Raw genomic sequence first — 130,796 nt, 5'->3', positions numbered from 1 at the left:
TGAGTTATTCTCCATCTTATTTTCTCCCCTCCCTGTCCTGCTGAGGAGGGGAGTGATAGAGCAGCTTGGTGGGCACCTGGCAGCCAGCCAAGGTCAACCCACTACAATCCTTTTTTGGCACCCAATGTGGGGCCCAAGTCAACAGCAGTTTTGTATTAAGCATGCTATAGCTGTAGTAGTTATTAAGTGGCAAGGTTCTGTGCAGGTCACGGAGTTTGCTGGCTGCACTGTTTGCCTCTTTATTTTGCTGAGATTGGGAACATGTTAATATAAACAATGGCTATGCACTTTGCCCTGGCATTGATGCCCTTACAGTGGTGGGGGAGCTATCTTGTGGAGAGGGTGAGGGAATACAGCTATTTTTTCGCATCCAAGATTGATGTGGGTGGTTTTATTATGCAGGCTCCTGAGGTCTTTGTTCACCCTTACATGAGCTGTTTACTACTACTAATTAACACAGTTGGCATATGGGTTGAGTTTATGGAATCTGGTGTCATCCTGGCATAAGAGGCAACAACCTTTGGGTGAGACAATACTGAAATGTGCCCTGAGGCAGCCGGTCCCTGACGGAAAACCAGCGGGAGACAGGCACCATCCGATGATGATCATCAAGTCTCGTTTATTGGCAATTAGCAAATATCTTTTATACCGTTCGTAAATTAGCTCATACCTATTTGCAAAAGCATAGCTCATCCTTGGCTGGGAGGTAGATGCCAACTCCTCCCATGCTTATCTCTTGTGTTCAGCCTTGCAATTAGCAGTTACTTGTTTCTCACACTCCTTTACCGGTCAACAACAGCTGGGCCCAAGGTCGCTCCGACCCTGAGCCTGTCCTTCTACTTCAATGCCCGCTTTCTGCTAGCCGTTCCCGGGCTAGAGTTTCCCACAGGTCCCTGGGTGGCAGGGTGTGTGGAAGGATTTGGGCAGGTGCCCAAGGTGGTTATCACCTCCCATAGACTGGGATTTTATACCTGAACAGGCAAGTAACCCTGGTAAACTGACACACCACCTGATAGAAGGGTGCTTTGCCTACTCCAATGAAAACCAGCATTTTCTAACACTGTACTGGGGCTTGGCCTGTGCCTACTGAGCCACAGTTCAGTACTATCAGAGGCCTGTGGTTAAGGCAGGGACCCAAACCACCTCTGAGAATGCCATGACTGAGACCAGGATACAAACTACATCTAAAAACACAGTAGTTGAGATAAGGGCCCAAACTACATCTGAGGACACGATAGTAGAAATAGGGAGCCAAACTGCATCTGGGGATACCATGGTTGAGATAAGGACCCAAACAACAACAACTACAGTAATTTCCCCAATAGTGAAAAAGAAAGAGTGGAAAAGGAGAACAATGAGTCCATATCATCAATTAGTAAGGGAGGGGGAAGAAGGGTTTGATCAGGAAGCCAGTCCTTCAGCAAAGAAACTGGAGGAAGGAGTGAGAAAAAACTGACAAAAGGCAGAAACTACCCAGTCCCTGACCTCATCAGAACTTTGAGACATGCAGAAAGATTACAGCTGCCAGCCAGGTGAGCAGATTGCTGCCTGGCTGCTCTGATGCTGGGATAATGGGGCCAACAGTCAGCAACTGGAAGGTAGGGAAGCCCAACAGCTGAAATCCCTTGCTAAGAACCAGGGAACTGAGCGAGGAATTGGAAAAGAGGCAGCAATTTGCAGTCTCTGGAAACAGTTCCTCTCAAGTTTGAGGGCAAGATATCCATTCAAGGAAGATCTTGTGAACTCCCCAGGGAAGTGGACTACCATGGATGAAGGCATCCAATACCCAAGAGATTTAGCAGTGCTGTAAGTCATCTACAGTGATCTAGACAATTACAAGGTCTCCAAAGATCCAGAGGATGTCCTGTGCACATGGGCCATGTGGAGGGAGGTGATTCAAAGTGCCCCAGTGTCATATTCTAACATCTTGGCAACAATGTACTGCCCAGATATGGCTACACCAACTGTGGAGAGAGTGTCTTCTTGGCGCCAAAACTTTGAAGAAAATCTCTGTCCCTTCTCTTGTGGTTTAGCCACAGCCAGCAACTAAGCACCACACACCCATGGCGGGATGGGGGAGAGAATCAGAAGAGTAAAAGTGAGAAAACTTGTGGGTTGAGATAAAGACAATTTAATAGGTAAAGCAAAACAGTAATAGTAATAAAAGGAAAAGCAAAAGCTGCATGTGCAAGCAAAACAAAATAAGGAATTCATTCACGACTTCCCATTGGCGGGCAGGTGTTCAGCCATCTCCAGGAAAGTAGGGCTCCATCATTCATAACGGTTACTTGGGAAGACACATGCCATCACTCTGAATGTCCTCCCACTTCCCTCTTCTTCCCCCAGATTTATATGCTGAGCATAATGTCGTATGATATGGAATATCCCTTTGGCCAGTTTGAATCAGCTGTCTCTGCTGTGCCCCCTCCCCTCCCAGTTTCTTGTGCCCCTAGCAGAGTATGGGAAGCTGGAAAAGTCCTTGACTTGTACAGGCACTGCTTAGGGACACAGCTGCTACTTAACAACAGCTAAAACATCAATGTGCCATCAGCTGTATTCTCTTACCAAATCCAAAACACAGCACTATAGCAGCTACAGTGAAGAAAATTATCTCTATCCCAGCCAAAACCAGCACACCTCCTCATCGCCTTGGCTGTCAGGGGTGCCCCAAGAAGTCAGTCCCCTCCTGCCCCAATCAGAGTGAAAGGGAGCCCCAGGCGCATGCCGTGTGGCACACTTTGGTTCTTCCTCCGTGACCAGGAGAAGGACATGAGGAAGTGGGATGGTGACACCACCTTTAAGCTGGAAGCCCATGTATACTGAACTGAGAGGGAAGACAGCTGTTAAGAAGGGGTCACCCAAGAAGGCTGTCAGCTTAGTTGATGTAGAGACACAAGAAGGCAACCAGTGACCTCCCAAACATAGAAGGACTGAGATCATCTCCCTTGATCCTGGTGAGGTGACTTCTGGTCTGGCACAGCAAGGGTCAGACAGTGAATACTCCAACCAGGAACAGCAATAGAGGGTCCTTGCCTTCAGCCAGGAGGAGGAAAGGGATGACCAGACATACTGGACTCTGTGGCTTCAATGGCCTGGCACATCAGACCCACAGAAGTATAAGGCTTCGGTAAACACTGGTGCACAGTGTAGGCTGGTGCCATCAGGGTATAGGGGCATAGAACCCATCTGAATCTCTGCAGTGACAGGGGATGCCAAGAATTGTCTGTATTGGAGGCTGAGGTGAGCTGAACAGTGGCAAAAGCACCCCACTGTGACTGTCCCAGAGGCCCCTTGTATCTTTGGCATAGACTACCTCACACAAAAGGGTATCGATAGGCTTTTGGTGTAGCCACTGTGAACACAGAGAAGATCAAACAGTTATCTATCTTGCCTGGCCTCTCGGAAGAGCCCTTCATTGTGGGATTGTTGTGAATTGAAGAACAGCAGGTGCCAATTGCTACCAGGACAGTCCACCGGCAGCAATATCTCATGACCCGAGACTCCCTGGCTCCCATCCATGAGATAATTCATCAATTGGAGAGCCAGGGAGTCATCAGCAACATTCACTCACCCTTTAATAGTCCCATATGGCCAGTGCAAAAGTCCGACAGAGGGTAGAGGTTATCATGACCTGAACAAAGTCATGCCACCACTGAGTTCTGCTGTACCAGACATGGCCAAGAAGGCCAATAGCATCCTGGCTTGCATCAGAAATAGTGTGGACAGCAGGAGTAGGGAAGTGATTTTCCCTTTGTATTCGGTGCTTGTGAAGCTGCACCTCAAACAGTGTGTTCAGTTTTGGGCCCCTCAATACAAGAAGGCCATTGAATTGCTGGAGCATGTCCAGAGAAGGGCAACAAAGCTGGTGAAGGGTCTAGAGAGCAAGTCTTATGAGGAGCAGCTGAGGGAACTGAGGTTGTTTAGTCAGTCTCTTTTCCCAAGTAACAAGTGATACAACGAGAGGAAACGGCCTCAAGTTGCACCAGGGGAGGTTTAGATTGGATATTAGGAAAAAATCTCTTCACCAAAAGGGTTGTCAAGCATTGGAACAGGCTGACCAGGGAAGTGGTTGAGTCACCATCCCTGGAGGTATTTAAAAGACGTATATACATGGTGCTTAGGGACATGGTTTAGTGGTGGACTTGGTAGTGCTAGGTTAACGGTTGGACCTGATCATCTCAAGGGTCTTTTCCAACCTAAATGATTCTATGATTCTATTCTGTGATACTATTTTGTTCTAATGTTAGTATCCATTATCATGTAGTACTCATTCTATGCTAGAGCTCCAGTATGAACTGTAGTCAAAAGCAGCCAAGTGGTATGCTACAACTGACATTGCCAATGTTTTTTTCAACTCCTTTGGCAGCAGAATGCAGGCCACAGTTTGCTTTCACTTGGGGGGTGTCCAATACACCTGGAATTGACTGCCCCACGGGTAGAAGCACAGCTCTACCATTTGTCATGGATTAATCCAAACTGCACTGGAAAAGGGCGTTGCGTTAATAGTAGGAGTCTGAGGAGTGGCTAGGGGGAGATCCTACTGTTGAGTCACGAGGTTCAGACAGGACCCCTTGCTTTCTAAACTCCTTCTCCGAGAGGAGTCTAGATGCAGCTAAGTCCAGTCTTAGAAAATAAACTGTTGACCAAGTCTGAGACTAAGGGTTGTAGAAGTAACCACTCAGAGTATTTGTTGTTAGTAACTAATTTGGCAGATGTCCAATTTAACATTATAAGGCCGGTCACGTTCAATGAGAACTATAACGGCTAGATTAATGAATAGTGCAATTTCTTAAAGCAAGAGGTACACAGGTTCTTTGGATTACCAGTCATAAATTTGCTGGTTATAAGACACACATAAATACCAACTATATGAGTAACACTGCTAGGCTACAAGTGTGCTAAACAACTATGAAGCGACTCTATGCATTGGAGATTTACAAGGCGACTCTAATACCTTAGAGATTTACGCAAAACAAATATGAAGCAACTCTAATATATTAGAGCTTTAAAGTGACTCTATATAAAGATTTCTAAGTTTTCCCGGGGAAACACTCAGTATACCAAGTGTTCAAATCTTACCCAAAGGCGTCCCGATGCGGGGGAGGAGAGGCTCAGCCCATCGACTGGTCCCAGAAGGCAGAGTGGTTTCTTCCCTAACACCCTCTTTCTCGTCACACATTGTATACTATTTTTTATCTTTCAGGTGGAGCTTGAGTGACTCTAGTCATACATACCTTTATTATGACTGGCATAAACTTTCCTCGCTTTGCTTTTAAAGGTGTAGACTAGAAAAATTGAAAGCGCATGCCCAGTGAGGGGTGGTAGGTAACTTTTGGGGTGGATGTGTGTTTTGGTATTATAATGATATTACAATTAGCAAAGTTCACCAAAAGGACAGCATTTTGTCAAAAGTATGACAGACTGTTGGCCCAGGGTGGCAAATATGCAGCGTACCAGCTCCATGGAACCGCGAGTTCCCATTTATCACAGAGCCTGTCCGTGGTGCCTCCACACCACTCCACCTTCTGGACAACTCCTCTTAGATCCAGTACACCAAGTTCTCCTGGCATTACCAACATCTATGGTTACTAGGGAACTTCCGTGGAATGGATTCCTCACATGTCAGCTGCGCTTCACCCTGAAAGATTCTTCAATCTTTGCATTCTGGCCAGTCCATGATCACCTCAAAGATTCCTGGGCAACTGGGGATTCCTACTCGAGCCTGCTGGGTGATCAGTGTGATGGACCAACTTACTCTGTGTATCATCAGTTACATGATGTGTAGAGGGGACATTTTCTTTGAACATCCAGCCCAGCACTGGCAGTCGGGGTGCCAGGAGCAGCTGTGCCTCAGTACCAACCACTTCTGAAGCAGCTCAAACCCCTTCATATGCTGCCAATATCTCTTTTTCAGTTGGAGTATAGTGGGCTTTGGACCCTCTGTATCACCGACTCCAAAACCCTAGGGGTTGACCCCAGGTCTCCCCTGGTGCTTTCTGCCAGAGGCTCCAGGTAGGGCCATTCTCCCCGGCTACGGTGTAGAGCACATTTTTTACATCTTGTCCTGCCCGGAATGGCCCAAGGGCTACTGTATGAACAATCTCCTGTTTAATTTGTTCAAAGGCTTGTTGCTCAGGGCCCCATTTGAAATCATTCTTTTTCTGGGTCACTTGATAGAGAGAGCTTACGATCAGACTGTAATTTGGAATATGCATTCTCCAAAAACCCACAACGCCCAAGAAAGCTTGTGTTTCCTTTTTGCTAGTTGGTGGAGACATGGCTGCTATTTTGTTGATCACATCCATTGGAATATGACGACGACCATCTTGCCATTTGATTCCTAAGATCTGGATTTCTCGTGCAGGTCCCTTCACCTTACTTTGTTTTATGGCAAAACCAGCTTTCAGAAGGATTTGGACTATTTTCTCTCCTTTCTCAAAAACTACTTCCGCTGTGTTGCCCCACACAATGATGTCATCAATGTATTGAAGGTGTTCTGGAGCTTCTCCCTGTTCCAGTACAGTCCGAATCAGTCCATGGCAAATGGTAGGACTGTGTTTCCACCCCTGGGGCAGTCGATTCCAGGTGTACTGGACACCCCTCCAAGTAAAAGCAAACTGTGGCCTGCACTCTGCTGCCAGAGGGATTGAGAAGAATGCATTAGCAATATCAGTTGTGGCATACCACTTGGCTGCCTTTGACTCCAGTTCATATTGAAGTTCTAGCATGTCTGGCACAGCAGCACTCAATGGTGGAGTGACTTTATTCAGGCCACAATAAACTACTGTCCATTAGACTTCCGAACTGGCCATATAGGACTGTTAAATGGTGGGAGAGATCTTGCTGATGACTCCTTGGCTCTCTTGTCAGCAAATCAGCTTATGGATGGGAATCAGGGAGTCTCAGTTGGTGTGATATTGCTGCACATGCACTGTTGTAGTAGTGACTGGTACCTGTTGTTCTTTGACACTTAACAACCCCACAACAGAAGGGTCCTTCGAGAGACCGGGCAAGGTAGACAGCTGTTTAATTCCCTCCATCTCCAAGGCAGCTACACCAAAAGCCCACCTGTACCCTTTTGGATCCCTGAAATATCCTCTCCTGAGGTAGTCTATGCCAAGGATGCACGGAGCCTCTGGGCCAGTCACAATGGGGTGCTTTTGCCACTCGTTCCCTGTTAGATTTACCTCAGCCTCCAACGCAGACAGCTCTTGGGATCCCCCTGGCATTCCAGCAATACTGATGGGTTCTGCCCCTTTGTAATCGGATGGCATTAGCATGCACTGTGCTCCGGTGTCCACTAAAGCCTTATATTGTTGTGGGGCTGATATGCCAGGCCATCTAATCCACACAGTCCAGTCAACCTGGTTGACCCTTTCCTCCACCTGGCCCTCTAATCCCTGTCATGGTGTTCACTACTCGCTTCTTGTAAATGCAAAGCAAAAGTCCCTTTATTAAGATCAGAAATCAAATCAGCACTTCTACTCTGTCTGGGGAACCGCTCACTGGAATCTGGAGCAGCAGCTTTCCTGGAAGAACCTCCCTGAGTGATTTTTCTTCCTTGCAGCTCACGTACCCGTGCCTCTAGGGTCGAGGTAGGCTTGCCATCCCACTTCCTCATGTCCTCTCCGTGGTCACGCAGGTAAAACCTTAGGGTGTCCGTTCTGTGTATCCTCTCTCTTGAGCAGAGGGGATGCTTTCTCCTAATGGCCGAGATACTGGTCCATACAGATAGGGAGTAGGACATAGCTTCTTTGAGTTGCTGGACCTCCCAGGACAGTTTCTCCACAGCCGAGACAAGGGAGGAAGAGATACTTTCTTTGTATTCCCAGGGGTGGCTAGCCACTTCATCCACCACTGGTGCCTCTTCATCTTTCCAGGTCACTATTTCCAAGGAGCTGGCATGCGATGATGGTGTGCTCCCTACAAACTTCCGCCACATAGGCCATGTGCACCTGACATCACCTGGATCTTTGGATAACTACTCGTTCTCCAGGTCACCATAAATCACCTCAAGCATGGCTAATTCCCTTAGATAATGGATATCTCTCTCCATGGTGGTCCACTAGCCTGGGTGATATATAACATCTTCCTTGAAGTGAGACCTTTCCTTCACGCGTGACAGGAGTCACCTCCAGAGGCTGAGGCCTTGTGTTCCTTTTCCAATTGCTTTGTCAACGCCCCCTTCCCCAGAAAGGGATCCCAGCTGCTTGGCTTCCCTACCTTCTAATTCCAGGCTACTGGCCCCATTATCCCAGCATCGGAGCAGCCAGGTGACAATGTGCTCACCTAGACGACAGCCAAAATCATTTTACATATCTTGCAGCTCACTCAAGGATAGGGTTCAAGGGGTTTCCTTCTCGTTTATGACTTCTTCCTTTCCTCGTGACAGCCCAGCGTTTTCATCATCTCTATCTAAATGAGCTGACTTCCGCTTCCAAGATTTCTTCTTGTGTATAGGGGCAACTGCTACCAGCACGGGTTGATTCTCTCATTCAGCTGCAGTGCCTGCCCTGAGTGGCCACAATGCTTATTGCTTTTTTTCCTTTGTCTTTTTAGATTCAGAGACCTTCTCTTCCCCTTGGGGGTACTGAATAGTATTAAACAGAGCTCAGTAGGCATGGGCCAGGCCCCAGCACATTGCAGTGATTTGTATCTCTCTGGAATTGCTAGGGTGACAACATACTTCCTCCAAATATTCTACTAATTTTTCAGGATTCTGCACTTGTTCAGGGGTGAAGGCCCAAAACACTGGAGGTGCCCGCCGTCTTAGGTATTTGCCCATACTATCCCACATACCCTGCCACTCATAACTATCGAGGCTTGGGGCAGATCTCTGGATGATATTCTTAAATTGCTTATTAACCTTAGACAGAACCAAAACAATATTCCCAAGAAATACCAATGGAAGTATTTTAACTATCCAAGGATGTTCAAGATACTGAAAAGTTACTGTAATGAAGGAGGAACCATCATAGAAGAAGGAAGCAAATGTGCTATCCTGTATTTCCTCCATAAAAAACATCTCAGAGGAAGAAGTACGATTTAAACAGGCCCCTAGGGAGCCTGAAAGCTTCTTCAATGCTGTACCTTTTCTAAAAATATACGTTTAATTTCGAAGTTACCTCCAGCGATTATTCCACAAAGGGCGATGCCCCTTAACATCTGCAATACATCGATGACATCGTTCTGTGGGGCAACAAGGTAGAAGTGTTTGAGAAGGGAAAAAGAGTAATTCAGATTCTTCTGAAAGCTGGTTTTGCCATAAAAAGAAGCAAGGTGAAGGGACCTGCACAGGAGATTCCGTTCTTTGGAATAAAATGGCAGGGTGTATGTCATTGTGTCCCTATGGATGTGATCAATAAGACAGCAACTATGTCTCCATCACCTAGCAAGAAGGAAACAGAAGCTTTCCTAGGCCTTGTGGGATTCTGGAGAATGCATATTCCAGGTTATAGTCAGCTTGTGAGCCCTCTCTGTCAAATAACCCAAAAGAAGAACTATTTTGAGTGTGGCCTTGAGCAACAACAAGCCTTTGAGCAGATCAAACAGGAAATGGCTCATGCAGTAGCTCTTGGGCCTGTCCGTACAGGACCATCTGTGCAAAATGTACTCTACGCTGCAGCTGGGGAGCAAGGTTTCACCTGGAGCCTCTGGCAAAAAACATCAGGAGAAACCTGAGGTCAACCTCTTGGGTTTTGGAGCTGGGGGTATTGAGGATCAGAAGCCCACTACACCCCAACTGAAAAGGAGATACTAGCAGCATATGGGGGGGGTGTTCAAGCTGCTTCAGAAGTTGTTGGTACAGAAGTATATCTCCTCTTCACACCACAATTGCCCATGGTACAGTGGCAAAGGAAACATCCCCCCTGTGCATAACGCAGCCAGCGCTACGAGTGCTAAACTCTCAAAATTGAAGTAGCTCAAGTGGACCTGGACTGGGAGCATAAGTGTGATCTATTTGTAGCTCGATGGGCCCACAAAACATCAGGACATCTAGGGAGAGATGCAACATACAGATGGGCTCATGATCAAGGGGTGGACCTAACCATGGAGGCCATCACACAGGTCACTCATGAATGTGAAACATGCGCTGCAATCAAGCAAGCCACATGAGTAAAGTCTCCCTGGAATAGAGGGCGGTGGCTGGGTTTTCGATATGGCAAGGCCTGGCAAATTGACTATATTGGACCACTGACACAAACATGCAAGCACTACATGCTCACCATGGTGGAAGCAACTACTGGGTGGCTAGAAACATACCCTGTGAATCATGTCACTGCCCAAAACACCAACTTAGGCCTTGAAAGGTAAATTCTGTGATGACATGATACCCCAGAAAGAATTGAATCAGATGATGGGACTAATTTTTGAAATAACCTCAAACTCCTGGGCTAAGAAATATGACAATGAGTGGGTGTATCACAGCCCCTATCACCCACAGGCCTCTGGAAAGATTGAAACATATATAATGGACTGTTACAGACTATGTTGAGAGTGCTGGGCAATGGGCATGGAAGCACTGGGATACAAATTTAGCAGAAGCCACTTGGCTGGTTAACACCAGAGGCTCTGCTAACTGTCCTGGTCCTGCCCAGACAAAACCCCTACATACTGTGGGAGGAGATAAGGTCCCCATAGTGCACATAGGGAAGTGGCTGGGGAAGGCAGTGAGGATTGCTACTCCCATGGGAAAAGACAAACTCATTTGTGGGACTGTCTTCGCTCAAGGACCTGGTGGGTAATGGGGAAGGATGGGGAGACCCACTTTGTGCCTCAAGGAGAGTTAACATTGGGGGAAAAAAAATCTGTGATGTGAGTTGTATCTTGTAGGAATATAGCAGGAACAACCTGAACCAGCAAAGAGTGAGCTTCACAAGGAACCGTGCGAGTGCAACGATGACCCAAATCAAGCCAGTGTTGGTGCCCAACAATCGAACATGCTGCTTCTCCTGTCCTGAGCACCCATCTTGACAGATGGGGCCCAAGTCATAGCCTGTTCTTATGAATGTCTGGAGGAGTGGAGGAGGCCCATGGAATGGGAGAATAATATCTATCTATTAAAGGACAGGGGATAGTAGTTAATGAGAATGTATAAATTTGTATGTTGGGTAAAAAGATGGTTTAAGTATGTAGTATAAATTGTAAGTGTTGGTAAGAAGGGATTTCATTAATGAGAATTAGATACAATGGGATGGTTAGAAGATGTATAAATGTATCAATACCTGACTCCGTGACTGGTGTCACTGGCAGAGTTTTGGGTTCTTTTGATCACAGGTCAGTCTACATGACACCAGGCCTGCTAGCAACCGATGGGGTACACCTTTCTCAAAGGGTTAAAAGGATCTTTGCACAAGAGTTAGCAGGTCTCATTGAAAGAGCTTTAAACTAGATTTGAAGGGGGAAGGGATAAAACCTGGCTCACTAGTGATAAGCCATGGGATGGCACACCAGTGTTTGAGGGATGGTGTGCTAGCCAGGTCCTTCAGTCTGCTCCACAATGATGTGCTGAGTGCACTGGAGCACACTTGAAATGTCCCTGTAGTAATGTGTGCAGTTTGAGGAATAAACAAGAGGAGCTAGAAGCTTTGGTCCAGTCCCAGAGCTACAACATCATTGGCATAGGCCAAACCTGGTGGGATGAGTCCTGTGACTGGGGTGCCATGACGGATGGTTATAGGCTCTTCAGGAGGGATAGGCAGGGCAGGTGAGGCAGAGGTATCGTGCTGTATGTAAGGGAGGGGCTGGATTGTATGGCACTTGCAGTTGGCAGTGACATGGTTGAGAGCCTCTGGGTAAGGATGAAGGGGGAAGCAAATAAAATGGATGTTGTTGTCAGAGTCTCCTATCAACCACTGTCATGGTTTCAGCTGGGATAGAGTTAATTTTCTTCACTCTAGCTGGTATAGTGCTGTGCTTTGAAATTAGCATGGAAAAAAACCTGTTGAGATAACACACAGATGTTTAGGCTGTTGCTGGGCAGCGCTGATACTAGTCAAGGACATGTCTAGCCTCCCATGCTCTGCTGGGTGCACAAGAAGCCGGGAGGGGAGGGGGCACAGCTAAGAGAGTGGATTCAAACTGACCAAAGGGATATTCCATATCATGTAACGTCATGCCCAGTATGCTACCTGGGAGGGGCTGGCCGGGGGAGGGGGGGGGCAATCGCGGCTCGGGGACGGGCAGCGTCGGTCGGCGGGTGGTGAGCGGTTGTATCGTTCGTGTTTCTGCGTTTTTGTTCCCTGTTTTCCCTTTCCTTCCTTTTCCCTTTTATTATATTAACCTTACTGTCATTATTATCATAATCATTTATCATCATCATTCTATTGTAGTTATTAAACTGTGCTTATCTCAACCCACAAGTTCTTTTGCTCGTCCGATTCTCTTCCCCATCCCACAGGGGTGGGGGGGGGAGTGAGCGAGCGGCTGCGTGGTGTTCAGTTGCCAGCTGAGGCTGAACCACGACAGTCTATTTTTGGCGCCCAACGTGGGGCGAGAAGGGTTTGAGATAATAACAGTTGCTGGTCACAGCATTGATTCATCTGCTCGCAGTATTAGTTTGTCCAGTCTTTACCATGCTGATTGTAAAGTACATGTTAAAACTTGCTGTTGGTTCTGTCAGTTGGCTGTGCTCTGCAGTGATTAGAGATATTTTGCCTAGGAGACTTGTTATTAAAACACTGGCCTTGACTGTTATCAGTTATTTAGGTTTTGCATGGAAGCCGTTACTGTACTACAGCTACCACCTCATGGAGGCAATTAGCAATTATACCTCCTCCTCTGAGGAGTTTTTTATGGAGGAAATACAGAATGGCACCGTAGCTACTATCTTATGTAATGTCTCCTCCCTCATTACAACAACTTCTCAGTATCTTGAACATCCTTGTGTAGTTAAGATACATCTGTTGATATTGCTTTGGCAAGTGGTATCAGATCTGTCTAAGGTTAGTAAGCAAGTTAAGAATATAATCCAGAGATCTGTCCCAAGGCTTGATAGCTATGCGTGGCAGGGTATGTGGGAAAGTATGGGCAAATGCCTAAGACGGTGGGCACCCCCTGTGGTGTGGGACTTCACCCCTGAACAAGTGCAGAATCCTGAAAAATTAGTAGAACATTTGGAGGAAATATGTTGTCACCCTGGCAATTCCAGAGACATACAGATCACTGCCATGTGCTGGGGTCTGGCTTATGCCTATCGAGCCCTATTTAACACTATTCAGTACCCCCAAGGGAAAGAGAAGGGAACTACTCTGACCCCCGTGACAAGTACCGCGGCCACCCAAACCCTCACGACAGACACTGCAGCTACTCCAACCCCAGCGACAAGCACTGCGGCCACCCAACCCGCCGCGACAGAGACTGCAGTTACTCCAACCCCGGTGACAAACACTGCGGCCACCCAACCCGCCGCGACAGAGACTGCAGCTACTCCAACCCCGGTGACAAGCACGGCGGCCACCCAACCTGCCGTGACAGAGAATCCAGCTACTCCAACCCCGGTGATGAGCACGGCGGCCACCCAACCCGTTGCGACAGATACTGCAGCTGCTCCAACCCCGGTGATGAGCACGGCGGCCACTCAAACCCCCACGACAGGCACTGCAGCTACACAAACCCCAGTGCCAAGCGTTGCAGCTGAACCAGAGGACCAACCTGTGCCAGTATCAGTCGCCCCTATATGCAAGAAGAAATCATGGAAGAGAAAGTCAACTCGTTTAGAAAGAGATTACGATGAACCAGGGCCATCACGAGAAGAGGAGGAGGAGGAGGAACCATGTGTACAAGAAACGGAAACTACCCGATCTCTATCCTTGAGTGAGTTGCGGGATATACGGAAAGATTTCGGGCGTCATTCAGGTGAGCACGTTATCACCTGGCTGCTCCGATGCTGGGATAATGGGGCCAGTAGTTTGGAATTAGAGGGGAAGGAAGCCAAACAACTGGGATCCCTCTCTAGGGAAGGGGGCATTGATAAAGCAATTGGAAAAGGAACACAAGCCCTCAGCCTCTGGAGGCGGCTCCTGGCCGCGGTGAGAGAGAGGTATCCCTTCAAAGAAGATATTGTATTTCGCCTAGGAAAATGGACGACCATGGAGAAAGGCATTCAGCATCTAAGGGAATTAGCCGTGCTTGAGGTGGTTTATGGTGACCTGGACGATCAACGGGCCTCCAAAGATCCAGATGAAGCTGAGTGCACACGACCCATGTGGCGGAAGTTTGTACGGAGCGCACCATCTTCGCATGCAAACTCATTGGCAGTGATGTCCTGGAAAGATGACGAGACACCAACGGTGGCAGAGGTGATTGATAGACTCCGGGAATATGAAGCGAATCTCTCTTCCTCGCTCGTCTCTGCTGTTGAGAAACTGTCCCGAGAGGTCCAACAACTCAAAGAAGATATGTCCTACTCCCCACCAGCACGGACCAGTATCTCAGCCATTAGGAGTAATCGTCCCTTGGCTCAAGAGAAGGGATACACACGACGGGGCACCCTATGGTTTTACCTGCGTGATCACGGAGAGGACATGAAGAAGTGGGATGGAAAACCTACCTCAGCCTTAGAGGCGCGGGTACGTGAGCTGCAAGGGAGAACAATTACTCAGGGGAGTTTCTCCAGGAGAGCTGCTGCCCCAGTTTCCCGTAAGCAATTCTCTAGACAGAGGAGCAGAAGTGCTGATGGCCTGACTGATCTTAACAGAGACACCCGTGATTCATATCTACCGGAAGTGAGTGATGAATACTATGATCAGGACTAGGGGGGCCCTGCCTCCAGCCAGGTGGAGGAAAGGGATAACCGGGTTTACTGGACTGTGTGGATCCGATGGCCTGGCACATCTGACCCACAGGAATATAGAGCTTTAGTGGACACCGGTGCACAGTGCACCTTAATGCCATCAAACTATATAGGGGCAGAACCCATCAGCATTGCTGGAGTGACAGGGGGATCCCAAGAGCTAACCGTATTGGAGGCCGAAGTGAGCCTAACTGGCAATGAGTGGCAGAAGCACCCCATTGTGACTGGCCCCGAGGCTCCGTGCATCCTTGGCATAGACTATCTCAGGAGAGGGTATTTCAAGGACCCAAAAGGTTACAAGTGGGCTTTTGGTGTAGCCGCCTTGGAGACGGCGGAAAATAAACAGCTGTCTACCTTGCCTGGCCTCTCGAAGGACCCTTCTGTTGTGGGGTTGCTGAAGGTCAAAGAACAACAGGTGCCGATCGCCACCACAACAGTGCACCGGCGGCAATATCGCACCAACAGAGACTCTCTGATCCCTATCCACGGGCTCATTCGTCGACTGGAGAGCCAAGGAGTCATCAGTAAAACCCACTCACCCTTTAACAGTCCCATATGGCCAGTTCGGAAGTCTAATGGAGAGTGGAGGCTAACGGTAGACTATCGTGGCCTGAATGAAGTCACTCCACCGTTGAGTGCTGCTGTGCCAGACATGCTAGAACTTCAATATGAACTGGAGTCCAAGGCAGCCAAGTGGTATGCCACAATCGATATCGCTAATGCATTCTTCTCAATCCCTCTGGCAGCAGAGTGCAGGCCACAGTTTGCTTTTACTTGGAGGGGTGTCCAGTACACCTGGAATCGACTGCCCCAGGGGTGGAAACACAGCCCTACCATTTGCCATGGACTGATCCATAATGCTTTGGAACAAGGTGGAGCTCCCGAACACCTACAATACATTGATGACATCATCGTGTGGGGCAATACAGCAGAAGAAGTTTTTGAGAAAGGGAAGGAAATAGTTCAAATCCTCCTGAAAGCTGGTTTCGCCATAAAACAAAGTAAAGTTAAGGGACCTGCACGAGAAATCCAGTTCTTGGGAATAAAATGGCAAGATGGTCGTCGTCAGATCCCCATGGATGTGATCAACAAAATAACAGCCATGTCTCCACCAACCAGCAAAAAGGAAACACAAGCTTTCTTGGGCGTTGTGGGTTTTTGGAGAATGCATATTCCACACTACAGCCTGATCGTAAGCCCTCTCCATCAAGTGACCCGGAAAAAGAATGATTTCAGATGGGGCCCTGAACAACAACAAGCCTTTGAACAGATTAAACGAGAAATAGTTCATGCAGCAGCTCTTGGGCCAGTCCGGGCAGGACAAGATATTAAAAATGTGCTCTACACCGCAGCTGGGGAGAATGGCCCTACCTGGAGCCTCTGGCAGAAAGCACATGGGGAGACCCGAGGTCGACCCCTAGGGTTTTGGAGTCGGGGATACAGAGGGTCCGAAGCCCGCTATACTCCAACTGAAAAAGAGATATTGGCAGCATATGAAGGGGTCCGAGCTGCTTCAGAAGTGGTTGGTACTGAAGCACAGTTGCTCCTGGCACCCCGACTGCCAGTGCTGGGCTGGATGTTCAAAGGAAATGTCCCCTCTACACACCATGCAACTGATGCTACGTGGAGTAAATGGGTTGCACCCAGCAGGCTCGAGTAGGAAACCCCAGTCGCCCAGGAATCTTGGAAGTGATTATGGACTGGCCAGAAGGCAAAGACTTTGGAATATCACCAGAGGAGGAGGTGACACGTGCTGAAGAAGCCCCACTGTATAACACACTGCCAGAAGATGAGAAGCAATATGCCCTGTTTACTGATGGGTCCTGTCGCCTTGTGGGAAAGCACCGGAGATGGAAGGCTGCTCTATGGAGTCCTACACGACAAGTAGCAGAACCTGCTGAAGGAGAAGGTGAATCGAGCCAGTTTGCAGAAGTAAAGGCCATCCAGCTGGCCTTAGACATCGCTGAACGGGAAAAGTGGCCAGTGCTCTATCTCTATACTGAGTCCTGGATGGTGGCAAATGCCCTGTGGGGCTGGCTGCAGCAGTGGAAGCAAAGCAACTGGCAGCGCAGAGGCAAACCCATCTGGGCTGCCACATTGTGGCAAGATATTGCTGCCCGGGTAGAGAACCTGGTTGTAAAGGTACGGCATGTGGATGCTCACGTCCCCAAGAGTCGGGCCACTGAAGAACATCGAAACAACCAGCAGGTAGATCAGGCTGCCAAGATTGAAGTGGCTGAGGTGGATCTGGACTGGCAGCATAAGGGTGAACTATTTCTAGCTCGGTGGGCCCATGACACCTCAGGCCATCAAGGGAGAGATGCAACATACAGGTGGGCTCGTGATCGAGGGGTGGACTTGACCATGGACGTTATTGCGCAGGTTATCCACGAATGTGAAACATGTGCTGCAATCAAGCAAGCGAAGCGGGTAAAGCCTCTGTGGTATGGGGGACGATGGCTGAAATATAAATATGGGGAGGCCTGGCAAATTGACTATATCACACTCCCACAGACCCGCCAAGGCAAGCGCCATGTTCTCACCATGGTAGAAGCAACCACCGGCTGGCTGGAAACATATCCTGTCCCCCACGCCACTGCCCGGAACACTATCCTGGGTCTCGAAAAACAAGTCCTGTGGCGACATGGCACCCCAGAGAGAATTGAGTCAGATAATGGGACTCATTTCCGAAATAACCTTATAGACACCTGGGCCAAAGAGCATGGCATTGAGTGGGTGTATCACATCCCCTATCACGCACCAGCCTCTGGGAAAATCGAAAGATACAATGGACTATTAAAGATGACACTGAGAGCAATGGGGGGTGGAACATTTAAACACTGGGATACACATTTAGCAAAAGCCACCTGGTTAGTCAACACAAGGGGATCTGCCAGGCGAGCTGGCCCTGCCCAATCAGAATCCTTACGTACTGTGGAAGGGGATAGAGTCCCTGTAGTGCACATAAAAAATATGCTGGGCAAGACAGTCTGGGTTATTCCTGCTTCCAGCAGAGGCAAACCCACTTGTGGGATTGCGTTTGCTCGAGGACCTGGGTGCACTTGGTGGGTGATGCGGGAGGATGGAGGAGTCCGGTGTGTACCCCAGGGGGATTTAATTTTGGGTGAAAACAGCCAATGAACTGAATAATATGCTGTTAATTGTAATATGATGTTGTATGTCATCGCTACTATGGTTGCATCAGTGGAATGTTATCATGGTGGGAATCTCCCAATTAATGATAATAGCAAATGAACTTTCAATGGAACCGAGCAAAGTGCAGCAGTGAGAGAACAAGAACTACCAGTGCAGCGGTGATGGAACAAGGACTGACATGCAACAATCTGACCCCACGCACACCGCCGCTCCAAAGGACCCTTACAAGAGATGAAATCCAAAGTCATGGACTAAATGAACTCAATGGACATTTCACAGGCATTCTACAGGGATGTTCCATAAACTAGTGGAATGATAAATGAAAATCTGTATATATATATATATATATATTGTTAAAGGATAAGAAGATGGATAAGGATTATTGAAGTTGTACTGAATAGTATGGGACCTGAGCATGATGTCAATGATATGGAATAAGGGGTGGATACTGTCATGGTTTCAGCTGGGATAGAGTTAATTTTCTTCACTCTAGCTGGTATAGTGCTGTGCTTTGAAATTAGCATGGAAAAAAACCTGTTGAGATAACACACAGATGTTTAGGCTGTTGCTGGGCAGCGCTGATACTAGTCAAGGACATGTCTAGCCTCCCATGCTCTGCTGGGTGCACAAGAAGCCGGGAGGGGAGGGGGCACAGCTAAGAGAGTGGATTCAAACTGACCAAAGGGATATTCCATATCATGTAACGTCATGCCCAGTATGCTACCTGGGAGGGGCTGGCCGGGGGAGGGGGGGGGCAATCGCGGCTCGGGGACGGGCAGCGTCGGTCGGCGGGTGGTGAGCGGTTGTATCGTTCGTGTTTCTGCGTTTTTGTTCCCTGTTTTCCCTTTCCTTCCTTTTCCCTTTTATTATATTAACCTTACTGTCATTATTATCATAATCATTTATCATCATCATTCTATTGTAGTTATTAAACTGTGCTTATCTCAACCCACAAGTTCTTTTGCTCGTCCGATTCTCTTCCCCATCCCACAGGGGTGGGGGGGGGAGTGAGCGAGCGGCTGCGTGGTGTTCAGTTGCCAGCTGAGGCTGAACCATGACAACCACCCAGCCAGGAGACACCACCGATGAATTATTCTATAAGGAATTAAGGGATCTCTCTAGATCAGCTGACCTTGTCCTTATGGGTGATTTTTAACTTCCCAGGTGTCAACTGGGAATATCATGTAGTGGAAGCAAACAGGTACAGGAAATTCCTGAAGCACATTGAAGATAATTCTTGGTGCAGGTACTAAGGCAGCTGACTAGGAAAGGTGTCCTACATTTGCTGTTTGTAAACAGAGAGGGATTCCTAAGCGAAGTGGTGATTAGTGGCTGTCCTGATCACAGTGACCATGAATCAGTTGAATTTCAAATCGTTGGTGATAGGAGAAAAACTGCCAGCAAAACTTTGAGCCTGGATATGGGGAGAGCAGACTTCAAGCTGCTGAAGGAGCTAGCTAGTAAGGTTCCCTGGGTATCTGCTTTTGAAGGTATTGGGGTCGATGAATGCTGGTCACTTTTAAAAAGCCATCTCTTAAGAGTGCAGGAGCAGGCAATTCCAAAGTGTCAGAAGTCAAGCAAATGGAGCAGAACTTAGGCAGAAAAGGAAAGTGTACGGACATTGGAAGCAAGGACAGGCAACATGGGAGGACTACAGAGATGCTGTTCGCCAATGTAGGGAGAAAATTCATGCAGCCACAGCTTGATTAGAGTCCAAACTGGTCAGCACTGTGAAGAACAACAAAAAGGGCTTTTTAAAATATGTTAACAGCAAAAGGAGGATCAGAGGTAACATTGGTCCGCATCATGGTTTAGCCCCAGTCAGCAAGTAAGCACCACACAGCCGCTCACTCAATCCCCACCAGTGGGACAGAGGAGAGAATCGGAAGAGTAAAAGGGAGGAAACTCGTGGGTTGAGATAAAGACAGTTTAATAGGTAAAGCAAAAGCCACACATGCAAGCAAAGCAAAACAAGGAGTTCATTCACTCTTTCCCATCGGCAGGCAGGTGTTCAGCTATCTCCAGGAAAGCAGGGCTCCATCACGCATAATGGTTACTTGGGAGGACAAAAACCCTAACTCCAAACATGCCCCCCTTCCGTCCTATTCCCCCAGCTTTATATGCTGAGCATGATGTCATATGGTCTGGAATATCCCTTTGGGCAGTTGGGGGTCAGCTGTCCCAGCCGTGTCCCCTCCCAGCTTCTTGTACACCTGGCAGAGCATGGGAAGCTGGAAAATGCCTTGACTAGTGTTAAGCACTTGTCATGGTTTTAGCTGGGATAGAGTTAATTTTCTTCACTCTAGCTGGTATAGTGCTGTGCTTTGAACTTAGCATGGAAAAAAATGTTGAGATAACACACAGATGTTTTGGCTGTTGCTGGGTAGCGCTTGTACTAGTCAAGGACATTTCTAGCTTCCCATGCTCTGCCGGGTGCACAAGAAGCCGGGAGGGGAGGGGGCACAGCTAAGAGAGCGGATTCAAACTGACCAAAGGGATATTCCATATCATGTAACGTCATGCCCAGTATGTTAACTGGGAGGAGCTGGCCGGTGGAGGGAGGCAGCAATCGCAGCTCGGGGATGGGCAGCGTCGGTTGGCGGGTGGTGAGCGGTTGTATCGTACATGTTTCTGTGGGTTTTTTGCCTTTTTTTTTTCTTTCCCTTCCTTTTCCATTTCATTATATTAACATTATTGTCATTATAATAATAATAATAATGATTATTAGTATTTTATTGTATTTATTAAACTGTGCTTATCTCAACCCACAAGTTCTTTTGCTCTTCTGATTCTCTTCCCCATCCCACAGGGGTGGGGGGAAGTGAGCGAGTGGCTGCGTGGTGTTTAGTTGCCAGCTGAGGCTGAACCACGACAGCACTACTTAGCAACAAGTAAAACATCTCCACATTATCAACACTGTTTTTAGCACAAATCCAAAACATAGCCCCATACTAGCTACTATGAAGAAAATTAACTCTATCCCAGCCAAAACCAGGACAGTCCATTACTTGATGAGGTTGGTCACCTCACAAATAGGGATATAGACAAAGCAGAGATGTTTTAATGCCTTCATCTTTGTCTTTAACACCAATGATGGCAGATCATCCAACCTGTGTTGGAAGATCGTGACTGGGGGAATGATGAATTCCCAGCTGACTGAACTTGTTCAAGACTTGCTGCTTCAGCTGGATGCATATAAGTCTATGGGGCTCAATGGGATTCATCCAAGGGTACTGAAAGATCTGGCTGATGTTATCATGAGACCTCTCTCCAATATCTTTCAACGGTCTTGGGAGTCTGAAGAGGTCCCCATCAACTGGAAGCTGACAAATGCTGTCCAATTTTCATGAAGGGTAAGAAGGAAGACCTGGTAATTACAGGGCTGTCAGTCTCACTTCAGTGCCTGGTAAAATTATGAAGAAAGTTATTCTTGGAGTTATTGAAAAAATACTTGAGAAACAATGCAGTCATTGGTCATAGCCAGCACAGGTTCATGAGAGGAAGGAAAAAAAATAATCCATATCCTTCTGAAGACCAGTTTTGCAATAACAGAAAGTAAGGTCAAGGGACCTGCAAAGGCGATCGAGTTCTTAGGAATAAAATGGCAAGATGGACGTCATCAGATCCCAATGGATGTGATCAACAAAATAGCAGCCATGTCTCCACCAACTAGCAAAAAAGAAACACAAGCTTTCTTGGGCATTGTGGGTTTTTGGAGAATGCATGTTCTAGATTATAGTCTTATTGTAAGCCCTCTCTATCAAGTGACCTGGAAGAAGAATGATTTCAAATGGGGCCCTGAACAATGACAAGCCTTTGAACAGATTAAACAGGAAATAGCTCATGCAGTAGCCCTTGGGCCAGCCCAGGCAGGCTAAGATATAAAAAATGTGCTCTACACTGCAGCCGGGGAGAATGGCCCTACCTGGAGCCTCTGGCAGAAAGCACCAGGAGAGAGCTGGGGTCGACCCCTAGGGTTTTGGAGTCGGTGATATAGAAGGTCCGAAGCCTGCTATACTCCAACTGAAAAAGAGATATTGGCAGTGTATGAAGGGGTTTGAGCTGCTCCTGGCACCCCAACTGCCGGTGCTGGGCTGGATGTTCAAAGGAAACGTCCCCTCTACACATATAGGATAAGGAACTTCATCCATGAAGACCACCAGAGACCACTAAGGAACCCCAAGGAGAGGAAGACATGCACAGAAGGATCTGAACTGGAGCCAAGAGGAGTGACTTAATGCCATTACGCAACCTATGCAGATTAGAATGAATATGTATTAGACAGAATATGTATGAATTTATTGTATAAATATAACGAAGGAGCTGGCCTCAGCGTGCTTGATTTGTGGAAAACCACTGAGCACCCAGGCTTGCGCAACCCTGAAATAAATAAGCAATGTCTCTCCTGAGTGTGTGATTATTGACTCATTGCACACTGGGCAACGAATCTGCTTTTTGGACAACAAAGCCACCATACTAGAATAAGCAGGATCAAAGCTGTGCATCTTTTCCTGCTATTGGCTATACTGAGTAACAGATTGGAGGTAGAGCATGGGAAGCTGGAAAGGTCCCTGACTACTACAGGCACTACAGTGAAGACAATTAACTCTATCCCAGCCAAAACCAGCACACTACATCACCTCCCTTGACCCAATTGTGAGCATACAGGTTAGGAGCTGTCTTTTGGTACCTGATGCAGAGAGGCCTGTTTCAGAATCTGTAGACTTATAATATAATTCAGGACAGCACACAGCCAGCCTGGTAGCCTACCAAAATGCAACAGCTCAGGCCACCAGGTGGCTTTAAGTTCATCTTTCAAGCATTTGGAATTTGTTGCATCAGTTCTCAAGTCTGACTGCTTCCTGTTAGAGTGAAAGGAGTTTGTACTCCTTTGCTTCCCAAGATGAAACCTCTGTAGTGCCTTGCTTAGTGCCACCTGAACCAGGTACCTCCCCACACCTCCTAAGGGGAGCTCAAGTTCTCTCATATTGATGCAAGCTCCATCAGCCTGACGTGGAGATGCTTCTCTGGAAATCAACAATCATACCAGTTGCTGAAAAAATTCTCTTCCACTTCAAGGCTGTATCTTTGACCTGGATAGGATAGGAAAGTAAATGAGCATTTGCCCTGCAAGTATGGAACATCGTTCCTCTATAGGAATCATGCTATTGCCAGGGGAATAAATAGCTACATACTAAGAGGACATCCAAGGAAGATGTATACAGAATGAAGCCTAAATATCAAGCATACTCTCAGGTATCTTTGTAGGGATTTAAGAAACACATGCCACTATAGATCCTGTAAGATCTCGCATCTCCATCAGATGATCAGATTTACACAAGAGAATGCAATGGAAGCAGGCTTTGGTAGGCACTGAACTTAGTAACAGAACAGTACACTCTATTGACCAACTGCTCAAAGGTATGAATTTTTCCTTAGTCTGTCTGAAGGTCTTTCCTAGATGGCAACACACAGAGATAGACACTGGAAGTTGCTTTCAAATCTCTGAGGAAGCGCAAACCTGAGACAGAAGAAAGTTTTCAATACACACCTATGCTTCACACAGCCAGACTGCCTCACAAATCATTGCCAGTGCCAGTCTAGCAAACGCGTTGCCAGCTACCTCTAGGGAAGGCTGAAGAGCGAGATCCAGGGAATGAAACAAACCTCATTCAATTTGCAGTAAAGCTCACTAATGACTATGAATAACAGCACGAGGAAAGCTAGTCAGCACATTTATCATTCTAATGAGCCAATAATTCTTGATGCACAACAGCAATAATCCTTAATCAGACCAAAAATTTCATGCAGTGGAGTAAACTGTCTCAACCACTGCCTATCAGCAAACAGACAACAGGGAAAAACAAAGATATCCTTGACTAAACTCTCCTTCCGGTTTCTAGCAGCCAGCAGTTTAAATGCATTTACTGAAGAACAGGCATTCTTTAAAGAAGAAACACTAAAGTTGAGGTCCCCATCATAAATAAAACAGATTTTATTTTTCCCCCTCCAGAGGCAATTGCATAGAACAAACCATAATTTCCTTCATACTTGATAACATTTCTTAAAGACTGGGATTACAAGCAGCAAAAGTCTTCAGAATCTTGATTAGGTCCAATATGCATCAATGGACAACTTTACTGTAACTAACACTTTTCAGGAAAGATATCTAGCTTCTCTTACCAGTTGAGAGAGAAAAAGGCCCTGTACAAGTCAGTGAGGAAGGCCTCTAGTCATTTTAGATGAGGCAAAGGAGCCCCAGATCCTTACCAGAAACAAAGGTATCCTCCATACCATCAGCATACACAGAGGGCACATCCCTCATCACCAGTAGATCAGAAAATCAGTGAGTGATTAATCAGTCATCTTCCCTTTTAAAAAAGGATGGGAAGGGGAACTAAGATGATGCAGTTCTGTGCCAATAGAGACAGGATTAAGAAGAGAAATGGCAGAAATTACTGCAAATCATACAGCAGTGCCATGTCTGCATGCAGCAATCAGTGACTACTGTAACTGAAGTCAAGCTCTCTGGGGCCCAGCACGGACAAACTATCTCCAGCAGACATTCTTTAATATCCAAAGCTTGCTAGAACCTATTAAAGGAATGGGCAAGCTTAGTCCAACAACTTAAAAGCCTTTAAGGTAGACTTCCTTGCTGGTGTTTAATATGCTCAAAGCAGAAAAACAAGAGAGGATGTATCCTGGGAATGGATCATGGTTCAGGTACGACAGAAGAGAAAGGCTGATAAACCACCAATTCCATAAATTTTACTTCCATAAATTTTATGGAAGTAAAATATGAAAAACAAACCTTGTTTCAAGTGATACTTCCCAGGAAAATAAAAAACTCAACCAAAAACAGAGTTCCTCCATGAGTGACTAAAGAGTTTCTTATTAAGGTGGCAGAAAAGAGGACCAATGCATTACTCAGCTTTGCCATTAAGTAAATATAACATAAGGCAATCAATTCCTCAGTGAAATCATCACAGCTTCCCCACTTCCACCTCTTACTGTGGTGAGGGGCAAACTGAAGTAACAGAGCAGGCAGATAACTATTTAAGCTAAGGGCTATGTGGACCTTTGACGCCAGTTTCTGAACTAGCATGAAAGGGTCAGAATGGACCACTGTATAGGACTAGAACTGAATCTACAAGTATCAGTTGGTTAAGGTTATGCATCTGCACATCATCAAATCACCGTATCAAACACAACAGACTTCAGAAACCCAAACACAGTGTAGTATGAGTACAGAGTAATTATGCTGGGTGTATAGAGCCAGAATGGACAATACAGCAGATACAAGAGAAGTAGCCACAAGAAGTCACACTCATAGAAAACAAGTTACAAAGGCTGTAAAGGCATTGTGTTCTACAAAGCAAAACCACTACTCAAGTCCTGTTACTTCCTTAGCTCGCTACTCATTGTGACCTGTGCTTGTTACCAGTTTCAGGATGTAAACTAGAGAAACAGAAGTACCAAGTACAACTATTATTTCTACTTTCTCTAAAGAAAATTTTCTCTATTACAACCTGTAAATTTCCCAAGTCTATACACTTAGTATAACACAATTCTTCTGTAATTATAGTATCTTCCTAAAGGGTTAGAGAGGTGACACTTGTCATTAAACTGAAGACAGAGTAAAAAAAAAAGTCTATGTCCCGCTTTGAGAAATACCAAGGCAAAAAAAGTTTTCATTTAGTAGTAAAAATAGTGTATTCACATACCACTAAGTAACTACGATAGGCAGAAGATCCTGTTGACAGGATATGACAACCAAAAAGAGAATGAACTACACCAGAGTGTCAAAGTTAGTAAAAAAAAAAACTGCAGGAGAGGAGAAAGAAAAAGGTAAGGCATACGAGTAGGAAATACTTCATTACCAATACAGAAGTTTTCTCTTTAAGAAATAAACATTTTTATCCTCTTAAATTTAGACAAGAAAATGGCATATTTCAAAAGAAAAAAAAAAGACCTCTTGAATAGAAACCTGTTTAAACTAAAAAAATGACCACAAGAAAAAACCCACACACCCAAAAAAACCCCACAAAACAAAACACACAAACACCTACCCACACACACACAGAAAAAAAACAGAAAAAAGCCCCACACACCACCTGTGGCCCAAAATTGTTAGATGCCACCTTACAAAAAAAGTCTTTTCCTAAAGAAGTTAAACATGGACAAAATCTCAGCTTTATAAATACTTTTGCTTTAGAGTTTTAAATTGCAAATTACTTACTATAAGAAGTAGCGCAATTCAAAAATATTTTGAAGGAGGAATGTCTATATATAAGCTATGTTATAAATGTATGTGACACCACCAAGAGCAGTTGTGCTTATGAATTAATGCTACATAGTTTGTACAACCCTGAGGAAAACATTTAAAGAACTAAAATGAACCAAATAAAACTATAAATAATATAATATTGTTTTTTAAATGTGTGATTATAAAGAAAAAGTTTGACACAAAGTAAGCAAAACAGGTACTTATTGCATAGATATACTTCTGCTGCTATAAAAGCAAGAACTCGTGATAAAAATTTTAATTCATTCTGAAATGCAGTCACTGCTGCTAGAGTACACTTAATATAAATGCAAACAAAACTTACTATATTTCAAAACAATACCTTTGATGCTATGCACTGAGACAATACTCTGTAAATCAGTTTATTTTCCATGTAGTGGACAAATCTAGTCAGCGTAATTATTTTTTTCTGCATGTAAATAGTAAAAGCAAAGTGCTTATTTTCCCACAAGAAATGTGTTCACTGTGAGAATACCGGGTCTTGCAATACTCCACATAAAGCTTTCAATTTAAAGGTTAGTTCTAGAAATTTGGAAATGAAACATCAGGGTTTTTTGCCATTAATAACAATGACTACACTACAAATGGCTAAAGAACAGTTATGTGTGGAAGAAGCAGAACAGTACAACAGCTCAATTAAGGAAAAGAGTTTTAGTGCACTTTGCCCATTTTAGCCAACATGCTACATTGCCCTTTTTGCGTACAAAGTGGACTCGAGGATTTCCATTATAAGAAAGAAATTACTTGGCAAGCAAAATGCTGTGTCAAGTTGCCCCTTTTTTTTTTCCAAATAGACTTGGACCTATTAAGACAGAAGCTTTACAAGACATTACACAATTATTTTTGTTTTTATTATTAAATGAGAAAGTCTAATTTGTTACACTGTCGCATTGCTAGTCAGAAATGCTGCAGTGATGAAGAAAGTCAATGTTGGGTCAACCCATGTCCTCATTCTACAACATTTGTTTGCAAAGAAATGATAGTAATGTTCAACACAACATTCCTTGCTTCAGAGAGAAGTCCCATCATTCTTCCTCTAATGGGGTATGTTACTACATAAATTAGAATATTTTTTTTGGACAATACATCCCCAAAATTTTATGACATCAAAACAAGCTTCTACAGATGTTACAGAAATTTTCACACATCATCATCATCTGATGTATCACTGCTGCTTGTCTCAGAAGTCTCATTCTCCAGAGCAGGTTTGAAAGTGCTGTTTTTCCAGGGGCTAAACTTAAAATCACAGATGAGGCCATTTTTCAAAATGCCATTTTTCCGAAGGCCATTTTTTTGTAACTGAAATGAGAAAGCAAGATGTATTCAGAGAAAGAAAAAGCTAAACACAACAATCTGTTGCATTTCAGCATTCTCTACATCATCTATGGGCTACATTAGATCCACTGCATGACCTATTTTATATATACACACAAAGGAAAATTCACTCAAGAGCCTTCACTTCTGGGCCAGCCACCTGCATCCAAGAGCCTCCAATTGTGCTAAACTAAGCTTCTGCAGTAAAGAAGAGCTTATCCTGTTCTCACCTACATCCTCAGACATCTTGCCCCAGTGATCCCTCCCACATGGTCTCTCCTGTGATGCAGTCCCTTTTTCCACAGTCTGCTGCAAATACCTGTGCTAAGGGCAGGGTCTGCAGTGAGGAAGGGGCCCAGGAAAAGAAGCAGCAGGGAGGAATGGGTATCCCAGTCTGTCTACCTGATGCAGTTGGAAAGTCAAAGACAGTGGAGAGAAGGAAACAACTTATTCTACAAGAAAGGAATTACTGCATTTCCACACATAGTGCAGAAGCTGGGCAATAAGCCAAGCATTTAAGAGTTTAATAATCCAAATGCTCTAATTAGCACCTGCATATAGCTACTTATGGAAATATCAAATGTTCAGATTTAACACTATGCAAGATTCTCCCTTCCAGCCCCTCCCTCACTGACTCCTATCAGGTATATAAAACACTCCTAATTTAAAAAAAAAGTTCAAGTCTAGATTGCCTTTTCAGACTTTGTTACTAATGAATTAAGTGTCCCTCAATTTCCAACAGAGAAAATTCAGATTTTGGAAAGCCAAGGAAGCTGCATAAAAACCTTGAAAGAAAATTCCCTTTCCTCAGGCTAAGCTGAGGAGCTGGAAAGCCTGTGCAATTCTACTACTAGCAATGCTGAAACTACTCAGAACCACTCCCCTACCCTTCCCTTGATATTTTGAGAATAGGCCTTACCTACAATAAGAGTTGGTCCCCTATCTTTTTAAAGCAACTTTCCTTCCGAAAGCACAAGGAGACAAGAGAGGGGAAAGAAAAAGGGTACTGAAATGGCAGCATCCCTAACCATCAAAATTATTCGAGATCCCCCTCAAAGATAGGCATTTAGGGTAGCCACCTACAAGTTCATAATGGAACGTTAACTTAGCATTACCTGTTCACTAATGACTTGGAATTCCCTCATCTCATCCTCTGTTAGTGGAGCACATGTTTCATCATTTTCACTGTCTTCCTGCCAGCCCATCTCCTTTAACAACCTTTAAAATAAAAAGGACAACATTAAAGAATATGCTACACACACTCAGACATTTCAAGCTCTGCCTATGTAGATGTGTAAAGATCTGTAATAAATGGATTAATCAGTCCATATTTTTTAAAAACAAATTCCTACATAAAAGTATGTTAAAAGCCTTACAAAATATAAAGCACAGAAGTTGAGAAGTTTTCAGGTCCTTCACAGATGACCCTGTTTTACCACTACATGTTTGATTTCAAAGGTTGCAAAAATTAAACAGTAATACTTTATCTATAGAACAAACTCTTAATTTCAAGCACATATCCACACCATCACTTGCACATACGAAGTATTACATTTCCTGCCATCAGGTTTCCCACACAAAATAGACCTTGCTCTCTGCCAATCCAGTGAACATAAGGACACAAAAGCTAAATTTCATATTATCTCACTTCAGGATCTTTATTACCAGCCTAAAAAAAGCTGACAGTTTTTAATATTCTACATGCATGCAGAGGTCTCAACCAAAGGGCTGGTACAGTACAAAGACACAGCATATCTGGGATGCCACAAGAAAAGGTGCTTGCCCAGAAATCCTATGTAAGCCATTCAAAGTCATTTGAATTGACAAATGAGAGTTAGATTTGACTCCTATCTTCTAGTAAAAAATATTCATCAGCAGCCTCTAGCGGCCAAAGATTTCTGTCTCCATAGATAACGGTGGGAAAAAAAGAAACAGAGCAGGGTGCATTTTACTTTTTATACTCGTGAGGGATAAGAGGTCATGAAAGTTTCCTCTGCAGGTACTACAAAAGGAAAAGTTCTCTAGTCCAATGTATATGTAGAATCTATCACTAAAAAAAAAAAAAAAAAACCCCACAAAAACCCCAAAACAAACAAAAAACCCAACCCTATCTAACTATCACTACATTTCTGTAGTTGCCAGAAACAATAATTTAACAGAGCTCATGACAAGCTCACCTCCAGACTGAGTTGTGATTTCCCAGCAGTATCATTCTCGATCTCTACCAGTTGCTACTGCAGTTACTATTATGAGATACTAGAATTGTTTCAATCCTTTTTTGAAGTTACTTTCTCCCTTTCCAGTGCACTGTCTTGTGATATCACTGACAGCATCAACTAATCAGCTACATAAATAATTTCTTTAACAATGAGGAAAAAATCACTGGAGCTTTACATAAGATGCAGCATTTAAAGTATTAATAATACAAACAGAAATTACATGCACTGTTTTTCCTAGACATGCAGACCAAAATCAGAGGGATGAAGTCACTATGTAGTTTGCTTTATTTCTTTATAAATACATCAAATCTTTAGTAAAGCAAGTTTAAGATATCAGTACACAAGTCTGGTAGAAACAAAGTATATTCCATGTTAAATTAGCACATGTCTAAAAGTTAGACTTTGACAGTACTCATTAAATATTTTATGTGTTCTCAGTTTTCAGATTCTGACTTCTGAACTAGTAAGAACTTAAGACATGCTCACTTACCACGAAGGGACACTCTTTATATTATAATAAGGTACATACCTATGCTCTGCCTCAAGTGAGCTTGAAAGAACATCTGCCTGAGGGAAAGTTGAAGATCGAATGATCTGTTGAGATGTAATTGGAGCATTGCCATTCTCTTGCGGAATTTCATTTTCAAAGTTTCGGTTCATATCTCTCTTATGAGGACTGTTGCTGTTATGCACATTAAAGGACTCATCATCCTGTTAAATATAATTATATATTACAAAGTTTAAAAGTAAATTCCATTCACAAGTAAACGTCAGTGATTCTGTTTAATTTAAACTGTTTAAATGAAGACGTTCTATACTACTTCAGGGGTAATTCTGTTCACACTTCTAGAGTTTGCAATACCCGGATACTACAGAAATCTTAAGTTTTGCCACTGATCAAGTAATATAGAAAGCAACTCCAATGCTCAACTCAAACTTTTTTCTACAAAGTTTCAAACATATCTTAAAATTCAAACTTCTTATTTCTATAAGTATGAAAGGCAGCTTAAATAAGTTATCTGTTGAACTTACAAACAAGGTTCCTAATTAAATATCAGAGCCATGCGTGTCAGGAGAATTTTGAAAGCAAGAGAGTTCTCAAGTTTGCTTAGTTTAAGGGACAGGTCAGGGCCAACTTACCTCAAATAGCAAATTTATCTGCCACAAGTTCAGAAAGATTGGATACTGCTCTTTAAATTCAGACAACAGCTTCCCCTACACACATGCACACATCACAGAGCTTCTCAGGCTGTTGTTACAGCAACTATAACTTACTAGCCATGAAATAAGAACTATGAAGAAATTTTATTTAGAAAGCAGACTGTTCAGGTTCACTCAATTATTAAAAGCTCTTTAATCCTATAAACCAGAGATGCTTCTTTTAATTCTACTCATTCAAGCAACTTGCAATTCTTATTTAGTAATGAGTCAAAGAACCTCAGAAGTCTTAACAACTGTAAAAACAGAGAGGAGAGTATGAACATTATTTAGCTAATATCCTTTTGACAACAAAATCCCTAAACTTGACATATAACAGCATTGTCCATAGCAGGAGGCAATCGCTCAATCAGCCAGTTCTGCACTTGTACAAAATCATACTTCAGAGTCCCCTTCCACTCAGTGTTGTCTGCCTCCAGAAATTTTAGAATGCTCAGCAAGAATTTCTTAAGAACAAAACCCCCAGTAAACATATATTCACCTGTTAAATCATATGCCTGAAGAATGCATCTCGTTATCAAAGAAAATTCATAAAGATATTAAACAATTTTAATACATTAGTGCAAAATAGCTTCTTCCAAGCGTGATTCAGCTGCTGATCACAATTTGCCTCATTATTTCAGAGGTGAAATCTATTACTGCAGGCCTTAAAATGCCATCAACAGGATCACGTTATAAAAGTCTGTTGTGCAGTTATCCCCCTATCCGCTCAAGTTGCACACCATGTCTTCTACTGATGATCATTAAAATGAACGTTGGAAGTAAGACAACTATTAGTTACATGAGTTAGCAGGCCTTGTTGAGAGGGCTTTAAACTAAATATGAAGGGGGAAGGGGATAAAACCAGGCTTGCTAGGAATGAGCCTAGGGGTGGCATGCCTGTGTTGGAAAAGAGATCAACAGATCAATTGAAGTGCGTTTATATCAATGCACGCAGCATGGGGAATAAACAGGAGGAGCTGGAAGCCATCGCATGCCAGGGAAACTATGATGTGGTCGCCATCACGGAAACATGGTGGGATGACTCGCACAACTGGAGCACTGCAATGGATGGCTACAAGCTCTTTAGAAGCGACAGGCAAGGAAGGAGAGGTGGAGGGGTAGCCTTGTATGTTAGAGACTCTTTTGACTGTCTAGAACTCAATGACAGTAATGATAAGGTTGAGTGCTTATGGGTAAGGATCAGGGGGAAGGCCAATAAGGCAGACATCCTGGTGGGAGTCTGTTATAGACCACCCAACCAGGATGAGGAGAGAGATGAAGTACTCTACAAACAGTTGGCTGAAGTCTCACAATCTCTAGCCCTAGTTCTCATGGGAGACTTCAACTTACCAGATATCTGCTGGAAATACAACACAGCAGAGAGAAAACAGTCTCGGAGGTCCCTGGAGTGTGTGGGAGATAACTTCCTGACACAACTGGTAAGCGAGCCAACCAGGGGAGGTGCCCTGCTGGACCTGCTGTTTACGAACAGAGAAGGCCTGGTGGGTGAGGTGGTGGTCAGAGGCTGTCTTGGGCTCAGCGACCATGACATGATAGAGTTTTCGATTCTTGGAGAAGGAAGAGGATCAGCAAAACCACTACCCTGAACTTCAGAAGGGCAGACTTTGGATTGTTAAGGAGTCTGGTTAACAGAGTCCCTTGGGAGGCAGTCCTGAAGGGCAAAGGAGTCCAGGAAGACTGGATGCTATTAAAGAAGGAAGTCTCAAAGGCGCAGGAGCAGGCCGTCCCCGTGTGCCATAAGTCGAGCAGGCAGGGGAGAAGACCGGCTTGGCTGAATAGGGAGCTTTGGCTGGAACTGAAGAAAAAAAGGAGAGCTTACTGCCTTTGGAAGAAGGGGCAGGTGACTCAGGAGGACTACAAGGATGTTGTGAGGTTATGCAGGGAAAAGATTAGGAAGGCGAAGGCCCAGCTGGAACTTAAACTAGCCGCCACCGTTAAAGATAACAAAAAATGTTTTTATAAATACATCAGTGACAAAAGCAGGGCCAGGGAAGATCTCCGTCCTTTGTTGAATGCGGAAGGTAACCTTGCCAGGAAAGATGAGGAGAAGGCTGAGGTACTTAATGCTTTCTTTGCCTCAGTCTTTAAAATCAGACTGGTCATCCTCAGGGTTGTCAGGCCCCTGTGCTGGGAAATGGAGATAGTATGCAGAATGAAGTCCCAGTTGTTGAAGAGGTGGCAGTCACCGACCTGCTCCTTCACCTGGATGTTCACAAGTCCATGGGGCTGGATGGGATCCACCCGAGGATACTGAGGGAGCTGGCAGAGGAGCTCGCCAAGCCACTGTCCATCATTTATCAGCAGTCCTGGTCAACCGGGGATGTCCCAGATGACTGGAAACTAGCAAATGTGACGCCCTTCTACAAGAAGGGTCGGAAGGAGGATGCGGGGAACTACATGCCTGTCAGCCTGACTTCGGTGCCAGGAAAGGTCATGGAGCAGATCATCTTGAATGCCATTATGCAGCACATGTGGGACAACCAGGGAATTGGGCTCAGCCAGCATGGGTTTATGAAAGGGAGGTCCTGCCTCACTAACCTGGTCTCCTTCTATGATAAGGTGACCTGCTTAGTGGATGAGGGGAAGGCTGTGGATGTTGTCTACTTGGACTTTAGTAAGGCCTTTGACACGGTCTCCCACAGCATTCTCCTGGAGAAGCTGGCTGCTCATGGCTTGGATGAGTGCATTCTGCACTGGGTTAAAAACTGGCTGGATGGCCGAGCCCGGAGAGTGGTGGTGAATGGAGTCAAATCCAGTTGGCGGCCAGTCACGAGTGGTGTTCCCCAGGGCTCAGTGTTGGGGCTGGTCCTGTTCAATATCTTCATTGATGATCTGGATGAGGGGATTGAGTGCACCCTCAGTAAGTTTGCAGATGACACCAAGCTGGGTGGAAGTGTCGATCTGATGGAGGGCAGGAAGGCCCTACAGAGGGACCTGGACAGGCTGGATCATTGGGCCAGAGCCAACGGTATGAGATTCAACAAGGCCAAGTGCCGGGTCCTGCACTTAGGTCACAACAACGCCATGCAACGCTACAGGCTTGGGGAGGAGTGGCTGGAGAGCTGCCTGGAGGAAAAGGACCTGGGGGTGTTGGTTGACAGCCAGCCAAACATGAGCCAGCATTGTGCTCAGGCGGCCAAGAAGGCCAATGGCATCCTGGCTTGTATCAGGAATAGTGTGGCCAGCAGGAGCAGGGAGGTGATTGTGCCCCTGTACTCGGCACTGGTGAGGCCGCACCTCAAATACTGTGTTCAGTTTTGGGCTCCTCACTACAAGAAGGACATTGAGGTGCTGGAGCGTGTCCAGAGAAGGGCAACAAAATTGGTGAAGGGTCTAGAGAACAAGTTTTATGAGGAGCAGCTGAGGGAATTGGAGTTGTTTAGTCTGGAGAAGAGGAGGCTGAGGGGAGAATTTATTGCTCTCTACAACTACCTGAAAGGAGGTTGTAGCGAGGCAGGGGTCGGTCTCTTCTCCCTAGTAACAAGCGACAGGACGAGAAGAAATGGCCTCAAGCTGCATCAGGGGAAGTTCAGGTTGGATATTAGGAAAAACTTCTTCACTGAAAGGGTTGTCAGGCATTGGAACAGGCTGCCCAGGGAGGTGGTGGAGTCTCCATCCCTGGAGGTATTTAAAAGAAGGGTAGATGTGGTGCTTGAGGGTATGGTTTAGCAGTGGACTTGGCAGTGACAGGTTAGCAGTTGGACTCGATGATCTTAAGGGTCTTTTCCAACCTTAACGATTCTATGATTCTATGATTTGTTTAACATCTTTTCACACCTGTTAGTGACACAGCAAGGGCAGGGAAGAGGATGCACGCACTTACCAACAAATACTCCAGGTTACATGTTACATACACCTGTCGAAGGACATTACAATTTTCACTACTAAAAACCTCACCTCCCCCACAAAACCACTGCTTCTGAAAATCAGCTGTGTACAACGGAACAACAAAAGGCATTTGACATAAGTGTCATAAAGATATTAAGAACTCAAGACAATTTCAGGAACGCAAACTCCCACCAAGTTCACGTTCAGAATTCTGAAGCTCAAGACAGTGTTTCCCAAGACTTTTTAACTCTTAAATCAAAATTTTGTGTATTTCTGAAGCACACATGAACAGCATTACCCCCAACACCCATCTTGGGGTGCTCAGCCATAAAAAGCCTAATGGAAAGATGCAGACCTTTCCCAACTGACACATAGAGCTAAGCTGTGCCATCCCATTACAGAAAATTTTATTTTCCCTGAAATAGGAACAGGGTCAGAAAAGTCAATCTTTTATGAGTAATGCACAATGGCACTGTTTCTTTTTTCATGTCTCTGAATCTGAATAACCCTTCCTCAAAACCACTCATTTTATTTGTCTGGCTGATTTGTAATATGTGCCCTTTTTTGTTTGTTTGTTTGTTTACACTTTAAACTGCTCATTTACAGCAAACATAGGCTTTTAATTGCCTCATCCTGAATAATACGTTACTTATCTTCACTTGGACTACCTATAACTATGCTTATGTCTTGTTGGTGGCTGGTAACAATGACACAAATATTCTCAGGTGCCAGCTAAGCACTGCATAAACTGATCCAGATTGAAAGAAAACTGATATATAATATTATATACAGTAGAGGCCTCCAAGTTCTCAATTAGGGAGTAAAACCAGGTTTTTTAATATATGCATAAATTAAACTACTGTCCCTATGACAGACACCACCTGACTATCTAAACACTCGAATTAGAAAATAAATTGTTTGAGAAGCAGAAACAAGTTTTTCCATTAATTGTTTTGTAGGATAACTAACAGCCAAGGTGTGTGTCATAGTTACAGCTGGGATAGAGTTAATTTTCTTCATAGTAGCTAGGATGGAGCTATGTTTTGGATTTGTGCTGAAAACAGCGTTGATAACACAGGGATGTTTTAGTTGGTGCTAAGCAGTGCTTACACTAGTCAAGGAAATTTTCAGCTTCCCATTCTCTGCCAGGTGCAGAAAAAAGCTGGGAGGGGGAGCCCAACTGACCAAGGGGATATTCCATACCATATGACATCATGCTCAGTATATAAAGCTGAGGGAAGAAGGAAAGGGGGGACGTTCAGAGTGATAGCATTTGTCTTCCCAAGTAACCATTATGCTTGATGGAGCCCTGCTTTCCTGGAGATGGCTGAACACCTGCCTGCCGATGGGAAACACTGAATGAATTCCTCGTTTTGCTTTGCTTGCACATGCAGCTTTTGTTTTACCTATTAAAGTATCTTTATCTCAACCAACAAGTTTTCTCACATTTACCCTTCTGATTCTCTACCCCATCCCACCAGGGAGGAGTGAGCGAGCAGCTGTGTGGTGCTCAGTTGCTGACTGGGGCTAAACCACAAGTCCTTTTTGGCGCCCAACTTGGGGCATAAAGGGTTTGAGATAATAGTTGCGGTTCACAGCACTGACTCATCTGTTTTCAATATTGGTTCATCCAATCTGCACCATGCTCTTTTTGTTACTGTACATGTTAAAGATTGCTGTTGGGTTTCGCAGTTTGCTGTGCTCTCAAGTGTTTAAAGATGTTGTGTCTGGGACAGTTGTTATTAAAACACTGGCCTTGAGCTTTAACTGGTATTTGGTCATAGATTCTATGATTCTATGACTCCTGGGGACGTCAGCATCCACATGACGTACTTTCACAACCAGGTTCTCTACCCGGGCAGCAATATCTTGCCACAATGCTGCACACACAATGAGGCTCACTTCGGCCTCCAATACAGTTAGCTCTTGGGATCCCCCTGTCACTCCAGCAATACTCATGGGTTCTTCCCCTGTATAGCTTGATGGCATTAAGGTGCACTGTGCGCCGGTGTCCACTAAAGCTTTATACTTCTGTGGGTCTGATGTACCAGGCCATCGGATCCACACAGTCCAGTAAACCCGGTTATCCCTTTTCTCTACCCGGCTGGAGGCAGGGCCCCTCTAGTCTTCATCATGGCAGTCACAACTCACTGTAAATGTGAATCAAGAGTCTCTCTATTAAGCTCAGAAATAAAATCAGCACTTCTATTCCTCTGTCTGGGGACTTGCTCGCTGGAAACTGGAGCAGCAGCTTTCCTGGAAGAGCCTCCCTGAGTGACTGTTCTTCCTTGCAGTTCATGTACTCGTGCCTGTAGGGTCGAGGTAGGCTTGCCATCCCACCTCATCATGTCCTCTCCGTGGTCACGCAGGTAGAACCATAGGGCGGCCCGTGGTGTGTATCCTCTCCTTTGAGCAAAAGGACGGTTATTCCTAACAGCTGAGACACTACTCTGTCGAGGTGGGGAGTAGGACAGATCTTCTTTGAGTTGCTGGACCTCTTGGGATAGTTTCTCCACAGCAGAGACAAGGCAGGAAGAGATATTTGTTTCGTAATCCCGGAGTCTATCAATCACCTCCGCCACTGTTGGTGCCTTGTCCTCTTTCCAGGACATTACTGCCAATGAGTTTGCATACGAGGATGGTGTGCTCCGTACAAACTTCCGCCACATGGGTTGTGCGCACTGGGCTTCATCTGCCCTAGGTATTTGCCCATGCTATCCCACATGCCCTGCCACTCGTAACTATCAAGCCTTGGGGCAGATTTCTGGGTGATATTCTTAAGTTGCTTAGTCAAAACCAAACCAACATACTCAAAAACTAACAAGAAGTATACCTTAACCACCCAAGGATGTTAAAGATACAAACAGGTTGTTCTAATAAAGGCAGAGACATCATAGAAAAAGTTTCAAATGCCTAGGACGGTGGGCACCTCCAGTGTTTTGGGACTTCACCCCTGAACAAGTACAGAATCCTGAAAAATTAGTAGATTATTTAGAGGAAGTATGTTGTTACCCTGGTAACTCCAGAGAGACACAGATCACTACAATGTGCTGGGGCCTGGCTCATGCCTATCGAGCCCTATTTAACACTATTCAGTACCCTCAAGGGGAAGAGAAGGTCTCTGAATCTAAAAAGACAAGGAAAAAGAAAGCAACAGGCACTGCGGCCACTCAAATCCCCACGACAGGCACTGCAGCTGATCCAGGGAACCAATCTGTGCCAGTATCAGTTGCCCCTATACACAATAAATCTTGGAAACGAAAGTCAACTCATTTAGAAAGAGATGATGGAAGAGCAGGGCCATCACAAGAACAGGAGAAGAAAGAGGAAGAACTTGTACACAACGCAGAAACCCCCAGATCCCTATCCTACAGAGCCAGTAGCCTGGAATTGGTAAGGAAGCCAAACAACTAGGATCACTTTCTACGTAAGGGGGCAGGGGGCATTGGCAAAGCAATTGGAAGAGAGGCATAAGACCTCAGGCTCTGGAGATCGCTCCTGTCTGATGTGAAAGTAAGTTATCCCTTCAAGGAAGATGTTATATATCACCCAAGAAAATGGACCAGCATAGAAAGAGGTATCCAGTACCTGAGGGAATTAGCCGTGCTTGAGGTGATTTATGGTGACCTGGACAACAAACAGTCACCCAAAGAACCAGATGAAGCCCAGTGCACGCGACCCACAAGGTGGAACTTTGTATAGACCGCACCATCTTCACATGTAAACTCACTGCCAGTGCTTGCCTAGAAAAATGATAGACGCTGGGATTACAAAGCAAATATATCTTCTTCCCTTGTCTCAGCTGTGGAGAAACTGTCCCAGGAGTTCCAAAACTCAAAGAAGATATGTCCTACTTCCCACCTGTATGGACTAGTATCTCAGCCATTAGGAGTAAGCATCCTTTTGCTCAAGAGTGAGAATACACACCACAGGTCACTCTATGGTTTTACCTGTGTGACCACAGAAAGGACGAGGAAGTTGGATGGAAAATCTACCTTGACCCTAGAGGCATGGGTAGATGACTTGCAAGGAAAATCAATAACTCAGGGAGGTTCTTCTAGGAAAGTTGCTGCTCTAAACTGTGAGGAGTTGTTTACACTCTTGAGGGCAGAGAGGCCCTACAGAGAGATCTGTCCAGACTGGAGAGCTGAGCAATCACCAACCATATGGGGTTTAACAAGGGCAAGTGCCAGATTTTGCACCTGGGGCACAGCAACCCTGGATGTACATACAGACTGGGGAACGAGAGCCTGAAGAGCAGCTCTGCAGAGAGGGACCTGGGGGCTCTGGTCAACACCAAGTTGATCATGAGCCAACAGTGTGCCCTGGCAGCCAAGAGGGCCAACCATGTCCTGAGGTGCATCAAGCACTGTATTACTAGCCAGTCGAGGGAGGTGATTATCACGCTCTACTCTGTGCTGGTGCAGCCTCACCTTGAGTACTGTGTGCAGTTTTGGGTGCCACAATACATTAAGGATATAAAGCTACTAGAGAGTGTGCAGAGGAAGGCCACAAAGTTGGTGAAGGGGTTAGAGAAGTGGCTAAAATCATTTGGTTTGTTCAGCCTGGAGAAGAGGAAACTGAGGGGAGACCTCATCACGGTCCACAGCTTCCTCACAAGGGGAAGAGGAGGGGCAGGCGCTGACCTCTTCTCTCTGGTGACCAATGATAGGACCCGAGGGAATGGCAGGAAGATGTGCTAGGGAAGGTTTAGATTGGATGAAAGATGTGCCAGGGGAGGTTTAGGTTGGATATTAGGAAAAGGTTCTTTACCCAGAGAGTGCTGGAGCACTGGAACAGGCTCCCCAGGGAGGTAGTCATGGCACCAAGCCTGACAATATTCAAGAGGCACTTGGACAATGCCTTCAGAGATATGGTGTAAATTTGGGGTTATCCTGTGCAGGGACAGGAGTTGGACTTGATCATCCTTGTGGCTACCTTCCAACTCACAACATTCTGATTCCAATTTCCAGTAAGCAGTTCCCCAGATAGAGGAGTAGAAGCGCTGATTTTATTTCTGATCCTAATAGAGACACTTGTGATTCATATTTACAATAAATGAGTGACGACTACTATGATCAAGACTAGAGGGGCCCTGCCTCCAGCCGGGTGGAGGAAAAGGATAACCGGGTTTACTGCACTGTGTGGGTCCGACGGCCTGCCACATCCGACCCACAGAACTATAAAGCTTTAGTGGACACCGGAGCACAGTGCACGCTAATGCCATCAAGCTATACAGGGGGAGAACCCATGAGTATTGCTGGAGTGACAGGGGGATCCCAAGAGCTAACTGTATTGGAGGCCGAAGTGAGCCTAACCGAGAATGAGTGGCAGAAGCACCCCATTGTGACTGGCCCAGAGGCTCCGTGCATCCTTGGCATAGACTACCTCAGGAGAGGGTATTTCAAGGACCCAAAAGGGTACAGGTGGGATTTTGGTGTAGCTGCCTTGGAGATGGAGGGAATTAAAGTTGTCTACCTTGCCCAGTCTCTCGAAGGACTCTTCTGTTGTGGGGCTGCTGAGGGTCAAAGAACAACTGGTGCCAACCGTCCACAATACTGTACCAGCCAAGACCCTCTGATTCCCATCCATGAGCTCGTTCGTCGACTGGAGAGCCAAGGAGTGATCAGTAAGACCCACTCGCCCTTTAACAGTCCCATATGGCCACTGCAGAAATCTAATGGAGACTAACAGTAGACTATCATGGCCTGAATGAAGTCACTCCACCATTGCGGACTGCCATGCCAGACATGCTGGAAATTCAATATGAACTGGAGTCAAAGGCAGCCAAGTGGTATGCCACAACTAATATTGCTAATGCATTCTTCTCAATCCCTCTGGCAGCAGAGTGCAGGCCACAGTTTGCTTTCATTTGGAGGGGCGTCCAGTACAGCTGGAATCGACTGCCCCAGGGGTGGAAACACAGTCCTACCATTTGCCATGGACTGATCCAGACTGTACTGGAACAGGGAGAAGCTCCAGAACACCTTCAATACATTGATGACATCAGCGTGTAGGGCAACACAGCAGAAGAAGTTTTTGAAAAAGGAGAGAAAATAGTCCAAATCCTTCCGAAGGCCGGTTTTGCCATAAAACAAAGCAAGGTGAAGGGACCTGCACAAGAGATCCAGTTCTTAGGAATCAAATGGCAAGATGGATGTCATCAGATCCCAATGGATGTGATCAACAAAATAGCAGCCATGTCTCCACCAACTAGCAAAAAGGAAACACAAGCTTTCTTGGGCGTTGTGGGTTTTTGGAGAATGCATATTCCAAATTACAGTGTGATTGTAAGCCCTCTCTATCAAGTGACCCAGAAGAAGAATGATTTCAAATGGGGCCCTGAGCAACGACAAGCCTTTGAACAGATTAAACAGGAGACAGTTCATGCAGTAGCCCTTGGGCCAGTCCGGGCAGGACAAGATGTAAAAAATGTGCTCTACACTGCAGCCAGGGAGAATGGCTCCACTGGAGCCTCTGGCAGAAAGCACCAGGGGAGACCCGAGGTCGACCCCTAGGGTTTTGGAGTCGGGGATACAGAGGGTCTGAAGGCCACTATACTCCAACTGAAAGAGAGATATATTGACAGCATATGAAGGGGTTTGAGCTGCTTCAGAAGTGGTTGGTACTGAAGCACAGCTGCTCCTGGCACCCCGACTACCAGTGCTGGGCTGGATGCTCAAAGAAAACGTCCCCTCTACACACCATGCAACTGATGCTACGTGGAGTAAATGGGTTGCACTGATCGCCCAATGGGCTTGAATAGGAAACCCCAGTTGCCCAGGAATCTTGGAAGTGATCTTGGACTGGCCAAAAGGCAAAGATTTTGGAATATCATGAGAGGAAGAGGTGATGTGTACTGAAGAAGCCCCATTGTATAACATACTGCCAGAAGATGAGAAGCAATATGCCCTGTTCACTGACAGGTCCTGTCACCTTGTGGGAAAGCATCAGAGATGGAAGGCTACTGAAGGAGAAGGTGAATCACTCCAGTTTGAAGTGGTGAAAGCCATCTTGCTGGTTTTAGACATTGCTCAGTGGGAAAAGTGGCCAGTGCTCTATCTCTATATTGACTCACGGATGGCAGCAAAGGCCCTATGGGGGCGGTTACAGCAATAGAAGCAGAGCAACTGGCTGAACACCTGCCTGCCGATGGGAAATAGTGAATAAGCTCCTTTTGGTTTTTTTTTGCTTTGACTGTCTGTGTGGCTTTTGCTTTACTTATTAAACTGTCTTTATCTCAACCCACGCGTTTTCTTATTTTGTCCCTTTCAATTCTCTCCCCCATCCCACTGGGGTAGCGGGGAGTGAGCAAGCAGCTGTGTGGTGCTTATTTGCTGACTGGGGCTAAACCACAACAGTGTGAAACACTGCCCTTCACAATGATTAGGTTAGTGTACTGAGCTTATTTATTCATGTTTTTGTTGCTAATAACTCAGGCATATCTTTCCCTAACAGGTATGAGCAAATACTGCAGAAAGAAGAGACAACTACTAGGTAGTACTGGAGAAAGAGCAGTACTTGGAGTACGTTTTTTGAAATTCACCAAAAGGTACTTCCTTTCCCTCATTTAGGTATCAAGGCCATGACTTAATAACTGTTTACAGCCAAATAAGTAGTTGTTTATGGTCAGTCTGAGAACTGTTACTGCTGGATCTACAATAGGTATGAACAAAACTACCTTCTCTTGCCCAGCGTGCTTCTCATCCTCACGTTCCTCTTCAACTCTACCTTGTTTCAATGCTTTCAGAAATTCACTCTTCTTATCAGTCCGTGTTCTTGTCAATTTTGTTAAACGAGGCTGACCAACTTTGTCAGTAGGGGATGACGAATTTGACCAATTACACTGGGGGGTGGGGGTGTCAGAAAAAAGAACGACTATTAGAAATTTATTCATTTAGAGAACTTTGAATGAAAGACAAAGACTCACAGGCACTTGTGGTTTCAGGTTTCACGTATATCCACAGTCAAAAGCAGAGGGAAGATATTTCTATTTCAGTATATATAGTTCTTACATGTAACCCCAGAGATGAAGACTTATGGAGCCCTGCTAACAAACAGTGGACCTTCTGAAGTGTATCACACTATTAGCAGTTTTGAAGTTTAAACCTACCAGGTTATACTTCCTAATGCACCATTTTTACTCCAAATCAAACTTACAAAGCAAATGTTGCAGTGATGTACCTTCTGTAATTTTCTCTCCCACACTAATTTCCACAAAAATAAACTTCTTTAATATAGTTCTGTATAAAACTTACTGATCCAGTTATCCAACAAAACAAATTTAAAATTTCTTAAATTTGATAAAGACTACAGACATTGCTTTACCTCTTTCACTGAATTCTGTGATACAGTAAATGCCTTGGCAGTTCTTCTGAAAGGACTGAAATTGCCAATACCATATGCAGATTCATGAGAAAATGGATTCCCAAGTTTATTTTCTTTTGCTTGGCTTTTCCACTGCGTAGGCTAAACAAAAATTTAGAGAGTCATTAACTACAATAGGATTATTTTCAGGAATATTTAGAAAAACGATTAAGCAAAAGTTAATCATAACTACAACCATAATTTACAGCAAATACCTGTTTTATTGTGGAAAAGAGACAGTTTATGAGCAATTCATCCTATCCCACAAATACTGTTTACACTTTTTATATAGACTTAAATTTACAAACAATTAAAACCCTCATATTTGATGTATATGAGTCTTCAACAGTTGGAAGTAGTGTTTTTAATGCAGTATGTTAAGAGAGTTAACAGCTCCATCAGATGCTCTCAGGAGCACAGAAAAATTCCTGAAATAAAATCAAAAGATGAACATGGAAAGTTGCATATGGAGAGGGACCAGAATGACACTAAGCACATCTGTATCAATAACTAGGATAAATTCTGGAGGTATGTTTATGCCAACTATAGCTCTCCACTAGATATCTATTTTTCTGTTAAAAACATATAAAAAAGGCATTGCTATTCTGTAAGTTAAAAACATCCTTTTCACTCTCCCTTGGACAGCTCTTGCACTTCTCAAAAAAGGTAAATGAGGGGAAAAAAAAAGATCCAATTGCAGTGTAGTTTCAAAAGAAAAATGAGAAAAAGTGTTTTCCCTTCACTGTCGGGATGTTCTGCACTTAGCACAATTTGAAAGCATAATACTCTAGGAACAGTGCTCTCGGGGGTGAAATAAGCACATTCAAAATTAGAGCATGATTTTTTTTCAGCATGTTGTTCATGCCACCAGTATTCAAGACTCACCTTTGCGGGTGGAATAGCAGTTTTAGGGGCTAATCCTTTATAAACACTTGTGCCAGTTCCATTCTTTACTGGCTGTGAATGAAGACTTCCTACTACAGGGAATCCAGATATCTGCAGTTCTTTTGTACCGCCCTTTTTAATGACCAGCATTCTTGGAGATCTAGATTTAGGATTCAAAGGGTACTCTGGAGGGGACGAAAAAAAGTGTGTGTGTGTATATATATATATATATGCACGCATGTGTATACATTCTTAAGTCCCTAGTTCATAGGGTACTGGATAGCCATATGGTCCAGAGCAAATCAGCATAAATCAGGAACTTGGTCCAGTATTAGTTCCACAAATAACACACTGTACAAACCTGGGTAAACACAAGTTCTGTTCCATTTTCCACAACCATCTTTTATAAAATATTTCACTTGGCAATGGAGGAATTTTACTTTTGGAAAAATAAATATATCCTTCAGTCAAAGAAGCTAGCTACACAGTTCTTGTTTGCAAATCTAAAATCCAAATACTATTAGTTGTTAATAGCTACCTAATCTTCAAAAGAGATTATGGTTTTCATATGTCCCTTTAAGGTTACTAAAGAATAATTACTCATGTATTTATTAACAACTCATTTTAGAGCCAAATGTTCCACACAATGTTCTCTATAAACATGAGAGAAGAGATGCATACTACTGTGGACCATGGTAATGACCAGTTTCTCTATCTCTATGCATAATAGACTATCTGAAGCTTATACCATTTCCAGGCTCAAGAGAGCACTAATTGGAGACATACAGTCAGCTGTCATATTCACTAAGTAACTGACATTTAACAGTTTGAAAGAACACCTATTAAAAACAGTTCTGAAGTTTTAAAAAAGTGAATAAAACACTAATTTTATTTTTGCACATGCATTCCAATGCTACATTAACAACCTTTTCCAAGATTATTTCCTCTCTCTGCAAGCATTTCTACTTCACAGGTCGAGTCACCATATCCTATATTAAAAAAATCCTATCTTAAAAGCATAAGTGATTTTAGCTTTGTTTAGCAGGTAGATGTTACAAAACATTTGTGGTAACTACATACTTAGCTCTCATTAAACTTTATGAAAAGACTTTTCATAATACTCACATGCTCCCATCCCATATACACAAGCTAAAATGGAATCTAACAGAAGTATACATTTTTAACAGTCATTAAAAGGGGATGGTAAAATTCCTCATCCTGAATATTAGGTTTCCATTAATAGGGAATAAGAATAGCCTTAATTTCAGTTTTTCAATTACAAAACAAGGATTGCAACAGCAGAGCTGTAACCAAGTAAGACACCAAGCTGTAAGCTGTAACAAGCCACTGCACTGTAGCTTACAGATCTACGTAGCTAACAACTGTTCCTTCCTTTGCTTGTGAAGAGCGATACCTAAAGAGCCTGGAAAACTTGCCCTCTCTCAGATCAAATTGAGCCGCATCATGCAGCAGCCACAGCCAGAGTGCTGCAAAGGTTGTAAAACACTCAAGTTGCTATATAATTTTCCACAACTTGGTTGGGGGAAAAAATTAGCTATTGTTACTCTTTTATTGCGAGAGAACTATATCTCCTGACTTTCACATGAAAGCTGCTAAATACACAAAAACGGAAAGCAGTCAAATTGTTTAGGCTCCTGCAAAAGTTCTTAGCAATTAGATATTTATATTGAGGGGTTGGCCTACACCTAGTGTTACCTAAGAACGCAAAACACACTGGGGAAGTATGAAAAAAAGAATCAGCAAATTAAAGTACCATTTAAAATGAGCAACAAGTTTCAGACCTCACTATTAACAACAGTAAGTTGAAGCTTTTATGTTTAATTAAACTTATTTCCTCAAAGAGAAAGGTTCTTATTTTGAGTAACTTGATTACTTTAAAACCTGTGCAGTCTAAAGCTGCCACCTTCTTAGAGTGAACAATTCACTACTTAAAGCCCACAGAACTGTAAAGCGGTAGCCAAATTTATCAGGTGGAGATGAGAAAACAAACCTAGACAACAGTTCAGTTAAAGGCCCACTCTCAGGATTGGCTTTCTTACAAGTAATTCATAAACACAACCAACAGCTTAAGACATTTGCTTCCAGGAAGAGACCTTAAATCTCTGCAAACTAACCTGCTCTTCCCAGCCCTCCTAGGTTTCTCTCCAAGATCTTCCAACAGCTCTAATCAGTCAGGAGCATTCATTTATGAAGTCTTCAGCTAGCAATCACATCACTAGTTTAGGTGACTGTGCTGGTTTTAGCTGAGAAGCGGTTAATTCTCCTCACTGTGGGGGGTCGGCTACCTTTCCAGCTTCCCGCGCTCTGCCAGTGGCAGGGGGCTGGGAGGGGCAGGGCCACGGCTGGGGCGGCTGACCCCGACTGGCCAATGGCATGTTCATTCCATACCATGTGACACCATGACCAGTATATTGAGGGGGGGCAGTTTGCGGCTGGGGAGCGGCTGCATCGCCGGGTTGGCGGGCGGTGAGCGGCTGCATCGCGTGCGGTTTGTTTCGGCGGTTCGTTCCCCTACCCCCTCCCCCGGGGTTTTGCGCCTCTCGTTGTTCTCCTTTCCATTGCATTTCTGTTGTTGTTTCTTTTAATTTTCATTATTAAACTGTTCTTATCCCAACCCACGAGCGTTACCCTTCTGATTCTCTCTCCCATCTACCGGTGGGGGAGTGAGCGAGCGACTGTGTGGGGCTGAGCTGCCGGCTAAACCACGACAGTGACCCACCTTCATTGCATTTCCTCTTGGGAGATAAATTCTTGACTTCTTTACAAGACAACGTATACTTGTTTTTGGAAAGAAGCCTAGTTGTGGCTGCATCTACAGACCAACAGACTGATATCCAAATGGAAGTGTCACCTCTCTAACAAAAGGATACTTACATCGTAATAATATTGAAGTTTCCTCAATTTCAATCTATACTTTTGTAATATTCTAAAAAAAATTCCTATGTTTCAAATAAAACCAACTTCAGATCTCCACTACATTTTTATATTTAGAAACATCAAAAATACTCACCCCACACACCTGCCGCTAAAGACTTATTCTGGCTTGTTGTTCTCTCATATTCAGGATTCAAAGATGGCTGAAAGGAAAATTTATCATTATTGAAAATAAAATTTAAAAATAAAAGTCTTGAATTATAGGACCAATGAAATAGAGTCACAATAATATTGGAAGTATGACCTCTGCTGTCAAAGATTTTTAAATAGAGACAGACTAGACAATTCCCCCGCAACCCAAAAAGATCAGCACCCACTTATTTCTCTTTTCCAACAAAACATCTCAAGCAGCATTCAATACAGTTATATGACTTGTCCAGAGAAGGCAAAACACAGTGATGTATGGTTCTTCAAAGAGGAAACTCACCCTTCCCCTTACATTCTACAGTTTTAGGTTGAAGCATGAGATCTCAAACAGCCAGTGGCAGAAAAATAATTTTGTTAGTACTTTGGATTTTTAGTAAGGTACTTGTGTAGAATTTAATACATACACATGCCACAGTAAACTGTGGTAAGATATTATGAAATAAACTTAGAACCCAATTATAGTTTCACTTAAACACTTAAGTGACAATAATAAAAACATAATGATAAAAAACTGGATATTAAAAAGAGAAACAAGTTAGCGGACAAATGACTAACGCCCTCTTACCTACGGGAAGGGTGATCCCTTATATGATGATCTGTAACTGGTGAAATCTCATGAAGTACCTTGTAATGGACAAAATGACAGTTGCAGAAACAAAACAATGAAACCTTGTTTATTATAATTGCAATTAACTTACAAAATCCTCAGCCTCAAACTGTTTGGGCATTTCCTTGTCTTCCTTTTTCCCAGTTTCATTATCAGATACATTGTTTTCAGGCAGTCCTTGGCCTTTTCCACAGTGGAAAGCGCTGGTACGAGTGCAGGAACCTCCACCATGGTATCCCCCACGATAGTTTATATTTTCTGTACCATTTCTGCCTTGTGAACGCCAACCATTCTTCTCTTTTTTCCCAAAATGCCCTTAGATTTTTAAATTTTAAAGAAATGTAATTACTAACAGTTTTGAAAGAACATTCTACTTTTGCAAAATTGGTAGAGGAGTTAAGCAAGCAGCTCTATATTCTGGGATGTGACAACAGAGTAAACTTAGTTTTCATTCACATAAGCAGCAGGGAAGAATATCACAAAAGAGTGCCAAAGAAAGAGGGTAGTAGTTCAACATTAAGAAGCCAAACCCCTTTTCTGACTACTCATATGTTGGTGGCTAGAGAATTAACTTGACCTCCTGCTTCTTAAGAGAGAAATACACCTGGACTCACACTACTTTAACCAACATCGTCTCCCAGATCTGTCTTCCCATTACCTCTGTTCTGCTACAGAATACAGCATTTGGCATAGGACAGCTATTATCATCAGACTTTTTGTCTAGCCAAAGTGCTACAAAGCAACAATGTAAACGTATTAAAAATGTTCCATGAAAGCTAAATTATACCTCCATTAGGCCATCCAACGTTAGGATCAAACTCATCTAAAGAGTTGTGTCTTCTGTGACTTGCTTCATAATGATTCTCTGTCCACAAAAAATTTTCAGAATGTTTCTCAAAGTTCAGTGATGACTGTAAAGGAGCACAAGTGGTAGACCTGAGATATCTGACTAATAACAAAACTGAATTATATGTACATTACTTGTGGTATATACAATCCATTTTTAGAAGGACTATGAATGGCAGACAATACAGCAGTTCTCAAGTATTCGTATGTTGAGAGTTATGTCATCATCTCCCATGCTAACAGAAATGGAAGCTATATCGTCCGATCCAGGACACTGAAACAGTGCTGAGGACCGTGCTTGTGACACAAAGTAAAAAAACCCAAGTGTTAATTTTGGTTTGGCAGCACGACAAAGGACAAGTGACATGTGGCAGAAGAGAAAAAAAAATAAAAAAGGTAACAAAGGATATGTGATCACAGTTTGGAAGACAGGAAAGAAGTCTGGGATCTTAATTTGGGTGGTTAGGTTAGAGACTACACACATGCACTGCATAGAAAGCAAGGAGTTGCTTCCACCAGAGGCAGCTGTACCCCCAAAAAAGGCCCGGTTAATTATCCATGTCATTATAACTTAATAAAGTAAATGCAACTAGTTATGAAACACAAATAAAACCTAGAGTCAAAAGTGTACAGATTCACAAATATACTTCAAATTATCAGCTTATAAGTAGACATTGTAGAAATTTTGAAGAAGTAAATCTTTAATATACCAGTAGGAAGTACTTTATAACCCAAAACCTTATGTTGAGAATAGCACTCAGAAATCAAAACACATCCTGACTAGAACTCATACCTAAGGTGATTAAAACAAAAAAGATCATGTCTTACAGCAGCTGTCTTCCCTATTACTTCTATCTGGCTTTACTATTTTAACATTATAACATTTCTTTTGCTGTTACACCTTGAAAATTTATTCTTGGATTTTTATGCTGCAAAAGTAGTGCTTAGCCTTACTCTTGTACATGCCACGCATACACCAGTGAGTGATAGCGGAGAGCTGTGTTACCCAACACCTCCCTGCCACACAGCCAACCTGCAGATGAAGCAAAGCCCCCTTCCCTCCAGCACATACTGTGCACATATATGTCCACTGTATTGCACATGTACAAGAGATCCAATACTTCCCAGGGCCATAACAGCTGCAAATGCATAAATGCACAGCTATGTGGAAATGTACAATGTGAGCAAAGTAAGCTTAGTAGTTCCAGGGAGTATGAACTTTACTGTACCAAAAGTATCAACTTTGCTGCCTGAAGCTTGCTCCATCTCCAGATTGAGTAACACGGGGGAGGAGTATAGCAGTAATGGTGCATGTTTGAAAATTAAAGCCCCAAGTTTATTTCAACAGTTATTATCCATTAACTTCTAAACAAGCCATATTAATATTTAAAGTACTCCACAGGTCAAAGTGAGAAGACAGACAGAAAAAAAGGAAATCACATTAATAGGTTTACCTACTTTGGAAAATATGTTGAAGAAATTATTTCCTTCTCCCCCACCACCACCACAAGACAATCACACAGAAAATAACACCTAAGTTCTACTGACAATGCCCCATCAGAGCTCAAGGTGCTGTTCAAAATCCACTGCTTAAAATTCAAACTGAAGTAAGCAACAGATATGTATTTCCAAACTGTATAGAAGTCAAATGAAAAGGGATTTCCCTCTCAGTTTGAGATCTGGGAAGTGAATTATTTCCTTGACAAACTTGGAGAGAAAAAAACCAGAAAACCACAAGACATTATCAAAATATCTAAGCGGTTAACAAATTATAATGAATCTCAATATTTAAGTAAAAAAAAATAATCATTATAAACAAACTTTTAATAAGCTGCCAAAAATTTCTGAAAGCTCCAGATCTGTTGATCATAGATGAAATTTTAGAAGATAGCTTCATGTGTTCATTTTCATATGACAACCTTCTAATATTGCCTTTGGAGTTTAACTTTTTTTTTTTTTTTTGTATGAACTTTGAAGAACAATCACATTTTCACAAACTACAACTGACAGCACTTTCTATATAGTGTTTAAGTTGTACTTGATATAATGCATCTAAAGTCTCTAAATTGCATGCAAAGATCATGCAGTTTTCATTTTCCCCACATGATGGGTGTATCAGTCTATCAAGCCTCTTGTGGCAAAGATGACAGTAAACTTTGTAAGCAACATGAAAACTACTGCCAATTTTTCTGGAAGTTGAGAAATTATTTGACTTGATCCAGCCATCAAGAAAGCAAGCAATACAGATTTTTGAAGTATAAGTCTTATTGCTTAACGTGAAGTAACAGTAAGCTTGCAAAAACTACTGAATTTACCAGTCTATCTGCAATCTCACCATACACATTTTACAGCAATCCTTTCTGAAAAGTTTCGTCCATATCCCAAGATGGCTTTGCTATTCACAACACTTTCCCATTTCCACCTGCTCAACTGCAATATCGCACTGATGGAAATATATTAGTTCCAGACCTGAACTAAAGCTACTGAGCAATGAATACCCAGCTATCTTGGTAGACTTTGCTATGTAAATGACAGGGAGATGATATAAAAGCTTATCCTTAAGAGGAAGTCATCAGCAATAGGCGAGATGGATTTCTGTCAAGCTGTAATCTGTATCAGTCACATTAAGAAAACTCATTCACAATCCCAGCTTCCTGGCATCAAGTTTTTCTAATGCTAGCCTTTACCTACGTAAGGGAAAACTTTGGCTACCCAGGACTGAGGAGGAAACCAAACTCAAAGATGCAATTCCTAAAAGTGCCTCTTTCAGGGAAATAAAAACTGACCAGGCAGAGTTCAGTTTCTCCTTCTCAAGTCTAAATGTTGTTGATCCCATAGCCTCATCTCAGCTCCATTCTGTATGAAACATGAGACACCTTGCCTTCCTCACCCCATTCTTCCTCTTCATCCCTCTTGCCTGCTCTTCTCTTCAGCTGCTTTGTTGAGCTATGGAAAGCAGAAATAAACATCTGTTCTAGGAAATGGTGGGGACAGGGAGCAGGGTGGCACAACATTTGAGACCTGTCTTGTAGAGGAATGACAGGATAAGCTTTTTCCTGTAAACTAGGAATTACTACACGTTGGGTAGGACCAAAAAGACTTTTCAAGTGTTTAATAGCCAAATGTGCTCTATATCACAGAATGCTGATCATTGAGGGAAGAGGTAATGCAAGGAAATAAGCTGCATTTCAAACAATGAAGCACAAAGACTATAATGGAGAAAAAATATACAACTACAGAGTTTTTGGAAGAGAAGAAAGGAAGCATCTAAACTCCTTGAGGCAAAGATTCATGGAAGAGAGCAGGATCCACAACATATGCTTGCAATGAAATTTCCCACAATTCAGGAATGAGGTGACAAATACAACCCACACTCCAGATGTATTTGAGTAGTACTGGGGTAGTGCTGGAATTTATTTTTATCCTGCTATATTGACACTTTAAGTATGCAGGTAAAGCTCTTCCAACAGATTGTTGAACTATGCGGAGAAAGATTGTTTTGCAATCGTGACACCATATTAAACTAAGCTCTGATTACTTTTTTGATTGAAAATGTGTTTCAATAGGAAAAAGCAGCTCAAGAGAGTTGAATATCTCAGCAATCAAGTAGAATGAAAGCAAACATATCACAGGAACCATCCTGGAACAGGTAGGCCTAATGTTCCCAGAAGAGCAACTGACAGTTGCTGATAGACTATACTAAACAAAGCAGCTAGCTAGATCAATGTAGAAAAAAAGATGAATAGAGCAATATAATAAATAAGGACATTCAATGACCTGACTTAAAAAATGTCTGCGTGTATGTATAGACATATATAAGTAATGGGAACACAACTAATACTGACAGCCGACCGTGCATTTAACAATAGCGCAAGCCTATTTCCATAAGTTTATAAAGGCTAAACATTTTCCATGGACATGAAAGACAGCAAGAAGCTTACATAAATACATTAAAGCAAGGCAATGCCACTCTCACAGCTGCAGATATGGATACTGCATTCAAAAGGTTATAATGAAGGCGACATGTCTACAAATAGGGAAATAAAACAGATGACAGGAGTTTGAAATATCCAGTGCTGCCTCTGCTTCTGCATTCGCACAAATTAAGAAAGAGTAGAAGGATAGGCCAGGAAAAAAAACCAAACCAACATTTATATGAGACAGACGTATTCAAGACTTCCTAGAATACTTACAAATCCTAATGATTCAGAGATTGCCATTTATTGTTTCCAAGCTGTCTCATGGTATAAAGTAACAGTAGTTTAGATGAAACAACCACTGCAAGAATACACAACTATTTGAAAGCACCACACACTACCTGTTGCTGTACGCCTCTATGGGAGAACTTATCTTGGGCCGCATACCTCCGGGACACAGGGCTCTACCCACCCTGGGGACAGTGATGCACAGACATCAATATGATGGATACAAAATGTCCGTTTATTTAGCTGCGTCACACGCTTATATAGCTCTTGCGCTTCCTGCTCCTGCCACTCCTATGGGGAGGAGTCTATCTTTCCATCACATCCCGTGATCTTCCGGTCGCCGATCCCTGTCTATTCCCCTACAACTACCAGTAGTAGCAACCATCCCACCAGCAACTGAAGAGCCATTTCAGAAGGTCTATTTCAAAAACATATTTTTTTTTTAATCACTTGAATGACAGAATAACACTTCTGTAAAATGTATAGAGGACAGAGCAAAATCAGAAGCAAGAACATTAAGCATATGCCTCTGTCTCGGTTCTTCTAGCACAAAATACTATAATTAATTTTAAACTCCTGATTAAGGCAATCTTAATCCAACAACAGCTCTGACAATGTGTCCAGGCACATACTTCTTTCCATGAAGTCAGATGCTCAAGCGAAAACCCCTACCAGAGGTATGAGCTTGATAACCAAGGTCCAACTATTTGCTGTTGCGACAGCAAGGCTTGGTAGATATCATCTGTTATCATCCTTCACATATTCATAAAGTGATTTGCATTTTTACTATGATTGAGGTTACGACATTCAGACTTCTCTAATAATGAGACTGCCTGTTCAAAAGACCAGTAAAGAGCATACCTTTGTTGATGATGGCAGAGTAGGAAAATTAAGCCAGGCTGGAGCGAAGTCATGCTGCGCCATTTAGGTCCAGTCTCTCCAAATCAATTAAACAAGGCTTCAGCACCTCATGGCAAGTCCCTGTAATTGGGGGAAAAAAACCAAACCAAACAAACAAAAAAACCCACACCACCAAACACCCAAGAAATTAGTACTTTTCAGATGCTTATCTTACAAGAGGATTACACTTGTGGCATTTTGACCATTATTTCCCTTCTGTTTTCTGGTATTATTTTCTCACACAGATCTGTTTTTAGAATCTAACTAGCCTCATCTCATTTATAGCATCTGTGCTTTTATTACCAAAGTGTCACACTAATCAAATATATCACAGGCATCATGAAAATACAACTGTAACATTCACTCCTTTATTTCCTCTTATAAATGGGATGAAACATCTTGTGTAAGGTCTGATCAGAAAGCTGTGGCAAAATTAGCTTGTTGAAATATTTTCCGGTACTATCTAGAATGGATTGCAGGAGCCATTTCATTAGCTTCCTAGAAGCTGATTTTTCAAATTAGTCCCTAAAAGTTAATTTTAGGGGCCACATTAAAGTTCCTTAATAAAAGACTAAATGCTCAGGACCACCACAAGCCATATTTTCTCTAGATTTAATGGAAACAGTGTTTACGTGTCCAGAAATACTGTCAAAATTCAGTAAAATTCTCCAGTTTGAAAATGGGCAAGAGAAGGTAATGGCTCAAGATAAAACCCAAGAGTACTTTTTCTACCCCATGCTCTCTCCACAGGTGGGAAAACATCTCTCAGCGAGCAAGAGAATGCAAGATAATGCAAACTATATTACCTGAAGCTGAACAATATCACAGAAAGGAAAGAAATAGATTCAACTGCCTGAATTATAAGGGTATGTGAATCATGCTCTGCAGCTAAATACTGCAAAATTGTCAATGACTCAAAAGCATTATATACACACTACTAGAAATTCAGCTAGTGAAAACATAATTAACATCCACTTGCATTTTACAGGGAGACCCAAATAAATGCATATTCCGCATCTCTGCACAACAGAGCGGAGATCTGTTAGTGAGCACAGATCTGTTAGTGAGCACAGATGGAGTTCACTTTAATCTAAAGCTGCTGTAATTTGAGTAAGTTTTAGTAAGAGCTGTGGAATGTGAACTTGATATCTGATAATTATTGTTGTATTCTGGCCTGAACAGGACTACTGCAGGCTTCCAGTGACAGAGGAGAATGTTCCAACTTCTAAAAGGAAGTATAGCAGATTTGTAAGCATTTAACTGCACTACTAAGTTGAGCTGCTAGTTCTTTTTTATGCAGTGAGCTCATACTAAAGTTTTTAGGTACCTCTGATACCAGAGTTAAACTATAAGGTAAGATGCACAAAATCCACTATCATTAAACAGAGACAAGTTTTAAACTACGTGTCACCCAAATAACTTGTTATAAATCACTCTACTGAAGTCATCCAACACACTCTTCTAAATTAATTTCAAAAGAAATTCCAGAGAAATTTTCTAAAGAATCCAATTATGTCAGACCAGTATTTTAAAAAAAAAAAAAAACCAAAACCACCCACCCACAAAAACAACACAAAAAAAAAACCCAAACCCAAAACACAGAAGTTCTAGAGTCATAGAATGCTCACTAAAATGGCTTCTCTTTCTAACAGGAACCAAGGTCACTTTTACTGATTAATCATGCTCAGCAACAGTATAGAAACAGAAGAGGATATATGTTTACAGATGAACCAATATAAGAGATGTTAAATTAAGAAACAGCAAATCAAATGTGAACAGACTACAGCAAGAAAAATTTTTTTTTTCCCTCCTTCCCTCAGATACAGTTCTCATCTCCAAGCAAGAGAATCATGAAATTTTTAGAAAGGACCAAGACAGGTATCAATACTGGAAGATCAGCACAACAACAATGATCTTCAGACCAAGGCACTTACAGTCTAGAAAACAAATGGAGAGATTAGGTTTATACCAAATAAGAACATAACAAAGAACCCAAAAAGCATTACCAAGTTCTTGGTGAATCGGCTATTAGGTATGGGATAACAAAAGCACTAACAATGTGATTTCTTAATAAATTAGCCTTACTGTTTTTAGAAAACTAGTCAAGCTTCCTAACACTACTATTTATCCAACTGCCATGAAAAAGTTTATTCTTAACTTACTAACATCCCTACCTTTTACCTTTGCACATAAATCAAGGGCTAAGGTGTCTCATGGTTTTAGCTGGGACAGAGTTAATTTTCTGCACTGTAGCCGGTATAGTGCTGTGCTTTGGACTTAGTATGAAAACAATGTTGATAACACACCGATGGCTTAGTTGTTGCTGGGTAGTGCTTGTACTAGTCAAGGACATGTCTAGCTTCCCATGCTCTGCTGGGTGCACAAGAAGCCAGGAGGGAAGGGGGCACAGCTAAGAGAACGGATTCAAACTGGCCAAAGGGATATTCCATATCATGTAACGTCGTGCCCAGTATGTTAACTGGGAGGGGCTGGCCAGGGGAGGGAGGCAGCAATCGGGGACCAGCAGCGTCGGTCGACGGGTGGTGGTCAGTTGTATCGTTTGTGTTTCTGTTTTTGTCCCTTTTCCTTTGTATTACATTATCATTATTGTTATTACTATAATAATCTTTATTATCACTATTATTTTACTTTAATTATTAAACTGTTCTTATCTCAACCCACAAGTCTGGTTGTTTTTTTTTTTGCTTTTGCTCTTCCGATTCTCTCCCCCATCCCAGAGGGGTGGGGGGAGTGAGCGAGCGGCTGCGTGGTGTTTAGGTGCCAGCTGAGGCTGAACCACGACAGTCCTTATTGGCGCCCAAGATGGAGCTCGAAGGGTTTGAGATAACAACAGTTGCTAGTCACAGCACTGAAAAATCTGTTCTCAACATTAGTTTGTCCAGACTATACCATGCTGATTGTAAAGTACACATTAAAAATTGCTGTTGGTTTTTGTACTTTGCTGAGCTCTGCAGCGATTAGAGATGTTTTGCCTAGGAGATTTGTTATTAAAACGCTGGCCTTGACCATTATCAGTTATTTGGGTCTTGCATGGAAGCTGTTACTGTACTTCAGCTACCACCTCCTGGAGACAATTAGCAATTATACCTCCTCCTCTGAGAGTTTTTTATGGAGCAAATACAGAGTGGCACCTTAGCTACCATCTTCTGTGATGCCTCTTCCTTTATTACAGGAACTTTTCAGCATCTTGAACATCCTTGGGTAGGTAAGATATATCTGTTGACATTGCTTTGGCAGACAGTGTCAGTTCTGTCTAAGGTTAATAAGCAAGTTAAGAATATCATCCAGAGATCTGCCCCAAGGCTCGATAGCTATGTGTGGCAGGGTATGTCGGATAGATTGGTGTGCTGGTTTTGGCTGAGAAGGGGTTAATTCTCCTCACCATGGGGGGTCGGCTACCTTTCCAGCTTCCATAGCTCTGCCGAGTGGCGGGGGGGGGGGGGGCTGGGAGGGGCGGAGCCATGGTGGGGGGCGGCTGACCCCGACTGGCTAATGGCAGGTTCATTCCATACCATGTGACACCATGACCAGTATATTAAGGGGGGGCAGTTTGCGGCTCGGGCATGGCGTCGGTCAGCGGGTGGTGAGGGGCTGCGTTGCGTGCGGTTTGTTTCGGCGGTTCATTCCCCCTCCCCCGGGGCTTTGTGCCTCTCGTTGTTCTCCTTTCCATTGCATTTCTATTGTTGTTTCTGTTAATTTTAATTATTAAACTGTTCTTATCCCAGCCCACGAGCGTTACCCTTCTGATTCTCTCCCCTATCTACCAGTGGGGGAGCGAGTGAGCGACTGTGTGGGGCTGAGCTGCCGACTAAACCATGACATACGGGCAAATGCCTAAGACGGTGGGCACCCCCAGTGTCGTGGGACTTCACCCCTGAAGAAGTGCAGAATTATGAAAAATTAGTAGAATATTTGGAGGAAGCATGTTGTCACCCTGGCAATCCCAGAAAGGTACAATCACTGCAATGTGCTGGGGCCTGGCCCATGCCTATCAAGCCCTATTTAACACTATTCAGTACCCCCAAGGGGAAGAGAAGGCCTCTGGATCTAAAATGACAAAGACAAGGAAAGTGAGAAGCACTGCGGCCACTCCAACCCCCGTGACAAGTGTTGCAGCTGAATCAGAGGATCAACCCATGCCAGTATCAGTCGCCCCTATACGCAAGAAGAAATCTTGGAAGAGAAAGTTAACTCATTTAGAAAGAGAGAGTGAAAAACCAGGGCCATTACAAGAACAGGAGAAAGAGGAAGAATGCGTACAAGAAACGGGAACTACCTGATCCCTATCCTTGAGTGAGTTGCAGGATATACGGAAAGGTTTCAGCCGTAGTTCAGGTGAGCACATTATCACCTGGCTGCTCCAATGCCAGGATAATGGGGCCAGCAGGCTAGAATTAGAGGGGAAGGAAGCCAAACAACTGGGATCCCTCTCTAGGCAAGGGGGCATTGACAAAGCACTTGGAAAAAGGAAACAATCCCTCAGCCTCTGGAGGCAAGTCCTGTCAAGTGCCAGAGAAAGGTACCCCTTCAAAGAAGATATTGTATTTCACCTAGGAAAACCGATGACCAATATAGAAATGTATCCATAACCTGAGGGAACTAGCCGTACTTGAGGTGAGTAATAGTGACCTAGACTATCAACAGTCATCCAAAGATCCAGAAGCAGCCCAGTGCACACGACCCATGTGGCGGATGTTTGTAGGGAGCGCACCATCAACGCATAGAAACTCATTGGCAATAATACCCTGGAAAGATGACGAGACACCAACGGTGGCAGAGTTGATTAATAAACTCCAGGAGTATGAAGCAAATCTCTGTTCCTCCCTCGACTCGGCTATGGAGAAACTGTCCTGGGAGTTCCAGCAATTCAATGAAGATAAGTCCTACTCCCCACCAGTAGGGACCCATATCTCAGCCGTTAGGGGTAAGCGTCCCTTTACTCAACAGAAAGGATACACATGACGGGACACCCCATGGTTTTACCTCCGTAACCACAGAAAGAACATGAAGAAGAGGAATGCAAAACCTACCGCAACCCTAGAGGCACGGGCACGTGAGCTGCAAGAAAAACAATCAGTCAGGGGCTCCTCCAGGGAAGCTACTGCTCCAGTTTCCAGTAAGCAAATCCCCAGACAGAGAAACAGAAGCACTGATTTTCATTCTGATCTTAATAGAAACACTTGTGATTCATATTTACAAGTGAGCAAAAATTGTCCGATCAGGACTAGAGGGGCCCTGCCTCCAGCTGGGTGGAGGAAAGGGATAACCGGGTTTACTGAACTGTGTGGATCCGATGGCCTGGCACGTCCGACCCACAGGAGTATAAAGCTTTAGTGGACACTGGTCCACAGCGCACCTTAATGCCATCAAACTAACTAGGGGAAGAACCCATCAGCATTGCTGGAGTGACAGGGGGATCCCCAGAGCTAACTGTATTGGAGGCCAAAGTGAGCCTAACTGGGAATGAGTGGCAAAAGCACCCCATTGTGACTGGCCCAGAGGCTCCGTGCATCCTTGGCATAGACTACCTCAGGAGAGGGTATTTCAAGGACCCAAAAGGGTACAAATGGGCTTTTGGTGTAGCTGCCTTGGAGACGGAGGAAAATAAACAGCTGTCTACCTTGCCTGGCCTCTAGAAGGACCCTTCTGTTGTGGGGTTGCTGAGGGTCAAAGAACAACAGGTGCTGATTGCCACCACAACAGTGCACCGGTGGCAATATCGGAGCAACCGAGACTCCCTGGTTCCCATCCATGAGCTGCTTCGTCGACTGGAGAGCCAAGGAGTGATCAGTAAGACCCTTTTACAAGTCCTATATGGCCACTGCAGAAGTCTAACGGAGAGTCTAATGGAGAGTGGAGGCTAACAGTAGACTATCGTGGCCTAAATGAAGTCACTCCAACATTGAGTGCTGCTGTGCCAGACATACTAGAACTTCAATACGAACTGGAGTCAAAGGCAGACAAGTGGTATGCCACAACTGATATTGCTCATGCATTCTTCTCAATCCCTCTGGCAGCAGAGTGCAGGCCACAGTTTGCTTTCATTTGGAGGGGCGTCCAGTATACCTGGAATCGACTGCCCCAGGGGTGGAAACACAGTCCTACCATTTGCCATGGACTGATCCAGACTGTACTGGAACAGGGAGAAGCTCCAGAACACCTTCAATACATTGATGACATCATTGTGTGGGGCAATACAGCAGAAGTAGTTTTTGAGAAAGGAGAGAAAATAGTCCAAATCCTTCCGAAGGCCGGTTTTGCCATAAAACAAAGCAAGGTGAAGGGACCCGCACAAGAGATCCAGTTCTTAGGAATCAAATGGCAAGATGGCCGTCGTCAGATTCCAATGGATGTGATCAACAAAATAGCAGCCATGTCTCCACCAACTAGCAAAAAGGAAACACAGTCATTTTTAGGCGTTGTGGGTTTTTGGAGAATGCATATTCCAAATTACAGTCTGATCGCAAGCCCTCTCTATCCAGTGACCCGGAAGAAGAATGATTTCAAATGGGGCCCTGAGCAACGACAAGCCTTTGAACAGATTAAACAGGAAATAGTTCATGCAGTAGGCCTTGGGCCAGTCCGGGCAGGACAAGATGTAAAAAAATGTACTCTACACCGCAGCCAGGGAGAATAGTCCTACCTGAAGTGTCTGGCAGAAGGCACATGGGGAGACCTGAGGTTGACCCCTATGGTTTTCGAGTCGGGGATACAGAGGGTACAAAGCCCGCTATACTCCAACTGAAAAAGAGATATTGGCAGCATATGAAGGGGTCCGAGCTGCTTCAGAAGTGGTTGGTACTGAAGCACAGTTGCTCCTGGCACCCCAACTGCCAGTGCTGGGCTGGATGTTCAAAGGAAACGTCCCCTCTACACATCACGCAACTGATGCTACGTGGAGTACATGGGTTGCACTGATCGCCCAACGGGCTCGAATACGAAACCCCAGTTGCCCAGGAATCTTGGAAGTGATTATGGACTGGCCAGAAGGCAAAGACTTTGGAATATCACCAGAGGACGAGGTGACACGAGCTGAAGAAGCCCCACTCTATAATAAATGTCAGAAGTTGAAAAGCAGTATGAAAGGCAGCGTCGGTCGGTGGGTGGTGAGCAGTTGTATCGTTCATGTTTCTGTGGGTTTCCTTTTTTTTCTTTCCCTTCCTTTTCCATTTTATTATATTAACATTATTGTCATAATAATAATTATTATTATAATTATTATTTTATTATAATTAAAGTGTGCTTATCTCAACCCACAAGTTCTATTGCTCTTCCGATTCTCTTCCCCATCCCACAGGGGTGAGGGGAGCGAGCAAGTGGCTGCGTGGTGTTTAGTTGCCAACTGAGGCTGAACCACAACAAGGTGAGACTTTGTGATCACCAGGTATCTAAGGACTGGAAAGGTGTTTTTAACCAAACTTTGTCCACAGCTCACTGAAACAAGGTACATATTTCTTCCCACAAAAATTAGTCTAAAAGCAGATTCAAGTGTTCCACATGTTCTCAGTTCTCCAACTAAAAGCTCTAAAAAGGTTTTTGATAGTGCTGCTGCGTGAAATGAATCAATCCCTTTTCTCCAGAACAGTATAGTGAAGTGACAAATAAAGAAGCCTGGGCCAAAACTAAGCAATACTTAGTGTGACAAGTCAGCAGCAGAATATCTGTAAATTTCAATAAACTCATAAAAGAAACTCTTAGGCCTAATTCTTCCAGCTAATTTTGGTAAAAGAACAATAACAAAATCATAGATGTACTTTTAGAACCAATTTCATAGGTTTACATTTAAAGACCTCCAAGAAAAGCAACTACTGAAGATACTGATCTCCACACCACTGAGGTTAAGGAAACACTTTCTCTCATCTGATTGTACATATTATTGGTCTGGCAATTAGATACAGGAAAATAGAGTATTTTCATTATTAAACCTTATTTACTCACTAACTTCTAAAAGGCACAAATACCCTATCTATAATTAAATTGGGCAACACACAGATCAGAAGAGGACAAATACTAATATCTTTTTTTAAAACTACATTTTAGAGTACACAGGCTACCCAGCTTTAAGTTGACAATACCATGTTTTACCAGGCTTCATAAATACTCTTATAGATGCTACCTTTCTGATTTTGCCAACAAGTTTGTCCTAGAATGCATTTTAATATCAAAATATTTTCACTACAAACATGAGGTCTGTTTTGATGATCTAGTAAATATCTGATGGCTCTAGGATACTCTTTAGTCTTAGGAAGATATTTTTGGTAAATTGAAAATAGCTCATAAAAAGTGAGAATTGGATGTCAGCAAGACCACTCTGCTGCCACAGACAGAATTTGCTATGCTTAAACCCTTTGTGATCAGCTTGGTTGCCAAACATCAGTTTGACTGATTCTTTGCTGCTTTCCAACTTAAGGTAGACCAACAACTGAGACTATTACTTTCCTTTGCAACATTCCCAGTATTGAACTACTTTTACATCACTAGAAAGGTTTCTTCTATAAGGTCTGACATAAGTCTTTTTTCCTGCTATTCAAGTCCATTTCTTCTCAAGCTATCCCCAGCAGAGACATTTCTGCATTGTGTCCCCCAAAACACTTGCAACCTCTATTCAGATTCATAGTATCTACAAATTTAATAAGCATACACTCCATTTCATGATTGAAATTATTAATAAAAATACTGAAGATACTTCTTTAGAAATTCACTTGATATATTCTTCCAGCCTGACATCAAACAAGAGCTGCCTTTACGAAGACTGAGGAGCCACTAAGGCAAACAGGTAACATTGATCAACAACTTAGAAAAACACTTCTGCCTTTCAGAAACATGAGACTGCCCTACTTCTAAATAAATTTTTTAAAAATTCATTTAAAGTATTTGAATAGAATGAAAGTAAATAATATGCACCCATACAAGCATTTACCGGAATTTGCTTTAATTATGCTGACAGAACACAAAACTCATTTGTCTGCTAGCAACCCTTCTCTTACATAAACATACAACAGATCAACCACTGTTCATTAATACTGATAAAAACAGCTGTTATACTCCCAGCATTAATATAGCTATCAGAAGTAAGCTTATTGAGGTAAGCTCCACAGATCTGAACACTATTCCACTGATTTCAGAAACTCTCTTGATAACAAAAGATCAGGCCCCAAACTCATAATTGAATGATGAATTCATCATTCCCTGGTAGCACAAACTCAAAATATACCTACCATTCTCTAACAAAAGTATCATAAAAGCTAACTTGGTTCAGGTTGTCTATTACTGAAGCAGAGCTGCACAATTCTAGAAAGGCAAGAAAGATACTGAAGTACTGTTATCCTCATACTGTTAACACTCAAACGCATTTAAGTTTCTTTAATCAGACTGGTCAAAATGTTCAGCCTAATCTCAGTAATAGTCTGTGGTGTCTGATTCAAGTACTGTGTAGTGACTTCAGAAAAGAAAGTCTTCCGTAGCCCATGAATTCAGATAAAATTTATCTTTTGCTGTGTTGAGGATAGCAGAATAGTTTACAGCAAAGAAAAAACTGCTCTCAAATTTTACTTCTTGTGGGATGTATCAGAGAAGTCTGTAGAGCATTTTGTTTCAGGTGACATGCAACAATTATTCCAATATTCAATTACATAAAATTTAAGTTTATAGTTTTGTGAAGTATGTTCTTCAATAATAAGGCAGTGAATGCCAAAGAATAAAGAACAGCTGGTTCCAAGTGATGTACAGTGAAGAGATTTGTCATAAATATAACTCAGTCACCCACTTTGAGCCACATGAGCAGCTGAAATAAGAACACTGCACTAAGTATGCTTAACCAACATCCAAAAAGGTTGGGCTACTAGGTTGTGGATTTTTTAGGGTTGAGTCAATAAGGTCCTTTTGCAACAGAAAGTATTTTTCACCAGTTTTAAAGCACCTGGAAATACACACTTTTTAAACTTATTTGTCTCATCTGAAGAGCATTCAGGAAAATTTAACATATTGCCTCTGTTTTAGAAAAAGTAGTAACATGCTGAGAAGCAGAAAGTCACTGTATGAAGTCAAGACTTCTACAAAAAGGCTAAGAAAAAACAGCTAGAGTCAACTCCCAAAACTGGAAAAAAAAACAAAAACAAAAAAATATGGAAACTAAACCGACTATTGTTAGTTTAGCTTGTGCTTACCAAATTAAGTAAAAAGAAATAAAATCTTAAACTGTACAGTCAATTTTCCCTGCAATACTACATTTTTCTTTTTTAAATCATCACAGAAAAAGATACAAGTAAAAGTCACACTTGGAATAACAGCACAGAAATTTAAAATTTTAGTTCATTATTGCATGAAGTATTTCAGTGATTGGGGACAAGAAAAGTCTAAAAACTACTTGGGCTTGCTTTGCCTCACAAAATTAGGACCTAAGTTGTATTTAAATAGTGGTTATAAACATCTGAAGGAGTAAATTCCACCAAGAAAAAAAAAAAAAAAGAGATGTCTTAATCCAAAACACCATAAGAATCACAAGAAGATACCAGTCATAACAGATTTAGGCCAAACACAGTTTTGAAGATCAGAAGAATAAAATTCTGGAACAACTTTAAGACTTAACACAAATTTGAACCTGACAATTCCTATTATGCTTATAAGTCAGAACTAATAATTGTAACTAAAGAGTTTAACATGTAACACAATGCATGTGCACAAAGATAACATTGTAATGATTAATCCAGTTTTTTCCCCATCTTAGGTAGTAACTAACTGTATGAGAATACCATTCCCCCAGCAAGTTTTTTTCCTCTCTCCCCTGCTACTTTAAATAGATCCAGTATTTAAAAACCAAAGTTTTTAAATGTGAAGACTGCGCACTACAACCAACATATATACAGTTTTTTCTGCAATAACACAGAATTCAATGTGGTACAAAAACAGAAAACACCCTGTATTCATGAACTTTCAGATTAATTTACTTTCAGATTACTTTAGCAAAGTGCTTCTTCAAGCTTCACCTTATATTACAATTTTCACATTACCTGCAACCTTTAATTCGCTATTACTGGGAAAAAATGTGACAGCCAAAATGACTAACATTTACGTTTTGTTTGCAAGCTAAAAACCTCCGTGCAGTTAGCACATAAGACAAGGGCATGAAATACATAGATCAAGGAGATCCAGTTGAACAAACTACTCAAAAGAGCATTATGGAACACAATTTCTCACATTTGTGTAGTTTCTTGCAGTAAAAAAATATCTTTTTAAATTATCTTTTCCCCCTATGTTTACCGGGGGGAACCACAAACCAAAAAAACCCCACACCACACATGGGATGCTTACTCATTCTCATACCATTTGTCTTAAATTAGGGAATCCTGCCACCACAACTATATCAGTTACATGTTTCACCCTCCTTTACTCCTGAACAACTTCACCAAATCAGCAGACTGGCAATATGTGGCAGTAGTTTCTAACCACTACTGAAGCATGAGAGAGCACATTAAAGGCTAAGCATACTGCAGAACCCTAGCAAGCATCTGTTAGTCCAGCTCATATCTCTGTGTAGCACATTAAAAAAAAAAAAGGGAAGAGAGTACAGGCAAATACCAAACTCATTACAGAGAGAGTAATTGTAGAGTCACTACAGACAGAATCAGGTGCAGTTATTAACTCACTTAGCAGCAGCACTGAACCAGTGTCCTGGTTTCAGCTGGGATAGAGTTAAATTTCTTCGTAGTAGCTAGTATGGGGCTATGTTTTGGATTTTTGCTGGAGACAGTGGTGATAATGTGGAGATGTTTTGGCTGTTGCTAAGTAGCACTTACACTGGTCAAGGAATTTTTCAGCTTCCCATGCTCTGCCAGGGGCACAAGAAGCTGGGAGGGGACACAGCCAGGACAGCTGACCCCAACTCACCAAAGGGATATTCCATACCATATGACATTATGCTCAGTATATAAAGCTGGGGAAGAAAGAGGAAGGTAGGGGACGTTTGGAGTAATGGCATTTGTCTTCCCAAGTAACTGTTACATGTGATGGAGCCCTGTTTTCCTGGAGATGGCTGAACACCTGCCTGCCCATGAGAATTAGTGAATAAATTCCTTGTTTTGCTTTGCTTGTGCACATGGCTTTTGCTTTACCTATTAAACTGTCTTTATCTCAAACCATGTGTTGCCTCACTTTTACTCTTCTGATTCTCTACCCCATCCCACCAGGGGGGAGTGAGCGAGCAGCTGCGTGGTGCTTGGTTGCTGACTGGGGCTAAACCCCAACAACCAGGAAGCAGTTGTGCTGGCAAAAGCCACGGAGCAAAAAAGATAAGGCAAGTACACAGACCTAGACATTTTTGTTTCCATCTATGAAATGCTGGGAACAATTAGAACTGACAAAGCTTTAAAACAAAACAAAGCCCAAGTCTCCAACTCAAACACTGGAACCTTTATGATCTAACCTGATGTTGTGGTTTAGTCCCAGTCAGCAACTAAATACCACACAGCCACTCGCTCACTCCTCCCACCCCTGTGGGATGGGGGAGAGAATCAGAAGGGCCAAAGTAAGAACATCTCACAGGTTGAGATAAGAACAGTTTAATAATTAAAACAGTAATAGCAATAATAATAATGGTAATATAATGAAAAAGAAAATAACAAGAGAGAGAAAGAGAGATGAACCCTTGGGAGGAGGGAAAAAACACCCAAAAATCCAAACAACACCTAATACAACCGCTCACCACCCGCTGACCGACACTGTTGGTCCCCGAGCCACGATTGCTTCCCTCCACCGGCCAGCTCCCCCAGTTAACATACTGGGCATGATGTTACATGATATGGAATATCCCTTTGGCCGGTTTGAATCCGTTCTCTTAGCTGTGCCCCCTCCCCTCCCGGCTTCTTGTGCACCCGGCAGAGCATGGGAAGCTAGAAATGTCCTCAAGTAGTATAAGCACTACCTAGCAACAACTAAAACATCTGTGTTATCAACATTATTTTCATATGAAGTTCAAAGCACAGCACTATGCCAGCTACAGTGAAGAAAATTAACTCTATCCCAGCTAAAACCATGACACCCTACTTCCTTCACATACTAGAAATTCACGTCTCCTGCACTGCTACTGCTAACACAGTGGAACAATAGTAATTTCCTTTACAAATGTCTCCAACCTAGCCTTAAACATATCAAGAAAACAAAGGACACTGAGGTCTGGAATAAACTGGTTACACTAAAATTTAGTGATCACTTTTGCTCCATTATAAAGATGATCCTTAATTCAAAATTTCTTCTATCTTCACATCCATTCATCAGATCTTTCTAGCATTAGAAATCCCCCCCCGTATATTTGTCTATTCACACAACACTAAAAATAGCTAAACAGCATCTCTGGAAGCGTGTAATACTCTTCAGGAGTTGGAAAAAGGACTCCTGTTCCATGTTTTGTTTTCTAGAAACAGGTCAAATAAGAAAAAATGAGCCTGATTATTAAAGTACAGATTCCTGAAAGGACTGTGGCATATAAGGTAACATGCACTCACATTTAACTGCTGTGATTTTTTGGAGACTATTTTCATTTTTGTTTTCAATGGTTTAAATAGCTCTAACTAGAGGAAATGCATTTGGTATCACATTTTTAATATATTTAACTATAAACACTATAACAATGTTGTGACTCATAAGAATCAAGCGTAAAAACATGTAATCCTACCTTTTATTTTCCCACACCCACACCAATTACAGATTATAAGAGGAATGTCTCAACAATGCAGCTCTTCAATTTATCACAGACAGGGTTATGAACTTTAAGCATCACCTTGTAACGAAACATTGCTACCTTGTAACATCCTTTTGAAGGCATAACTACTCTTGTCTCAACAGCATTAACGAATACAGTCTCCCTCATAATTTTCACTGTCACATAATTTTACATGAGAAAAATATGATTTTGATGGCTTACTAATTCTAAATCTGGAAAGTATCTTCTGAAAAATTAAAATGGAACATCCATAGTGTTTTGAAAGACTGAGAATCAACTCGTACTTCCTTCAAAGATCAAAAAGAATATCAGCCTCTCCCCATAAGAAAGATGCTCCAGTCCCTTAATCAACTTTGCGGCTCTTTGCCAGACTCACTCCACTAGGTCTATATCTTTCTTGTACAAGGGAGCCTATAACTGGACATAGCACCCTGTGTGGCCTCACCAGTTGTGGTGCCTTGACCCTGGTTGGATGCCAGATGCCCAAAGCTGCTCTATCACTTCCCCTCCTCAGCTGGACAGGGGAAAGAAAATATAATGAAAGGCTCATGGGTCAGAATAAGGACAGGGAGAGATCACTCACCAGTTACCATCATGGGAAAAACAGACTCAACTTGGGGAAATTAGCTTAATGTATTAACAATTAAATCAGAGTAGGGTAATGAGAAAATAAAACCAAATCTTAAGACACCTTCCCCCCACCCCTCCCTTCTTCCCAGGCTCAACCTCACTCCCGATTTTCTCTACCTCCTCCCCCTCAGCAGCACAGGGGGATAGGGAATGGGGGTTGTGGTCAGTTCATCACACATTGTTTCTGCTGCTCCTTCCTCCTCATGTTCTTCCCATGCTCCAGCGTGGGGTCCCTCCCACAGGAGACAGTCCTCCACAAACTGCTCCAACATGGGTCCTTCCCATGGGCTGCAGTTCTTCACAAACTGCTCCAGCACAGGTCCTTCCCATGTGTCCTCTCCATGGGGTGCAGTCCTTCAGGAACAGACTGCTCCAGCATGGGTCCCCCACAGGGTCACAAGTCCTGCCAGCAAACCTGCTCCAGTGTGGGCTCCTCTCTCCATGGGGTCCCAGGTCCTGCCAGGAGCCTGCTCCAGCACAGGCTCTCCATGGGGTCACAGCCTCCCTCAGGGCACATCCACCTGCTCCAGTGTGGGGTCCTCCACAGGCTGCAGGTGGATATCTGCTCCACCATTAACCTCCATGGGCTGCAGTGGGACTGCCTGCCTCACCACGGTCTTCACAGGAATCTCTGCCCTGGCACCCGGAACACCTCCTCCCCCTTCTTCATTGACCTTGGTGTCTGCAGAGTTGTTCCTTTCACATATTGTCACTCCTCTCTCCCAGCTGCTGTTGCACAGCAGGTTTTTTCCCCTTCTTAAATATGTTATCCCAGCGGCACTACCACCATCACAGATTGGCTCAGCCTTGGCCAGCAGCAGGTCTGTTTTGGAGCAGGGCTGACACTGGTTCCATCGGACATAGGGGAAGCTTCTAGCAGCTTCTTCTAGCAGCTTCTCACAGAAGCCCCCCGTAGCGCGCGCACACACACACCCCCCCACACACACACCCCCAAAAAAAAAAAACAACCTCGCCACGCAAACCCAATACACCAGTGTTAAGTAGAGAAGGATGAACTTCCCTTGATCTGCTGGCAATGCTCTTCCTAATGTCCTAATGTAGCCCGTGGTGCTGTTGGCTGCCTTTGTTGTGAGGATGCGTTGCTGGCTCATAGCTTGTTGTCCAACAGAACCCCCAGGTTGTTCTCTGCACAGCTGATCAGCCCCCAGCATGTACTGACATATGCAGCTACTACTCCCCAGATGCAGGACTTTGCATTTCCCCCTTTGCTGAACCTCATGAGGATCCTCTGTCCAGTTCTCTAGCCTGTCCAGGTTTCTCTGAATGGCAGCACAGGCTTCTAGTATATCAGCCACTCCTCCCCATTTTGTATGATCTCAAACCTGCTAGGGTAAACTCTGCCCCATGGTCCAGGTCATTAATTAAGATCTTAAATAGTTCTGGCTCCAGTATTGAACCCTGGGGGTACAAGACTAATTACTTCCTTCAAATGCTCTTTGTGCCACTGATCATAACCCTGAGGGGCTGGGCCTAGCCATTCAGCCAGTTTTTTATACACTTAACTGTTCACTTCTCTAACACATACTTTGTCAGCTTCTCTATGAGAATATCACAGAAGACAGTGTCAAAAGCCTTACTGAAGTCAAGATAAACAACATCCATTGCACCCTTCATCTACCAAGCTAGTCACCTCATTGTAGAGGGCTACTAGCTTGGTTAGGCATGATATCCCCTTCATAAAGCTATGCTGACTGCTCCCACTCACCTTCTTGTCCTTCATGTGTTTGGAAATATTAGTTGCTCTACCACCTTCCCATGGACTGTAAGTGAGGCTGACCAACCTGTAGTTCCCTGGATCCTCCTTCTTACCCTTTTTGATGAAAGGATTGACATTCGCTCTCTTCTAGTACTCAAGAGCCTCTCCCGATCACCATGACCTCTCAAAGATAATCAAGAATGGCCTTGCAAGGACATCAGCCAGCTCCTTCTGCGCTCGTGGGTGCATCCTGTCAGGCCCCATGGACTTATGTATGTCTTACTTAAGTATTCCCTAATCTGATCCTCCTCCACCAAGGGTGGAGAAAAAAAAAAGCATAGCAGAACTTTAAGATGACAAGGACATGAAATCAGAGACCATCCCACCCAATTTTAAGGGCATGTTGTTTAACTTGTCTAACCAGTATTTAGCTGGCAGAGGAAAGACAGTCTAGTCCCACTGGTACTGAACAGGTCCAACTTCAGGAAGGTCTCTTCAGTGTACAAAATAAAAATATTTCCCTAGCCCAGAAAGGTATCTTCAACATTTAAGACAGATTTCGTTATTGTTGGCAAGATACATTTGATAACACTATTTGTCTGAACTACCTACACTAGTTTGTCTAACAAATTTTAAAATAATGCTAAAAATTAGGGAAAAAAATCCTTGTCAACTGAACCCATCTCACCAGAAACTAGAGACAAGGAAAAATAGTTCTGCATTTTCAGCTTCTATACTTCTCACACTCTGTGGATAGCCTAAATTATTTTACAGGAAGCAGTCTGTATTTGTAGGTATCTCAGAGATTGTTAGAAGATGATTAAAAGAAAAGGCAATATAAACTCAAATAGGTAAGAATACTTGAAGCTTGTGAGTAGAGCAGTAAGGTTATTAACAGAAAAAAATTAAGGAAGCTTTAAGATGTGAATTCCCACAGTTAGAAAGGCGATATAAATTCAGCTTTCTTTATACTCCCCGAAGACCAGTTTGGAACTTCAGTCTATTGATTTGCATAGAGAAATCCATGAACAGAATAAATGTTAAAAGCACATGGACATATGCACATATACAGATTTCAGAAAAATCTAAAATTAGCATGTACACATATCTAAGCGGCACATACCCTATGATCTTTTACCTAATGCCTCACAGATTATTAGCATAAGTACAGCACACCACAAATTGCATGTTGAACCTCAACTCCACCCCTCAGCTACACACTTGTTTGATAACCCACCTTCACCTTGTCATCATAATTTTTAGTATAAAATTTATAAATGGGGTAAAAGAAGGTTGCACGCCATCACAATTGAAATATAATATAGTGTTGTTATGAGAGTAGAAAAATAAAAGGTTATATGTTAGTGTCTCAAGTCTGTTGCTACTGCTTTGCTTCCTTGGTAATGAGCTACAGCAAGTATATCACATCCTTATTAACTCAGGAAGACAAACCAAGCATATATGAATTTCAGAGGGGCCCAATAAGCAGGTCTGTATGACATCTTAGAAAAGATCAGCCATCTACAAGAAGGGAAGGGAGACACAATTTTCTATAAGGGAATTAAGACTGAATGTTCACTATCAGAGATATGCCAAATATCAACTGTACTGCATTTCACAACAACAAGAGAAAGCTATTTGCCAAGGTCAAATTTTTTTTCCTCCTGAAGAAGCATCAGCAGCAGGCAAAGTTCTCACTAAAACAGAGCAACTCTGGAATAACAGAGCTACAGAATAAATTGACCCTTCAGTTCTCCCATCTTGGGCCAGCTTCAAATGTTTACTTCACCTACTTAGCATCAGCCACAGAACTATAAAGTTTTGCTCTGAATTCGGCAAAGAAACTATATGCTCAAATCCTAACCATCAGACTACACAGTCTCTCTTCTTCAGAAACAGAAGCGTTCAGGATTTTTCTCAACCAAGCAAGTCATTAAAATAACCTACTCCATCAAAAGTTTTTTTCCTTCTGCCACAACCCACCCCCCCACCCCCATTTTCTTTCGAACTGAAAATTTCTTGTGATAAAATATCCTTCCCTGTTATCTCTAGTCAAGAGTAGCGCTAATTTGAAGTTGGTAAGTGCAAGCTTTAAATACTTTTGTTTAAACCCTATACATCTCAAATTTTATTCTCCTTCAAAAACAGAGCTCATCAGAGATCTTCCTTACTCCATCATTCATTTAGTTTGAACAAAGCAAAACAAGCTAATTTCAAGTTGTTCTTTTACTATCCAAAATTTGTATATTATTAAAAGAGAAAAGAATATTCAAACCCTAACACAAGCTTTATGGAGTTTTTGAAAACAGAAGCATTTCTACTGATCACAAATTGCTGCAAAAGCATGACAACTACTTGAACTAAAGATTATTTATTTCCCTTATTTTCTCTCCATGTAAATACACAGCCACAACAAAAGAATAAGCTTCAATCTTTACAACCAACCTTTTAACACTTTGAAAGGACAATGTGCATGTCACCCCTCCACTACATTTCAATGATAATTTACAAACAAGTTTAAGTTTGGATACGGTAATTCTCTCAAGTTCTTTGGTTCTCTAAAATTTATTGTCAAAGACTCACACCTCCAATAAAAGGAAAGGGAGTTGAACCTTTAAAGGTCTTCTCTCCCAGTGGTTCAACAGACATTAACAAGTTCCGAACAATTCAGCTGAAGCCTCTTCTTCTAACAGTGGACAATGAGGAAGTATAAAAGAAAATATCCATCATTTTTTTAATTTACCTTCTTGCCTCATCTTTAAAAAAAAAAATTAAAATATGAGAACTAAAGCTTCCTGCAGAACACTGAGCATGGGACAAAGCCCTCTGTCAAATTTGAACACCTCCAAAAGTCTTATGACATGCCAGGGTATGAGAAATGTATGGAATCAAACAGTCAATTTTTAAACCATAAAAAAACCAACACATTTTCTAGTACAGACACAGCCCTGAAACCTAGCTTTACAGTGAGTGACTTAGCAAAACCAAACAAAACCACCTAAGAAAAACCCACCTTCATTTCTACTTAGGGCTCAAATTCCTTATGTGAGGATGAATCAACTGAAGTGCACTCACTACCTTTGTTTTGCGTAAGGAGCTAGAATGTCAGCAGACTTGGTGGGACACTGGTGTCCTAAAAATCCCAACCACTGCTCCTTATCATACAGTCCCCTTTCTGTATATAGATATGGTTCACTAGCAACAGGATTTACATCACTTCTGTGAATCAAATATTTTTGTCACAAAAACCAAAACATCTTTTAGGAAATCTTTTAGAAATAGCCAAAGTTAGTAAGCTTAAAATACCTTGATCATCACTTTTATCCAAAAAAGTTTTTCCTTCTTGCACTGTACCAAAATGTAAATTAAAAAGAGCTAACTATTCTCTAACACAGAATAACTTCACATTTGAAGGTAAACTGCAACCAGGTTCCTTCTGCTTGAAATCCTACGCTTGCAGTACCATCTAGCAGAAAGCTGGATAAACACTAATCTCTTGTCCTCTGCAAGGTTGGAAGTCCAAAAGCTGAAGTGTTAGTGCACTAACATCACCACCCAGTTCAGCATACATTATGTAACAAAATCATCAGGAATGCTTTTGCACTTAGGAGTCTTCACAAGGATCTGAAGAAAAAGCAGTTGGAAAAGGCGGCAGTTTTGAAATATCCTGAGTATATAAAGCAGAAAAACTACTCTATATAATTTCAGCTGTTTCCCAGACTATGTTTACCCAAAATATGAAAGGAGATGATTGTGGAAGACTTGATAGCACCATATAGGGCATTATCATCAGTCACTGTGTAATACTACTGCTCAAAACCACAAAACAAACTGTGTGCCAAGTCTCATTCAAGTTCATTTATAAGGTCTGCAAATAGTTCTCCTTGCAGGACAGAATTTACCCCTAGTACTAAAAAATAAAGAGCTAAGAGCAACTTCCCCAGAAATTATTGATGAACTATCACTGTCAAACTGTTTTATCCATACATTTTAAACAGAAGAATCTCACTACAATGAAGAGGGAAAAAAAGAGAGCTTAAAGCACATTATCTTGTGAAGTACTAACACAGCTAAGTATCTACACAATTTCCCTATATCATTTTACAGATTTAATTCCACTTAAGCTTTGCTGCAAGTTTAAACTCTGCTTACTCTTAAAAGCTTCCACCAGCAGTTTTTTCACACAGCAGAGCAGCCTACACCATTCAAGACAATTTCTCAGTACAAGTGTACCCATTTTAGGATCCTACCAGAATAAAAACATCAGTAAAAGAGCCAAGCTGCTGACAGTTATTCCAGTACAAAAGCTATGTTTACATCAAGGCTTAAAGTATAAGCTCTCTGGGGCAAGGTCCTAATCTTCATAGTTGCCTGCAAACCACTTAACAGACTGACAGCATTATACAAATAAAAACCTAAAGAAGGAATTCAAGTGGACCAGCATGCCAAGCATTTTCTCCTCAGTGGTCCTCACCCAAGTATGAATTTTGCTTATGGTACAAGGGCACAGCTGTAAAACATGCCTAAATCTGTGTGAAATACATACACATACAAATAAGAACAACTGCACTTCCCAAGTGCAAACACGGTGAAAAGAAAAGAATTATCCTACCAGCAACCAAAAAGATGTAAAGAAAGTTAATTTAATAAAGCTAAAAGGCAAACTCTTCAAAACATCCAGAAGAGTCCAGATAAAGATGTCACTACTTTGTAAATAGAGGGAATGCAGTTTCTTGATTTCAGTGAGAACCTCTTGTCAAGAGGTAAAAGTGTCTCATAGCACTGAAAGTTAATAGCTTGAAAAAAGACATCACTTTTTCTATGACTTAAGAAGCAAGTACTTGTATTACTATCTTTATGGCCATATAATAGACAAAATCTAATGAAATGGCCATTCACACCTGAATTCTTCCCATTTACCAAGTGTTTTCCAGCAAACAAAGAACGAGGAAGATAATTCTATTCTGTTAGTTTGGTTCCTTTACATGTGGCTCAGTTCATTCAGTCAATCCCAGTCACACTGAGACTTGATGTAGAAGAGCCCCAAGCCACAGCCATGAGAGATTACAGAAACAGACTCCTATTCATGTTCCACAGTTTCCATGCTTTCAAAACAGCAAAACTGAAATAGAAGTTAAAATAACAAAACAGCAAAGCCATTCAAAGAAATCAAAATACCGAAGCTAGATCAACTTTTAGATACTGACAAGACAACACACAGAACAGAACTACTTCAGCAAACCTAAGAACTGAAAATACTTATTTAGGTGCAAGTCTCATTTATGGTCAAAATAACAAGTTACAGGGAAGAAAAAAAAAAAACAAAAAACACTGTAGTAATCTTTAGACAATTTCACATGCTTAAAATTACTTTTCTACAAGGCATTAACACAAGCCATCTTCCCAAACATCTTTGCCATGCCCTTACATACAGACAACCATTTCTTTTCATTAGCTCACTATTACTAATACTTCAGTATTGCATAAGCTCTGAAAAATTTTGGAAAAGGTCACAACTAAGGTAAATGTGTCACCTTTACCAGACACTCAGTTTACAGTCTACCCAATAATGCTTTAATTATTTAAAACGTTATGAATAATCACAGTGGGGTAAGGGGGAGAAAACTTAGTAAAATTACCACTGACTTTTGAATTAAGTTGTTCTGTCCATCTTAACTTTCTTCGAGGCAGCAGTAATTCAGCTGAAAGCAAACCTACAAAAAATATATTGCAAATATATTAATTTCAACATTTAAACTATATTTTCAGAAACATTTAATCAGTACGGGGGGGGGGGGGAGCAATACATCTAACAATAACATGTACAATTGGTTAGTTCACCACTATATTTTGGTTTGAATCCTTCCAAGGTGGTAAGGGAGGTTTCTTAAGGTATACTTTCAAACCAGTCACTCATTCATTCCCATTACAGAATAGGAAATTACTCTGAACCCAACCTTAAAATATCAACACATTAAAAAGCCAGCTTGCATAGGCAGTAAATTAATTTTGTTACTAAATATCTGGCTTCCATAAGTGACAAAGAACAGTGGAAGGAAATTTTAAAAAGCAATGCTACATTATCAGTACTTTCATGCTGCAAAAGTGTCTAATGCAAATGGAAAGACTGAGATGCACAAGCCATCCAGCAGACTTGTTCAATAAGTATAACAGCTCATTGTTGAGTTTACAATATTAACATGAAGGATGTTACCTACAGATTCAGTCTAGATGCACATTTTTTAATCTCCCAGAAAAACCACTCTCATACTTACCAATTGCTTTGTAGTAACACACATATTCTTCAAATTCTTAAAAATATTCCATTAATTATTAAAAATGGCAAGTAAAAATTAGATTCTGCAAGCTCATTTCAACGTTCTCAAAAAAAACCAAAAAACCCAACATCCTCTAGGGAGTAAGTGTTACTGGTTTAACCATTCTACTGATAAAATGTTTATTCAAGTGTAAATTTATTTATGAACACTACAACACTTACCTAATCCAAGAGAACTGCACACGGTGTTAGTACTGTGCGATTTATTTTTTTTCCAGTTTGTTTTCCTTGAGATAACATTTAGAGTTCTTATCAATGCTACATTCGTAGCTGTTCGACATAGATTTGACCTCACAGAAATCAGCTACCCATCGTTCTTGCTTAGATTTCACAAGGCTATTTTCAAAATTTGCCAAGTCTCTGCCTTAAGCGCTTTTTTTTTTTCCCCCTCTCTTGCCTATTCCACATATATTTCACTATAAGAAGCATTAGCTACAGGTGAAATAAATACACTTTTTACACCACAAACTGTGAAGCCAAAAATCCAAATTTCACATCTGAACTGCTTCAGGTAACAGAGGCATTTGTAAACAGCTATCTGGATACCACCATGTTGCTTATGGGCAACAACGTTTTTCAACAATATTGTTAAATAAAATATAAAAGAAAAAATTATAACCAGATTTATATTAGACACTTCATTTAGAAAATAGGTCTCACTGCAAAGCGACAGAAGGCTATATCAGAAAAATCTAAAAAATAAGATAAAGGTAAAAATATCTGCCATGAAACTTTTCAGCAACATCTACACGGTGACCCAGGCTGCATTTAACCTGGAACCAGTTAACAAAACTGGTTATGCCTATGACTCAAAAAAATGTTGCTTGAAAGAAAAATGTAACTAAAAGCAAAACAGCACTTTATCTTGGCAGCCGAAGTATTCAGAACTTGATAAATTTAGCTGTGTATCCATGCCACATGGACAAAAGCATCCAAGGGTGAGGTGCTCTGCATTGCTAGAAAAAAGCAACTCATGACTTCAAACTTCCAATTCACTTCTCAGATGCCTAAAGATTGTTTCAGAAGCCTTTTCAGGATGAAGTACTTGGACAAATAATCCCAGGTCAACATCCAATGCTTCTTGTGAAAGGGGAGAAATAACTGGTGGTGCAGGACGGTCTCCCCTTTTTTCCTCCCTAACACCTGAAGCAAAAGGCTCCAAACATCCAGGACTCTCTTTGTAACTCAAATTACCTACAGGAAAAAGAACCAGAAAAAAATAATCAGGTTTCCCTTCTGAAATCTGAATTGGCATTAGACAAGTACATAAATCTGAATCTTAAAAAGCAAACACACATGCAATCAGGCAGCCAAATCCAAGTACAGAAGCCTCAGTTAAACGTTCACTCACATCCTGAAGAAAACAGCAGGCATATTTATCGGAGAACGCAGTCTATCAGTGAAAACGTTTTCCTGGCTCTAATTTCCGAGAATAAAAAACAACCGGAAAGGGGCATTTCTCATTTTATTGGGAAAAATAAATAGACCTGCAGGAGGCACCTAGAGAGAAAGGAGCTGACTTGGGCCAGGGACACCGAGCTTAGGCACAGAACAAGCTCAGGAGAGCGGTGAGAGCCACCTAAGGAACCCCCCAGCGCAGCCCTGGGGGAAGCTTCGCCATTTCGGGGCCGCCTGCCTGTGAAGTGCGTGAGCAAATCCCCAGCTTCCCCGTCCCAACCGGGCCTTTTATTGCGGCACCACGGCGGGCCCCGGGAAGAGCTCCACCGGCCCGCGCTGGGCGCTCACCCTGATTCCCTGGGGGGGAGGGACGGGGACGCGGCCCGCGTTCAGGTACTCACCGGCCGCGCCACCCCCACGCAGCAGCAGCCACCGCCGCCGCCACGCCACGGGAAGCTCCCCTTGCCCTCCCCGAGGATAGGCCTCACCCCGCGGCGGAGAAAGAAACGGGGCAGCCCCTCCAGCCCCAGCACCCCCAGCCCACCACCACGCCACCCCTAACAGGGGCTGCCCCCTCCCGCCCCCCAAGAACCGAGAAAACCCCGGATGCGAGAGCGGCGCGCGCGCGCGCGCGCGCACACGCACACCCCGCTCTCCTCACTCCCAAAATGGCGCCATTCCGAACCGCAATCCTCTGCGCGCCCAAACCTCGCAAGATCAGCTGCGCGACCCGGCGAGTGTCCGGGGAGGAGTTTCCCACCACCACGGAGGGTGCGCCTCCACCCTGCTGGCAGGAGTCCCCCTGCCATAACGCCGCGGGAACAATCCCGAACGCTCCGCGCGGGGCGGTGGGGGTATCCCCAGCACGCGCCGCGCCCCGCCTCACCCGCGGGAGTCCCCAGTGCCGCCGCGCCGCCGTAATTAACCGTGCGGCGGCACAGCTCTACAGCATCACTCTTACCGGCACCAACAGCTGCTCAGGATGAACAGCCTGAGGAGAAGGCGGGCACTGGGGAGGCAGCGGCAACCCCGGCTGGTGGTATGAGCCGCTGCGGCCCGAGCTGAACGTTGTACCGCCGAAACGGGTCACCGAAACCAAGACGCGGGCCCAGGGCGCGGTCGTACGAATCAGCCTGGGCGGGTGCCGTGAAGGCCCTAGCTGGCCGCTGGAAAGTCCGTGTGCAGCGTATGGCCAGGTGCCGGCCTCCCTGCGGGCCGCCGACCGTGGGCGTGGGCAGGAACGGCCGATGAGCATGGCCTCGAGAGCAACCTGGTCGGTGGCAGGGAGAGCCCTACTGCTCCCGTGAGCAAGGCCCGTGGGCGGTGGGGGTACAGCACGCCTGCAGCTGCAGGCAGAGCAGAGAGCGAAGGTCACCCTCATCTCAGCGACGCTGAGCAGAGCTTGCAAGTGCAACAGAATTAAATCACGGCGCCAGCAGGGCCTGAAGCAAGTAAGAGAGTCCATAACAGCAATTTAAACAAGAAAAAAAAATAGCATCTTCATTGAACTGATAGAAATAGCTTCAGCTTACAAACTTAAGAGTGGAAATAAGTTTAACGTATGTGCAGTCATTTGACATGTACCTTTTTGAAAGAAACATGATGGATTTTTGCAGCCTGGTGTAAAATGTGTTCATCTGATTCGTGTCAATATGGAACTGTTTGTGCTTGTGTAACCGAGGGCCGTTCAATTGACTTGTTAACTGTCTTAATGGTTGGAATGTTGACTGGCGATTTGTTGCTAACAGTGGAAGCATCCTGATACAAAGGAGAGTGCCAAGGTGGGGGGGGGCCACAGGTCGGCCAGTGATGATGGCAGGGAACTTCTTGGCTCAGAAGGCGCTAAAGCATGAAAACTGGGGGAAAGGTAATTCCGGCAGGGGGAGATTGCAACCACCGACCCAATTCAGGACCAAAAAGACTTGCCCCCCCCACACCTGTAAAGAGCATGTGTGCTAATCTACATGGCAGGCGTGGCTAATTTAAATACGGCTGACCAACGGCAAGTGGGATGCTTATCACTGACCAATGAGTGTAAACTTAGGCGTGTTTTTACTAATTGTTATTAATTAAGTAACTGAATATAAACCCTGTAGTATTGTATGACGGTATGCACGTTAGGTGGAAGGATCCCCTGTGCATCCAGCGCTGCTTGCTTGTCTCTATTCAATAAATTGTAAACTTTATAACAATTGGGGGCTTGTCTGGGATGGTCTTGGTTCCTGAATTCTGACTTGATCTAGGAGTGGCGCCCCACCATTTGGTGGCTCCTGGTCAGGTTGGGTCAGGGCTAACGCCATCCTGAACCCGAATAGGGACAAGCAAAGAATTTAATTTTTATAAGCTCCCTTGCCGGCTGCAGCAGTTTGTTTTGCCCGTAATTCTGCGCGCGAAGATCCAAACGAAGACGACGGAGTCATAAGTATTTAGGCTGTATACCGTTTGGTTGGGTGGGATTCGGTTGCCTGTGTGTGTAAGAGAGTGACTGAGACGGAACCTAGTTCTGAAGTGATTGTGGAGGTCTTCTAACCGTGGTTCCAATCTCCCGCGAGGGACTTGGCCGGTGAAGGACCGAAGTGATTCCTATAGGATTCGTGGGAGGGTGATAGGTCCTAAACCCCCTGCAAGACACTCTTACCGGTAACCAAGGGCTGTAGGAATTGCCACAGTAAAATTCCTAGATGGGTCAGACAGAATCGAGGACCCAGGACCAGAAGAAAGGGAGCAAACTACCAGATTAGAAATTGGAATGAAAGGGGCCCCAGAAAAGGAAAAAGTAAATTAAAATTGGTTCAATATTGTATGGTTGAATGGCCGAAGGAACCTTTAAGACCACTTGTCTTTTGGCCTGTTTTGGGGTCTTTTGAAGACTGGATTTGCCAGGCCTTGAATATATATGTTCAAAGGAACCTTTTAGTCAGGAGGAAAGTGATTATGCAGGATTATGGATCAGGACTTCACGTCCTTTTCCAGCCTCAATACATCAAAACTTTGAGGAAGAAGGAGATAAAAATGAAAAAGAAAGGGAAGAAGATGATAAATGGGAACCACTGGACAACCTGCCGCCCCCATATCCTAATAATCCACCTCTGGTAGCGGCTTCCCCTCCAGTGGCCGTAGTACCTCCACCAGTCCCACCGTTATCCCTGCCTCCCCCACCAACAGCACCGGAATTGGATCAACCGCCGGCTGCATGTACGAGAAGTAGGACTGCCATATCTGAGGGGGCTTCTCTATATCCCTTATGAGAGGTACCCCTCGGAGGCAATCAGGGAGGCATCGGGTTTGTGGCAGTCCCATTAAATACCACAGATGTAAGAAACTTTAAGAAAGAAATGGGGACCCTATTGGATGATCCCCTCGGAGTAGCTGAAAAATTAGATCAATTCCTAGGCCCCAATACTTATACCTGGGAAGAAATACAGTCCATTTTAGGAATCGTATTTACTGCTGAAGAAAGGGGAATGATTAGACAAGCTGGAATAAGGATTTGGGAAAGACAGAATCAGGCAGGACTCCCGGGAGATCAGAAATGGCCAAATGTGGATCCCCACTGGGATCATCAACAACCTCAAGGAAGACAGAATATGAGGGATTTGAGAACGTTAATCATACAGGGAATAAGGGAAGCGGTTCCCTGAGGGCAAAACATTAATAAAGCATTTAATGAACAAGGGAAAGACGAATCTCCAACAGAATGGTTGGAGAGGTTGAGGAAAAGCTTACAAATGTATTCTGGAATTGATCCGAATACAGTGGCTGGGACTGCACTCCTTAGAACACAATTCGTAGCCAAATCTTGGGGGGATATAAGAAGGAAATTAGAAAAACTGGAAGACTGGCAAGAAAGAGGATTAGAGGAGTTAGGAGGGACGAAGAAAAGCAGAAAGCAAAAGCAAAAATTTTTTGTAGCAGCAGTAAGAGAAAGTCAGAAAAATAAGACTCCATCTGGAGAGAAAAGGGAAAAAAGAATAGACAAGACACCCCGGGGACAACCTTACAGAGAGAGATTCACAACTCCCGTCTGTTACTACTGTGACAAGAGAGGACATGTTCAGAAGAACTGCCATAAACGGGAACGAGATGAGAGAATGTTTAAAGAAGAATAAGGGGTGTCAGTGGCTATATCTTCTGGGGACTTCAACATCAACAGAGCCCTTGATAAAATTATTAATTGGTCCCCATAAAGAGGAAGTTTTATTTTTAGTAGATACAGGAGCCGAGAAATCAACCATTCAAAAACTACCAAAAGGAATAGAAGAAGGGAAAAGCTATATGTCTGTAGTTGGGGCAAAAGGAGAACCTTTTAAAGTACCTATTTTGAAAGATATAGAAATAGAGACAGAAAAGAAAATTTACCTTAATGATTTACTTTTGCTCCCTGAAGCGGAGTACAATTTATTAGGAAGGTGTGCTGGTTTTGGCTGAGAAGGGGTTAATTCTCCTCACTGTGGGGATCGGCTACCTTTCCAGCTTCCCGAGCTCTGCCGCGTGGCGGGGGGGGGGCTGGGAGGGGCAGGGCCATGGTGGGGACGGCTGACCCCGACTGGCCAATGACAGGTTCATTCCATACCATGTGACACCATGACCAATATATTGAGGGGGGGGCAGTTGCAGCGCCAGCGCGGAGGCGGTGGCGGGGCGTCGGGTCGGCGAGCGGCTGCGGCGCGGGCAGTTTGTTCCGGCGGTTCGTTCCCCCTCTCCCCTCCCCTCCCTTACCCCCCCTCCCCCGGGGCTTTGCGCCTCTCGTTGTTCTCCTTTCCATTGCATTTCTGTTGTTGTTTCTTTTAATTTTAATTATTAAACTGTTCTTATCCCAACCCACGAGCGTTACCCTTCTGATTCTCTCCCCCATCTACCGGTGGGGGAGTGAGCGAGCGACTGTGTGGGGCTGAGCTGCCGCTAAACCACGACAGTCTTTTTGGCGCCCAACGTGGGGCTCAAGGGTTGGAGATAACAACAGCTGCTGGTCACAGCACCATGTTGTCCTTTTTGCAGTTGGTGTTAAAAATCGGTGTTGGTTTGTTGAGTCTGCTGTGTTCTGCTGTGATTAGTAATGTTTTGCCTACAAGATTTGTTATACAAACATTCATTTTCAGCTTTATCTGGTATTTGGGGTTTTTGCTGAAACTGTTACTGTACTTTGGATACCACCTTGTTGAGGCAATTAGCAATTATACCTCCTCCTCTGAGAGATTTTATATGGAGGAAATACAGAATAGTACCTTTGCAACTTTGTTCTATGATGTCTGTGCCTTTGTTACAACAACCTTTTTGTATCTTGAACATCCTTGGGTGGTTAAGGTGCACTTATTGTTAGTTTTTGGGCAGGTTGTTTTGGTTTTGACTAAGCAACTTAAGAATATCACCCAGAAATCTGCCCCGAGGCTTGATAGTTACGAGTGGCAGGGCATGTGGGATAGCATGGGCAAATACCTAGGGCAGTGGGCACCCCCAGTGTTTTGGAGTTTCACCCCCGAACAAGTGCAGAATCCTAAAAAACTAGTAGAATATTTGGAGAAAGTATGTTGTTATGCTGGGAACTCCAGAGAGACACAGATAACTGCAACATGCTGGGGCCTGGCCCATGCATACCGAGCCCTGCTCAACAGTATTCAGTGCCCCCAGGGGGAAGAGAATGTCTCTGGATTGAAATGCAAAGTGACTGGCACTGTAGACAATCCAGCCCTGACAACAGGCACTGCAGCTACTCAAACCCCCACAACAGGTACCGGAGCTAGCTCAGAAAATAAACCCGTACCAGTATCAGTTGCCCCCATACACAAGATGAAATATTGGAAGCGGACATCAACTCGTTTAGAACGGGATGATGAAGAACCAGGGCCATCGCAGGGAGAGGAGGGAGAAGTAATAAATGAAATAGAGACCACCCGATCCCTGTCCTTAAGCGAGTTGCGAGATATGCGAAAAGATTATAGCCGTCGTTCAGGTGAGCACATTGTCACCTGGCTGCTCCGATGCTGGGATAATGGGGCCAGTAGCCTGGAACTAGAGGGAAAAGAAGCCAAACAATTGGGATCCCTTCCTGGGGAAGGGGGCGTTGACAAAGCAATTGGAAAAAAACCACAAGCCCTCAGCCTCTGGAGGCGACTCCTGTCTGGAGTGAAGGAAAGGTATCCCTTTAAAGAAGATGTTACATATCACCCAGGGAAATGGACAACTATGGAGAAAGGCATCCAGTATCTAAGGGAATTAGCTGTGTTTGAGGTGATTTATAGTGACCTGGACGATCAACGGTCATCCAAAGATCCAGATGAAGCCGAGTGCACACGACCCATGTGGCGGAAGTTTGTACGGAGCGCACCATCTTCGCATGCAAACTCATTGGCAGTAATGTCCTGGAAAGATGACGAGGCACCAACGGTGGCAGAGGTGATAGATAGACTCCGAGATTACAACACAAATATCTCTTCCTCGCTTGTCTCTGCTGTGGAGAAACTGTCCCAAGAGGTCCAGCAACTCAAAGAAGATCTGTCCTACTCCCCACCTCGACAGAGCAGTGTCTCAGCTGTTAGGAATAAGCGTCCTTTGGCTCAAAGAAGGGGATACACACCACGGGCCACCCTATGGTTCTACCTGCGCGACCACGGAGAGGACATGATGAGGTGGGATGGCAAGCCTACCTCGACCTTACAGGCACGAGTGCATGAACTGCAAGGAAGAACAGTCACTCAGGGAGGCTCTTCCAGGAAAGCTGTTGCTCCAATTTCCAGTGAACAAGTCCCCAGACAGAGGAGTAGAAGCGCAGATTTTATTTCTAAGTGTAATAGAGGGACTCCTGATTCACATTTGCAGGAAGTGAGTTGTGACTGCCATGATCAGGACTAGAGGGGCCCTGCCTCCAGCCGGGTGGAGGAAAGGGATAACCGGGCTTACTGGACTGTGTGGATCCGATGGCCTGGCACGTCCGACCCACAGGAGTATAAAGCTTTAGTGGACACCGGCGCACAGTGCACCCTAATGCCATCAAACTATATAGGGGCAGAACCCATCAGCATTGCTGGAGTGACAGGGGGATCCCAAGAGCTAACTGTATTGGAGGCCGAAGTGAGCCTAACTGGCAATGAGTGGCAGAAGCACCCCATTGTGACTGGCCCAGAGGCTCCGTGCATCCTTGGCATAGACTACCTCAGGAGAGGGTATTTCAAGGACCCAAAAGGTTACAAGTGGGCTTTTGGTGTAGCTGCCTTGGAGACGGAGGAAACTGAACAGCTGTCTACCTTGCCCGGTCTCTCAAAGGACCCTTCTGTGGTGGGGTTGCTGAAGGTCAAAGAACAACAGGTGCCAATCGCCACCACAACAGTGCACCGGCAGCAATATCGCACCAACAGAGACTCTCTGATCCCCATCCATAAACTCATTCACCAACTGAGGAGCCAAGGAGTCATCAGTAAGACCCACTCACCCTTTAACAGTCCCATATGGCCAGTGTGGAAGTCTAATGGAGAGTGGAGACTAACAGTAGACTATCATGGCCTGAATGAAGTCACTCCACCGTTGAGTGCTGCTGTGCCAGACATGCTAGAACTTCAATACGAACTGGAGTCCAAGGTGGCCAAGTGGTATGCCACAATTGATATTGCTAATGCATTCTTCTCAATCCCTCTGGCAGCAGAGTGCAGGCCACAGTTTGCTTTTACTTGGAGGGGCGTCCAGTATACCTGGAATCGACTGCCCCAGGGGTGGAAACACAGTCCTACCATTTGCCATGGACTGATTCGGACTGTACTGGAACAGGGAGAAGCTCCAGAACACCTTCAGTACATTAATGACATCATTGTGTGGGGCAACACAGCGGAAGAAGTTTTTGAGAAAGGAGAGAAAATAGTCCAAATCCTTCTGAAAGCTGGTTTTGCCATAAAACAAAGTAAGGTGAAGGGACCTGCACGAGAAATCCAGTTCTTAGGAATCAAATGGCAAGATGGTCGTCGTCATATTCCAATGGATGCAATCAACAAAATAGCAGCCATGTCTCCACCAACTAGCAAAAAGGAAACACAAGCTTTCTTGGGCGTTGTGGGTTTTTGGAGAATGCATATTCCAAATTACAGTGTGATTGTAAGCCCTCTCTATCAAGTGACCCGGAAAAAGAATGATTTCAAATGGGGCCCTGAGCAATGACAAGCCTTTGAACAGATTAAACGAGAAATAGTCCATGCAGTAGCTCTTGGGCCAGTCCGGGCAGGACAAGATGTAAAAAATGTGCTCTACACTGCAGCCGGGGAGAATGGCCCTACCTGGAGCCTCTGGCAGAAAGCGCCAGGGGAGACCCGGGGTCGACCCCTAGGGTTTTGGAGTCGGGGATACAGAGGGTCCGAAGCCCGCTATACTCCAACTGAAAAAAGAGATATTGGCAGCATATGAAGGGGTCCGAGCTGCTTCAGAAGTGGTTGGTACTGAAGCACAGTTGCTCCTGGCACCCCGACTGCCAGTGCTGGGCTGGATGTTCAAAGGAAACATCCCCTCTACACACCATGCAACTGATGCTACGTGGAGTAAATGGGTTGCACTGATTACCCAGCGGGCTCGAGTAGGAAACCCCAGTCGCCCAGGAATCTTGGAAGTGATTATGGACTGGCCAGAAGGCAAAGATTTTGGAATATCACCAGAGGAGGAGGTGACACGTGCTGAAGAAGCCCCACTGTATAACAAACTGCCAGAAGATGAGAAGCAATATGCCCTGTTCACTGATGGGTCCTGTCGCCTTGTGGGAAAGCACCGGAGATGGAAGGCTGCTGTATGGAGTCCTACACGACAAGTAGCAGAAACTGCTGAAGGAGAAGGTGAATCGAGCCAGTTTGCAGTGGTAAAGGCCATCCAGCTGGCCTTAGACATCGCTGAACAGGAAAAGTGGCCAGTGCTCTATCTCTATACTGACTCCTGGATGGTGGCAAATGCCCTGTGGGGCTGGCTGCGGCAATGGAAGCAAAGCAACTGGCAGCGCAGAGGCAAACCCATCTGGGCTGCCACATTGTGGCAAGATATTGCTGCCCGGGTAGAGAACCTGGTTGTAAAGGTACGTCATGTGGATGCTCACGTCCCCAAGAGTCGGGCCACTGAAGAACATCGAAACAACCAGCAGGTAGATCAGGCTGCCAAGATTGAAGTGGCTGAGGTGGATCTGGACTGGCAACATAAGGGTGAACTATTTCTAGCTCGGTGGGCCCATGACACCTCAGGCCATCAAGGGAGAGATGCAACATACAGGTGGGCTCGTGATCGAGGGGTGGACTTGACCATGGATATTATTGCACAGGTTATCCACGAATGTGAAACATGCGCTGCAATCAAGCAAGCGAAGCGGGTAAAGCCGCTGTGGTATGGGGGACGATGGCTGAAATATAAATATGGGGAGGCCTGGCAAATTGACTATATCACACTCCCACAGACCCGCCAAGGCAAGCGCCATGTGCTTACAATGGTAGAAACAACGACTGGCTGGCTGGAAACATATCCTGTCCCCCACGCCACTGCCCGGAACACTGTCCTGGGTCTTGAGAAACAAGTCCTGTGGCGACATGGCACTCCAGAGAGAATTGAGTCAGACAACGGAACTCATTTCCGAAATAGCCTCATAGACACCTGGGCCAAAGAGCATGGCATTGAGTGGGTGTATCACATCCCCTATCACGCACCAGCCTCTGGGAAAATTGAACGGTACAATGGACTGTTAAAAACTACTCTGAGAGCAATGGGGGGTGGAACATTTAAACACTGGGATACACATTTAGCAAAAGCCACGTGGTTAGTCAACACGAGGGGATCTGCCAATCGAGCTGGCCCTGCCCAGTCAGAAATCCTACATACTGTGGAAGGGGATAGAGTCCCTGTAGTGCACACAAAAAGTATGCTGGGCAAAACAGTCTGGGTTCTTCCTGCCTCCGGCAAAGGCAAACCCATTCGTGGGATTGCTTTTGCCCGAGGACCTGGGTGCACTTGGTGGGTGATGCGGGAGGATGGAGAAATCCGATGTGTGCCTCAAGGGGATTTGATTTTGGGTGAAAACAATCAATGAACTGCATGGCACAATGTGAACTGCTATATAATACTGTGTGTCACCTCTGTGTTGTACCAATGATATCAGAGTACGAGCCTCCCAACCCATGGAAGATCAACTATGAAACAAGCCGTGCAGCAGTGATGGAACGATGACTGACTCGGTATGCAGCAACCCAACGCCACACACCATCTCTCCCACCTGGAAAGACTGATACAACAGATGGAGGCCAGAGTCATGGAGTGGATGAACTCAATGGACATTTTTAATGGACATTTTACAGGGAAGGTCCATGAACTAAGGGAATGATGCCTGTGTATTATGTTAAAGGATGGGAAGGGGAGGGGTGGTGGTTGGTACGGTTGTATTGCATCATATGGGACCTGGGCATGGTGTAAATGGTATGGAATAAGGGGTGGAGAATGTGCTGGTTTTGGCTGAGAAGGGGTTAATTCTCCTCACTGTGGGGGTCGGCTACCTTTCCAGCTTCCCGCGCTCTGCCGCGTGGCGGGGGGGGGGCTGGGAGGGGCAGGGCCATGGTGGGGACGGCTGACCCCGACTGGCCAATGACAGGTTCATTCCATACCATGTGACACCATGACCAATATATTGAGGGGGGGGCAGTTGCAGCGCCAGCGCGGAGGCGGCGGCGGGGCGGCGGGTCGGCGGGCGGCGAGCGGCTGCGGCGCGGGCAGTTTGTTCCGGCGGTTTGTTCCCCCTCTCCCCTCCCCTCCCTTCCCCCCCCTCCCCCGGGGCTTTGCGCCTCTCGTTGTTCTCCTTTACATTGCATTTCTACTGTTGTTTTCTTTTAATTTTAATTATTAAACTGTTCTTATCCCAACCCACGAGCGTTACCCTTCTGATTCTCTCTCCCATCTACTGGTGGGGGAGTGAGCGAGCGACTGTGTGGGGCTGAGCTGCCGCTAAACCACGACGGAAGGGATTTGATTTTGAAGTTAAATTTGGGCATTCAGAGTAAAGGGGATAAATTGATTATACACTTTAACACAAAAAGACGAAGAAGCTGACAAACTTTAGAGAAAATCTTACAAGATTTTACATTACCCAAGGAGGTAAAATTATTACAATATGTGGATGATTTATTAGTAGCAGGAGAAACTGAAGAGGGGACCCGAGAGGCCACCATTAAATTGTTAAATTTTCTGGGGGAGAAGGGATTGAAGGTGTCCCGATCAAAGCTACAGTTTGTAGAACAGGAAGTAAAATACTTAGGACATTGGCTGAGTAAAGGAAGGAAGAAGCTAGATTCTGATAGGATATCTGGGATTCTATCCTTGAGACCCCCACAAACTAAAAAGGAAATTCGACAAATATTGGGATTATTAGGATACTGTAGACCGTGGCTTGAAAATTATAGTGAAAGGTAAAATTCCTATATGAGAAATTAACTAATAACCAACTCAAGTGGTTTATAGAAGATGACCAGAGATTCGAGGAAATAAAAAAGGCATTAATACAAGCACCTGTATTGAGCCTCCCAGATTTAGAAAAACATTTCTATCTTTTTGTAAATACATCAAACCAGACAGCATATGGAGTTCTTACTCAAGACTGGGCAGGAATCAAAAAACCTGTGGGGTATTGCTCTAAGTTACTTGATCCAGTAAGCAGAGGATGGCCTGCTTGCCTCCAAGCTCTGGTTGCTAATAGAGGAAGTTCAAAAAATCACGTTTAGTGCTCCTTTAAAGGTGTATACCCCACACAATGTCAGAAATGTTTTACAGCAGAAGGCAGAAAAATGGTTAACAGACAGCCGGATCCTAAAGTATGAAGCAATACTAGTAGACTCCCCTGACTTAGAATTGAGGGTGACTTCTACCCAGAATCCAGCACAATTTTTGTTTGGAGAGCCATCAGAGGAGGAATTACAACATAATTGTTTAGAGGTAATTGAGGCCCAGACTAAGGTGAGGCCAGATTTAAGGGATACTGAGTTGGAAGATGGGAAGGTGCTGTTTATAGATGGTTCCTCCCGAGTGGTGGAAGGGAAAAGAAAATCAGGATATGCAATAATTAATGAGGACCTAGAACTTGTGGAGTCAGGACCTCTGAGTCCATCATGGTCAGCTCAAGCTTGTGAGCTGTATGCCCTCTGTAGGGCCCTGGAATTATTAAAAGGCAAAAGCGGGACCATATTTACGGATTCTAAATACGCATATGGGGTGGTCCATACTTTTGGGAAAATTTGGGAAGAAAGAGGTTTAATTAACTACAGAAATGGCTGTGAGAACTGCTGAAAAAGGGTGGACACATGTGTCGCAAGTGAAAGGTCCAGTGAAGGAGTGGAGAGTCACATCTGAACCCGGAGAAACTAAGTTAACCATCAGAAGAACCTGAAGAAGCCATCATCAAAGAACATAAGCTAAGTTGCTGTGGGAATTTTATTGTGACTACTCCTGTAGAATTTGTAAACGGAGAAGCTCCTAAATGAATACCCATTAGGGAAGACAATTTGTCAATAACAAGGAAATATTGGTTCCTGGGAATAGCAATAGGCTATCCATGGTATACACTGGATTTTTTTGAGACATAGCATACAAATTGGAAAAAGCCAATCCTTAAATACTCAGGAAAGGACACCCCTTAAGATTAAGGAAGAGGGCAAGACCGGATAGGGAACTGGTGCTATGGTTTGAAAAGGTCTGCCAAGGGCTGCAACCCCTTTGGGCCGCGACCGCCAATCACTATGGCCCTTACCGGACCTCTTCTAGTCCTACTTGGGGTGAGTTCCTTAACCCTGGCTATGACAAACAACTGCAGTCAATGTGTAATATGACTGTAAAGGCCAGGAAATAGGAAGCTGCGTTATGCTTTATGCAGAGAAGGTAACAGGACCGTATGCTATGATCCAAAAGAACTCACAAATTCGGCATGAAATAGAAACAGGAGTAAAATATGAAATTCCCACAGTTGCTAAAACTCTATTTGTAAATCTTGCTGAAAACATTGCTAAGTCATTGAATGTAACCACTTGTTATGTTTGTGGTGGAACAAACCAAGGTGAAAAGAAATTAAGAAAATCGCATACGTCCCAGTTCAAATTTGGAATGGAATCAATCTAGGAGAATTAGGGGGGAACTTTATGGACGGTCTGTATTGGGGATATGTGGAGGACTGTTAATAATTCCATGTTTAATACCCTGTTTTACTAGACTAATACACTCGGTTATACAAGGAATGCAGAAAACTGCAATAAAAGAAGCCAATTCCGCAAGTATTGACTCGATTGGAAACAAAAACACGAATCAATGCCATAAAAAAAAGATGAGGGATTGTAAAATGTGTTCATCTGATTCGTGTCAATATGGAACTGTTTGTGCTTGTGTAACCGAGGGCCGTTCAATTGACTTGTTAACTGTCTTAATGGTTGGAATGTTGACTGGCGATTTGTTGCTAACAGTGGAAGCATCCTGATACAAAGGAGAGTGCCAAGGTGGGGGGGGGCCACAGGTCGGCCAGTGATGATGGCAGGGAACTTCTTGGCTCAGAAGGCGCTAAAGCATGAAAACTGGGGGAAAGGTAATTCCGGCAGGGAGAGATTGCAACCACCGACCCAATTCAGGACCAAAAAGACTTGCCCCCCCCACACCTGTAAAGAGCATGCGTGCTAATCTACATGGCAGGCGTGGCTAATTTAAATACGGCTGACCAATGGCAAGTGGGATGCTTATCACTGACCAATGAGTGTAAACTTAGGCGTGTTTTTACTAATTGTTATTAATTAAGTAACTGAATATAAACCCTGTAGTATTGTATGACGGTATGCACGTTAGGTGGAAGGATCCCCTGTGCATCCAGCGCTGCTTGCTTGTCTCTATTCAATAAATTGTAAACTTTAATTGGAATTCCTTTTAAGGCTAAATTAATTATAACACTGGGAACTAAATGCCTGAATTAACGTTTTTGCAATTTTGAAATCTTATTTCCATTGCAAGTCAAATTATTTTAGAGTTAATTGTGTGAAAAATTAAATTTACAAAATTATGTTTAAATATCAATTAGAAAGGGTACTGGCAAATGTTTTTAGAGCCTGCATTTGATTCTGTATTTTCTTCCATTGGCAGTTTCCTCTATGAGATTTAAATTATTGTAGGAAGTGAAATTATGTGCTGATTTTTTACAAAAAAGTCTGAGTCCTGACAAATAGTAGTATTTTTAATGTATTTTGCAAACATATATGCTCTTAAAATAGCCCATTGTCATAATCTGATAAAATTACTAGAAAGCAAAAATTAACTGAGAAAATTAGACAGTAGAAAAATATGTGAGAGTGTCATCTTTTAAAGAGTTGATAAAACATTGGAAAGTGCTATAGTCTCATTTGCCTTCAGCTCAATTCTGATTAGTCAACCCCAATTCCAATTTCTAACAACAATGGCATTTTTTATGCACCTATCACAATCTTGACTGTGTTGCAATCTCCTTTCTCTACCTTATCCTTGAAATTGTTTGGCCTTTTATTTACTTTGACCTGTGCTGCAAAAGTGAGGCTTTCCAGGTAGGGTGATGGAGCATACCTTGTGACGCTGGGTTATTTTCACAGTCTGTTGCCAAGCCTGAAACCACAAGCAGGAAAGGCAAGGCAGTGGTCTGCCACCTGGCCTGACTGTGAACCATGGTGCATGTGCCTATAGGTTTCTGTTTGCGTTGCCTCATATGTGATCCTTCTATTTCCTTCCTGTGACAATAACCACATCAATATTAGTAACCACAGCAAGAGCTGTGGTAGTCATTGGGGAAATTAGTAATGGGAAATGGGCTTGATTTATATCTCTCTAATTGTTTCATAAAAGAAGGCATAATGCCATTCCCACTTCATGAAAAGCAAGGCTTTGACCCTGCAAACAGCTGAGGTGATGTCCTTATCTTACTGAGATCAGTGGCAAACTTCATGCTGAATTCAAATCAAGAGCTCTCCTCTTTTAGCGCACTTCAGTTTACATATCACAAGCATTCAAGCAGTTCCAGCAAAGTCAACAGGACTATTCTTAGTGTGTGAAGATTAGTTTAAAGGAATTAATTTTTAAGCCTGCTGGCATGAGAATTTGATTTGTGAAGAGGCCCCTGCCATGCACAGCATAACTATACCAGCTGGTTCTCCTGGTATACACAGAGTTTATACCAGCAAAAAAATGCTGCTACTAATACAGGTTGCTTTGCTTGTGTGGGGAATAATTAAACTACACTGATAAAACCATACATCTTCCTTTACTGATGAAGAAATCCTAGTATAAACATAATCATTGTCATGAAGAACAAGAGGAAAGACAGAAGATATCGAGACTGGTACATTTGTGAAGCAGTATTTATAGCAATTTTTGTTGTAAACCATGTTATTTGGTCTTCTGAAACCAAACTGTACTTGGATCTTCAGAAGTATGTAGAGCATAGAAGAAGGTGAGAGCATTAAAGTGGTCTAAATTTAACAGAAACAGCTTCTGAAACTAGGTAGGCTGAGCAGAACATGTCTATTGTAGAAAACTACTATAGGAGGTTACGATGACATTTAAGATGGAAATTAATATAGAAAAGAAAGAAACAAAAGATATCTCCATACAAACAGTTCTCTTTTGTTAAACAAACTTGGAAAAGTAAGCCAAGATTTTTGCCACAGATGCTCACACATGTTTTTGAAAGTCCTTTCAGTGAACCAAAGCAAAGGGTAACTCATGTGGAATTCAGACAACAGTTGAGATTTAAGAACAAAGCTAAGAATTACTGGTTTTGAATGACTGATGTACCTCTGGGTAATTTGATGAAGAGAAGAAAAACTCATTTAGCACTTTCATCCAAATCTAGTATTCTGAATACTATATGTAATTTAAGGTTCAGTTTGGTGTAGATCAGACTACAGACTGTGAGATAAGAGATATAGCTCATTCCATACTCAGAGACTGTCTATATCATTATATGAAAGCATTGAATAAATACAATGAAACAAAAAATGTATGGGAAATGTTGAGGTATAAGAAATAAAACCAGAAACATTTTACCTCCCACCAAATAGTAACCATCAATATTTAAATGCAAGTCTTAGAACTCATTTTAATATGAAAAATGTATAATGAATTTAAAATTAAATTATTACTGCACAAACTTGGATGATGAGATGAAGGATGAGACCAAAAGTTAAAAATGTATTTTGGCAGGCACGTGAAATGTCTTTGACTTTCATTTGTTCTAGGAGAAGAATACAAGATATTTATGCGAGTATATTATACACTCAGATCATTAAGCTAATATTTAAGAAAAATATGGAAACATATTTTATTCCTTCCTATTACACATTTTCGTGCCACTTCATGATGATCTACAAAATACTTGTACAAAAACCCCAGTCTGCCCAAGATACAATAATAGCAAGTGAATACCCACTGTTGTAAATTTCACAGAGCTCAAAATAATAACTGTTAATCACAAGGGACAATTTAGATGAAAAGGAACAAGTTGAAAGAATTATGAACCGAACATACAATACTAAATTACTATTTCTTTATAAGTTACTTCTTTATCCTACCCTTTTCTCTATAAAATTAAATTCTTGCATTTTCCCTAAAATGTACCTAGCTAACTTGTGAACTTAGAGCATGTTAATTTTGAAATAAGGAGACCAGATGACCAGCATGATGATAGGATCTTGCACATACTTAAATATGAGCAGATCTCATTTTAACGCAGGTTCATTTCACAGCCAAATCTATTTGTGTTATCCCTTTTTCTTAAAAAAAAAAAATCTGTATTGACACCAACTTGACATTTTATTTCCCCCATTTTTTAATGACTTAAGTTAATTTAGAAACTTTTCACATCCAAGTAAAATGAACAAACGCAGTTTTGGAAAGATTTTCTGCAAGTTTTACCCACAACATACAAACTACCATGTTTCTTGAATGTATGCGTAGTACTACAGAGGCTTACTTTAGGAAACTGGCCCAACACGTGTTGTTTCTCTACACAGACAGACCTGATGAAGGAACTGCATGTAGAAAAGTCTGTTAGTGTCTTCCCAGCTATATTAACTGATCTAATTAATAAAATAATCTCTCCCTACCCACCCCCCAAAAAAAGACACAAACCTATACCGCTTTTTAGATCTGTTTGCTAGAACCACTAGAAGCCTAGATATATGCATATATGCTATTGGATATATATGGGATATAACTCACAGTTCAAAGATCATCTGAGCTTTGTGACATGATCTCCAAGAAGAACTAGTCAAGGCTGATAGAGTAGGCTCAGCTTTTGCAGTTCCTTACCTTTATTACCAAGCAGCCTCAGAGAGAAAAACTGTATCACATATGACCAAAATAAGATTTACCTACAAGAATTTTCAAGACAGACTAAAACCAGCTTTCTGACTAGCAGAAAGTTCCATCTGTGTTTAAACCAGGCTGAAACGCCCCAGCAAAGGAGGTTAAATGCAAAAAATTGGAGTGAAATCTACCTCTCTCTCAGCTGCTCCTCTTTCTCTATTTTTCCCTTCATGGACAAAAATGGGCAGCAGAGATTTCTCCCATCTGTTGCATGCTTCTGTCATCTGAGTTTTTGCCAAAAAGAAAAACAACCAAACAAAAAAACCCACCCACCAAACAAAGCAATTAATGGTATGAAAGGCTGTGAATAGGGTCAAGTGCAAATGAAATATTTTCTCAGACTTGTCTTCCTGGAGCTATGTTATGCTCTTTTCCAGGTCCCTCTGAACAAACATCAGAGGCCCTCTTTTATTCATACAGAATTGGGAATTTAGAGATATGGTTCCTTACTACTGGACACCCACTCAACATGAGTGATGCTTATACTCTTATATAGCGCATTATTGCATGTTGCTATGAGAAACTCCTGGCATTTGTACTGAATCACAGGAAAAGACAAGAAAAGAAAATGCTCGGTTTTATCACTGATACACTTTAGAACCAGGTAAGTTTTACACCCACACCCACCTTGCAGCCCCCTGTCCAATACAACGCTGAGCACTAGTATTTCCAGAATCCTTGCTGCAACTTATACGACAGCTCTGGAACACACCTAATGACCTGTTGTGGTAGAGCTATGAGTTCATATTATTTTATCAAAGTGATCTGAATTATAATTTTAAAAAAACAAACCTTCCCTTTGATCTAAATCTGATAAAAGTTTTAAAGTGGCAAATTAACAGCAGAAGATTTATCTGTAAAATTGCACACAACTGAAAGACATAATCACGTTAAACAGTGTGCTGGTTTTGGCTGGGATAGAGGTAATTTTCTTCACTGTAGCTGATATAGTGCTGTGTTTTGGATTTGGTATGAGAATAGTGCTGATGGCACATTGATGTTTAGTTGCTGAGTGTCCCTAAGTAGTGCCTGTGCTAGTCAAGGACTTTTCCAGCTCCACATGCTCTGCCAGGGGCACGAGAAGCCGGGAGGGGAGGGGGCCCAGCCAAGGCAGCTGATCCAAACTGGCCAAAGGGATATTCCATACCATATGATATCATGCCCAGTATATAAAGCTGGGGGAAGGAGGAGGAAGTGGGGGGATATTTGGAGTGATGGCATGATGGAACCCTGCTTTCCCAGAGATGGCTGAACACCTGCCTGCCGATGGTAAGGAGTGAATGAATTCCTTGTTTGGCTTTGCTCGTGCAGCTTTTGCTTTTCCTTTTCATTATATTATTATTACTAGTATTACTGTTTTGCTTTACCTGTTAAACTGCCTTTATCTCAACCCACAAATTTTCTCACTTTTACCCTTCCGATTCTCTCCCCCATCCCGCTGGGGGGTGTTGCTGTACGCTTCTATGGGAGAACTTATCTTGGGCCGCATATCTCCGGGACACAGGGCTCTACCCACCCTGGGGACAGAGATGCACAGACATCAATATGATGGATACAAAATGTCCGTTTATTTAACTGCGTCACACGCTTATATAGCTCTTGCGCTTCCTGTTCCTGCCACTCCTATGGGGAGGAGTCTATCTTTCCGTCACATCCCGTGATCTTCCGGTCGCAGATCCCTGTATTCCCCTACAGGGGGGGAGTGAGCAAGTGACTGTGTGGTGCTTAGTTGCCAGCTGGGGCTAAACCACAACAAACAGTTGAAAGAGTGTAAAGTAAACTACTTCAGAAGTTAGGAAATAGCTAATTGCATTCAAATCAGGAAGAATTCCTATTGAGAAAATGTGTATAGTAGAAAATATCACAGAATCACAGGTTGGAAGGGACCTCAGGGATCATCTAGTCCAACCTTTCTAGGAAGAGCACAGTCTAGACAAGATGGCCCAGCACCCTGTCCAGACAACTCTTGAAAGTGTCTGATGTGGCAGAGTCAACCACTTCCCCGGGGAGATTATTCCAGTGGTTGACTGTCCTCACTGTGAAAAATTTCCTTCTCATGTCCAATCAGAATCTCCCCAAGAGCAACTTGTGTCCAGTCACCCTTGTCCTCTCCATGTGACTCCTTGTAAAAAGGGAGTCTCCATCTTCTTTGTAGCTACCCCTTAAGTACTGGTACATGGTGATGAGATCCCCCCTAAGCCTCCTTTTCTCAAGGCTGAACAAATCCAGTTCTCCCAGCCTATCCTCGTATGGCAGGCTTCCCAGTCCTTTGATCATCTTGGTGGCCCTTCTCTGGACCCCTTCCAGCCTGTCCACATATTTTTTTGTACAGCGGGGACCAGAACTGTACACAGTACTCCAGGTGTGGCCTGACAAGCGCTGAGTAGAGCGGGATGATGACTTCTTTCTCTCTGCTGGTGATGCCCTTTTTGATGCAACCCAGCATCCTGTTGGCCTTCTTGGCCGCAGCAGCCACTGTTCACTCATGTTGAGCTTCCTGTCCACCAGGACCCCCAGGTCCCTTTCCACAGAGCTGCTCTCCAGCCAGGTGGATCCCAGTCTGTGGTGCAATCCCGGATTATGTTTTCCCAGGTGCGTGACCTTACACTTGTCCTTGTTGAACTTCATAAGGTTCTTGTTGGCCCACGCTTCCAGCCTATCCAGATCTTCCTGCAGAGCAGCTCTCCCTTCCGGAGTGTCTACTCCCCCACTCAATTTGGTGTCATCTGCAAACTTCATCAGGCTACACTTGATGCTGGTATCCAGATCACTTATGAAGATGTTGAATAACATTGGGCCCAATATCGATCCCTGGGGGGCCCCACTTGTGACAGGCTGCCACTTTGAAAAAGAGCTATTTACCACCACCCTTTGGGTGCGGCCCATCAGCCAATTCCCCACCCACTGCACAGACCACTTGTCTAGGCCATAACGCATTAATATCTCCAGAAGGAGACTGTGGGGGACCGTATCAAAGGCCTTGGAGAAGCCCAGGTAGACAACGTCCACTGCCCGCCCCATGTCAACCAGGCAAGTCACTGTCATAGAAGGCCACCAGATTTGTCAAGAACAATCTGCCCTTAGTGAAGCCATTTTGGCTTTTCCCAATCACGAGCTTCACTTGACTTGTAATGGCCCCCAGGAGGATTCATTCCATAACTTTCCCAGGGACTTAAGTAAGGCTGATGGGCCTATAGTTACCCGGATCCTCCCTCGAGCCTTTCTTGTAGACGGGGTAACATTTGCCTTCTTCCAGTCCTCTGGGACATCCCCCGTTCTCCACGACTTCTCAAAGATTATGGAGAGTGGCCTTGCAATGATGTCAGCCAGCTCTCTCACCACCCTTGGGTGGATGTCATCAGGGCCCATCGATTTGTAGGGGTCAAGCTCCTGTAATAATTCATGTTCTAACTCTTCCTTCACTGATAGTGGGTCAGTGTTTGGATCAACCAGCAATTTTGTTCCCAAAGCCTGGGACCCAATAGTGTTGGTATAGACAGAGGTGAAGAAAGTGTTGAGGACCTCTGCCTTTTCAGCATCGATGGTGATTGACTCTTCTATTCTGTTTAACAGTGGGCCTTCCTTTTCTGCTTGTGGTTGACATACCTGAAGAAACCTTTCTTGTTATTTTTTACATCTATGGCCAGTTTCAATTCAAGCTGGGCTTTTGCTTTTCTAACTGCATCTCTGCTCACTCTGGCAATGCCCTTGTAGCTCTTGACAGATAATATGTACTTCCCTGAATTGGAGATTCTTCCTGCTGTACTTTCTGTGCTATTATTATGTCAATTAGATGAACAGGTCTGTGTATGTGTTACACATTCTGTGTTCCTGGAAAGCTATTTTGCCTTACCAGAGCTGAGGCTTCAAGGGAACTGGGATAGGAAGTGGGTTTGTTCTATCTGGAGGGAACAAAACTGAAAAACGCTAAGGAGCATTAGTGGATTATAACAGCATTCCAGATCAGTCAAAGGTGGAAAGCATTAAATCTTTCTTAATTTTTGAGTATATGGAGTGTGCTCTGACATAGCCTGTCTGTCACTGATCATTTTTACCTGATAACTCCCTAATCTGTGTATACAACTTTGGAAGAAGGCAAAGACGGATCAGGGATCAGAGGATGAGGTACTACTGAAGCTGCTTGTGACTGTGACAAATTTCCTAAAAAAATGTGTTTCTGCAAAGCCTTGTGATTTTTATATTGTGAACATCTTACCCCTAGGTACATCAAGAACAGGTATGTCTACATCTTAGGCTGCTGTGTAGTTTGGAGGTACGCAAACAATTTATATATTGGAAGTAGACTGCATTCAGCAGTGCAGCACATGACACAAGTTAATTTACTCTGTTTCTCAGAGCAACAGATCCCAGCAGAATAAATTAAACAGTATAGAACTCCATTACTTAAGTAACTAAACTAGCTTGGGATCTCTGCACTGTCTGCAAACCCAATTTAGGACGCATCCAAGGAAACCATTCACTTCAGGATACAGCCTTTAGCCTCCTGAATTCTCAGGATGGGACACAGTCTGGGGCACTATTGCAACTGAGTGTCACTGTGACGCACACCACCCCTCCAGCAGATCAATATTCAATATAGCAAGTATGGCAGATGGTTCTTTGGCCAGAACCAGAAACACATAATTCCAAAGTTAAAAGATGAGTCTTTATAGCCTGGGATCAAGCTGAAAACGGCCAGATTCCCACTTCCCATGTACCGGGACAAAAAATACCACTAAAAAAAAAATGCAATAGATATTACTTTGTACATAAAATGTCTCAACTTTTAGATACAATATCCACTGCAAAGTAAATTTCACTTTCTCTGTTTAACCCACAGCAGGCAATCAACAACAGCAAGGTTTGAAGGCTTTGACATTTTGTTTCCTGCTTCAGACACTTGGGATGTAAGGTGTTAGCATAACGGCTAGCCCTCCTCCACACCAGCACCTAGGAAGGGGCTTAATACGGAGTGAAGAGCAGGTCACACAACCGGGTACCATTCGGTCGTGGGGTAACGTTTCCGCACAGCGGTCACAGACAAGCTGATCCAGACGGGCGCGGCGTGGCGCCGAAGCCGGGGGGTTGTCTGAGTTACCTGGGCTCCAGCCGGCCTCAGGGCCCCTGAGGAAGCACAGCGAGGGCCCCTGAGGAAGCACAGCGAGGGCCCCAGCCACTCCCGCTGGGAGACTCCAGGACGGGCGGCCTCTACTGGCCGAGGCTCCCCCGGGGGGGCGACGGGGCGGGGGCGGGGCAGAGCACCCTCGCCAGCCGGAGCGGGAGGCCGACGGTCGTCGGGTTCTGACACTGTTTCCTCCATCCCAGCTCGGTCCCGCTAGCTACTCCCCTCCCTCCCTGGCCGGTCCCGGCTGGAGCTCGGAGGCTGTCATTGGCTTAGGAGCCCCATCCGGGTACTCGGCGCAGCGCTGTTGCTCAGCCCGATCATCCCAATATGGCGGAGGTGAGCAGAGAAAGCGGGCTCGGCGTTGGGGTTCGGCTGGCTCCCCGCGGGGTCCCACCGCCGGCAGGCCCCCGGCGCCTGCCTCGCCATCCCCATAAGGCGCTTCCGGGGCGGCTCAGCGGCGCGGGGTCACTAGCTCGGCGGCCTACAGCGCTGGGGCAGCGGGACCCTGCGTGACTAGGCCGCACGGCGGGTGCCGGGTTCGCAGCCCGCAGGCAGCCGACAAGCCGTGGCCGGGAGCAGAGCGGGGCGCGGGACGGGCCGCCGGCGGCACCGCCGCCACAGCGCGGGCGATGGAGAAACGCCTGGCAGGAGGGAGGAGGAGCGAATCCTGGGCTGGGAGCGGGGAAGAGGCGGCTGGTCCGGCTCCCTCCGCCGCTGCCTGCCCCTGTCACGTCTCGCCGGGGCCAACGGGAGCGCGGGCGCGGCCCCTGGGGGGCTTCTGCCAGGGGGAGGAGGAAGGGAGAACGGCAGGCGGGGAGTGAGTGAGGGAAGGAGGGATGGGGGAGGGTGAACGGGATGGAGGGGCGAGCAGGGCGGGGGCCGGGGGCGAGGCCGGCGGGGAGTGCGGAGCGGTGGAAAGGGGGGGCGGCGGGGTCAGCTCCTGGGGTGGAGGGTGTGAAATAGAGACCCCCTGCCTGCTGCTGGGCTGGAGGGAGCCCGCGTCTCACCTCGCGCTCTCCTCTTCTCGCAGGCTTCGTTTGGGAGTTCGAGCCCAGGTTCGTCCTCGCCCGTCTTCTGCCCCAGCACCTAGCCTGCTGCCCTGCCCATCCGCCGCTCTCTCTTCCTGCTCCTTCCCAAAGTTACCCCCTGTTGCCTCGTAGCTTTCCTAACGCTTCACGTTCATGTAGCTAACCGCCTGCCTGATTGTTTTAAGAGAAGGAGATGAGTGCTGTGGAGTTCTTCCCTTAACTCTGGTTGCAGTTAGTAACTGGCTGCTCGGAACCCAAAATGAAAGTTTTGTAGCACTTTTAAGTCAGTATCTCAGTAAAGCCATGTAGCCTGGAGGGAGACTGCTTCTCTTGCTGCTGATAACTGCAGGCTTGTGTAAATGTTTGACTTCTTGATATTATGATTTTAAACATTTTCTGATACTGATATGTAATTGTTAAGGCTTTAACTGCTGTTAAGTTTCTTTGGAATACTTTACACAAGCAAGCATATTTAACATCAGCAGCAGGGCTACTCATGAAGAAGTATTTGGGGAATGCATTTGTTTGTGTGTAGCTGCTTTCAGCTTTGGCTGTTTTTAATTTTTTTTAACTACTCTTACTAAATTTATTGTGCTCATAATATTTGGATATGGTTTTAAATATTTTAAACGACATACTGAGTGTTCAGAAGTACTAAAGAAGTGGGACTTCAGATAAAAAAGTCCATGAGTGGACTAGAACTTCCACTTGAGTTACTCAAACATGAAATGAATTAGAACAGTGATTAGAAGCAGTAATCTTGAGCATACGTGTGTATAAATATATATTAAGGCAGTTGACAGTTCTTTAAAAGCCATAGGATCAGGATGTGATGGCCAACAGTAGAAAAATTCAACACGTAATGTTGTAATTGGAGTAGTATTATCAGCTATACTGAGAGCTCTATGAGACCATAATATGAATAGCACTTGAATAAAAAGCAGTTTTGGCCTGAATGTTTCCCTATGGTATGGTGTTATGAACTTTCACAGTGTTGTCTTAAGCGAGCTGAACAAAGTTTACTTTAACTACCTGCACATAAGGAATGAACGCTTAGCATAATTGCTGAAAAACTAATTAGATGCTTTAAGACTCAGAAGTGTTAGTATATACAACTATCTTCTTGAAGGCTAGAAGCAGTGCAGAGAGATATTGCTTTCTTTTCTTTGAAGAAAAGCATTGAAAATTTGTAGCTGTTTCCTTCAAAGCTTCTAAAGAAGTTCTTATGTGGAAACAATTCTTAATAAACCTTTTCTTTGCTGCTTGTAAGCCAAGAATCGCAACAAGCACTAGTATGTAAGAACTAGAAGGGGAAACCAGAAGTGAAAGAGAGAAATCCTAATCTGTTTCTTTTCTCCGTCCTGAAAGCCTTAAGAAAGTGAACATTAAAGAACAGAACCACCCTGTATTTCAGTAATTTTAATTGTAGAACACTGACTTTGCAGTGCAGAATATTTGCATCTTTAAAACTTGTTGAATCTAATGATAACCTTTCTAAAAGTTGACAAAATGCACTTAACAGTACTTTTTTTGGTGACTTGTATCTTATTGAGTAATGAAAAACTGTTGGACCACAGAGTTGTCACAATGACTTGTTAATTAATGTGATCCATTAGAAGCGTTTTGCTATTTCTGGTATATTTTCCTCTATATTTCTTGAAACTCTGCCATGTTTGTTCTTCCTTTTTAGATCAAGTGCGAAGAATTAAATTAGTTTTAATAAAAGACCTCATCTGTGAGGCTAAACTAATCTGAAGCGAGTCTCGCTGCTTATTTTGCTGTTAGTAGGAAGCTGATTTGCAATTTAAGTTAGCTGTTTACCAGTGAAAAACTATGCTAGCTATCATATAGATTGAATCAGAGTCTATAAATCAGTGTCTTGCAGCATCTGAAATCTTGTGATGTGGGCTTTATAACATAATGATGACTTCAAGGATGTTTTGAACAATCTTTTTATTCAGTAAAATATTAGTTTGGGATTGTACTTCCTGAAACTTTGTTTCAGTAGTTTAGATGCTTCTCCCAAGTACTCTATACTGCAAGAGAGAAAACCGCACCTATTACTTAAAAGTACGAAAAGGGAAGGCCAGCTAAAATAGCTGAATTTGTCAGGTAGTTAGGAATTTGTTCCAGTTATTCCATTGAGAGTTCTGACCCTGTATGTAAAAATCCATGCAACCTTAGTTTATTTTTCTGTGATATAATTTTATATGTTGGTATAGAGGAAAAAAAATGACTCAAATTAGGGTTTTTTGATAGTTGGCTCTTTATCATCTGAGGATCATGACTTTGACCCTTCTGCTGAAATGCTGGTACATGATTATGATGATGAGCGAACTCTTGAAGAGGAGGAGGAAATGATGGAAGAAAACAAAAATTTCAGCTCTGAAATTGAAGATTTAGAAAAGGTAAGAGTGACTTGCTCTCTCCTAAATGTCCATATATGTTGTACCTTTTTTAGTGAAAAGAACACTCAACTTGTTCTTCAGTTTGTATTGTATAATGCAGTTTCCTGCAAAATGCCTTTGCAGTTTGTTTAAAAAAAGAAAAGAAAATCAGGTTTGGTTAGGTTATAGCAGCACATCCTCACAAAAAGGCTGAACTTGGCTTCTCAAAGATATTAGTGTGTTGTATTTTCTAAATGTAGAGTTGACAGTGTTTATACTCCTGATTCTCCCCTGGTTGCCTTTACGATTACGTTTTTGTGGATTGTGAACTTGCAATGCTAATACCGATGCAGCTTGTCAAGTCTGGTGGTTAAAGTGGAGTTGTTGTTCCACAAAATAACCTTATTGCTTCTATTACAGAAGGAAAAAGAACTGAGAGCCACTCATCTTAAACACTTTATTACTTTATGTCCAGATCCTGGAAAGACTTGGACATGAGTTTACATTTACCCATTGTGAAAAGTCTTTGCAGGACTAAGACCTTAGCTGACTAAAGAAAACAAGTAATTTAATCAGTGTATGAGTTCAACAAGAAATTTTTAAAGGTAATATAACTTTTAAAGTATAAACTTTGGACAATATTTCTAATTCTTTGACTTGAATCAGGTAACTAAAAAAAAAATCTCCACAGTTTGTTGTTTTATTAATTGTGTTAGGATGCAAGTATGATGATATTTAGTAAAGTCACTTGATCAAAAGCTGTTGGAAAAAACAAGTTATAAACCAAGCCTTTCTCTCGATATTTTTTTTTTTGCTTCCATATCATTAGCTGTTTTTCTCCTATTGCCTTTTATACTGGCTTTGGCTGGGATAGAGTTAAATTTCTTCATGGTAGCTTGTACGGGGTTATGTTTTGGATTTGTGCTGAAAATAGCGTTGATAACGCACTGATGTTTCAGTTACTGCTGAACAGTGTTTCCACAGTGTCAAGGCCTTTTCTGCTCCTCACACTGCCCCGTTGCTTGGGGACTGGCTGGGCGTTGGTTGGTGGTGAGCAATTGTTTTCATTTGCATCGCTCGTCTGTCTTGGGTTTTACTTCCCCACTCTTCTTTTCTTTTTCCTGTCTCTTTCCTCTTTTCCTTACAATTTTTTTTAAGTTATTAAACTGTTTTTATCTCAACCCGCAAGTTTCTTTTTCACTTTTACCCTTCTGATTCTCCCTCCCAATCCCAACGGGGGGGGGGTGTGTGGGGGGTGTGTGCGTGTGTGTGTGGTGGTGGTGGTGGGGGGGGGGGAGTTGGAGAAGAGGAGAGTGACCAAGCAGCTGTGTGGTGCTTAGTTGCCAGCTTGGGTTAAACCATGACAGTCTTTTTTGGTGCCCAATATGGGGCATGAAGGGTTTGAGATGACAACAGATTTGACCAGACCGTATTAGAAGGAATTTACATCTGTTATCAGTTGCTGGTCATAATAATGATTTAGCTGATCTTTGCCATGCTCCTTTTTTTTGCTGTACATGTTAAAGAATGTTTTTGGCTTTTGCAGTTTGCTGTGCTCTGCAGTGATTAGTGATGTTTTGCCCAGGAGATTTGTTGTTAAAACACTGGCCTTGAGCTTAATCTGGTATTTGGGTTTTGTACCAAAGACATTATCGTACTTCGGGTACCATCTCATGGAGATAATTAGCAATTGTACTTCTTCCTCTGAGAGGTTTTTTTGTGGAGGAAATGCAGAATGGAACCTTCACCACCTTCCGTGATATTTTCTCCCTTGTTACAATAACTCTTCAGTATCCTGAACATCCTTGTTTAGTAAAATACTTCCATTGGTGTTTCTTAGGAATATTGTTTTGGCTTTTTCTAAGGTTAACAAGCTATTTAGGAATATGGATGTTTTACAGACATTTTATGGGAGGAAGGGGGGTTTAATGATGATGTACTGTAATAGGGTAGGACCTGAACATGACACAAATGGTTTGGAATAAGGGGTGGAGAATGTGCTGGTTTTGGCTGGGATAGAGTTGATTTGCTTCACAGTAGCTGGTATTGGGCTATGTTTTGGATTTGTGTGGAAAACAGGGTTGATAATACAGGGATGTTTTCATTATTGCTGAGCAGTGCTTAGACAGAGTCAAAGCCTTTACTTGCTGGTGAGGCGGTGTGAGAGGCAGAAGGCTGGGGGTGCACAAGAAGCTGGGAGGGGACACAGCTGGCACAGCTGAGCCCAACTGGCCAAAGGATATTCCAGACCATATGATGTCATGCTCAGCAATAAAAGCTGGGGGGGGGGAGGCTGCTGCTCAGGGACTGGCTGGGCATCAGTCTGTTGGTGTTGAGCAATTGTTTTCATTTGCATCACTTGTCTTTCTTGTGTTTCATTTCTCTCTCTGTTTTGGTTGTCCTGTCACACCCCACCCCTTACAATTTTTAAATTTTTTTTTAATTATTAAACTGTTTTTATCTCAACACATGAGTTTCTTTCTCACTTTTACCCTTCCAGTTTTCCCTTCATCCCACTGGGTGGGAGTGAGCGAGTGGCTGTGTTGTGCTTAGTTGCCGGCTGGGGTTAAACCATGCTACCTTCTCAAGTCATTATAAAATATATTGTGCGGGAGATGGAAAGGAGGGATTAAAAGTTGCTATATTGGTTTACGTTTGTGGTGTTTTGCACACTTGCAGATGTAACTATATAGGACTAAATTCTTCAAGTTTTTCTGCATTTCTTTCCTGTAGGGGGATTGTTAGTGTCTCTAGTATATTTTTTCAAGACAGAAGATATAGGCAACTCATGTTCTTGAGTATGAGTCAGATGAGTAATTATTAAAAATTTGCTCCTTTTCAGTTTCATCCAGTAAATGGTGTTCTTCAATAGCCTGATGGGACTTTACTCTATGCCAAGAGACATGGTTATGAATTATTTCAGTCATGTGCCTGAAAATATTTTAGATCTTTAATCAAGATTCCTGCTTTCAATTAAGCTTTTTTTTGTTTGTTTTTTTTTACTTTTGTTTTTCAAAATGTCTTATCCTTTTAGGCTTTAACTGTTTACAAGTGTTTGGCAATATGTTGAAATGTTTGTAAATCATCCTTTATTAGGAAGGAAACATGCCATTGGAAGATTTACTGGCATTCTATGGCTATGAACCCACGATTCCAGTTATGGCTGGTTCCAGTGCAGATAGCTCTCCAAGTGAACTTGCAGATGAACTTCCAGATATGACTCTAGATAAAGTAAGTCAGAACTATTTTCCCCTTTATTATGGTTTAAAAGCAGAAATCCAGGTGACCTAAATTATATTTCACTATCTCTTGATGTTACAAAATACATATCTTTGTCAATTTCAGTATACAATTAAGAGTTACTGTACTAGTGGTGGACTTGATGATCTCAAAGGTCTGTTCCAACCTAAATGATTCTATGATTGTACTCTGAATTCATTCTTTTCCAAGGATATTGAGGATCTGAATCTTAATTATAATTATGCATGCATAGCAACTTTAGTGGCACCATATTACTGCAAAGGAAAAACGAGTAAGCTAACAGTTCTTCTAAAATATATCTAGAGAGCTTTAAATAGATTTCCTTTTTTTATATATAAGTGGAATTTTTCTGAAAAGATCTGTATTTTATTTTAATGTATGCAGTGTCCAGAAATAATAATTCTGGCTTCCAACATACATGTCATGTATCAAACCTTTGTGGATAACTTGAAAATGCACACATGAATGCTTTGGAATGTTCCTTTCAATCACATATAATTTGGAAAGGTCTCAACTCTGGGGGGTGAGAAATTGTTTTATGTGCAATTGACTGTGTTGCATTGTTGAATATAACCATGAAACTTCAGTTCTTGTGATTTGCAGGCTAACTTTGAATTCTGTCTTTAATCTGATTTGTGGCTATAAGGCATATGCAGCTGTTAGTTTGTGTTATAAAATCTGTAGGTAGTAAGTATTTTTTTACTTTCTGTAAGTATGATGAAATTATAAACTCCACAGAAAGTAGGGTATAATGATGGCTCTGCATATCTGATTCTCATTAGGAGTCACAATTGTGTTGAGGCTACAGAAATGTTGTCCGATACAGTTCTTTCCCTCCCTAATCACAATACAGAGGGGTTCAAACATGTCTGCTAGTAGAGGAAGTGTGCTTTTTCTTTCTTTGTTCCTTTTTTCTTTTATCTTAACCTACAGAAACATCAGTTATTTTGGTGTGATTTGGGAAGATAATGGTTTGTCTATTGTCTGTAACTCTTCTCAGCAGAAGTCTACAAAAGTGCCTGGCTCTGGCTGTGTTGTGTGTCCATGTTATGTCCTGTCCCACCTTCTTCCTTCCCCCCCCCCCCGAGTTTAAGGGGGTAACAGCCTGTTAAAGCTTTAGTATATCTCTGATGCAAAGAATGACATAATTCTAAAGATTTCCATTGGCATTTTCCATTGGAAGCAGCTAGAGGAACATCTGAGATTTGATGCTTGCAGAGGTTACTACTTGTGCGTTTATTTTAATAGAAGACAAGGGGGAAATGAGCCCTTGTGTTCAATTCTGAAATGAATGGTTATATTTGTTCTGAGGCTTAGGAGGAGTGAACTAACTTTTTAATTGAGGATGGTCTGCTAAAATTAATTATGTTAAAGTAACTTGTTTTAATTAATGGGACTTATAATTTGCTGAATCTAAGTGCTCACTGGTCTATACTTAATAGTCAGTCTGAGGTTTTATTTTTTTATTTTAATGATACAGGAAGAAATAGCTAAAGACCTCTTGTCGGGTGATGATGAAGAAACACAGTCCTCTGCTGATGACTTGACACCATCAGTTACTTCACATGAGGCTACCGACTTCTTTCCTCGGCCATTAAGATGTAGGAAACCTAATTTTATAATAGTATTCAAAGTCTTAGCATTATATATAGCTTCCTAGCTTAAAATATCAAAAATGCAGAGCAGTGCTGACTTTACTGGGAATTGAGAAACAGTGCTTTGCAGGATGTTGTACATGAACATCTCTGGTTGGTATTACTGATTACCTAAAAGACCTATATTTAGTACTGTGCTCAAAGCACAAGTACAATTAATTTTTCTACAAATACAGTAACTTTTCATAATAATGAATGTGTTGAGGAACACTGATTTTTTTCAGTATCTTACTGAATCACATGAATATGTAACCCATTCTTTTAAGTTAGTGTTTTTCTACTAAATTTTTTGCTGCTGCTTTTAAGCCAGTGACTCTTCCATTCAGTGAATGTGAACTGGGATGTGGTTTCTTTGTGATTATTCCCCTATACACATTCAACAGTTTTCCATAGGACTTCATGAGCCAGAGTGGTTTTATATGGGGATGGGGCCTATGAACCCATGACTACCAAAATTTCACTACTCATGGAGCTATTATGGGAAAGATCTGAGAACCAGTGGTTCAGTTATCCAACCTGGACGAGATATTCCTCATTGCTCCAGCTCTAGTACACCAGTGAGCAAATGAACTGCAATAGACAATGTGGAAGACTTTTACCACAGTTTTAATTTGGCAAGTATTTTAAGCTATTTCTGGGGGACTTTGTCCCTCTAGAGAAGGGGGTGATTAAGGGGATGTGCTGTCTCAGTCATCAGCAATTGTAGCCCTTTGCATGCTGCTGAATGTGTAATGTAAGACATTTGTATTGAGAGAGATAAAAAACCTTAATTATAATGCCCTTTTTTTTAGTTAAGCAAACCCCAATATTGCTGGCACTTAAATATTGCTTGTGAACTGTTAATGAATATGACACTGAAAATGTAGCAGCTTTATTGAAGAAAATTATTAGCCCCTCATCTTAATCAGGATTCAGAAACAGTCATCTTTGCTTTCAGCTATCATCGTTTTCTGTCAGAATTCTCTTTATTAGAACTTTTGGTTTAGCATTTTAAAATCAAATATCAACCATTTGGGGAGGGAAATGTCAGTTTTCTGTGCTGTTGACAGTTTAATCTTTTTTTTTTCTTATCCCTGTCTGTTTCTCAATGATAACATTCAATTTTAAGATAAAAATGTCTGACACACAGGCTATTTTATTAAATTTGGATTAACTGGAAGAAATAATTGCATATTATTATCCAGGCATATTGTTGTTTCTGTTTCATGCATTCATGTTAACTTCTTGCCTGCTACTTCTAACAGCAAAAAGAGAGAAACTGGTGATTGTAGTAATGACTACAGAAGAGGAGCCTCAGTCCATAGTCTTGGATATTGTCTCTGACAGTTCTCTTTAATTGTGATGAAGCTAAAATTGCAATGCTATTTATGAGCACGTTGTTACTGAAAACTGAGAATGCAAAATAGCTTTAATCTTATCAGAACTGTAGATTCCATTCTGCTGGGGATAAAATAAAAAATAGAATTACTTCAGAACCCAGTACCACAGTATTCCAGATTTAAAAATATGAGCTATTTTGTGGAGTACTGTATTTTAATTACTTGGAGTGCTCTGCTGTATTATTGGGGGGGGGGGGAATTAAAGAGGAATAAGCAGTCTTTTGCTTACTGTTTTGTGTATATCTACTACATCTTCACTCCATGCTGAGGCAGCCTTGTTTAAAGGAATGGTTTGAATGCCCATTAAAACTTCTGATGAAAGGCTGTAGTAGGTAATAAGTTGAAGGCAAGCCTTTCACTTTGTGATTAACCTGAGGCTAAGTCCTGGAAGTTTTCTGTTTTTCTCATCTCTCTTCTATAAGGTATAAGCCTTCATTGCAATAAAGTAGATTGTCTCAATTGCAGTGATGATGTTTCAGTTCTGCAATATTACAAGTACCAGTGCTTTCTGACTTCATGCTAGTTTGATAGAAATGTAGATCAACAGACTCATGATGAGTATCTCCCAGAATAAAAGCAGAGGCTTCTTTCAAAAGTAAAGGGTATCCTGTAGTTCTGTATTTGAACTGAAAATTCTTCCTAGCTAAAACCAAACTTCCTTGTGTCTGAAGCAAACACTACATGTGATGGAGTTAAGGAATCAGATGGTGAAGACATAGAGGCAGACAGTGGTAATTCATCTGAAGATTTGAGAAAGGTAATAACTAACCTTTAACTAAGAAAAATCTTACTATTAAGAAAAATGTATTAAGATTTATAGTACATATCTAAAATAGTACCTTAATTCTGAAATTGTCTGCAAAATGCCACGTTAATGGAATTTGTAATGCTTCTATACACGTAATATTAAGCTAATACCTTTCTCTTGTAATTTTTTTGTTACATCTTCAGGAAATAATGGTTGGTTCACAGTATCAGGCTGAAATTCCACCTTACCTTGGCAGATACAGTGATAATGAAAAGGGTAAGTTCTTCTGTTTTACTTTTTATCTTATGTTTATACATAGCAGTTGATGGAGAAAAAAGTAAGATAAATTCAATGGCTTAGTCTCAGAAACCTTAAAAAGAATAGAAAAAAACCACCCCAAACCAAAAAACCCCTAGTCAAATGAAGTAACACAACCACATAATAATATCTCAGAAATGTGATTCTATAACTTTGTGAGGAGATTCTCAAGAAGACATAGGAGGGTAGATTACAGTGTTAATTTTGAAGTATCTAGTACTGTTAGGAGGCAACAAACTGTGGGTCAAGAAGGAAATATTGTCATCAGAGTATCATAACTGGGCTATGAGCATGTAACTTAGTTTACATTGAAGATCTTCAAAACAGTATTTTTCTTTGCTTGTGGTTTGTTTTTTTTTTTTTTTTGGCAAGCACAACTGTGTGGATTACAAAATGGATAGGAAGAAAAAAAAGCAATAAACTATTTCAAATTTCCATAGCATGAGTGGAAGATGTAGGTTCTGATACACCTTGTCTTTTAAAAAAATGTTTTAAGTATGATATTTCTGTGTAAATTTAGGTTAAAAACTGCAATTGTGCTAGAGTAGAAAAAATAACTTATTAGAGTTTTATTTGGTATCTTTAGAAACCTTCACTATGAGAAGTATAGCATCTATAGCTGGAATTCAAAAGGCAAATATTGAAATAATTTTGCTCATGGGTAGAACAGCTGTGAAATTAAGAAACAGTTTGGGGGGATGTGTTAATAAATGAAGGGCATTCTGTTTTTTCTTTTGTAAGTTACTTGTGTTCGAATTGTAACATTTCATGGGAATATCATTCTACCAAAGTATATAAAGTCTTTTCACCATTACCAACTGCTTTTTGAAGAACGATCCTTTGCAATAGAGAAGAACGTTTAGTATGGATGGAGCTGGAAGCCTCAGCAAGTGAACATCTCTTGTGTTGCTTAAGAGACCTAAGGAAATTTCCTGTTTTCTAAGATTCAAGCATGATGCTTACCGGTTGTAAGAAATAGAGGAGTAAGAACTGGATTTATCTAGATAGTCCTTTTACTATTTCCACATCTTGACTTCTTGGCTGAGAACTAGAGAAGGGCCAATAACCAGAGGATGATCAGGAAGGTGTCAATCTGAAAACTTTCTCTGGACTGAGCTGGTGCTAGAGAAAACCAGCAAGAGTATTATCTGCTGGCATGACCAAGTGCAAAGAGGTAGCTCCCAGATGGGAGAGCCTGAGGAGCTCCTCTTGAAAATATCAGGCATGGACTCCATCAAGAAGTGCTGGGTGGTGGTTGTAGTTTAAAGAAAACTTCTTGGTTGAGATAAGAGGAGTTTAATAATTAAAATATTATAATAATGAAAAGGAAAACAACAGGGGAGGGGCATAAAAGCCGGGGGGGGAAGTGATGCAACTGCTCACCACCTGCCAACTGATGCCCTGCTAGTTCCTGGGCTGGGGGAGCAGTGATCACAGCTAAATACCGCCCAGTTAATACACTGAGCATGACAACGTATGATATGGAATATCCCATTGGTCAGTTTGGATCAGCTGTCTTGGCTGTGCCCCCTCCCCTCCTGGCTTCTTGTGTACCCGGCAGAGCATGGGAGGCTGGAAAATCTTTGACTAGTACAAGCACTACTTAAGACACTGATGGTTTAGCTGTTGCTATCAACATTATTTCCATACTAAGTCCAAAGCACAGCACTATAGTAGCTACAGTGAAGAAAATTAAATCTATCCCAGCTAAAACCATGGCAGTCTCCACCCCTTATTCCATAGCATTTACATCATGTCTAGGTCTTGCTCTTTCCAGTACATTCCCATTAATCACCACCACCTTTCCTGTATTTTGAAATACATATGTATACACACATATATTGTTCCCTTAGTCTGTGGCCCATCCCTCTAAAATGTTTGTTGAGTTCATGTAGTCAATGACTTCTGGCTCCATCTGTCATAACAGTCTTTCAGGGCAGGAGAGATGGTGTGTGGTCTTTGATTGTGGCATGCTGAAGTTAGTTCTGATTCCATCACTGCTGCATGTTGCTCAGTTTAATCAAAGTTCATTAATCTACATGATTCTTGCTGTAATACTGTTGATATAGCATATAGCAACTACAGAAGTTTAATTAACACGATACCATTCAGAGAATTAGCTATTTTTGCCCAAAATCAAATCCCCTTGAGTGTTGGATTCCCCCGTCCTCCCATATCACCCACCAAGTGTGCCCAGGTCCTTGAGCAAAAGCAATTCCACGAATGGGTTTGCCTTTGCCTGAGACAGGAATAACCCAGACTGTCTTCCCCAGCATATTTTTTTACATGCAATACAGGGACTCTATCCCCTTCCACAGCACATGAGGGTTCTGATTGGGCAGGGCCATCTCGACTGGCAGATCCCCTAGTGTCAGGTGTGTCTTGCTAAATATGTGTATACCAGTGTTTAAATGTCCCACCTGCTATTGCTCTCAGTGTAGTCTTCAACAGTCCATTGTAACATTCAATTTTACCAGAGGCTGGTGCATGACAGGGGATGGGATACACGCACTCAATGTCCTGCTCTTTGGCCCAGGTGTCTATGAGGTTGTTTTGGAAATGAGTCCCATTGTCTGACTCGATTCTCTCTGGGGTGCCATGTCACCACAGGACTTGTTTTTCCAGGCCCAGGATAGTGTTCCGGGCAGTGGTGTGGGGGAAAGGATATGTTTCCAGCCAGCCAGTCATTGTTTCTACCATTGTAAGCACATGGCGCTTGCCCTGGCGGGTCTGTGGGAGTGTGATATAGTCAATTTGCCAGGCCTCCCCATATTTATATTTCAGCTGTCGTCCCCCATACCACAGAGGCTTTAACAGCTTCAATTGCTTGATTGCAGCGCACATTTCACATTCGTTGATAACGTGCAATAGCGTCCATGGTCAAGTCCACCCCTCGATCATGAGCCCACCTGTATGTTGCATCTCTCCCTTGACAGCCTGAGGTATCATGGGCCCATCGAGCTAGAAATAGTTCACCCTTATGTTGCCAGTCCAGATCCACCTCAGCCACTTCAATCTTGGCAGCCTGATCTACCTGCTGGTTGTTTCGATGTTCTTCAGTGGCCCGACTCTTGGGGATGTGAGCATCCACATGATGTACCTTTACAACCAGGTTCTCTACCAGGGCAGCAATATCGTGCCACAATGTGGCGGCCCAGGTGGGTTTGCCTCTGCACTGCCAGTTGTTTTGTTTCCATTGCTGTAACCAGCCCCACAGGGCATTTGCCACCATCCAGGAGTCAGTATAGAGATAGAGCACTGACCACTTTTCCCATTCAGTGATGTCTAAGGCCACCTGGATGACCTTTACTTCTGCAAACTGGCTCTATTCACCTTCAGCAGTTTCTGCTACTTCTCGTGTAGGACTCCATACAGCAGCCTTCCATCTCCGGTGCTTCCCCACAAGGCGACAGGACCCATCAGTGAACAGGGCATATAGCTTCTCATCTTCTGGCAGTTTGTTATACAGTGGGGCTTCTTCAGCACATGTCACCTCGTTCCCTGGTGATATTCCAAAGTCTTTGCCTTCTGGCCAGTCCATAATCACTTCCAAGATTCCTGGGCAACTGGGGATTCCTACTCGAGCCTGCTGGGTGATTAGTGCAACCCATTTACTCCACGTAGCATCAGTTGCATGGTGTGTAGAGGGGATGTTTCCTTTGAACATCCAGCCCAGCACCGGCAGTCGGGGTGCCAGGAGCAGCTGTGCTTCAGTACCAACCACTTCTGAAGCAACCTGAACCCTTTCATATGCTGCCAATATCTCTTTTTCAGTTGGAGTATAGCGGGCTTTGTACCCTCTGTATCCCCAACTCCAAAACCCTAGGGGTTGACCTCAGGTCTCGCCTGGCGCTTTCTGCCAGAGGTGCCCAAGGCCTACTGCATGAACTGTTTCCTGTTTAATCTGTTCAAAGGCTTGTCGTTGCTCAGGCTCCCGTTTGAAGTCACTCTTCTTCCGCGTCACTTGATAGAGAGGGCTTACGATCAGACTATGCTTTGGAATATGTATTCTCCAAGAACCCACAACACCTAGAAAAGCTTGTGCTTCCTTTTTGCTAGTTGGTGGAGACATGGCTGTTATTTTGTTGATCACATCCATTGGAATCTGACAACGTCCATCTTGCCATTTGATTCCTAAGAACTGGATGTCCTGTGCGGGTCCCTTCACCTTACTTTGTTTTATGGCAAAACCAGCTTTCAGAAGGATTTGGACTATTTCCTTCCCTTTCTCAAAAACATCTTCTGCTTTGTTGCCCCACATGATGTCATCAATGTGTTGTAGGTGTTCCAGAGCTCTTCCCTGTTCCAGTGCAGTCTGGATCAGGTTATGACAGATGGTAGGACTGTGTTTCCACCCCTGGGGCAGTCGATTCCAGGTGTACTGGACACCCCTCCAAATGAAAGCAAACTGTGGCCTGCACTCTGCTGCCAGAGGGATTGAGAAGAATGCATTAGCAATATTAGTTGTGGCATACCACTTGGCTACCTTTGACTCCAGTTCATATTGAAGTTCCAGCATGTCTGGCACAGCAGTACTCAATGGTGGAGTGACTTTGTTCAGGCCACGATAGTCTACTGTTAGTCTCCATTAGATTTCTGCAGTGGCCATATGGGACTGTTAAAGGGCGAGTGGGTCTTACTGATCACTCCTTGGCTCTCCAGTCGACGAATGAGCTCATGGATGGGAATCAGGGAGTCTCAGTTGGTGCGATATTGCCGCCGGTGCACTGTTGTGGTGGCAATCAGCACCTGTTGTTCTTTGACCCTCAGCAACCCCACAACAGAGGAGTTCTTAGTGAGACTCGGCAAGGTAGACAACTTTAATTCTCTCCATGTCCAAGGCAGCTACACCAAAAGCTCGCTTGTACCCTTTTGGGTCCTTGAAATACCCTCTCCTGAGGTAATTTATGCTAAGGATGCATGGAGCCTCTGGGCCAGTCACAATGGGGTGCTTTTGCCACTCATTCCCGGTTAGACTTGCTTTGGCCTCCAATACAGTTTGCTCCTGGGATCCCCCTTTCACTCCAGCAATACTGATGGGTTTTGCCCCTGTATAGCTTGATGGTATGAGGGTGCACTGTGCACCAGTGTCCACTAAAGCTTTATAGTTCTGTGGGTCGGATGTGGCAGGCCATCGGAACCACACAGTGCAGTAAACCCGGTTGTCCCTTTCCTCCACCTGGCTGGAGGCAGGGCTCCTCTAGTGCGTATTGCAGTGTTCATTACTCACTCCTTGTGAATGTCAATCAGGAGTTCCTCTATTAAGATCAGAAATAAAATAATCGTTTTTACTCCTCTGTCTGGGGACCTGGTAACTGGAAACTGGAGTAGCAACTTTCCTGGAAGAACCCTCCCGAGTGACTGGTTTTCCTTGCAACTCGCATTCCCTATGCATCTAGGGTTGAGGTAGGTTTTCAATCCTTCTTTCTCATGTCCTCTCCATGGTTACGCAGGTAAAACCACAGTGTTCCCTTTGTGGTGTATCTACTATATTCTCTTTCTTGAACAGAGGGATGCTTACTCCTAATGGCTGAGATACTGGTTCGTGGAGGTGGGGAATAGGACATATCTTCTTTGAGTTGCTGGACCTCCTCGGAGAGTTTCTCCAGAGTGGAGGGAGGAAGAGATATGTGCTTCATAATCCCGGAGTTTATCAATCCACATCTCCCACCGTTGGTGCCTCGTCATCTTTCCAGGCCAGTACTGCCAATGAGTTCCCATGCGTCGATGGTGTGCTCCGTACAAACTTCCACCACATGGGTCGTGTGCGCTGGGCTTCATCTGGATCTTTGGATGACTGTTGATCGTCCGGGTCACCATAAATCACCTTAATCATGGTTAATTCCCTCAGGTACTGGATACCTTTCTCCATGGTTGCCCATTTTCCTGGGCAATGGATCACATCTTCCTTGAAGGGATACCTTTCTTTCACACCGGACAGGAGTTGCCTCCAGATGCTGGGACCTCGTGCCCCTTTTCCAATTGCTTTGTCAATGCCCCCTTCCTTAGAAAGGGATCCCAGTTATTTGGCTTCCTTCCCCTCTAATTCCAGGCTACTGGCCCTGTTATCCCAGCATTGGAGCAGCCAGGTGACAATGTGCTCACTTATGCAAAAACACTTCAGCTGTCACCTATCTCATACCTCACTCAAGAATAGGAATCAGGTGGTTTCCATCTCATAAATAAGTTCTTCCTCCTCTCCTTGTGATGCCCCTGCTCTTCAGTCATCTCTTTCTTGTCTTGGTTGATAATGGAGGTTGAAGCTGAGCGTCAGCAGTGCTTGGAGAGGTTGGACCTGGCTGTATGGGTGGAGTCTGTGAAAGCCTCTTCTGTACTCCCTGAAGAGCTTGTGATGGTAAACAGGGGCTTACATTTCTGCTATTTAGTCCCAGCTACCGGAATTGTGCTAGAAGGCAGTTTTGCTTTTCTATAAGCTTTACACTTTTAATGTGTTTGTTTGAAAGCTTTCTGTGTTATTAAGCCATAACAGAACTTTCAAAGGAGATGTGATTTTATTCCCCACCTTAGCTTAATATTATTTCCTGCAGTTTTATGAGAGACTTGAGAATCTTTATCTCTTCTACTGTAACTGCCATTATGCTTGTATTTGAATTTAATAACTCCAATTTTGTATTGCCAGGAAAGTACATGAAGCATTCATTATGTCTAATGTTAATCTCATTTATTGATCAGAATAGTTTAATATAGAATTTATATGTGTGCACAGACAAAGATTCAGGCCAGCTCTTCAATATTTCCAATATATTGTCTTTCAAAAAAGCTACTTGAGGTGCATATGTGATTTCAGTATATTACAAAGGAGGACCATACATCCTGCACTCGTTTACTGTAAACTATAGCTTATTTGTTGAAAACAGCTGACTAAAATGGAGTCATTTTGCTAGTTTGTTTATATGAAGGTGATGAATACATACACTGCTCCTCTGTAAAGACACTGTCTCAAGAGTTTGGTCCCTTATCTCATCCTCATGGAACCTGAATCTCTTCACCATACCACACTGCAGAGTCTGTCTCTTAACTGAGTCTTTTGGGGGAAAAAGTGCAATTTAAAAGTGGCATGGTGGTGCTTGATTTGATTACTTCTGTATTCCTGTTCTTTGTCTTTGTGAAATAGCTTTTTATGTTATAGCCTTAAAAATGTCACACCTGGCATTAATGGTTTTCTGTTTTAACAGCCTATGAAGATGAAGACCATTTACTTTGGAAACCTGATGTGATCTCAGAAAGTAAAGTTAAAGAATACCTTTTTGAAACCTCCTTAAGAACAGGAAATGAAAACATGATTGGCAGAATTCCTGAAGGACTACATACACGGGACAATGAACAAGTATGTTTTATATCTTGTTCCATTTGTGACACATTGCTTTGGAATTAATATATGTTCTCTTTCTTTGCCTTGTATTATAAAGGCAGCAATATTAATTTTTTTTTAATTAGATGTTATTGGGGTCAGGATCTTATTTGTAATTTAAGCACGTGCTTAAAATTACGAGTATTTGAATGTTGGCAGTGTTGTGATCTGTGATGTTTCTGATTGCCATGCTGTTGACAAATCCAGCTTTTCTAATAATTGCATATAATGTTTTACATTTGCTTAATTAAACCTTGCCTCAACTTTTGGATGACTTTGCTTTTGGTTGTTGTTTTAAAATTTTCATCCTGTATAAAGATAAATCCCCTTTTTTACATTAGATATACTCACTGAAAGGCTAGTTTCAGAATTTTAGATTGGATATTTGCAAACTTTGACTCTTTTTAAAGACTTTTTCTGTTTTATAGGCGCTATATGAACTTCTCAAAAGTAGCCATAATGTTAAAGCAGCAATTGAGAGATACTGCTCAAATGGAAAGGCATCTCAGGGTAAGAGTGAGTACCTGCTTTTTAAGAAATGTGTGTTTGGAGAAAAAAAATAAGTAAAATAAAAACTTGTGTAGAAAAACCTTGAGTAAGATTCAGATTGATGAACACATACCTTTCCATGATGTCTTTAGCACAGATTAGGTATAATCTGAATGTTGGCCAGAAGGAAGTTTCTGCTAGAGAAACTTGCAACTTCTATAAAGATTGCAGAATCAGCTTTTACACATTTTCTTCCCTTCTTTCCTCTGTTGCTGTTTTAAGAAAAGCACAGACTGAGAAGGATGGGGAGAGTCATGATTTTGCTCCCATAAGGCAGTTCTCACCCACAATACCTTTTTGAGATCATGATCAATTATTATGTGATGACACTCGTACCAGAATCAGGAGAACATAGCTGGCTATGTAAGTGAGCCCCACTCTCTTCATCACTGCACTAACATTGTGCTATGTCAACCCTAAACTGGTTCTACCATATAGTTCTATAGGTCTTTGGTAGAATGTGGAGAGATTTGCTCAAGTTTACAGTGGAAAATGAGCTTCCATCTTGTTTGTCCCTAACTTTATTACTCCCTTAAATAAAAATCAGAGTTTATAATTTAGCAAAGACAGTTCTTTGTCCTGTATTTTAACATATGTGTTGCGTAAAGCAGAAATGGACTATGAGCCCTGGTATAAATTGGTATTCTGACAGATATTCCCTACTCAGAACTGGATACAAAGGGAATTTGAGTGTTTACAAGTTAGGTGCTGTGAAAGCTAAATATCTAAAAGTAAAGCTGAAGGGGACAATAAGGAATATCAGCAGTGCTTCAGAAAGCTCTTGTACAAGAAGAGATTGTGTAGAGCTAAACAATAAGGTAGTATCAGTTGCAGGGCTGTATCCTAAACCCCATACCTCTCTAGGATTTAGATTCTTGTTTTGGGATTGAAAGATACCTCTGCCTATTTGTGGGTCAGAGCCCCAAATTATGTCCTAAGGACTAATACTCGCCCCCCTCCGCCCCAAATCAGATGGGATTTATACAATCATTAAAAATGGTAAAGGATGATAATACTATTAGTGCCTGTCTCTTAGAGTAACCATTCTGCTATGATCTACTCTGTCCACTGAAGTTTGCTGCTGTTATCAAGATGAGAGTTAAAAATCCACATTTCCCAATATAATTTCTTAACAGTGACACTTTACGTGGGGATCTTCTCTTTGAAGCTTGAGAATTCTGTAGTAAGGAGTGCAAAATTAATGGGATGAGAAAGAAAGAAAATGGCATTGTAGTGGAATGATAATCACCTTCATCTGGGAGCAGAAAGGTCTTGGTTCTAGTGCCTGCTTCCAGAAATGTTTTGAAATGGGTTTGTTGTTTTTTGTTCTTCCCCACCCCCCACCGGCTTTAAATGACAGCTGAACAGATCACCATTACAGATGTAAGATGCCTGAAATATCCCTCCTTTATTATATATAGACATATAGCTGTGATCAAGATAGGTAAGCATCAATACTTAAGACAAAACTGACCTACTCAAATAAGTTTAAGCTACTTTGTTTAAAAACGCTTACTCTTTTTTAGTGATTTTTTTGGTTTTTTTAACTTGTAAAACTAAAATTCAGTTTTATCTTAAAAAAAGAGAGATTGTTCCTTCACTTTTTTTTTTCCAATGGCCACTGTTCTTTGATTCTGATGCAAGAAAAAAATATTCAGAAAAATAATCTCACTGATATCACAGAATCACGGGTTGGAAGGGACCTCAGGGATCATCTAGGTCCAACCTTTCTAGGAAGAGCACAGTCTAGACAAGATGGCCCAGCACCCTGTCCAGACGACTCTTGAAAGTGTCCAATGTGGCAGAGTCAACCACTTCCCTGGGGAGATTATTCCAATGGTTGACGGTCCTCACTGTGAAAAATTTTCCTCTTGTGTCCAATTGCAATCTCCCCAGGAGCATCTTGTATCCATTCCCCCTTGTCCTCTCCATGTGACTCCTTGTAAAAAGGGAGTCTCCATCTTCTTTGTAGCTACCCCTTAAGTACTGGTACACGGTGATGAGATCCCCCCTAAGCCTCCTTTTCTCAAGGCTGAACAAATCCAGTTCTCCCAGCCTATCCTCGTATGGCAGGCTTCCCAGTCCTTTGATCATCCTGGTGGCCCTTCCCTGGACCCCTTCCAGCCTGTCCACATCTTTTTTGTACAGCGGGGACCAGAACTGTACAGAGCACTCCAGGTGTGGCCTGACAAGCGCTGAGTAGAGTGGGATGATGACTTCTTTATCTCTGCTGGTGATGCCCTTTTTGATGCAACCCAGCATCCTGTTGGCCTTCTTGGCCGCAGCAGCACACTGTTCGCTCATGTTGAGCTTCCTGTCCACCAGGACCCCCAGGTCCCTTTCCACAGAGCTGCTCTCTAGCCAGGTGGATCCCAGTCTGTGGTGCAATCCCGGATTATGTTTTCCCAGGTGCAAGACCTTACACTTGTCCTTGTTGAACTTCATAAGGTTCTTGCTGGCCCACTCCTCCAGCCTATCCAGATCTTCCTGCAGAGCAGCTCTCCCTTCCGGAGTGTCTACTCCCCCACTCAATTTGGTGTCATCTGCAAACTTCATCAGGCTACACTTGATGCTGTTATCCAGATCACTTATGAAGATGTTGAATAACGTTGGGCCCAATATCGATCCCTGGGGACCCCACTTGCGACAGGCTGCCACTTTGAAAAAGAGCTATTTACCACCACTAAATCTCACTACCATATCTCAGTGATGTTATCAAATCTTGGGGTTTTTATGACAAACTTCTTAAGACATAATAAATCAAGTCTTTACAATGTCCTTTGCCCTCCAGGATAAAAATTTTCGAAATCAAACTCTTATGAGTTGTTATAAACAAGAATGTTAGATTTCAGGTAGGATATCTGTACAGTAGAGGAAAGAACATGTATTTAAATAGCTGAACTACTGGGCTTTTTGGAGTGTGTTTGGATATTCATTCATTAGCAACACAAATATTTATTCTCTGTAAAAGGTTAGTGAAAATAAGTTTATCATGCTACTTTTGCAATTGTCTAGAAGAGATGACAGCATGGACAGAAGAAGAATGCAGAAGCTTTGAACATGCACTTCTGATTTATGGAAAAGACTTTCATCTCATACAGAAAAACAAGGTTAGTATTTTACAGTTAAATGGAATGATAGATGATACGATGCTGAAAACTTGTAAAAGCAATGCATTTTTCAGAAGCCAATGCGAAGAGTGAAATAAGAACCAATGTATTAAAACCAGCTTGGCATTTTTGTGCTGATTTTACCTCTGATGTCATTGGAAAAGCTAGGCATTGCAAGACGAGTCAATATATTATCTCTGAAACTGACTTATGTCATTTATGTATTTATAATTTAGTTTAAATGTCTGCCTCTCCTCAAGTATATTATTTCCATACCATGGCTGTGGGAGGGGAAAATGCATCTTTAATTATTTTTGTCACCAGGAAGGTATAATTCTACAGAAACAGGCTTAGCTCTTTGTGTTTTCAGAAAGTGTAGTCATCCATCAATGCTCTGGTTTCTGGCCAGCAAAGGAGTTCTAATCTTGATCTGGATTGCTTCTGATTGACTCCTCTGTGTCTGAAGAATAGGAATTAGTTGTTTGTTTGTTTGTTTTTTGTTTTTTTTTTAATCAAATATATGTATCATTTGGTACAGTTGACAATATGGATGTTTCCAAACTTTCTGTACATCTTTGGTATGTTTTGATACCACATTGAGGTTTTGTACTGGTTTCAGCTGTAGAGTTGATTTTCTTCACAGTAGCTGCTCTGGGGCTCTGTTTTGGATTTGTGCTGAAGGTAGTGTTGATAATACAGGGATGTTTTCCTTACTGCTGAGTAGTGCTTACACAGAGTCAAGGCATTTTCTGCTTCTCACCCCACCCCACCAGCAAGGAGTCTGGGGGTGCACAAGAAGCTAGGAAGGGACACAGCCAGGACATCTGAGCCCAAGCGACCAAAGGGATATTCCAGACTGTATGACGTCATGCTCAGAAATAAAACTAGGGGGGGTGAAGGTTGGCAGGGGCTGTCATTGCTTGGGGACTGGCTGGGCAGCAGCAGGTTGGTGGTGAGCAATTGTTTTCATTTGCATTGTTTGTTTTTTCTTGGGTTTTATCCCCCACCCATTTATTTTAAACATTTAAAAAAAAAAAAAAATTAAACTGCCTTTATCTCAACCCACAAGTTTTCTCACTTTTACCTTTCTGAGTCTTCCTCCCCCATCCCACTGGGGTTGAGTGAGCAAGCAGCTGTGTGGTGCTTAGTTGCTGGCTGGGGTTAAACCATAACAAGTTTTTTCTTTAGGAGACTGGTGATTTTGTTGTATTTCAGGTAAACTTTATAGGGCTGTCATTGCTGTTCAACAACAGTCAGCTAGTCCTGCTTAACCTGTCCTATGATAAATATTTGGGTGGTTAAAAATTTAAATGGACCTTACCAATAAACACTAATTCACCAGAGATACAAAGAAATAATTTTAAAATATTTTTTCCAACATGCAATAAAGCATGTGAGTTGATCTGTCACTATGGACCAGAATTTGTCCAAATACCCAAAGTCTTTTCTGTTTTATTTCTCTTAGGTCATTAATTTGCTCAGCTTTTTCCATCTTAAGAGAGTCTGTCTTATAGTTTAAAAAATTGTTATAAAGCTTATGAACTAAAATGCTTCAGATGTACATACAGTTTGTCTAGTTAAAAAAAACCACAACAATAATCATCCAATAGAACAGATGTAGTACTTATTTAGAATAGTTCAGTTGGAAGGGACCTACAGTGCTTATCTAGTCCAACTCCTGACCACTTCAGGGCTGACCAAAAGTTAAAGCATATTAGTAAGGACATTGTCCAAATGCCTCTTAAACACTGACAGGCTTGGGGCATCGACCCCCTCTCTAGGAAGCCTGTTCCAGTGTTTGACCACCCTCTTGGTAAAGAAATTTGAAACTGTAGATCTCTTTCAAGTCTCCTGATTTAATTGTTTTGTTCCAGATACTAGAACAGTAAAACTAACAGTATTGCAGGAATATGGGAACTGGGAAGATGACAAAAATTCATTCTTTGCATTAATCTTGTCAATTCTTCTTGCCTTCTTTTAGGTAAGAACCAGAACAGTTGCTGAGTGCGTGGCTTTCTATTACGTGTGGAAGAAGTCAGAACGTTATGATTACTTTGCTCAGCAAACAAGATTTGGAAAGAAGAGATATAACCATCATCCAGGAGTTACGTAAGTAAAATGTTCTTGGAATATGTTTTCTGTTGCAAATTGTAAATGTAGAAGATTACATTGCAATGACAGGAAGAAAAAAAATAATGCTACGGTGGCTATGGCAACTGAAATGAAATCCATCATCGTTTTTAGGCCTTGTTTTCCTGTTAAATAACCCGTTATGAATGCCATATTCTTTAAGGGACTACATGGATCGTTTGGTAGATGAAGCAGAAGCCCTTGGTGGAGCAGTACATTCTTCAGCCTTAACATCTAATACTCGAACAGAAACCATTCCTGATCAACAGCTAAGCATTCTGAACTCTATTGCTGCCAATGAGTTGACAGGTAAATCAAGGAAAAAAAACCCCAACAACCAAAAAGAATCAACCAGAAACCCTTTTTGTTGTAACCGTATAAACAATTATTTCATTTATGTTTCATGTTCATCTTTTTTCCCAGCATTGACAAACAGTGTAGCTACAGCCTGCCACACTTCAGATGTGAACTGCCTGGATGATGCCTTTCCTCCTATAGACAGCTTACCCCGAGCACCAGTTAATCATGTGCCTGTTGGAACAGAAGAATTGCTTAACTTGCCTAGCAATGGTGAAGGTGATTGTTTTAATTTATTTGAGACTGGCTTTTATCATTCAGAGCTAAACCAAATGAACATGTGCAGTGAGGAGACGGAAAGACCTGCAAAGAGATTGAAAATGGGAATTGCTGTCCCAGAATCTTTCATGAATGATGTCTCTGTAAATAACCTTGGTGTGGACTTTGAGAACCACACACACCATATTACCAGTGCCAAAATGGCTGTTTCAGTGGCTGACTTCAGCAGTCTATCTGCAAATGAGACAAATGGTTTTATCAACACCCATGCTCTTCACCAACATGCTGCCCTTCACTCAGAATGACTGTGGAAAACTAAACAAAGAATGGGTACTTTATGCAGTAGTAGTAAACTTGATCAGAGCTATCAGGTTTGCTTTTAGTCTTTCACTGGAAGTTTGAACTTTGACATCAGTGATGTCTTTTTATGTATAGAACTATATCTTGATTTATCAAGAGTAATTTCTTTTTTCAGTCCATAAACGTGGAAATGTTCAGCAGAGTTTGGGACTAAGTGAACTCTGTGGTGCAGCTTTAAGCTCTGCTTCAAATTTTTTTTTAAAGCCTGTAGACAGAGGCCACCATTTCAAAACCAGCACAGAAGTTCTGAACTGATTGGAGTGGCTTTTTAGTCTAAGTTACTTTTGCTGTAACGGATGCAGTGTAATAACAATGTTTACAGGTACTGATCCTGATCCCTGCTCAATGTAGCGTTTTGGGGGTTTTTTTTTTCTTATAAAGACAGGGATGAGTTTCTTTAAGTTAAACTGCACAAATGTACAAGGATGCTTTTTAAATTGAGCCTTCTCTCATGTTATACTAAACTAGAGCACTTCAGTTTAAAAAAACAGCAAGTTCATCTTGGTGGAAGCTAGCACAAGGGACTCAACATGAGTAAAGTATGAAGACCTACACTTGGATGCTGTTGCAAAATTATGGGCCATGGCTACCTTACACAGAAGTAATTATGCTGCCAGAGGTATCTGTGTACTTTAAACTTACTGGCTTAAACAGATGCATTTTAGGCTATTGTATTCAGATGGGTTTTGTCCACACCTTTGAAGATTAATGCACCTGTAGAACTTAACTTTCCTAAGGCAGCTGTTGTATAAAGCTACAGTCTGCACAGCTTAGGATTTACCACTAAACAGTCTACATTTTGGAAGACATCTTATTGTTTGGAGCACTGCAGTTCAAAGTGGCACTTCACTACCTTGGTCAAATAAGAAAGGATAAGTGAAAATGTTTCCCATAAAAGCAACTATTTAACTTCAGTAAATTTTTATTTTGAACATTGAGTGCAATTTAGCTATCCACAAAGTTTGTCTTGCAAATGTTTGTTCTAATTCTTGCAGGAGAATGTTACTTTGGTAGGATTACCCTTTTCCCTCCATACTTTTTTCTTTGCACTGTTCGTATTACAAATTTAATTGCCACTAACTTGTTTTTGTTATTGAAGTGATTAAGATTGTGTTGTTGATATTTGTAATAGTTGCTTCAAGGTTATGCTGAGTAATTAGAAAGTAGCAACTTCAATATTTGAAAGGGAAGAGGGTATTTATTATGCATACTGTGAACTGCATTGACATACTGAGTTTTGGATGCAGCGTATGGAGTTTTCTTTATAGTGTTGTAGTGAAGATTGCATAAACGCTTCAAAGCAATAGCACATCTACCATATTAAAACAAAGTAGTTTAGCACAGTGGACAAAACTAAAGATAATTTTGTAATCAGGTCTTAACCTATACATCTGAAATATGTAATTCTAGTAAATAACAGGTAGCCTTGGCCCTGTGTTGTATTCTGACATTTTTAGCCAAGTTGTCAGCTTCTTGTTGCTGGGTTTTGTGCTGAACTGTGTACCTTGTTTCTTTTGTTTATGAATCAACACACTTTATGTAATTTTGTAAAATACTGGCCATAATCCTTCACTGTTATACATTCAAGTTTATGGGTTTACAGTGAGTGGCTGGTCTGTATAAAAATCATTATACAAAGATGACTGAATGCTTATACCCATTGCACTTAAATGAACATGCTCATTCTCATTAGCTGATGTAGTAATCTATTCAATTTATCTATGCATTGCTGGGATCTTAATGTAGACAGAGACTTGTCTAAGGTTTGGGTTGTCAGCAAGTTGAATGGACACTTTAATTATTTAATAAGACTTTTGACCAAAATTCAGAAAATGATGAGAGAAAAATTAATTACAGCTAGTCTAATAGATTTTTAAATGCTGATCTTATTTAGCCTGTTGGCCAGCTAGCTGGTATAGTTTACTTTTAATTCCTTGTTAAAATGAGGCAATAATTTGCAAGATTTTGTAAATATGTGAATTCTTCATATCTTTTTCAATATCTATTTCAATATTTTCTGACTACTTCTGTGTATAGTAACTTTTGTGCATGCTTGATGTGACATTCATAAATTTGTACCACTATGACTTTATCCATGTAAAATAGCTATTTATTGAACTTTTCTTTTAGAAGCTGTATTTAATTATTTTTCTCTGTTTAAACATTTAAAATTGAGAACTTCTTACTGTTTATTAAAAGAATTGTGTTTTGAAAGTCAGCATGAAGATAACTGAATTGCAACCATATGAAGAAATTATATTGCCTTGGTTCTTTGATGGTGAAGCACAATTCTTATAACAAACAGTGATGAATTCTTTGTCCTCTGCCATACTTTTTCTTCATACAGACAAACCAAAAATCCATAATGGGCAATTGCAGTGTTGGTAAATGTATCCTTTTTATGTACAGGAAATCTGAAGAGGATAGCTGATTCATTTAGAAGTGTAACTTGGTGCTGTGATTATAGCAATACTTTTACTTTAGTTACTCATATGTCATCTTCTCATGCTAGGTTTTTAAGTCTTTAGTTTTCTTCTTGTCATGGTCAAACTGCTGAATTTACTTGAAGGATACTAAACTGTATGCTATTAGGTCAGTGACTTGTGCAGTTGTTTCCTGTTTTTAACTTTTAAAACTGAGGGTCAAAAACATATGAAAACTTCAGATCAAGTAGAACACACTGATACTACTTAATTTAACCAAAGTCTTCAGGTAAATATTTCAACTTCGAATGTAAACTAATGGATAAACTGACCAACAGGGACACTATTTGCCCAGCACTACAAGCACATTGTCTACAGATGGGGAAACTAAATACAGTAATTTATAAAATAATGACAAGGTTACTATTTTTTTATTCCTATTTTTCATTGGGAGATGGAAGATACGATCAATTGTAAAATACAGTCGCAATGGTTACAGTCCTCTTAATAAAACAGACTCCAGTTATTCTCAGTTCAAAGTAAGTACCCTGTGCATGACAACAAATTTAGTGACAATCGGAACATGTTTTTAATATCAGATGTTCAAGAGGAAGTTGCTATTGTTGCATTGGTTTTAATATTTGTACATAAACACTGAATTTTTTTCTTTTTAGCATTATTTTGCATTTGTTGTACTTTACCTGGTGTACAATTCCAGAAATAAATGTCTGGAAACATTTCTTTACTTGTAAAGCTTTTCATGCATCTGCATTATGTTTGCTACTTCCTTTTCAGAATTATTTAGCAATAACTCTGAACATATTTTAAGATATTCTGGGTACTGCTGAAGTGCACACTACCACTCTACCTAATATTACAGATGAAATATTCTATAAGCAGCTGGGAGAAGTCTCATGATCACTAGCCCTTGTTCTCATGGGGTCTTCAACTTACAAGATGTCTGCTGGAAATACAATACAGTGGAGAGGAAATGGTCTAGGAGGTTCCTGGAGTGTGTGGAAGATAACTTCCTGACACAGCTGGTGAGTGAGCCAACTAGGGAAGGCACCCCACTGGACCTGTTTGTGAACAGAGAAGGACTTGTGGGTGATGTGATGGTTGGAGGCCATTTTGGGCATAGTGATCATGAAATGATAGGGTTTTAGATTCTCGGAGAAGTAAGGAGGGTGGGTCAGCAGAACTGCTACCTTGGACTTCCAGAGGGTGGACTTGGCCTGTTTAAGGGCCTGTTTGACAGAGTCCCTTGGGAGGCAGTCCTGAAGGCCAAAGGAGTCCAGGAAGGCTGGACATTCTTCAAGAAGGAAACCTTAAAGGTACAAGAGCAGGCTGTCCCCATGTGCTGAAAGATGGGCCAGAAGGGAAAAATACTGGCCTGGCTGAACAGAGAGCTTTGGCTGGAACCCAGGAAAAAAGGAGAATTTATGACCTTTGGAAGAAGGGGCAGGCAACTCAGGAGGACTACAACAATGTCATGAGGTTATGCAGGGAGAAAATTAGAAGGGCCAAAGCCCAACTCGAACTTAATTTGGCTACTGCCATAAAAGGCAATAAAAAATGTTTCTATAAATACATTCACAGCAAAAGGAGGACTAAGGAGAATCTCCATCTTTTATTGGATGTGGGGGGAAACAGAGTGACAAAGGATGAGGAAAAGGCTGAGGTACTTAATGCGTTCTTTGCTTCAGTCTTTAATAGTAAGACCAGTTCTTGGGGTACCTAGGCCCCTGAGCTGCAAGACAGGGACAGAGAGCAGAATGAAGCCCCCATAATTGAAGGGGAAATGGTTAGCAAGCCAAGGGTACTGAGGGAGCTGGCAGAAGTGCTCACCAAGCCGCTTTCCATCATTTATCAGCAGTCCTGGCTAACAAGGGAGGTCCCCGTTGACTGGAGGTTAATAAATGTGATGGTCATCTACAAGAAGGACCAGAAGGGGGATCCAGGGAACTACAGGCCTGTCAGTCTGACCTTTGTGCTAGGGAAGGTCACGGAGCAGATCATCTTGAGTGCTGTTACGTCGCATGTACAAAACAACCAGGGGATCACGCCCAGTCAGCATGGGTTTAGGAAAGGCAGGTCCTGCCTGACCAACCTGATCTCTTTCTATGACCAGGTGACCCATTCAGTGGATGAGGGAAAGGCTGAGGATGTTTTTTACCTGGACTTCAGTAAAGCCTTTGACACTGTTTCCCACAGCATTCTACTGGAAAAACTAGCTGCTCATGGCTTGGATGGGTGTATGCTTGGCTGGGTAAAAAAAACCTGGCTGGATGGCCAAGCCTAGGGAGTTATGGTGAATGGAGTTAAATCCAGTTGGTAGCTGGTCATAAGTGGTGTGCCCCTGGGGCTCAGCATTGGGGCCAGTCTTGTTTAATATCTTTATCAATGATCTGGATGAGGGGATTGAGTGCACCCTCAGTAAGTTTGCAGATGACACCAAATTGGGCAGGAGTGTTGATCTGCTTGAGGGTATAAAGGCTCTACAGAAGGATCTGGACAGGCTGGATTGATGGGCTGAGGTCAGTTCTACAAAGTTTAAAAATGCCAAGTGCTGGGTCCTGCACTTGGGTCACAACCACCCCATGCAAGGCTACAGGCTTGGGGAAGAGTGACTGGAAAGCTGCCCAGCAGAGGAGGACCTGGGGGTGTTGGCTGACAGCCAGCTGAATGTGAGCCAGCAGTGTGCCCAGGTAGCCAAGAAGGCCAACAGCATCTTGGCTTGTATCAGGAATAGTGTGGCCAGCAGGAGTAGGGTAGTGATCATGCCTCTACTCGGCACTGGTGAGGCTGCACCTCAAATAGTGTTCACACGTGAGCCCTTGTCATGGTTCAGCCCTAGTACTTCGTCCTTTCTGCCTCCTCTTGTCGTGATGACCCTGCTATTCCATCATCTCTTCCTAAACAAGTTGATTTTCTTTTACAAGATTCCTTCTTGTGTATAGGAGCAATTGATACTATTCGTTACTCACTTGCTGTAAATATCAATCACAAGTGTCTCCGTTAAGATCAGAAAGAAGATCAGCGCTTCTACTCCTCTGTCTGGGGATTTGCTTTCTTGAAACTGGAGCAGCAGCTTTCCTGGAAGAGCCTCCCTGAGTGACTGTTCTCTCTTGCAGTTCACATACCTGTGCCTCTAGGGTCGGGGTAGGCTTGCCATCTCACCTCCTCATATCCTCTCCGTGGTCATGCAGGTAAAACCATAGGGTGCCCCATCATCTTTATCCTCTCCTTTGAGCAAAAAGACACTCATTCCTAACAGCTGAGACACTAGTACGTAAATGTTGGGAGTAGGATGTATCTTCTTTGAGTTGCTGGACCTCTCGGGATAGTTTCTCCACAGCGGAGACAAGGCAGGAAGAGGTATTTGCTTCATACTCCCAGAGTCTATCAATCACCTCTGCCACTGTTCGTGCCTTGTCCTCTCTCCAGGACATTA

The 130,796-nt window shown here is 42.8% G+C and overlaps 2 protein-coding genes across 14 annotated transcripts; one reads left to right on the top strand and one right to left on the bottom strand.

The window, feature by feature from the left end:
• Nucleotides 1–23,927: 23,927 nt before the first annotated feature.
• Nucleotides 23,928–78,789, bottom strand: LOC135310873 (vasculin-like). Of its 9 annotated transcripts, none has more exons than XM_064439958.1 (13): nt 78,531–78,789; nt 76,334–77,365; nt 75,481–75,548; nt 53,711–53,830; nt 48,586–48,709; nt 47,890–48,113; nt 47,121–47,187; nt 44,090–44,274; nt 43,166–43,306; nt 42,519–42,683; nt 30,318–30,499; nt 28,685–28,787; nt 23,928–27,554 (listed from the first exon to the last, which is right to left on the bottom strand). In XM_064439958.1, exons 4-13 carry the CDS (start codon nt 53,771–53,773, stop codon nt 27,396–27,398), a joined length of 1,413 nt encoding a protein of 470 aa, XP_064296028.1. In that variant the 5' UTR covers nt 53,774–53,830; nt 75,481–75,548; nt 76,334–77,365; nt 78,531–78,789; the 3' UTR covers nt 23,928–27,395. The 9 variants fall into 9 exon arrangements, with proteins under 9 accessions (XP_064296028.1, XP_064296026.1, XP_064296027.1 ...); XM_064439956.1 differs by lacking the exon at nt 78,531–78,789 and adding an exon at nt 78,231–78,346; XM_064439957.1 differs by lacking the exon at nt 78,531–78,789 and adding an exon at nt 78,215–78,232.
• A 21,405-nt stretch (nt 78,790–100,194) lies between these two features.
• LOC135310872 (mesoderm induction early response protein 3-like) lies at nt 100,195–128,095 on the top strand. Of its 5 annotated transcripts, none has more exons than XM_064439948.1 (13): nt 100,195–100,382; nt 101,077–101,101; nt 103,334–103,482; nt 106,558–106,692; nt 108,203–108,323; nt 110,428–110,513; nt 110,708–110,780; nt 118,019–118,170; nt 118,623–118,704; nt 121,762–121,853; nt 123,835–123,962; nt 124,147–124,292; nt 124,407–128,095. In XM_064439948.1, exons 1-13 carry the CDS (start codon nt 100,374–100,376, stop codon nt 124,862–124,864), a joined length of 1,656 nt encoding a protein of 551 aa, XP_064296018.1. In that variant the 5' UTR covers nt 100,195–100,373; the 3' UTR covers nt 124,865–128,095. The 5 variants fall into 5 exon arrangements, with proteins under 5 accessions (XP_064296018.1, XP_064296017.1, XP_064296019.1 ...); XM_064439947.1 differs by having other exon boundaries at nt 121,759–121,853; XM_064439949.1 differs by having other exon boundaries at nt 100,196–100,382; nt 103,354–103,482; nt 121,759–121,853.
• The last annotated feature ends 2,701 nt before the right edge of the window (nt 128,096–130,796 follow it).

This window comes from Phalacrocorax carbo (assembly GCF_963921805.1).
Source record: "Phalacrocorax carbo chromosome W unlocalized genomic scaffold, bPhaCar2.1 SUPER_W_unloc_4, whole genome shotgun sequence".
Lineage (NCBI taxonomy): Eukaryota > Metazoa > Chordata > Aves > Suliformes > Phalacrocoracidae > Phalacrocorax > Phalacrocorax carbo.
Note: the sequence above shows the minus strand (reverse complement) of the source record. Positions and strands in the feature narration are given on the sequence as shown.

What these genes read in the sequence shown, in the direction of transcription:
- LOC135310873 (XM_064439958.1), bottom strand. Translation starts at nt 53,773, where the DNA reads ATGGCGCAGCATGACTTCGCTCCAGCCTGGCTTAATTTTCCTACTCTG. An exon ending in CTCTGCCATCATCAACAAAG is followed by an intron (nt 48,710 to 53,710) that starts GTATGCTCTTTA and finishes GCTCCTTTACAG; the next exon opens with TCATCACTGAACTTTGAGAA. An exon ending in AGTTTGAGGCTGAGGATTTT is followed by an intron (nt 47,188 to 47,889) that starts GTAAGTTAATTG and finishes TTTTCCTTTCAG; the next exon opens with CCATCTTTGAATCCTGAATA.
- LOC135310872 (XM_064439947.1), top strand. An exon ending in ATACACGGGACAATGAACAA is followed by an intron (nt 118,171 to 118,622) that starts GTATGTTTTATA and finishes TCTGTTTTATAG; the next exon opens with GCGCTATATGAACTTCTCAA. An exon ending in ATCTCATACAGAAAAACAAG is followed by an intron (nt 121,854 to 123,834) that starts GTTAGTATTTTA and finishes GCCTTCTTTTAG; the next exon opens with GTAAGAACCAGAACAGTTGC.